Here is a 139,558-nt window from a genome sequence, read left to right as displayed (position 1 = left end):
CTTTCTTCTTGAACCAAGAAGCTGCACTGCCATTTGCAATATGTTTCTTTCTTTTTACAGAAAATCTTCAGACAGCTCTCGTGAATTCAATTCTAAACTAATTCTCCCCCAACCCACGAGTCTCTGGTCTCTGCTCAAGTCTTGTCAACTAAATGAGAGTCTACTCCGCTCTCAAACCCACTCTGCCCTCCATGTCAAGATCCTGGCCAGTCCTTGTCACACTCTCGCACCCTTTCAGGACACCCTCACCCATCTGTTCATCCAGCATATCTTTCACTGAGCACACACAATCAGTAAGGTTGGGAAAAGCAAAAATGAGGAACACAGCCCTGTCTTCGAGATACTTCTTTACAGTGAAAGAATGTAAGCAAATAAGTAAATTAGTATGTGTGCAGTATCGTGCATTCCATAGAAAATAATACCCCAGAATATCAGAGTTAATCAAAACCTCAGAGATCATCTAGCCTTTAAAACATCCAGTTCCTCACATACTGGCCTTACAAATCAGATAGCTGCATCATCTTTGCACTTAGCACTCAGAAGACCTATGTTCTGTGGTTATGAGAGAGAGATCAGAGACTCAACCGAATCATCTAGGAGAAATGCCTGCCCGCCTGGGGCTTCCGCGTCTCTCTATTCTGTTGGCCTTTCTAACCCAGAGCTTAATCTCTCTAAGCCCCAGTTCTTTCTTCTATTAAGTGAGAGGGTTGGGCCACCTGACTTCTGAGGCCCTTCCAGCTCTAACATTTTATGATCTATGATTAAGGCTGAGATGACATTGCTCTAAGCTGCTGTCCAGAGGGTGACCCGCCAACTTCCATAAAAATAATCATTATTAACCTATGATAATTGGTCAATAAAACCATCACAGTTTTATAGCATGAAACTTGGAACCTGCTGAGACCAACACTATTGATGAGTCAAGTGGAAGTTCAGTCTTAGAAACAAAAAGTGAATTGGTCACTGCTGGAGTCGTATTAGTCAAAGTGACATAGACTTGAACTTATCTTGGTTGAAATAAGAACAGTTAATAGAGAAACTGAGTGACATACAAAACAGTCTTGGGTTGGAAGAACCCGGCCAATCAGATCAGGAGAGGGGACTTTGGAGGGTACTGAATGGTGCCAGAGAAGGAGTCAGAGGACTTGCTTGACTAGGAAAGTGTGTCCCTTCTCCCTTCTCCTGGGTTCTTAAAAGACCACTGCCCTCCCTGTGGGGCCAGGCAGCCTGAGACCGGTGAGTGGGGGCTGGGCTTGCCCTCCGGCTCTGACTCTTCCTCAGGTGGCTAAATCTGTTCAGTATCTGCCTGACTTCTTATATTTGAAGACCATCTTATTCCTGAATGTGCACTTGTTCCTTGAACTTGACAAAATTCTGCTGATCTCTTAGGCTTACCCTCAAAATTTTCTTGTTATGTGCTACAACCTTTATAATAAAATGAGAATCATCAAGTGTTATCACCCACTATGTGCCAGATGACTTGTGTACTCAACTCACTAAACCCTTACTGCAACCATGTGTGATTGGGATTTTCCTCACCATTTATAGTTAAGGGAACTGAGGCCCAGAGGGTTGAAATAACTTGCCAAGTGATATATAACTTTGACTGGTGAAGCCAAGATTCGAACCCAGGTCTGCTTGCTTTCAAAGCTCTTTCTCCATCATCCAGACCTCCACCTCACTGAGCATCCTGGTCAGGTCTACACCAACTCTGCCTGCAAGAAAGAATGAGATACTTATGTTGTAAACCATCAAGGACTTCCCCTTGTCCAAGGGAAAAGATGAAATGTCGACAAGAGAAAGTGGAAGTTGAAAGCTATGAGATCGGCTTGAGTAGTGAGCCAAAGCGCGCAGGTAGAAAACACAGGGACACAGATGATGAGGTTGAAGGTCATGATGTAAGAAGCCAGGGCAGTGCGGGGAGAGGCAGCCCCACAAACCTGGGCAGGACATTGCAGCCTGTGTGAGAGGTGGCTTTTAGCACAAGGCGTCCCGCCAGGGAGGGGGAAGTTCATTGTGGATGCTGCACGGGGCTGGACAGGAGATCTTGAAGGTCAGCCCCCTAGCTTCAATCGTCCAGTGTCAACCCTCCCAAGAAACCGCCCAGCCTAGCACAGGGGCCAGTCAATCTACTTATATGTGATATCAGATGGACACCATATACAGTTGCTACCAAGTTGAGAAGAAAAAAGAAGTGGACACGAGTAGACCTACAATCTGTGCACTTGCCATCTTCTCACAGGAAGACAGGGAAAGGGTTGTTACAACGGTCAAAGTCAGCCCCCAGACATGACTCGATAAACCACTTGGGACATATTACAGGTAGGCTGGGCTTTAAGAAAACTTGTTAGACAAGTGTGTGGATGCATTAAATTTGGTTCTGGAAGATTCTTCGGGTTACTGTTTGAGTCACCCAACCTCCGTTTAGAGATGTGTTCCTAGAACGTGTCTGCCGTGCGGACACGCGGTGCCTGCGGGGCTGCCAACCAGCACGGCGTCGTAGGCAGTGGCCAGGACAGCCCGCCTACCTGCAGCAGGTATGCTTCTCGACTGAACAGAGCACTGCTCCTTCTTGCCAGTGTGGTGTCACTAACCAGTAGGATTCCAGAAACATATGCTTGATAATTAAACAAGGAGTGACTGGTTATTATGTACATATTTAATTAATGTTTGTATTAGTGTAAGGCAAATCATGGTGTTGTGTGTGTATTCTAGATGCTTCATTAGCAATACATAATATTGCTCATGTTTTAGTGAGCTGTAATACGATGGTCTTTGCCCAGCACTCACACTGAACAAAGTCCCTAATACACAAAAAAAACACCGACAGGGAGCACAGGCTTTCCAAGCAAGGACTGACAGCCAGGGGCGTTCTTCTGATTTGTCTGATTATGTTCAAACCACTTACTTCTCTAAGCCTCAACTTCCTCATTCGTAACTCTCCTCATTCGTAACTCTCCAATGGGCCACCCTGCTGAGCCTCGCCTGCCCCAAACTTAGCTCCTGCCTCACTCCAGCAGCTCTGACCTCTGGGAGCCCCATTCCCATCAGGCTCCCTCCACCACACAGACTCTGTGCCTGCAGCCCCTGCACCTGCAGCCCACCTGCCCCACTGGCTTCCTCTCAGCTCTCAACTCACGCGGCTCCTGCAATTCAGATCTCCAATGCAGCCCCATTTCCTCCAAGAAGGCTCGCTGCAGAGTCCTCCAGGTCAAACCCTTCCATTTAGAACTCATTTCACTGTGTCTGTCTCTGATGCAGACTGACGTGCATTTGTGTGGTTACGTGACTCGTGTTTCTCTCCTTCCCAGGCTACAAGCTACTCTTCACTGTAACCAGAGAGCTAGAGGAAGTGGGAGCTCAATTAATATGTGCAGGAATAAAATTAATTAATCACTTGATGTAAAATGGGTGATACCTCCTAATAATAATGTTAAGAGAACAGCCCACTTCCGCCACCTCTGAGCCCTCCCCCACCATGTGAACCTCACTCATCTCAAGTTAGAAATACCTGGCTGTACAGTCATTGCATTCCCTGCCCCAGCTGCCCCGCCCACCGCTGACCCATCCAGCCAGGGTGTCCTGTGTAGACAGCACCTCAGGGTCCCACTCCTACTCTTCTCCGCTGCTCCTTGGCTGAGGGTCATGCCGTCCTCTGCTCTCTGCCTCTCTCATTCAGGATCTAGTACCGAAGACCCTAAGCCATTTTGGTTTTTGAATCAGCTGTTGTTCGGTGTCTAAAGAAATCTGTATGCTTCCTCTTCCATCATCAACCCTCCCTCTTTCTCCCCCTTCTCCCTTAGTCATCTTGCTAGTGAGCCAAAAGTCACTTTAATTGTGACCAATAGACGCAAGGGGTCTGAGTCGGTGAGAAGGAGAGTGGGATTAGATGTCTTCAAGTCCTTGAACATCAGGGTCCCCGCAAAAGCCTACCATTTAGCTTCCCCCAGGCAATTCCATTTCTTTGAGAGGTCAGCTTTCAGAGTAAATGCAAACAGTCTATTCAGCTTTGAGATGGATTGGGTAATTAATTATGGACATAGCGCAATGTGATAGGAGGGCTCATTTCATTGTCAATGTGCAGGATCTTAGCTGCACTCTGCACGGTTGGTGTGGGAATTCTAAGGACTTATTACTTGTTTCTATGCAAAAGGTCCAGACTCTTGAGCTGCTTCGTAACTTGCATCCTTCTGAGAAGTTGGAAGCAAACTTGTAATCATGGAGATGATCTGTTGGAGGTAAGACCACCTTAATTTTAAAGAGTGCTGGTAATGTCAGGTTTTGTTCGGGGATCCACACCAAGCTCCCAAACACTTGGCCTGGAGTCAGCTCCCAGCAGCGCAGTCCTGGGGTCCGAGACAAATGCCGTTCAGGCAAACCTGCAGCAGCAGTGGCAACAATGACACTTCCCAGAACTGTCTCCAGCCCTTAAGGGTAGACCCTGTGCCTGGGTCCGCAGTGTGCCTGTCTTTCTCTAGAGCTGGCTTCCCCTCTCTCACCATTGCTCCTTATCACCCAGCCCTTAAGGACACCAACAGTCTTAGTCTCACAACCACCACAGCACCGTGACTTCTGCAATCACTGACAACTTCGAAAGCAGAAACGAGTGTCCCGCTTTATAGATGAGTAGACTCAAGTGTGTGGCAGAAGCTGGGCCGGGCAGCTGCATTATGGGTGTTGCCGACAGCCTTCTTCCTTCTGAGCCGCCGCACCTCCTGGCCCTCCAGGCCTGGGGGCTGACGTGCACACGTCTGGGCTCCTTGTCTGAGGGGCTTTACGGGGAGTCCAGAGTAGACCCCAAATGGTAAGGCTCACACACAGAGGGAACTCAAAGTGAGCCCCAGAGATAAACCACTGCAGGGCCAGTGGGAGGGGTGACAGGCTACAGCAGAGAGCAGAGTGATGGATCTGGAGCCAGAAGTCGGCAAAAGTAAGCGGCAAAGAGCAGGCACCTCCAGGTAAAAGAGTCAGGATGGGGGCTGAGAGGAAGGGTGGTACTCCGGCAGAGTGCAGTCGTCAGTCATGTCACAGATTTCTGATACCCGGGACACCAAGGGAGCCAGCCCTGCAGCCCCTGCTGGACCTGGTATGTGGCACATGGTGTGTGTGGGGGGGACGGTGTGTGGCACGCGTGTGTCGGGGGGTCTAACAAGTTGCAAAGTGATGGATGAGGAAGCTGCAGTACATACACACAGTGGAATAAGCTCAGCCATAAAAAAGAAGTTCTGTTATACATGGCAGCACAGGTAGAGCTTGAGGTGTTACACCAAGTGAGGCCGAGAAAGGCAAGTCCTGTCTGATCTCACCGATACGTGGCATCTTAGGGGAAAATGAGCTCATAGAGACAAAGAAGGGATTGGTGCTCGCCAGAGGCAGGGATGGGGGTGGTGGGTGAGGGAGGGCAAAATGGGTAAAAGAGGTGAAAAGGTACAAGCTCCCAGCTGTAAAATAATAGGTCATGGTAATATAATGTACGGCACGGGGATTATAGCTAATAATACTGCATTCGTAAGGGAGTAGATTTTAAAATTTGTCATCATAAGAAAACCACTTTTGTAAGTATGTATGGACAAATGTTAGCTAGACATTTTGTGATCATTTTGCAATATGCATATACAAATACCAAACCATTCTGTCGTACACCTGAAACTAATAGAACGTTGTAAGTAAATTATACCTTAAAAATAAATAAATGGTGGCTCTTCGATGTTACGTAAGAGGTGTAGCAGCATTTAAGACAACTCACTAGCCAGCCAGCACCCCACCCTGGACTCCAAACCTGTGCTGGCAGAGCGGGCCATCGGAAGTGGGACAGCGGGCTGACCCTGCTGCTATTTTATCAGCCCACCCTGGTTTCTGATGAGCAGCGAACCACTGATTATTGCCACTGATGGTTGCCGTGGCCTATTTGTAGTGGTCTCTGGGGAAGAAGATGCGCAACCTTCTTCACAAACTCATTTCAGCTCCTAAACTTCTTCCAGTCTGAGACTTCTCCTCTGCCCCCAATCCCACGCTCCCACTCAGGAGGGGGTCACCATCCCCTACAGTCCTTTTGTGGGCTGGCAGGCCATTTTAGTTTTTCACAGTCCTGCTTTTTTCTTTTTCCACAGGATGCCCAGATTCACCTTCTTTTCTCTGAAAGGTGGGAACCTCTGGCAAAAGAGCGAGGCATTGGAGCACAGTGACGGCCTGAGACAGACTCCCGGGTGCAGGACTCCATTCTGCCATTTGTGAGCTGGGCCAGTTTGGTCTTGTGGCTTGACTGCCCTGTGCCGCAGCTCCTGATCTCTGTAAGGTAGGTGGGAACAGTGCCCACCATGTATGGTTCTCAAGATTAAGGAAAACCCAGTGTCTTGGCCCTGGTACAAGGTGGCTGTGACTACTACTGCATCAGTCTTGTCTCCCTCCACACACCACAATGACGTCATCCCCATGGTTCACGGTTCGCAGCTGTGTGAGGACTTTCAGAGGCCTCTTCATGGGGACTTTGTTCAGCTCCCAGGTGTGCATGGTGCTTACATACGTGTGGTTGTGTGGAGGTCTTAGAATAACTGTGTTCGGTTGGTTATTACAGTCCTCTTTCTACCATTTTTGACCTCTTTATTTAAATGTTTGTTTTATAGCATGTTTGGAGATTTTATTTATTTATTTTTAGAGAGAGGGGAAGGGAGGGAGAAAGAGAGGGAGAGAAACATCAGTGTGTGGTTGCCTCTCACACACCCCCTACAGGGGACCTGGCCTGCCACTCAGGCATGTGCTTTGACTGGGAATCGAACTGGTGACCCTTTTGTTTGCAGGCCGGTGCTCAATCCACTGAGCAACACCAGCCAGGGCTTGTAACATGTTTTAAAGCAAATAAACTACAAATAGATTTAAATCTTGTTGACAAAGCTCCATTGTGTCCTACAACACTAAGCAAAGGATCTATTTGGGAAAAGAGATGGAGATGTAGACATGGGTCCTGTCCTTACAGGTGATTCGGCAGAGAGCACAGACACACACACACACACACACACACACACACACACACACACACACCCCTTCCATGCCCTGCAGCAGCCTGGCCAGGCCGGGCGTCCAGTGAGGTTCCTACCCTTGGACCCCTGAGGTCTCAGTGAGGTCTGGGGCTTTGCTGCCTGTAGGTTCACCTGGAAGTCAGACAGAGGTTTCTTAACCAGGAACAAGAAGTGGGAAGAGGAAGGGCCTGATGTCAACTGGGCACCTTCTCTGTCCCAGTTCCTGTGTGGTGCACGCATTCCAATCACACATTTTAATCACTTCATTTAGTCCCAGCACGACATTACAGAGCACCATGGTGGACACTGTCCTCGTCACCCAGTCCCCCGTACAGACTGCAGGGCTGTACAGACCTGATTCCCAGGTCTTGGACTTTCCCGGAGAGCCAACTTGCCTAAGGTCAAGCCCTGCATCCAACAAGTGGTCCATGCAGGGCTTTAAAGCCCTGGGCCCCTCCCCCCAGCTGGGGACAGCTCCAGAGCTCTGCATGCAATGCGGCCTGGCTCTGCCTCTCCCTCTGTCCAATCCTACTTTCTTTCCTTCCTCCACAGGTAGCGATCCCAGACACTCTCCACTGTACACTTCCCACATGCTAATCTTTGTATGAGACAATAGAGGTTCAGAGAGGTTACGTATCTTTCCCCAAATCACACAGCTTTTAAGTGACAGGGCTGGCTTCGAACCCACGCACAACATGAACCCCATCTCCCACTCCCCTCTGCCTTGCTGGTCCCCATCAGCCCTTGACTCTTTAATCTCCGTGAAGGAAGCAGGTCTACTTTAGGTTTTGGAAATCCAGTTGAAGGTAGGTCTTAAGTTGCAAAAGATTTTAACCCTTATTCCCTTCCCCCTTGAGAAGTTGTTCCTTCTGCCCAGGAAGTCTCATGCAACTGACCAGCGATGAGAACGGCTGGGTGGTGTCGGAGAAGGGCAAAGGCACACAGGTGCCACCCGGCCACTTACTATTTGTGTGACTTGGCTTTAGTTCTTCCATCTATAAAGTGGAAATAATAGCTCTACTCCAAAATTGTTTTTAGGATAAATGACATGATAAATATTTTTAAAACTATTTAAAAATGTACCAAGTGTTCCAGTTCCATAAGAATGCAGAGACTAGAAAAAGTGACGGTAAGAGGGTGTTTACCACAAAACCCAAGGCCAATTCCATCAGCTCTGCAGTTCGCCTGGCCGACCTTGAGGGTCCAGGGTTTCACAAGACACTGCTGCTGCTCCCAGGGAAACCTCAAACTAGTGTCCATGTCCATCCTAGAGCAGCAATGGGACACGGGGATGAGCACAGGACGAGGTGTAAGCAGACCTGGTTTTCTCAGGAGTGAGCTCTGTTCATGTCACAGGGCTCCTCCCTTCTCCCAGGCAGGTGTGCTCTTCCCTGAAGTAAGGACATTGGACCTCAGACACATGGGATTCTGTAACATCTGGTGCCTTCTTAGGAAAGTGTTCTTTCTCTTCCACCCCACCCCTCCTGCTCACCAACTTGGGCTTCCACCCAGCCTGAGGGGGTGATGTCCTTGCAGACAAGGTCGAAGACAGGGATGGCAGGAAGCAGCGGGAGAAGACTGTCACTCAGAGTTCCTGGAACCCATGGGCAGAAATGAGCCAATGCTGGTGGCTCCCACTGAGATGCCCAACCCTGGCCAGGTGGGTCTGAGTGGTCCCCCATGCAAGTGGCCCGTGTGCTGGCTGGTAGTTCCTTTACACCAAGCCTTACAACACACTCCTGTTTCATCCTGCAGTGCATCTCAGGAGCTGCACCCCGATAGTACAATAAGTCAACGCAAACCTAATTAGGAAAGAGAAAGTACTAGAAAAGGTTTGAGTGAGTGCATGCCAGAGCTACAGAAACACAGTTGTTCAGATAGTCAGTTTACAAAGTTAATGACCACGACGCTTGGCCCTCGGCTGGCCTGCATACCTCGGCACATGGAGTGCCTATGGCTCTCACCTCGCCGGGGGTTGGCAAACCCTGCCTGAAAAGCCCCACCTGAGAGAGACACGCTTCTGGGAAAGAGGGTGAGTGGCTCACCATGGAGGGATGGAAATGTTCCTGTGGGGAAACCTCATCGCCAGCGTGCCGCAGTCAATGGAGGGATGGCTGTTACTCGGCAAGGTTTATGAAGTGATGCTAAGGTTTCAGGAAGAAATACAGAGTGTTGGTGATGTTGAGAAAAATTGGTAGAGTTTTACTATCACTCATTATTCATTCATTCATTTACTAAAAAGTACTTGGTAAGTACCTGCTACATGCAATTTTCTTGGCTGTCAACCAAAAGTGTATGAATCCCCATGTAATTTTGAATTGCTCTTTTAGGAAATTAAGTAGAAAAGTGATCATGAGTAACTTTGTTAGTCAACTTCTAAAGAACCATTTGTGGATTTACTTTGGCACTGGTGTGACCATGGATAACACCTGATATTTTGGATTATCTATGTTGTTCCTGTCCTGTCCACCAGCAGAGATGATATTTATAGGTGATTCTGTTCAGATGCCAGAGGAAGCATATCCCATAGGTGAACCTGAAGTCATTTGCTAGTGTTCGGACTAACTGTCTCGTGCAGAGAGGGCCCAAGGTTCATTGAATGTCGGAACACCACCGATTAGGGCCGAGACATATTCTGGGGTCAGTGTGAATTACTGGGAAAGAGTGCCTTGGGATGCAGGGGGAGGGGTGTTTGGCATCCTGGCTGGTCCATCTTGAAGACTACATGCACCTGTTATCCTTCAGGGCTCCTAGTCATTACCTCCTGAGAAGGCACTCATGCTGAGGTCCAGGCTTCTTCCAGGGTGAAGATCTGAGCTGCAGAGATGAACCACACAGCCAGAGCCACGTACCCAGTCCCTGGAGCCAAACTGTGAGCTATGGCTTCTCACCCTGTCCGTGGAGTCAGCCAAGGGAGAGGCTCTGCCCTCCCAACAGAGAGCAGGGTCGGGCACGGAGCAGGCTGGATGAGCCCTGTGGGCCATTCCGCTGGGACTTGAGATCTGTCCCCTCATCTGGCCAGGAGCCAATTGCAGAAATGTAGCTCCTTATGACTTTGCTCCAAAGACAGCTGTGTGCCTCACCTCACGTCTGCACAATGACCCAGCAGTTGTTCCTGCTTCGTGGAACACAGGCCAGGCAACCCCTGCAAGGTCCCGTGGGGACGTTCCTGGTCTGGCTGGCAGACAGCTGGCGGGCAGGCAAAGCTTCCTCAGTGCTTGCCTGAAGGAACTGAGGACAATCCAATTTTTCTTCCCTGCTTCAAGTCATCCTTATCACCCCCGCTCTGTGCTCAGGGCCTTGCAGGACAACCACAGCCAGGCCTACTGGACACTGACCCTGCCATTCCCCGGAGGTGGACTGGCCCAGCCCTGATTCCCACTGTTGGACTGAATCCCTAAAACCACTAAATTCTGGTGTATGAACGCTGGACACAACCTTAAGTATCTTGAAGACAATCTTACCATCATGCAAAGGAGGAAACTCACTTTGAGTGTACCCAAGGACACGCAGCTGGCAGGGCAGGGCTGAGCTGACTCCCAGGGCTGGTCATGGCCAAACGCCACTCACGTGTGATCCTCCCTAATCCCTGCAAGACATTCAACCCACAGCAATCGGAGCCCCATGACCTTCTCAGGCCTCACTCCAGTATATTAACTCTCAATTTTGTGGTGTTAGCACCAGCCTCCCATTGAAGTTCCAGACCTATTTTTTCAGATATGTAAAGATTCCTCAGAGGCATCCTGGTGGAGCTCCATTGCCTCCCTCTCCCCTGACCCCAAACTGTCATCTGTGTTCCCACCTCTAGCCATCACCGTGTTCTTGCTGTAGATCCATACCACGGCCAAGCCAGGTAGCCACAGGGGAAGCTGCTCTGGGGCTGTACCTCAGACATAGATGTGCACGTGGTCGCTGGGGTGACTGGCTTCCCCTGGTCGACTCTCAGGGAATAGGCAGGAGGCTAGGACATCTGGCAAATCTGCCTCATTTGGTCTTAGCTCTTCATATCCGGGGACGGAAGACCCTTTCTCCTCAGTGGCTCAGTCTAAGAGAAGTGTAAGAACCCAGTTTTTCCCAAGTGTGAAGTGAAACCTGCTTCTCTGTAAAGCCCGTAGTACTAACCGACTTTGCTTAACAGCCTTGCCAGTGTCCACACTGGCCCCCAGGCCCCCGGGCCCCCAGACGGCACACCTTCTTTCTCTGGTTGAAAAATCTCCGGGGCCTGCCACTTGCAACGCCTGATCCTCAGACCACCCAGATACACGCCCTGGTGGTGCTCCCAGAGGTGGAACCCCACACTTGGAGCGGAGTGCAGGGGGGCCTGGATAGAGAACTGCCCGTCGTTCCTGTGTCCCGGCATGAGGTCGTGCCCACGTCTGGGCAGCCACGCCCCCAGGACCTCCTCCCAGTTCCTCCGTGAAGAGGGGCCCAGTTTCCACAGCAGCGTCTCCTCTCCACCCTGGGCCACAACACCTGCCTTGTCTCCTCCCTCTCTACAATTTTCTCAGAGTCCTTCTCAAACCCCTGCTCCTCCTCGGGGTCTGCTCTGCCTGCTCCTGGAAGGGGAGTTGCACGGACTGGGGCTGGGCAGAGGGGGGAGAGTCTGCTGCTCCTCAACATTATCTGCAAAGCGAGGAGCCTGAGCTGGGTGGGCTAGGGTCTCCCCTCCCTCACGTCATATCACGCAGTTGCCATCTGGGTTAACTTCATCTCAACTTCTGGTTTACCTTTCTCCTGGATGGTGAGATCCACTCCACTCAGGACTTGTTTAATAAATAAACACTTGGTCATTAGGTTGAATTGATGATGCACAGTGAGGACTGGAGTGGACCGGGGAAGGTAGGTGTGGATAGGAATGGGCAGTCCTATCCAAAACAGACGAGGGGGGCTTTCCTGGGAAGTGACTCATGTGGGTGCAGGGCCGGTGGGAGTGGGTGGGAAGGGAGAGACAGCACTCTGAGGGAAAGAGGCACTGAGGTTAATATGCTCCTACTTCCTACAGGGTCTAGGGTTTGGGCAGAGATCAAAAAGAAAAGGACTGGAGGACAGTGGGGTACAAGTGTTTGGCCGGGAGCTCAGGACCAGAGCTTGCGAGCTGCCCACATTCAAGCTCTGAGCTTCAGTTCTCTCATCTGCAAATGAGGGACCTGAAGCCTCAAAGTGTGGCTGAGCTTGTTAGGAATGCAGAGTCCCAGGCTCACCCTGGGGGCTGAGCCAGCCTTTCACCAGCTCCCCAGGTGATGCTGTGCATGCTGAAGAGTGACAAGCTCTTTGAGGTTCCAGAGCTGACGCCGTCACACCGGAGTGTCAAACTGGGCCGCATCTCACAACAGCAGAGGAGACTTTAAAACCTCCCGTTCACGGGTCTCTCTGGGATGACAGATTATGTTGTATCTCCACTGGGGCAGTCATTGTAGAGATGTATATATTTGTCAAAACTCATGAACTGTATGCTTTGCAAGGACGCATTTTAGTATATTTGTATTATTGCTCAATAAAGTTGATTTAAAAGAACACTATCCCTAACCCTGAATCATTTCCCTGGAGTAAAGCTGTAAAAGGAGGAACGTGTGCCCGAGGACGTCAACAATGTCTTACATCACGGTCCGTTCCTCCCCCGCAGAAGGGCTGCGCTCCTGCGTAAAGGAGGGTCCGCACGTGTTCTGAGTGTACGAACCAGTGTTTCCTCTCGGCCTGTCAGTATCCTCCCAGCTGTGTCTCTCTCTCACACACAGTCCCAATGCTACAGTCCATACCACTCGGGTCAAACCTTCCGGGTATTGTAAGCCTCTCCTGGTAATTCTAGTGCACGGCAGGGCTGAGGGCCCGCAGCAACCACTTCCTCGGGAGCCGTCAGGATCCCGAGTGCCCAGCCAAGTGCAGAGGGCAGAGGGCAGAGGGCAGAGGGCAGAGAAATAGTATGTGACACAGTATGTCCCTGAGTGACTTACGTTGTGGTTGGGAACACAAGGCAGGGGCTGGCATGACAGGAAGTTAAATTACAACTGAGGAAGGGCCACTCCCACAGCTAGAAGAGCCCTCATCACCCACAGAGTGGCCAGGGCTGCGCTGCCCACTAGGTCGCAGACACTCACCTCGCAGGTAACTTCTGAGAGCCCCCTCTGCATTCCCACCCACCCCTTCTGAAGCAGAGACTCAGAGAGGTTACCCAGCTTCCCCAGGTCACACAGCTAGGAAGGGAAGAGGGAGGCCCGGCTCCACAAACGGCCACATGCCTGTCATCAGATGGCAGGCTGGCCGCGCTCCAACCTTAATGATTTGCCAGAGCCAATTAATTGCTAACCTGTGAGGTGCTTCCACTGGGGTCAGGGGATCAGAACAATGACCTGGATAGTGGTGTGTACATCAGGGTGTCGCTGGGTCACATGCACCCTGCATTGAAATGGGGCCAACTGGAGGGTGCAGCAGTCTTGGTGCCTCCTCGGGAGGACCCACAATGGGTGCAGGGAATAATTCATCTTGGGGGTCAGGGCAGTCCCGCACCCCTCCTCCTTTGCCCGGGCAACGTAGGACGTCAGACAACACTGCGGAGGCCTCATTATTGGGCTGCACAACCATTGTCCTGGGGACAATGGTTTCCGGCCCTGGCTTTGTGTGGGGCTGCCAGCCAAAGTTATTAACCCCAGGAGTTGCCTTTGAAGGACATCCAAGGGAGGGGTGAAAGGTCACCAGGAGCAGTACAGGGAGCGGAAGTGGGAGGGAGAGACAGCACAAAAGAGAGGGATGAGCCCCAGTGCCCCTCCTCCTCCTCCCCTGGGGAACCCCAAACAGAGCTGGGCCCAGAGAGGGGGATGTCCAGAGGAAGTTCCCACTGCTACTGCAGAACAGAGAGGAGCGGGGCAAGGCTGACCATCCTGACGGGCCTCCGAGACGTGCGCACAGATGGGGACGTGGGCTGCCTATGGAGAGGGCTGACTGTCAGGGGAGAAGGTGTCGGGGCTGGGCCTGGAGCTCCTCTACTCAGTCCGCGAATTCCTCAAATAGGCATCTGCCATCCAGGACCCCGATATTCCTGCCACCTGCCTGTCGCCTGCCCCCCATGGAAGCAAGTGAGAGGGACCAGGACTTGCTGGCTGTGGTGGGGAAGGCTGCCCCTTCCTGGCACTGCCCAGGTTAACCTCCAGTCTCCTGGGTTTCCACGGGGATCCCAGCTTCCTGAATAATGCCAAAAAGGCATGGCCCCCTAAGATGCCAGGCCCCTGAAAAGGCAGCCTTATCCTGCCTCTGGAAGGAGAGGAAAGCAGTGTCATTTCTAGAGCAGCGACCACCTGTGCCAGGCTGGCTTCCTGCTCCGTCCACCCAGCAAAAGGACACCCGGACTGGAACTTGCACACAGAGCAGAACCAGAAGGTCCAGAGCTCTAGGTCACAAGGCCCAAGGAGGCCATGGTTCATCCAAGGTCAGAGCGCTGGTCTCCTTCTCAAGGCCTCTCTCTGGCCAGCATCCCTCCGTTCTCCCCGCTGCGTGTGCCCCACCACAGTGCCCTCCTGGTCCTGCCCCTGCCTGGTCAGCATCTCTCCGGACTTCCTCCTCCCCAGCTCCTGACTCCAGACTTCTGCACAGTGTCTTCCCCTCAGGCCACTGAGGCCAGGTAGCTTGATACCCAGTCCTGCCTCTATCCCCCCCGACCACCCCCCCAGCCCAAGGAAGCCCAGCACAACCACACCTGCTCTCCCCTTCCTTAACCCTCACTCACGGCCTTCTAGACACCCTCCTGAGCTCTGCTGATTTTTGTGCCATCCCTCCCTGCCCTGGTCTTGGGGCTCCTCCTGGCCAGGTGAAGGCTGCCTGGTGGCCTCAGTGGGATAAACAGCCAGGGGTAGGAAGGCCTTTGTCTTAAACTCATAGAGAATAGATCAAACGAAGGTAAAAGTGGAGTCTCCCCGCTCGTTCTCCCTCCCTCTCTCTCTATGAGCATATGGATCTCTTACATAGACAGATACTTTCACAGACACACACACACACACCCGCATCAAGACCCCACAAATGTTGCCCATTTCCCGCCGTCATTCTGGCCATCCCCCTTGTCTCTCCAAAGCCAAGGACACTAGTTCCCTGCCCTCTGCCTTCAATTTCCTGTCCCTAAAACCCCAAATACGGCAACTCTGACCTGAACCATGCAGCCTCTGCAAACTGCAGCAGAAGATAGAAGAGGCGTTTGTGCTCTGGTCAGCGTGCTCCAGCCGGTCAGCCAGCACCCTGACCCCTTGGGCACCAATATCAGGTGGTGAAGTGTCGTCCCCCCCCCCGCCCGGGGGGGCTCAGCGCCTGAGTCCAGGGCCTGTCCCAGGCCCGCTTTGGCCCTCTCTTCACTAATGCCCAAAGGCCAAACTTTTCAGAATTTGGCAACAGATTAAAAGCCAAGCCAATGACAACAGGAGGAGATGAGGGGAGAGGAAAGCAAATGAAATGTTAAAAAAAATTAAGCAATACTTGCATTCTCATTAGTAGGAACATGTGAGATGAAGCACGTTATGTTATTAGGCATTCTCGCGTTTCAGTAAACACAGCTGAATAAATTTATAAATATCAGCATTAAGCGAGATTTAACGTGAAGCTGTTTATCTTCTGGCTGTCAGGCAGGAGGGGATGCTCCCCCCCACGTGTCACCCGCCAGCAGTCTCCGGACCTGGCCCAGGTGAGCTCCCCCGGAGGGAGGGGCTGCTGAGCAGGCCTGGGCGGAGCGAGTCTCTGCCCCAGGTCCCCCTGCAGCAAGGTGAGGGTCTGGGTGACTCAAGGACACTATTTAACCTCTCCAGTGAAAACTTAACTGCAACTAAGAAGCCCTCGCCCCACTCAGAAGGCCGCACAGAGGATCTCAGGAGCCACTGCAACTGCCGGGCTCGGCTCGTAAGAGGCGCAGATCTGAACAGCTCCTGCTTCCTCATCTCCAGAGCCGGGCACTGCAGCCGTGATGGAAAGAAGATGGGTTGCAAGCAAAGGGAGTGATGACAAGGCAGCCACGGGGGCACCTGGACACGGGGAGCCTGGCGTGCTCCCTGCTGTGCTGTGAACGCGGACAGGTGGAACTATGTTTCCGTGAGCCCCTCGTGCCAAACCTCAGTCTCCCCCATTTTGTCCTTATGGCCCTCTGACTCCGGAGCCTATGTGACAGTGCCCAGTGAGGCTACATGCAGTGAGTGAGGACCAAGTGTCAAAGAACAAGGACTCTGGGGCCAAAGACTTCATTTACAGGGGAGGCCTGAACACTGGGGCGATGGGACCCTTTGCGATGCCTGCTGCCGCCTCTCACTTGCCCGGGCCCCACCGCGGCCTGGACCTCTGTTCCAAAGGCTCTCACTCGCGGGCCACGTGGCATCTCCTGCAGCCGGCAGGTCCCTGTGCCTGGACCTCGGCCAGCACTGGGCACCCATCTCACACACACACACACATGAATAAAATAGATTAAATTAAATATAAGGCAAAATAAAACCTGTGATCCTGGTCTGTATAAACTGTTGTCTAGACAAGGCATCATACAGGCCCCAGTAAAAGGTCACATCGATACCAGGGTGGGCAAAAGGAGGAGTAGAGTTGTGACTTTGCGAAACACAGAGTTTATTCTTGTGTTGCTATTCATTAATTACTGTATTGTTTAGTTGTACTACCACTGTAAACCCATTTTCCCACCCCTGTATGAGACTGACGCCGGTTTTCCGCCCAACACGGCTCCCTTTGCTGAAAGAGGCCGTTAGGTCCCAACAGAGCCCCTGCGGACCGAGCACCCTCGGCCGCCCTGACTCTCCTCGGCCGCCCTGACTCTCCTCGTCTCCCCCTCCCTTTGCAGAGCCCTCCAGATGCCAAGGACCCACCCAGGACAATATCCCTGAAGGTTTCCCAAGGTGCTTTGGCCCCAGGCAGCATTTCCACGGCACTGTGGGTGGATGTCACAGGATGAAATGTGCAACAGGCCTGCCCCCCACACACACACACTGTGGGCTGGTGAGCTCACGGAGGTCCCCTCTGCCTGTCCCAGGAACTGCCATGGAGCCTCATGCTGCCCTTTCTAAGAAAAAGTGAATAAAGGAGGATGGCATGTGGGGGACCACGCAGGAAAGGCCTGGGGACGTCTCCCAAGGTCTCAGAATGGCTGCCTCCTTGTCGATGAAATGAAGGGTGGAAGCAGGGCATCTCTGCGGTCCACTCCAGCCTGAATCTTAAACATTGCCGTTATTATGCTCTCTGGCTGTGCAGGGAATGGGGTTCTGGGAGCTGAGCTGCAGAGAAGCGGCGTCAACTGCTTATTTACAGATCCTTGAGTGCAAGTGTATTGGGTTTTATGGCTGAGATAAGCACCCCGGCAAATTCCATCATACCGCCACTTTCCTGGGAAGCCAGCTATGTGCGAGGCACTCTACCAGGGGCTCTGAAAGGAGTGCAGAAGTAAAGCGGAAATCTTATGTCCACGCCGAGTGCCATGTGAGACAGGAATGCTGGGCCACATTGGGTCTGACACTAAGCTGTCTGCTACTTACGCCTTTGCTGTTGCTGCCTTGAGGGTCTCAGCCAGCAGAGGCAGGAGTGGCCCAGACTCCCCCTGGCCGCCGCAGCCTGTGCCTGAAGATGAGGCCATGGCAATAGCAACAAGGCCCATGTCACTGGGTTCCACCTGCTCTAGTGGGTGCCTGTCCAGTTTCAAAGTGCCACAGTATTTTTGGACATCTGGGTGTGTGTGTGTGTGTGCGTGCTACAATTCTGGTATGTTATCTTCGAGGCTCCTGTGGTTTCCAAGTGGCAATGCTCGCCTTGAGCTTGGGAGACAGGCAAGTGGGAAAGAGATATTTGTTATGTACTCAGACGACAGCACTGAAGTGTGGAGGTTGGGAGTTGGCCAGAGGAGAGGCTGTTGGAAGCAAAGAATATGAGCAAGTCCCCAGGATTCAGACACACCTTAGACTGGAGATGGGGGGAGAAGGAAAAGTCGGAGCAGAAGGCACACCTGGAACAATCTGGGAGCTGGAAGAACAGCAGGTGTACACAACGACCTGGATGTCGGGTTAGCCAAGGGAAGGAAGGAAAAGGTGACCATAGCAAACACTGCAGGGCAGACACAAGGATAGAGACTGAGAAAAGCCACTGAATTTGGCAGCAAGCTGTGGGCAGAAACCTGGCTACAAGAAGCCAGGGAGTGAACTGGCGGTAAGAACATTAACACAGCGCTGTGGGCTGAATTGTGTCCCCAAAAATGCATGTTGAAGTCCTAATCCCTGCTACCCCTGGGCGTGACCTTAATAGGAAATGGAGTATTTACAGATGTAATCAGTTAGGTGCAGTCACTAGGATGGGCCTTTGATGCAATCATTTCAGAGCTGGATACTGGAAGTCACTTTCTTGAGCCTTTCACTGTAAAGGTGAGGCAACAAAGGCCTGCAGAGGAATTAGGGATGAGCAACAAATTTACAACACTGGTTAGTGGAGGGGTCCTTTTTCAGGAGCTAGTATTTTGTGATTTGTGTGTGTGAGTTTAGGAACAGTGTAAGCATGAGGGCAAAACCTTACCTTTGTTACCCATATCCTTGGGAAATCACCTGAGTGCAAGGTGAACACTTCTCCCCCTGGTGGCACCTATCTGAATTACAGGCAGAGTCCTGCCATGGAAAGAACCCAGGAGACCCTGGGGAGCCAAGAACAAGTGCCCACACCTCCTTCATGGCCCGGACCAGCTATTCAGCGACTGGTTTTTTCTTTGTCTTAGTCCCCAGGGACTTGGGATGTTAGTTGCCCGTTCCCCTCCCTATTTCCCACTCTGTGCTCCCCCGCTCCCCTAGCTCACTTTCCTGTGACAAATATAGTAACTAGGAAAAAAGTTACAAGCAAAACTTGTGAAACTTGACCAGTACTGGTTCTGGCCTCTACTTCTTTGAAGACTGTGAGTGGAAGGACCGGCCCACAGACATGAAACGCAGGACCAACTTTTTCTTTGACTTGGAGAGGTGGGTCTCATCAGCCTCACCTGCTGCTCGTCCCCCCCCCCCCCGCCATTCTTCCTGGCTCTTCTTTCCCTGTGACTTCTTCCCCAGGGTGACCCCTTGTCTCAGCCAGAATGTCAGCCAAGGCAGAATAAAGCACCAACTGGACTCCGAGGGACGTCCTGCTGTCCCCAGGCCAGCTGCCGGGAGGATCCCCTCCGGGGATTGATGAAGGTCACGCCTACAATGCCAAGAATGAATTGATGTGCACTCACCAAGCCTCAGTGTCAGTGTTAGAGGCAGGTTTAAAGCCTGAAGCAGTCAGTTTAGGACAAAAAAGACAGAAGAAGAAATTTTACTCTCTGCTCCGGTGAAGAAAACATTTTTCAAGCAGTCTGCTGACAAAACACTCTTATGGCCAAGATCAGAACTTCTCCGGGCCGACAGGAGACTGGGTCTAATACCAGTTACCAATTGCCATGGGACAAATTACCACAAACTCAGCACTGAGAACAACAGACATGTGATATCTGGCACAGTTGCCGAAGATCAGGAATCCAGGAGCTCCATCGCTGGTGGTTCTGGCTCAGGGGTTCTCACGAGGTTACAGGCAGCTGTCAGCCAGGCCTGTGGTCATCTGAAGGCTTGACTGCGCTGGACAATCCACATCTGAAATGTCTCCCTCGTACATTTGTTGAATAGAAGCCTCTCAGATCTTTGTAACATGGGCTTCTCCATGGGGATGACTGAGCGTCCTCATGACATGGCAGCTGGCTTCCTCTAGGACAAGTAACCCAAGAGGCAGCAGGACAGAAGGCTTGTCTTATAACCTCGCCTTGAAAGTGACATGTCACTTCCGCCGTACTCCAGTGGTCACATAGACCAACCCCAATGTAATGCGGGAGGCGAGTACACAAGGGCACGAATATGAGGAGGCAGGGGTTATTTGGTCACCAACTTCGAGGCTGACTACATTTGAGGCGGTGAACTGAATGGAACTTGTCACTCCAGTGTATGGACTAGAACTAAAACTAGAATTACCAATGAATACTGTTGATCAGTGGTTCATCAAAGTCCTTCTCTAAGTAAGGCACAACAACTCTGCAGTTTTTAAAGCAAATGCTTTTTCTGGGAAGAGTACGATGACATCAACCCAAAGGCCCAGCACCAACAGCAAACACCGGGCAATCTCCAGGAGAGCAAAGCCTGGAGGTGCAGGGGTCTTGCCCAGGCTTCACTTGCCTTTCGGATGGTCTTCCCCCACCCCGCTAGTCTCTGGAATCGGAGGGTCTGGGTTTCAATCCTGGGTTCCAATCCTGACCCCAACACGCAGTAGTTCAGTGACCTCAGGTACTTAGCCCATCAGAGCCTCACTTTGCTCTGATGAAACAGATCAGCCCTAACCTTATTAATTGCTCATGAGGATGATAGAGATAATGCTATTGAGAAGCGTTCTGCGGGTGCTAGTTACTGCTACTGTCCATGGCTGTCTCCCGACCTCCCTCCATCCTGCAGAGCACCCATGGCAAAGGAGATGGAGAAGGGAGGGCTCACTCCATTCTGGGGTTTGTGGCTGAGCAAATGCTAATGAAAGGCTTCCATCCTCCATTTGGCAGGAAAGGGAATGAGCTACTAAAAACACTTCTCTCCCTGGCTGGTGTGGCTCAGTGGATTGAGTGCTGGCCTGTAGAACCGAGGGCTTATTGATTTGATTCCATTCAGGGCACATGCCTGGGCTGCAGGCCAGGTCCCCAGTTGGGGTCCTGAGAGAGGCAGCCGACTGGTGTTTCTCTTGCACATTGATGTTTCTCTCCCTCTCTTTCTCCCTCCTTTTTTTTCTCTCTAAAAAGAAATAAATAAAATCTTTTTTAAAAAACCCACACATCTCAACACAAGTCCTGAGCTTACTTATCTTCTCCTGGGCCTACAGTAGTGTTAACTGAATGTCTGGACCCTGAGGGGTCCTAATTCCAGAGGTTTCACATAATCAACTGCGAGGGCGTGTTGCTGGCTTTCCCCTATAGTTCTGCAGGAGGGGCTGACACCACACAACCCTGGTGCTGACACTTGGGAAGAATACAGGACACGGCAGTGGATAAGGGGCCTGAACCCCTTCCATATTGGGTCTATATCTCTTTCCTCCTCTGTCTTAACATGGATGGCTGAGTCTAGTTCTGAGCCCATTCATATATTCATCATCCACTTGTTCATTCTTTATTGGTTGTCCACTCTGCACCAGACACTGCATGGATGAAATCACAGTAACCCTAGTATCCCACCCCATGGAGCCCATCTCCCAGTGTAAGGATATGAAAAGGAGTTTAGAGAAAGGAAGAGTTAAACTAGTTCATAGAGATCTGGAGGTGGGCCTTGGGAATTAACCTGGGAAAAGGGACAACAACATAAGCAGAGATAAAACTCTCTCTGCACCTCCTCTTCCTCACCTGTAAGAACTAGGCTGTTGGTTTTGTTCTAGTCTCCTTGGCCTTGAGACACCGGGGCAGCTGGCGGGGTGGGTATTGGCCTGGCGATGGGTGGGTGGGGCACTGAGCAGGCTGTGGGAGGTCCTGGAGAAAACTCCAGGTCTGCTGAGGAGGCTGGACCCAGGAGATCGAGGTGACTGTGGGATCAGAAGCCAAGGTCCTGCTCTAGAGTCTCCCGGTCTGTCTCATCTTCTAGCTAGATCATGAGCACCTGGAAGGGAAAGAGTCTGGTCTCGCCAAGGTGCACCCTTCCTCTCCTTCTGAGCAAGACTGGGTGGGCCCCAGAGACCAGTTGGCCTGTGTTTAGAACATCCTTACGACCTTTGTGAATCTGCCCCATTTTTCCAGCAACAGAATCTTCTTTTTAACACTAACAAGGGTCTGGTATGATTGGCAGTTTGCATCCTGCCTTCCTGTGAACCCCTTCAGGTGCATTCTTACTGACGTCACGGTTCTTTGTGTACTCGCCAACATGCAACACCGTTTCTCCGGTCAGGCCTTAGTTCTTCCCAGGCAGGACTCGTGACTCGTTCTGAGATACCACAGGAACTCAGTCCAGTGTACAGCAAACAAAGGTCATTGGAAAACACCCGCCATCCTCATGGATTCAGATGCTTGCAGAGGACTGGCTTTGCAGGACCAATGGCGATGTGTCTGTAACATGCTTCCTAAAGGGGGTCTGGGGACTCAAGGAGGGTCAAGGAGGTGGGGCAAAGAGGCTCAAGACCCAGCAGCTTGACCACAGCTCAGGGATGGAGTGGTAGGGGTGGAGGGGAGAGGAAACTGGGATGCATGGGGATGAGGCGCTCCAGGACCTCAGCACGGGCTCTGCGCGGCTATCCTGGGATGCTGCACGACCACGCTCAGTGAACCACCTGGTTCGTTCTGAAATGAGGCTGTCTAAAGAAAAGAATCCCATGCAAATGAAGACTAAATGCTTTTAATTAAAGGAAGGAGCCTGGAGACCAGCTGGTGCGAGGAGGGAACTGGAGCAGGTCGAGCTGTGCTGCCAGGAGGGATAAGCCGCTGGACCAAAGGGCTCACCCTTTCCTCCTGGCCCTAATGAGACACCAGTCCTCCTGCCCACCCGCCATCATGCTGGGGGTGAAGCCTAGTGCAGGGAGAAAGGAAGGCCCTTCTGTGCTTTGGAATAGCTCTGACATGGCAGATTGGCCCAGCAATCTGCGGACCCAACTCCCAAGGTAACAGCCAGGGGAAGCTTTTAGAACCCAAATTATTTTATCTTATCATCGGAGCCTGTAACCAGCCCTGTGCCCCGAGCTTTAATTATCTTATCTCATTTAATCCTCATGCAGCCCCGGAAATTATCTCCCTCTCCCAGGTGAGGCTCCAAGGCTAAGTCTAATGGCACAGCAGAGCCTCCAAGACCATCCAGCTCCGCAGCTCAAGGTCTCAGGCCTTTTGTTCAGAGATATGGGTACCAGGATGGCGCCTGGTGGGAATGGCGTGCATGCAGCCCTGGGACAGCGCCTGTGACTGGTGCTCAATACTCGTCAAGGCCCTCCCTGGCCCAGACTTCCCTTCACTTGGCGGTAGTGGAGGTTGGTTCCCCTGGAGGACAACTCTGGGAAGACAAAACTTGGGGCACAGAAATCCCCTGTCGGGCCCCAAAGGCCAGGCTAACAGGCATGAGCACTGGGTGTCGGGGTCCTGGCTTCCTGACCAGCTTTTCTGCAGCAGGCGAGGTGGAGAACGTGAGTGCTGTTTACCGTCTCCCTCACTCTTGATGGAAAGGTGGAGTGAGGATGCTGGCAAAGCAGAGGCAGACCTCTGAACCCGTAACAAGTCCCCTGGGCCCAGGTGGTCTGCTTTACCTCGAAGCACCACGTCACCTTGAGGTCCGTGATTCAGATGCTCCTCCTCTTTGGGTCTACCGCACACCAGGCACTCGAGACCTTGCAGTGCACCCAGCAAAGAAATGCTCCTTACCCACCTGCCCATTGAAACCAGGATGGCTGTGGCCAGCAGGCTGAATGCCACCTCACTGTGTCATCTCCATTAGAGTCACCGGTCATGACCACGAAAGCAACCCAAGCAGAGCACTCCCTTACAGTCACCGAATGGCCTGTGGAGTGAAACCCACCAGTGAGCTTTGCCTGGGGGTCTTCCATGTGCAAAGCCCCTTGTGACTCTTCACTCCTGAAAAGACAGTGAGAGAAGCACTCATGTTGTGCGGGACGCTGTTTCGTGTGTGATCATCCACCCTCCGGTATGACAGACATCTTCATCCTTGTTTCATAGATGAGGACATAAGGCTCAGAGAGGTCAGGTGGCCCGGGGCCACTCGGTTTCAGGTGAGAAGGCTGGGACAGTCTCCCTGACACCTTAATCCGACCTCTGCCCCTGTCCCGTGCCCTCTGAGACTGGAAGGGCCACCCGAAGTTCAGTGGCCACATCCTCGCCTCACGGCCTGTGGAGGACCGGTCCCGTGAAAGAAGATCCCCCTCCCGGAGTGGACTCAGTGAATTCCTGGACCTGGCCGTGACAGGAGGAGAGCCTTGGATTGTAAAAGCATCAGAGTCAACGATCCACAGCCTTCACCGCCTGAAGCAGATTTGGAGGACAGTGCCTGACGTCCCAGTGTCACCAACAGTCGAGCAGCAGTGCTCTTCTCAGGGTCTGCCTCTTCGTGGGCCTGATGCCGAGGTGGGCTCACGGCCTCTCCTTCTCCCACCTACTTGTCCCTGGGTCTCAGAGCAGGCCCCTCTTCCCCAGGGCCACTGGACAGCACCCTCCCTGGTGTGGGGCCCCAGCGAGTCAGGGTTCCGACAAGGTCTGGCAGTGATGGAGTGGGCGTGGCTTGGCAAGGGAACCTGTGTGTTGAGCACAATGACCTGATTGTGCGGCTTGTCCAACTCAGCAGTGCTCAGGTGGTCACATGGCCCCCGGCAGCAGGCGCTGTGACCTTTGCCCAGAGTTCTGGGACCTTCGGTGGCAGGACTGAGTGCCAAAGAGGAGAGGGGAGGTCTGGCTGTCTCATGCTGCCCTGGGACCCGGGCAGCCACTCCCTCTGTACCTCTTCCCGACCCTGGTCAGGATCTGAGCCCGCCTCCTCCCCAGATGCTATCAGAGGCTCCTCGGCTGCCCAGAACAAAGAAGAGGCATGCAGACACCATCCCCAGGTAAATGCAAAGGCTACTGAGTTTCTGCTTCAACCACCAGCTACCAGAAACCAATGAGGAGTATGCACAGCTGAGACTTTGGCCCAGTGTGTGCCCAGTGCCGGGATGCATGCTGTCACAGCGAGGTCATCGAGTTGTCCCTGCCACTCACATTCCTTCCAACAGACATCAGTCGGGCCCTGCAAGAGTTTCCTGAGCACTTCCGGTGTGCCAGGCACAGCGCTAGGCATAGAGGACACAGCAGGGACCCCTTTACTTGCATTCGGGGAGACAGGTGGTAAACAAGTAAGTGACTTGTATGACATGTCAGAAGGTGGAGAGAAATAAGCCGAGTACAGGGGACAGGGCTGCAGCAGTGGGGCTGGAGGTTCTCTGAGAAGGTGAGTTGAGCCAACACTTGGAGGTGAAGGGCGAGCACCAAGCTAATGGGGAAGGAGCAGCAGCATAAAGGCCCAGAGCAGAAACAAGCCTGGTGCACCTGAGGACAGCAGAGGCCAGTGTGGCTGGGGCAGAACAAAGAGGGAAGAGGAAGGAGAGGGGAAGGGCAAGGGAAGTGAGCGGTGTGGGCGAGGGAGCAGGACTCGGGAGGCAATGGGAGAAATCCCCGTGCTCCGGCGTGCTCTAGGCAGCCTGAGAGTGAACTGGACTATCTCCGAGTTTCGCACCTGCTCTAACACATAGAACAATGCATTGCATTACACATACTATTCTGCATTATTATATAGAAGACATAATAACAATGTGTGGGAATACACACACACACTGACAAATGCATGAAATGGGATAATGGACACAACAGCATTTATTCACCGTGAAGAGGTATATCAGTCTACAGCACCGTTTCAGCCTACAGGGTTTCAAAGAGCTTTCACACCCAGGAGTGCACAGGAGCCAACCCATGGGGATTAAGAAGGAAGCTGTCCTTCAGCACTTTGTGTGGAAAATGAGAAAACACGGTGTGGAGATGGTCTTTGCTGCGCTGTGACCGGAAGGCCAGGGTGCTGTCCACCTTCTGCATCCCACCTGGACAGAGGCAGGAACTCCAGGGCCCAGGTGTGGTGCGTGACCTCCTCACGGTCCTGAGCCTGGGGCCCCACCCTGCTGACTCTCAGCCAAGACTTTTCCACTGCCCTCTATGGAGGCAGGTATGTCTTGGGTGACTTTCTGCCCCTTCTTCCTCCTGGTCAGCCTTTCTCTGCTGCTCAGCCTCAGGGCTGCTATCCGTGTTTAGACTGGGGTGGGACTTGAAATCTAAACCGTGGGCAAGTTTAGGCCCCGCCTCCTCCCCACCCTGTCAGCCCAGCTGTGCAGTCTGGGTCCTGGACCGGCACCTCCCTCCCATTGTCTGGTCTGACACAATCAGACGGGAACTTCTCCTGGGCTGCTGGGAGGAGAGCCAGACCTGCCTGCAGTGGCTGCCACTTTGGGGGGCCCAAGCTCTGAGCCCTCCAGAGGGCAGAGCAGGGCCAGCGCTTAAACTGGATCTGGTTCACACAGCACTGCATCCTTTCAATACCAGACTGATGACGATGCTGGCAGTCCATGGCTGGCTCTGACCACCTTCCCACCACCCCATGGCCACCATTGCTTCTCCTACCCCCAGCCCTCCCATCAGCCCTCAGGGAATTATGGGAACACAGCCTGCCCAGCTGCAACCCATTCTCCACACTGTAGCCAAGAAAACTTTCTAAAGCATGAGTCTGGTCATTCCTTTCCCCTGATAAAATCCTTTTACACACTCCCCTTTGCTTTTTAGGGTAAAGTCCAGAGTCCTCAACGTGCCTACAAGAACACTGGAATCTAACCCTGCACGCTCTCCCAGCCCCAACTCTCCGCCCCCCACCATACCTGCGCACACGCACATGTGCGTGCATGGACACACACACACATACCCTGTAACTGCCCTGCCGTGAACTCAGTTCCCTAAATGTGCTTGGTGCTCCCTGGCCACTGGACCTTCACGTGCGGTCTTTCCCCCAGACCAGAGTGTTCTGTATTCACCTCCTCCCAGCCCTCTGTCCACCCGGCTAGTTCCGCCTCTTCCTTCTGGCCTCTGCTTTGAGGTCCCATCTCAACAGCCAAGACTGTGAGGTGCCCAGCTCTGTGAGGTCAGGGACACACCTCCCGCTGGCCACAGCAGCCCCAACACACACCCCTGTGAGGGCTTGTCTGTTTCAGGATGACATGACTGTTTTGGTCACCACTGTGTCCCCAGGTCCTGGCAGAGTGCCCAGCGCTTAGTAGATGCTCAGCAAATGTTTGTACAGTGACACACACAGAACGGAAGGGAGGGAAGGCGGGAGTGAGGGGAAGGGGGAGGAGAGAAGGACTGTCCCAGTGAGGAGGCCCTGGCACATGGCACAGTCGTAATTGTCCAAAGTCATCGTCCCTCATGTTCCTCCGTTTCCTAACAGTTTACAAATCCCTTCCATACCACCCTGCTGATAGGTGTGAATAACATATGACTTTTTTAAAACGGAAGAACCTGAGGATCAGAGTGGGTGAGTGGCTTTCCGGAGGTCACACAGCTCAGAGCCAGGTCTCTCTGACTTTGAGCTCACAGCTTCTCAGGTTCTGGAACCGAGACTGAGTTCCAAGCGTGGGGGTCCGGCTCTCTCTTGCACCCCGAAGGAGATATTATAATGCTGGACTTGGTCACCCGATTTGACCTGTGAAGGTGGTCTTGGGCGATCAGGGCTGAGGTCACACTGTCTTTGCTCCTTGGTTAGCTCTGGCCAGTCAAGGATGGTCTCAGGGCGAAGGGCACTCCCCCACCGAGATGGCTGCCCAAACTTCTGTGCACCAACGTCACGGCCTGCAGGACTGGGGAACCTCGCCAGCTCCCGCTTCTTACCTGCTCACCTTCCATCTGCAAAGGCGTATTGGAGAGCAATGAAAAGAGAAGGCAGACTAGGCTTGAGGGAGTCTGTTTCTGCTATTTAAAGGCACCCGCCCCGTGCTCCCACCATTCTGTTTCTCACTTCCGACTTCCCCAGGAAAGCACTCACACATGTGCACAACTTCACTGCAGAACAACTTTTATAAGAAAGGGCCGGGAGGGACATGTGCATGGGAAGGGCGGAGCCTCGGGAACGTCCTGCCCCCCCCCCCACGTGTGGGGCACTGACGTGGAAGCTGGAAGAGCAGGTGGACACGTGTCCTGACACGGAAGACACTCAGGGCGTCGCTAAGGGAGTGAGCCCCCCTCGCAGCAGAGCAGGCCTGGCGTGCCGCTGCTCCCGTGGGCGCCACACGCACGCCCCAAAACAGGGGCCCCGTTCCCACGGAACGGACAGGAGACGGGGCGGGAAAGGTCTGTGAGGGCGAATGCCGCATAATAACAGGGTTGCCTCAGGCTAGGGCTGAAGAAGGAAGACGTTTATCGCCACTGTGTGAATTACTTATGATATATTACGTGTATAAGCTAAAAAGAAATAAATGAAAACAGAAAGAAAAGTGGGAAGACTGTGGCTCCTCAAGGAATCGGAAAGTGGCAGTTAGTTAGGTCCAATGTCGCCCTCCGGGCCACTGAGACCACCCGCCCTCCCAGGAAGGATGTCATATTGTGACCCTACTCTCTGGAGCCCTGGGGACACTCTGGGAGGAGAGAGGTCCAGGCAGAAATCAGGTGCGGGCCCACACGCGCAGTCCGGGGCGCTCTGAGGAGGCCGGGTGAGCGCGCAGCCTGAGCAGGGAGCGGCTCTGTGCTCTGGTCGTCCATGGAACCCACAGGTTCCGTTCTCTCCCTCTCCGGTGGCTTTCCTGGGGCTACTACTACGTCTGGGCCCTGGAAACACCCTCTGGGTGCAGAGAGAATGCTGGCTCGAGGTCCACATGAGACCGGGTTGCACCCCAACTCTGCTGGCACCAGACTGGCCCAGAGCAACCTCTGTGCGCTGCTTGCCTCAAATTCAGCCTCACTGGGTGTCGTGAGAAATAAACGGGGCTCTACTTGAGGCACTGGACAGTACCCGGTGTTTAATAATAGTAAATAACAGTGGAGGTGGCTGCTGTTATTAGAAGGAAGTGAGTGCAGCGCGCAGCTTTCCCTCAAGACAAAGGTGTGTCTGTCCCCAGATGTGGGCCCTGTGGCCCCGAGGGTGGCCCTATGGCTGGGTATGGGGCCCAGAGACAAAACACGGGCGCGAGGCCCTGAATCCTCAGGGCTGCTCCTGCAGGTGCAGGGGGTGGGACTGTTTGTCTGCAGCAGAAGGCAAGACGTCTGACTGGGAGGCAGCCTAGGCCCAGGATGCAGTGCTCAGATGTGAAGCCTTCCTTCAGGACCGGCAGCCAGTCCCACTTCCCAGCCGCCAGGGTCCCGGTCCCTTCCTCAGGCCCCTGCGCACTGCCCAGGGTCAGGGAAGGGCAGGCTCCATTCTGGGGTTTGTGCCAAGAGCAGGGACCTCTGGCATTCCAAAGCCACGGAGAACAAAGCTGGCCCTGAGTCTGGCGAAGAGCCCTATGCCTGGGTTTTTCCTTGGCGCCTCCCCAAGAACAGCTGTCGGGAAGGCAGCCCACTCAGGTGGCCGGAGTTGGCTGGGAGGGTCCCTGAGCCCTGCCCCTGGGGGCTGGAGGCAGGGCTGGGCTGCAGGGATGCGTTCCTGCAGAGTGAGCTGTTCCACTCTCCTGGTGCAGGGCAGTGCTCTAGCCAGCAGGGTCTGACCTCACCCTGGCCACTCCCTGGGTTCCAGAACCTTCTTCCTGCAGGGAGGGGCAGAGGCACTGGGAAGGGGGGGGGCGGATTAGGCTGGGAGAGCAGAATGCCCAACACTTAAGGCCTGGGTCACCAGTGCTCATTAGGACTTTGAGGCGACCACCCACCAGCAAAGAACCTTGGACACGGTCCTTATTTTCCTGGGGCTCTGTTTTCCCATCTGCAAAACAGGTTGAAAAAGGACCTAGCTCATTATCTGTAACTCAAAAAAAAAAGAAACTATTGTTGGCCTGCGTTATCCCCTCTCTACCTGACCCCTTTCCTCTCCCGTCACCTTCCTCCCTGCTCCCCAGTGAGGCTCTTCCCGGCACTGCACTAGCCTGGGAGCAGCGGTCTCCACCCTGCAGCCCAGGTGGCAGCCACCAAGGCACTGAAGGTGCGCAAGGAGCTCAAGACAGACGGGCCCAGGACAGCTCTCCAGCCCAACACCAACTGGACAAATGCCACCAGCGGCTTTTTCCAAAGTGCTTCCCACAACCATTGGCCCTTTCCTTTCACCTGCCAGGACCTGAATTTCTATTTCTGGGTTTTGAAAGCCTGAGGGGAGGAGGGGAGGAGAGGAGGATCATTAATGATTGATTCTCTGGCACCACCAGCAGGAGGCCTGGGGGCAGGCTGTGGACGTTTCCTGAGCTGTGGGGACCTGGTGGGAATCTCGTGTGGCTGTGGCACACCCGAGCAGGTCAGGGGCGAGAGCCTGCCCTGGGCCCTTCTGCCCTGGCAAACCCCTGCCGCCTGAAGGCTCTGCCCTTGTGGGGCCCCTTCTGCCTTCAGCTGTGCTCCCTCTTTCTGGGTCCCCTCACAGACACCCCTGCCCCCATGCGGCCCCCCCACCCACCCTGCACCTACTCCCACTCACTGGCCCTTTCCTGCCAACAGGAAATCACCTGTCCATCACCTAGGGTTCAGTCGGCTCTTTGAAAAACTCACAGAGCTCTGGGGAAAGGATTAAAGGAACCGACTTCTACTGCAAAATTTGAGAGCAGTTTTAACTCTGCCCTTTTGGAAGTGCTGCCCTGCCTTTGTTGTCTCATAATAATTAACTTTGTGCAGAGCCGCAGCTTTCAAACGGCTTTTGCATCCATAATTCCTTTCACCTCACAGCAAAGCTAGGACAGGCCTGCCCTCGCCACTCCTACCTGCACCCACATCCTAAAGAAGAGGGAATGGGGGCTCCGAGGAAGGCAAGAGCCCATCCCAGGGAGCCGGGGCCCAGCCACTCACCTCCCAACTCAAAGCAGGAGTGGCCGTCTCCTGCCCAGAGAGCGCACCGGAGTCCCAGGAGGCGCTCACCACGTGGTGCAGGGCGGGCAGGTAACCCAGAAGGGTTCTTGGGGCCAGAAACCTTCCCCCAAGGCTGGCCTCCCCCGGGGCACCTGGGCCAAGGGGAAGAGGCCCATGGTCCATGCTGGAGTTCAGGGGCCAGGCAGCCGGAGCCAGGAGGCAAGATTCCAGCTGCACAGCTGAACGCCGCCCATGGTCAGTGTAAACTCCAAGCTGCTTGAAAAAGACCCCCCACCACCTGCTTCCCAGCTCCATCAGCTAGATGACCGGCTCATCCTGCTCTGCCTGGGACAGTCTGTGTTGGCACCCAACTCCCACATCCAGGGAACGATCGCCCTCCGCCTCGCCCCTGACCACCCCTCCCACCAGCTCAGTGGATTTCAGCTGAGCCTTGGAAAAAAGACCATCTTTAGAAGGCTCAGCAGATCAGCCTGAACTTAGAAAACCACAGACTACTCACTGGGCTTAGGCCGTTCATTGCCTGGGATGGATATTAAACTCTTTGAATGTTAAGCTGGAAAGAATATTCATTTCCACACAGAAACACTCAGATCTGTGGCCAGATCTGTAAAAATTTTAAGGGCAAGCCAGAGTTACTTTCTCTTCTCTATTTTCATATTGAGAACTAAATCAATTTTCTGGGAAAAACACTGGGTTAAAAAATTGTAACTCAGCTTTAACCTCAGGTTACTGGTCGACAGTCTCGGCAGGAGAGGCTCACAGACATCAAGTCTGCGAAGGGCCCAGGAAGGCGTTGATCCTAAGAAGCGTGTTCTGACTTTCCCATTGAACTGAGAGCCTCCTACTTGTGATGCGAAATTTACCTCAAAATTTTAAGTAACGTCAAAGGAAGGCTTGAGATTTTCATTCTTAACTAAGAATCATGGTTCTTTTTTAAGTTTGAGGGGGGAAAACATGATAAAAGGGATACACACACACCCTTTATATATATATATAAAATCTCAACCTCGTCATTTTGCAGACAAGGAGGCTGGCCCCAACAGGTGGGGTGCTGTTAATAACCATTTTCTTGGCCTTCCTTGAAGAGAACGAGGACGCAGAAAAGCCCCCAGGCCTGTTCCCCGCTGAGCCCAGGGAGCAGGGCCCGAGCAGGGCAGGGGCTCCCTGAGTCCCTCCTGCCTGTGGTGCCAGAAGGACTTCTCCGCTCAGCTGCCTCCTGTCACCTGCAGTCTGGGGAAGGGCTGCTCTCAAGTTGTGTGCAGGTAGCTTTTGTACACTGTTTTCATATTAAAGTGACTTTTTAAAGATGAGCTTACAAATGGGATGGGAACAGAACGTTTTGATGACTTGCTGGGGTTTTTTTTGTCCTTTGAGAACTTTTGCCAAAAATGGGGGGTGGGGCGGAGAAGGAGGAGGCTTGTTTTGTTCAGGGGAGAAGAGCATGAGCAAGAAGGAGGCCTGAGTTCCAGCACAGCTGGTACCTCTCAGCCCCTCAGTGGGAGGCCTCTCTGAGGTTTGCAGAACTCTTGGGCCAGGGGCTGGTCAGGACAATCCACGCTCCACGCTGCCCTACAGAAGCAGGTGGTGGGACCGATGCCGTGCAGGGCCTGCTTCCGTCTCAGCGTCCTTCGAGCTGCTCCCTGTGGTCCAACCAGAGAGGGGGCTCTGCACATCTGCAAACACAGAGCGACAGCAAATGACAACGTCAGAGAGACTTTTAAAACAATGAAGCACCTACTGTTTTGTTCAGAGACCTGCACAGATGTGGAGGATATGTTTAGGGTCATCCGTATTCTTTTTCTTTTCACAAAATGATTAATTTCTGCTAAATCGAGAAATGAGAAAGTCTGAGTGGGAGGAGCAAGTGGATTAGTCTGAAAGATAGAAAGTTTTTTTAATTAAGAAAAAATTGTGTGACTTCACACACACACACACACACACACAGAGCCCCAACGAGCTGTCTCTGAGGCCCCTTCACTGCCCCAGAGCAGCCTCTCCAGGCAGCACAGCCCCTCCGGGCCAGGGAGCACCGCTGTCCTCTCAGCTGTGACCCTGAGTCCAGGAGCCTGGCCTGAGATCGAGGGGGCATCCAGCCTCGCCCCCCTCTACAGCGTTGCCTGTGCCCCACTTCTCTCCTTGAGAGATGGCCACCACGAAGCGATCCTCAGCCCCCATGAGAGACCCTTCTTACCCACACCCAGGCCCTCACCTCCCCAAGGCTGCTGGCTCCTGCAGTCAAGGCCGGAGGTCGGCCGGTCCTGTCCCTTTCTAGCAGCCTTCCACGCTGAGGTGGGATCTAGGCCCTCACTGCCTGCCAGTCCTCCGAACTCTTCTTCCAAGTTCAAAATCCTGGAGGAGCAAGAAAGAGGGCTGAGAGGCCTGGTGCTCTATGTGTTGGCAGAGGGGTCCCTGTGAGATGGCTGTGACCATTGTGGTTAGCCTAGCAGTGCGGGTGTGTGGGCCCTGCCTGGTGGTAAGGAGGGACCCGGCTCAGGGCTCCGCAGGGTTCCGCCCTGGAAGAAGTCCACACCAGTGGTGCGCAGGTGAGCAGCTTCTGCCTTAGGGAGCAGGCTAGAAACAAAAGTTCCCTCCTGTGAGAGAACAGGCCCCTGGCCTGTGCGGACAAGAGGACGGGGTGTTGTAAAGCAGCTGCGCCTTTCCCGTCTGCCGGTCAGCGGCGGGGAGGGCACCGAGACCCTCGGGCCGGGCCCTGAGGTCTCCGTCTCCCAAACCTGAACACTCCCAGGCCTGCTGAGTTGGGACTCGGCTGCCTCCCTCTCCTCTCCGCTGGAAACAGAAGCTCCAGAGAATGTTTCTAACTCCTGAGTCCACTCAGCCATGTCCCCCCTTGCAAAATCCTCCCCTTCCCGCACCCCCCTGCACCCAGCCAGCCAATCGGCGGGCTGCGAGCCTCTCCAGGCCCTTGTCTCAGGGCCCTGGCGGGATAAAACCGGTGGCGATGCCTGGCGGATGGGAACAAACTTGGGACCGAGGAGAAACGCGGGCCCAGGGCACCCTCGCGACGGGCCCAGGGCACCCTCGCGACGGACCCAGGCACTGAGGGCCTGCGGCTGCCGGCCAGGTATGCTGCGGAGGCTGGCTGAAAGCTGACCAGGGGAGAGGGCTGGTTCGAGAAAGAAAGGGTCCCAAGAAGCCTTTTCTCCCAAGTTAACCTGGGTGAGGCTGGGGTGGCAGAGGAAGAGGGCACCCGGGCTGGAGTCGGGACTTTGGTGGCAGACCCCCAAGTGTGTGCTAGGCCAGGCTGAGGTTGCCCACACTTCTCCTAAACCCTTCGACTCTAGCCACGCCAGGAAGGCCAGGGGGACAGGGCCCGGGCGGAGGTCTAAGGCAGCAGACTTGCTCTCACGCCCTTTTCCCTGGGTCTGCAGGGCAGCGGTGCGGCGGATGCGTCAGGGACCTGCGTGAGGACTCCCTGAGCCGCCGCGGGCCGCGAGCGATCCTCCGCGATGCCTCACAACTCCATCAGATCCGGTAAGGACGCGCGTGGCCGGACCCGGAGCCCCGCGTCGCTGTGCGTCTGTGCGTGCGCTCGGGTCCGCAGGGCTGGGGGCGTGCGCGCCGGGCTCGCGGGTCCCTCCTGCGCGGGGACGCAGCTGGGGCGCCTCGGGCCTGTCTCCCAGCTGCGACCGCTGCGACCGCTGCGCGGCTTTCCGCCCTGAGCTTCCCTGGGTCCGGCGGAGCTGCCCCCGCAGGCCTTGGTTTCTGCGGACCACACGGAGCGGCGAGGAGCTCTTCGTGGGGTCAGAGAGTTGTCCCTCGCGCCCACCCCTGGCTGGCACGGCCCGTGAGTGTGGGCCGGGACCTGCTGGACTTGCAGTTCCCTTGCCTCGACCACTAAGCCCTTGTCCGGATGCGCGCAGCTCTCCTAGATCCCCTGGCCGGACTGTGGGCCCCGCGCACCTCTAAACCCAACGGGAAAGTAGCCGGTGGTTGGGTCTGAGAGCCATGACTGAGCTGGGGGTTCGGACTCCTCCTGGTCGAGCGCGGGCCAGGCGGGGAGCCGCGCGGGGATCTCGGCCTGCAAGGACTGAGCTGCCCGCGGTGTCGAACCCCTTCCTCACCGGCGCCTGGGCCCAGGGCTTTCAACGGCGCTCGGAGCCCCTGACCGAGGCACCTGCCCTCTCCTTCTCCTGGCCCAGCCGGGGCGGGGTGCGAGGCGCGGGTCTTCGTCCGGAAGGAGCTCTAGCATCGGGGTAATGGACGCGCTGGGCACGGCCACTCGGCGCGCATCAAGTGCGGACAGCGGGCAGAGGCGCGGCCCGGCCGCGGTGATGAATGGAGTCGGGTCGGCCGTGGGGAAAGCGATTTATGGGGCCAGGGCGCAGCGCTATCGATTTGGGCCAGAGAAGTGAGAGGAAATCAATATTTCAGATGAATTCTTGGCGAATATGAAGTCCGCTCGGCAAACGGGACATTTGTTATAATAAGGAGGGTCGGATCCGCGCCGCGCGCGGCTGAGATCTCTATTTAGCCAGAGCGCGGCGGCCCGGCTTCGCGCGCAGCCTCGGATCTCCGGGCCCAGGCTCCGCGGTGTGGGGCGCGGGGAGCCCCGGGGCGCCGGACTGTTCCTCGTTCGGGTTTATTGCGTGGCGGACGCCGGGTCCGCAGTAACCCCTCCCCGCCGTCCCTCCGGGGGCGCGGGTCGGAGACCTCGCGGCCCTTCCCGGAGCTCGGGGGCCGAGCGGGGCTGCCCCGGCACCCCTTGCTCAGCCGAGCCCGGGCGCCACGCGCGCTCGTGGACCACTTTCTGGGGCCAGAACCGTGCTTTCGCCCCTTAGTCTTTAGCCAAATCGGGTACAATACGGGGCGTCGCCCCGCCTCGGGAGCGGGACGGTCTTGGAGGCCGAGCGCTCTCCGGGTGCGGGACCCCACGCCAGGCTGGTCCAGCGCTTCCAGCCCGTCGCCCCGACTGTCCCCTGACCTTTCTGGAGGTGTTAGTAGCGAGTGCTCTCGGACCCCGAATTTACCGCGCTGGACCAGATCCTTTGAGACATAAGAGGAAGTCTCAGTTCCTTGGGCTGGCTTGATTTTGGTTTTGCTACTTATTTTCATTCTAGAAGCAGTCATTAGAACAAATGGGAAGAAAAGATAAAAAGAAAAAGGACACACTTTATTTTTATTTTAAATTAGCAACAGGCTCAGGTGTTGCGAGGATTTCGAGAGCTCCGAAGCAAACGGCCCTTGGTTTGGGGACGGAGCGGCGCAGCGGCGGCCGGGGGGCCTTCTTCTGTCCAGGGGAGTCAGGGGTCTCCCCGCCTCCGAACAAAGAAATAAAGCTGAGCGGGAGGGAGGAGGAGACTCTCTCCTGTAGTTTAATGCAACGCTAATGAAATAAAAGGGAGTTGCCTAAAACGAGGCCCAAAGGGTGGAGGCCGCCCCTGCTCGTTTTCTGGGCCCCGGGCGGGCTAACCCGGCCGAGGACCCCGTCTTTCCGGTCCGTTTACTTGACGCCGCTGCCCCGTGTGTAGAGCTCAGTTCACAAACCCGCTCCTCCTGGTTTTGTAGGCGCTTTTCTCGCTCAGGTGCCAGCTGCTTCTTCCCCCCCAGCACTCCCACTTCTCAAGGCCTTCACCTGGAGACTCCCATCCGCGTCCCCCTGGGGCGGGACCAGGCGAAGGCTGCGGGGCCGCTCCCCGGAGCAGGGCGGGCGCGCCGTTTCCGAAGCCCAGAGCCGCTCTTCCCCGCGAGTCCCGAGCGCCCGGGGCTCCGACCGCCAGCGCGTCCTGGGCCCCTGTCGGCTGACCTTGCCTCGTGTGTGTGTTTTCGGCAGCTCTATTCCGAAGGGATGTGGAGAGTGAATAGCGAGTTCTTCTGGTGCGCGCTGGTTAGCAATGGGCTGAGCATTTCGTAAAACCACTGGGAATTTTGTAGCATCGGGGACCAAAGATCCTCTAAAGTAAAAGCATTGTTTAAATATTCAAAGAGGTGTGGAAAGTGATAAACATCACACAAAGGTCAACGTAAACAATAGTGCGTCACTGGGGAAGAGAGTTTAATAAAGCAAGCGGGTTGTCGTTAGAAGTTATGTGGAACACCTTGCCTCCGCCCTGTCGCCAGCTCCTGAAAATCGGTTGTGCAAATGCAAAAACGAGACCGCGGACCGCGCAGGGGCCTGCCTCGCGCTGCCCAGGCCCGAGACGCGGAGCCCCGCGCGCTCCTCCGGGTTCGGAAAGGCGGAAAGGGGCCGAAGGCGTTTGCGGAGCGCCTGTTTTCTTCGCAGGTTTTTCGCTGGGGTTGAAAATAAGGTCTTCCCGGGATGGACACGGTCCGAAAGGGCATGAAGGGGCACCGGGGCTCCTCGATTCATCTTTGTTTCCAGATGCTCCTTCCTCCCACCCGCCTCAGTGCAAGTTAATTAGGAGATAATTTAGCTACCTCGTGAATTAGTTTTCAGATGAGTATCTTTTCAAGCTTTGTCACTTTAATTGCCCCGCTGATTGATAAGAAGTAATTATTTCTAATGGACACTTTTTGATGTCGATTGGAAGCATTTATTTGGGACTTTTTTTGGAGTGGAAGGAAAGTTAATTAATTTTATCAATCTATACCCAAAAGGACTCTTCTAATTCGGCTGAAGGAGACAAAGGAAGTGAGGGAACACAGCACACAAGTCAATCTTATAGAATTATAATTATTAATAGATTTTTGTTCAAAGGAGAGTGTCTACTATTAAAATAGTATGTGAAAACTTTGCATTTAGGGCCTCAAATCTCCAATTCTAATGGGAACATTTTTTATGGGTTTATGTTTCCCATGGACGCGTAGCATTCACAATCCCTTTATATGCTGACTTTACTTTGGAGGTTAGTCGGCTTTGTAATGAATTTTTGTGTCAAGTAAAATCAATAGAACTCAATATACTTAGAATAAATGGCATTATTTTTGTAAGAGCTAATTGTAAGAAAGATTTACTAATAGTCATCCTTGTTCTGTAATTATTGATAGAGTTGAGTATAAAGGTGAAGCTTTACTTACAGTGACATGTCTTTTCATACCTAAACCTCGGAGTAAACAGTTTAATCATTCACATCCTCCAGAATTTCTTTCTGTGGAAGAGAAAGAAGGGAAAGAACAGAAAGAAAGAATTAACAGAAAGAAAGACAGACAGACAGACAGACAAAAAAGCTGAAAGTAGGCAGTGTGGGGGCAGGGGAAAAGGTGGCTGGAGAATAAAAATGAGCAAACTTATTTCAGAAACGAAGGTGGCCAGGTGCATGGAACCTCGGTCATTCAGTATAAGAAAGTTGAAGTTCTACTTCAGAACACATCCTTTTGAACATGATTCCCACCAGCTCCCCTAAGCAACCCCTAACCTCCACTGGAACCCCTCACTTTTCTAGGAATAAAGGAAGGCACGACCTTTGGGAGCCAGTTGGTCTGGATCTGTGATGACTAGTAAGTCAAAGTCCTGATTTGTGTCGATGAAAAGGGAGTTGGAGCTGTGCATTGCGCTCTCGGGACTTAGAGAGAGATTGTGTGTTTGTTATTAAAGCCCCTGTGGGCTTCATTCCTAGCTGTGCGCCCACAATCTTTTCACAGACAGACTTGTGACTCGCTGACATAGAAGATATTGCCACACTAGCCCAGAGTGGAGACACCCTCGTGCTCACGCGCACAGCTGAACCGAGAGCAGCCCCGTCAGACAAGGTGCCCCCCTGTCGGGTTAATTCAGCCAGTGCCCTTTTCAATCCTTTATGTGTAAAATCTTGTCTGCTTTTAATGACGTTTCTACCAGACTACGTGGAGCTGCAAGAATGAGGAAACATTTTAGATGAAAAAGAAATTTAAGACTCACAAAGAGCAGATAATATCACATACCAACCTCATTATTAGTGAAACTGAAAAATATATAAATAATGCAAAAAAAATCAGCAAGGGAGAGTTTAGTAATGGAAAATTCCCCTGCAATTAAATGAAACAGTAATTCAGTGGAGATATGCCTGAATGAATTAGCATTTGTTAATTGGCTCTCATAAAAACAATGTATGTGTGTGTGGTTGAAGGTGTGTTCAAAGTATCTATTTTTCATAGGAAAACTTCCTCAAATATGCATATCAAATTATGTAGTGATCCCTTTCTATTTTGCAAAACGTCCCAGTTGTCTCGCTGGTGAATTTCACCCACACGCAAAGTGTGGGGGTAGGGAGAGGAGCCCCCATTGGAGGAGAAGAATAAAGCTGCTCCTCTTACCTTGGGACATTTCCAGTGACATGTTGGCAGAGCTTAGAGACATCCACGCCAGGTCCTGAGTGGACTCTGAGGTGGCTCATCTGCTCTGGGGCACAGCTACCTGGGGCAGAGGGGCTGCTCCGGGGCTGTGCCCCGCCCCCGCCTCGCCCAGCCTGCACCAGTCGCCCCCCAGCTCAGGCAGCAACCGCAGTCCTAGTCTCAGGAGGAGCCTGCTCTGCGCCACTGTGCGGGATGTGTCTGCGCTCTCGCCACAGTTGGTCTGACTTCTGAGCTAAGCGTTTTAAAGCTGCCGTATTTACCAGTCCAAGAGGTGCCGAGCTTCCAGTTGCACAGAGAGAGCTTTGAGCTCTGTGCTTCTGAGAACACAAGGAGTCAAAGGGTAAAAGAACTTTGTTTAGGAAGAAGATGATTATTTTAAAAGAAGGGGGCAGGGGAATGCACCCCATTCAAGACTGCACTTTGCTTTTGTTCTAGTTGAGACTTGGGGAAAGGCTGAGTCTCTCAGCCCCCACTCCTTTCAGAGATAGGACTTGAGGATGTGAAACACCCTCTGAAGAGAGAAGAATGAGCCCCACACTCAGCACTCTTGGGGAGGTGACTCTTTCTGGGTCCACTGTGAGCCAGGTCCTCTGCCTGGGGATGTGCAGGGACCATGTCCAGTAGAGGGGCTGGGTTTCTCTTTGGGGGAGAGGTTCAGAGAGGCCTGGTCCAAGGTCTCCATTGCCGACCACTCTCCCAGGCCGATCCCAGCTTCCCCAGCCCATGGTCAGAGACCCTGGATGGAGGCTCTGGGTCAGGGTTGGCCAGAGGCACCCACCCTTCCCTGTGTGTCTGTGGCCACATACTTTTAAGTAGGACTATGAGAATTCATAACCATTTTCTCGAGTCCTGAGTTGGGGCCGACAAGCCGGTTTGGGTTCCTGAAAGCCCCTCCAGACCCCTCCCCCGGCCATGTGGGGACATGATGAGCAGACGTCTCTTATGTGGGACACGACAGAGCAGCTTCGAGGGACAGTTTCTGTTTCCCATGCGAGGCTCACATCACCGAGTCCGGGCTCCGCAGTGACTGCTGGACCCTGCCTAGGAGTCTCCTTCCTGAGAGACTTTTGGGTTCGGTTTCTGTGCTGGTTCCTGTGCATCCTTCCTTCATCACGAATGCTGCGTAAGAGGCCAAGTGTGGCGAGGGCTCAGCACAGCCAGCCCCCAGCTGCTCCAGCTCTGCTGAAGCCACTTTCACATCCAAAGGAAGAGCTGAGTGCACCCTGGACCCAGGGAGACCTCAACAAATGGAAGTCTCCTTGTTACCTTTGAGGCCGGCGTAGGCATGGGATTCAGGACTCTCCCGGGCTCCTGACACTTCTGCAGAAGAGAAGGGAACTGCTGCTCAGATGTGACTCCAAGTCCCCTTCCCATTGCTCCTGTCCCAGAGCCCAGCTCATCACAGTGCCCTGTGGCACCAGACGATCTGCACCTGCAACTCCACTGGGAACTCGGGCCAGAACCCTGGGAGAGAGGGCACAGGGGCCTGCGTGGCGGCCGTGGCAGCAGGCAGGCCTTTAGTCCCTCGGCGGGCATTCCTCCTCAGTGTCCCCAGCTCTCCAGCTCAGTTAGAACAGCCCCCTTTCCAGTGCAGTTCTCAGTCTTCCTATCTGCGAAGTGGGAGAGGTGGTTTCCACCTGGACGGCACTCCTGGAGGTGCCTGTGAGGAGGGAGATGATTGACCAACAGGGAAGGCAGAGAGAGGGGGCTTTCTTTGGGTACATACCCCCCAGGGCTGTTATATCATCCCCACCAAAAAAGCAGCTGTCCACAGGCACCTTAATAAATCACAGGCCAAAACATAAACTTACTCCAGGGCACCTCCAATCCACACTTGGCCTCCCTGTTGGGTCCATGTCACAAACCAACGGTCAGTGGGTGAGATGGAATCAGCCTCCCAGTTACTGGGAAGACCAGTCCCTGAAGTCGGTGTGGTCACCGTGCCCCGTCCCCGGACAGCGAGTGGTGGGCACGCGGGGTGCTGGATCCCTGTTCTCCAAGTTTAGACTCAGTCCCTCTGCCGCTTCTCAGGGTCCCTTCACTTGGGTTCAAACCCAGTCGTGTGTTCCTAGTGTAACGTTGGCAGGGAAGAGATTTAATTTTAATATTTCACTTCTTTGCTTGTGCAGATTGGGCTGGTGGCATTTCTCTGATGAAAACCCTTCAAGCAGACAACTTGAGGGAAAAACTGTTTTACTCTCTTCTCTTAACTCCTTTCTCTCCCATCTTCAGCCACACAGCTCATCAGCTTTGTCTTCTGCACTGTCCTCCTAAGTGGCCTTGGAGTGACCTGAGTACTTAGTGCCGATGAGTCCCCTGGGACATATTGCCGTTGTCAGACCAGCACAGCGGACAGGTCAGGGAGCTGCCTGGGCGACACGTCTGAGAGAGAAACAGCTCGATCTGCTGTCCCCGCGGGAGCTGTGCATTTGCACAGACCCGGCGCCCTCCGGGTGTTTTAATTCCTCAGCTGCTCCAGGAGGTCAGCAGAACCAGTTATTCCAGGGTAAACTCTGGGTGTGAGGCCTCGAGAGGGGGACTTCTGAAGTCACTGTGAAACAAGCCCAGTGGGCAGCCTCCCCATCTCTGCAGGAGCAAGAAGGGGCTGACCTGGGAAGCCTTGACCTTGACCTGACCTTGCTGCTTTCTCCCCATGTGACCTGAGACAAGCCAGCTGTCTCTCTGGCCTTGAATTTCCTCATCTCTATCAGGGTTTCTAGGAAGTACTGAAAGTTAGACCAGGATCCTCACCCGGCGCAGAGCAGCTACTGAAGACATTCACCCTCTCCATTCAGTGGTCACCGGGGAGGACGGCCTCCAAAAGTCCTCCAGAGCAGATAGATGCCCAGACCTCACATTTTTGTAGTATTTTCTTTGAAGCTTTCCACTAATAACTCAGAACCCTGGCCAAAACTTTGTTTCAATTAGATTTCAGCACAGGCCCTTGGATGCCCCACATGGATACAAGTGAAAGGCTGCGCCTGCATCGGTTGGTCCGAAAGAAAGGGCGCAGCGGAAGTGCGGTTCAGAACCCGCGCCCCGCCAGCAGCTGCCCGCCGTCTGGACAAGTGCTCCCAGCTTCCCTTCACCACAACGCCCGGTGGAAGGGGAAGCACCAGGCTGGTGGTAGAACGGTGCTTGTGGACATCCTGCTGGAATCCGGAACATGCTAGGGTTTCAGTGGAGCTGGTCTCAGAGGAAAGTCGAGCTGGAGGGGGGGTGTGGGCTCTGTGTGCGGCTCAGGCAAGACCAGAGGAAGACTTGCTCCTAAATGACCTAGAGCCATACAATAACCTTTAATGAACATTCACTAACCTTCTGCCTTCTCTCCCCTCCCCACCCACCGTCTTACATTTTCCTGTTTTGTGTAACGATAGCCCGGCTTTGGCACAACAGCAAACCCTGGCTGACCTTTAAAAGTCTGTGACTAGCTGAGCCCCAGGTCCCTGGGCCCTGCTCTGTTTTGCTCTTCAGCACTGAGGGGTCTCAGCATCCTCAAAAAAGGAGGTGGCAGGAATGGGGTGACCCCCTGACTTGCACTTGGTGTCTGGCTGTGCCTTCAAGGTGGGAACCAGGAGTAGGAACGAGGCCATGGGGGGAGTGCGGGCGCAGGAGAGGTACCAGACCCACGCTCGGAGCCGGCTGGAATCTGAGGCCTGAGGTTTAATTCAGTTTAGCAGTCTGCCCGATGTGGGCAGGTGCCACGCCAGCAAATGCTGCCAGGGAGTCAAGGTAGATGACAGGTGAGAGGCCCTCAGGGCCAGGAGCTGGAGTCCTGTGATTCCCTCTCAAGTGGACAGAATACCAGCAAGAGAGGAAAGAATCAGACCGAACAAGTCAGTGGGAGGCCAAGACTGGAAACTAACACCCTGGGTGGTGGACACACCAAAGCCATTTCTCTGAATAGTCACCCAGTCCAACCACACCACCGCCAATACCAGATAAACCTCATCCGGCCTGAGCCCCTGGATGTTCTGGAAAGGCGGCAGGAGCCTGTAGGGTCAGCCGGCTCCACATGGTCTCCACTGGCTCTAGGTCCAGGGTGGCCGGCGAGCTCCTGGCAAAACACTGCAGAGCTGTAGGCGCAAATGCCATGGAGGCCGGCCCACTTCTGCCAAATCGAACGCTTGCTGAACACGCCCGTGCTTAACCTCGGTGCCTTCAGAGGTTTGCACTCTGCAGGACCCCCTCAGGGCGTCCCATCTCTTTGGCAGTGTGACAAGGCCTGGGCCCTTCCAGCCCTTAAATTCTGTGGTGCTATGATAGTGTCCATACCAGGAAGATTCCATGTCCCCCGCTCCTGTTGGCCACAGAATTGTGGGGACAGGTGCCCCTAACTGGGCCTTGGGCACACTCTTTTGCAGGTGGGGCCGGCTCTCAGGAGACCCGCCGACAACGACTCATTTGCTGTCTTCAGGGCCTGGCTGGTCCTGTTGGCCGGAAGGTGTCCATCTTTCTGAGAGATCTGAGGCCAGGAGCACATCATGCCTCTGCCCACACTGCTCTCTGTCCACTTCCTGGAAGTCACTGTCTGTACTGCCGTGTACACGCAGTTGTATGCAGCCTCCTATCGTTTGTGCATGTTCTCCATTTCTCCACGTCCATGGCACCGGCCTTCAGGCCAGGTAGCCTACCTGCCCTCTTGTTGGCTGAGCCCTCAGAGCAGGACACACTTGGTTTTGCATCCCCTTCAAACACTTAAGCCTGTGTGACCTCACTCTACAAGTAGAGTGGACTTGTAGCTTTGGCCTCTGTGGGCTGCTGAGGACTAACTGACCTCATATTTGTGAAACACTGAGTCACGGGCTCCCCACATCCTGGCATCCTCAAAGCTAAGGCCTCCTGCAACTTATTTCATCCTCCCCACTCCCCAAGACCCCAGCACTTAATTTTTATGGCCTGTTTATCATCTACTTGGTATAGGAACATTTATCTCTGCAGCTTTCACTGTGTACACTTGAGCTACTTTAGTGCCCGGGGGGATGTGCCTCACACGTTGCAGGAGCTTCATGGATTCTTGTTACACCCACAGTTCTGGACCCAGAGTTGGTCCAGGCTAAAAGGGTTCCCAGACCAGGAAACGAAGACCCAGAGAAATGTGCCTTGCCCAGACCCCACAGGTTTCAGGCACAGCAGGGGCTCCATGTGACAGACGGGGCTTCTCAGCCTGACCGGTAATGTCTTTCAGAGCAGGCACAGGGTGGAGTGAGGGCTGGCTGAGCTGAGGGAGTGCTGATTGCAGCCTCTTCTGAGTGTGCACTGGACTGGTGAAACTTGTACACACACAGATGCACAGGCACACACATGCATACACATGCATACACACATACAACACACAGACACATGCCCACAAGAGAGACACAGCCATACACACATGCACACACAGACACAACACGTTCTCATACACAGATTGTACAGAGACACACATATACACTTATGCATAAGCCAAGACTGGGACTCGAGTAGGCACAAAGGAACCCAGGCTGCAAAGTTTAAAAGGCTCTCGCCTGCGAGCTCACGCAAGGACAGGGCAGGCCCGAGAGTGAGGGCCTCCTTACATTGTGCACCCTGGGTGCCTGTGGGGTTGGCAGTTTGAGCCCTGTTTTATATGACAATTTGAAGGTCAAATGGCCAGTTAGGAGCAGACCTGGGGCTGTGTCTACATCTGCATCTGCATCTGCATCTGATCCACTCCTGCAAATCTTTGGGAAGCAGGGTGCCCTGCAGGGAGAAGGTTTTTCTCCCTGGTGGGCCGGCATGAGAACTCCACACAGGAAAGGTCTCTGGCTGGGCCTCGGGTGTCTGACTTAGGCCTGTGCTTCTCAGATGCTGGACCTACAGCAGAATTGCCAGGAGCTTGTGAAGATGCTGATTGCAGGCCCTTGGTTTGCTAACAGAGCCCTAGGAAGTTCTGATGCTGCCCTAGAGACCACACTAGAAACACCCGTACATATACCTATGCAGCACCTACCACATACCTACTCTGTGCCAGATCTTGTTTGGGGAGTTTTACTCCCAACCAGCTGGTCCTCACAGATGCTCTAAATCCGACCAACCATCCTGTCAAACTGATACCCAGTGTCCTGCAGAAAGGTCCCATGTTGGGTCAAATTTGCCCAGGCCTGCCAATGTTCGCCACTTCAGTGGGTACCGCTGCCCAGCCTCACCACCCTGCACCTGAGCCCAGGCCAGCAAGACACCCATCCCCAGGACCAGGGAGGCGTCCCTCTGGGACAGCTCAGGCCTCTAAGGCAGCAGCAAATTCCCTCGAAGGAAACTTTCTTTCCTCAGTCCCAAGGTGGCCACTTATAAAGAAAATAGAAAACTAATCACAGCTCTATCACGTGAAAGGATCAGTGTGCTTCGTGTTAGGAAAACTTCAAAACTTGAATGCACAAGTTAGGCGAACTGGCAAAACAATAACGCCTGTTATTGTAGAATTATGTGAACAGCACCACCACAGACACTTGTGAAGCCTTCACTGGATTTCGGATTTGTGTGAAGTGCTGGGGAGAGAGCGAGAACCACTGTTCCCCCTCTGAGGTGAGACTTCAGTGTGAGAAGTTAAGCCCCACTGGTAACTGGACCTGAGTGCCCAGTAGGGAGCAGGCGCAGTGAGAGGGTGGTCAGACGGGACGGCCCCTACAGGTGAGGGTATCCGTGAGTGTTGTGGTTAAGGAGGAGGTCCTTGCCCGAGCTTTGTCAGGGGGTGGGAGTGGGGAGGGTGTCCCAGGCACTGTCGTTGAATGGGCGAAGGCTGGAGATGGGGATGTACATGGTGTGTCTGGAAGCAAAGACTGGTTGGCTGGGACGTGAGTTTGCATACAGAAGTAGTGCGAAATAGGGTCTGGAAGTGAGAAAGGAATCTTCTCGGATTATACACCAGTGGTTTGCCGGCAAATGCCAGTTAATGATTGGATTGAAAGGAAGTACAGTCAGGACTCAGTGAGTATTTTGGAAAATCACCAGGGTGAGATTATCCGGAACAGGGCTGGAAATGGAGAGAAGAAAGAACATTTGATAATGCAAACTCTCCAGCTCCCACAGATCATTACCACAGCTGTCCACTTGATAAAGAGGCCACGAACCCCAGGGCAGAGGAGTTAGGTGCCTGGCTCTGAAGGGGCAGGGACATTGACGACCCAGGTAGGTTGGAAGTTCGTGCCTGGAATGTGCAGGACTCAGGCTTCCTGATGGCAGGTTAGATGAACGCCTGCCCTCTCTTCTGTCCAAGCCCATGGTCTGTAAGAACCCCACTGCTGTCCCCTGCTCCAAGCTGACTCTGGTCCCTGGAGCAGCACACTCTCTCAGGACCCCGCATTCTGCTCCTGCTGGTCACTCCTGGGACAGCTGGCAGAGTTCTGCCTCTGACTCAGAGACACTACCCCCCCCACCACTGCACCCCATACAGCTCAGAGCTCCGCCCTCTCCCGCTCACTCAGCATGTCACATCCATCTGCGCTGAAGCCTTTCCTCTCCTCCAGAACGTCAGTGAAAGCAGAGCCGTGGTCTTTGGACTTCTGTAACCCAAAGCCTAACTCCATGCCTGCTGTTCTGAAGGACTGGGTATATATTTACACACTGTACTAAATTCTAGTGTAACGATGCCCTTTGAAGTGTTTTGGAGCTAGAACTCCAGGCCTGTGTGGCCAGGGTGCATGGCTGGCTGAGAGCGTGTTGTAGGGACGGGGTGACTGAGAGTTGGCGCCAGTGCCTCCAGCCATGGCACCCATTTGGGGCGTTGCAGGCAAGTGCTGGGACCAGAGGCGGGGCCTGAGGGACGTCAGGCACTTAGGGAGCTGCTGTGAAACCGTGAAACTGGCCGTGATCCAGGCGTGGGGTCCACAATGAGCACCCACCCACTCAGGGAGAATTAGGCCAGGAGGAGAGCAGGCAGCAGTGTCTCTGGGTAGTGGACCAAGAAGGAAAAAATAAATCATGATTTCTGTGGGTGGTGTCACGTGCTGAATGTTTGTGTGCCCCCCAAACTCCCATGTTGAAGCCCTTAACCCCCAACAGGACAGTGTTTGGAGGCAGGGCCTTTGGGAAGTAACGGGTTGGATGAGGTCACGGGGTGGGGTCCTGTGAGGGAAAAGCGCGCACTGAGGGAAGACCCTGTGAGCACACAGCCGGGGGAGGTCCTGACCACACTGGCACCCTGCTCTCGGGGTGCCAGCCTCCAGAACTGTGAGAAATAAATGTCTGTGGTGGTTTGTAGTGACATGCCGAGCTAAGATAGGTGGTTGGAAAGGGGGCTTCGGGGTGACGGGGTCTTCAGAGGAAATCTTGAGCAGAGGTGTCATGGCTCCAGGTTTGGACCAGGGAAGCAGAAAGTGAGAGGAGCGACTGCTTGAGGTGGGATGGGCGGGGACGCGGGAGCACAGGAGGCCCGGGCCCAGCAGCCCACCTCTCCTGCGTGTGTCCTTGCAACACCACAAAGCCGTTGGGCTCCTTACGGGGCCGACACACGTGCGGCGTACCATGCATGTCTTTCTTGGATGATGCAGCGTGAACGCCCCCGACAGAAGCGCTCGGGCTGCTCTGACACAGGCGTGTGGGTCCCAGCACTTCACAGAGCTGGGCGCTGCGGCCACGCCGTGGACATCAGGCCGCGCCGGGCTCACCCAGCACCAGCTGCCGGACACTGTCAGGAGACGGGCCGCTGGAAGGCGCTGCACGGTGCTGTGCAAAGAGCCCCTCGGAAGGGCAGCCGGACGTGGCGGGAACCGCAGCGTGCTGCTCACTCGGGTCTGAGGTCCTAAGGAATGTATGGGTGCTGGCCACTAGATAAACAGAACTACACCTTTAAAAAAATGTCCCCCCCCCGAGGATACACTGATGGATTTTAGGAAGAGAGAAACATCCAGGAGAGAGAAACATTGATCAGTTGCCCCCCACTCCCATGGCCCCATATGTGCCCTGACCGGGAACTGAACCCACAGCATTTTTGGTGTATGGGATGACGTTTCAACCAACTGATCCAACTGGCCAGGGCACAAAATTACACCTTTATCTTCAAAGTTTCTCAACCCACAAACATACCTTTTCCTGCCACTATCGTTCAGTTTTGTTACATCAACAAGTGTCTCTGCCCACTCTGCAGAAACACTGGTAGTCACTACCTTATGCGATTGACATAAATACTTGTTGATCAAATGTACAAAACATTTGTGATGACACCATGTAGTTTGTAATAATCAGCCTGTTGTGCTGCTGCAACTAGCGTGGCACATGAGCCCCCGAGACAGGTTCACACTTACGTGTCCGGCGGGACTTCGTGAACAGAGGTGGCTCACTCGGGGCCCAGGGAGCTCCCGGGAATCCTGGGTGAAGCGGGATGTTACAGAGCGCCCTCTTATGGTCGGAGTGGGGGAGCCGGCAGTGGCAGCCCCCAGAACGCCTTCGACACTGGTATTTTAGGGGGACAAGAGGCCAGATTCTAGGATAGACAAGTCCTGCTGCTGCCTGCCCACCTGATGACTCTGTCCCCACTTGGGAAGAGCCACCATGAGCCCCTGAGACCGAGCATTGCTAGCAGACCTGACACTGGCCAGACGAGTGACCTGCGAAGATGACTGACTGTCCCTGGGCCTCATCTGAAAACAAGGTCTCTGTAGGGGCCCCAGGACCACCCATGTCCTGTGAGTTAAGTGGGAGGCCAGGGCAGGGGGAGGGTGGGGAGGTGTGGTGGCACGTCAGGGTCCCTGTGCTCAGGCTTCCAACCAGAGGTTGCACATAACGGGAGGCCACAGGTCAGAGACCTCATGCCTGAACGGACCAGAGCTGACCACAGCACAGAGCAGATGCTCCGACATCTCGGACCCCGCCTTCCCTATGGTGCCCCTTGTGGGAGCCTTCCCAGCAGCTGTGGACTCGACCCAGCCTCATCAATTGCTCCTGCAATTTCATGGCCTTATCTTTTGGGGTCTCCGTGAGTGGGGGCGTCTCTGGCTTTTATCACCAACAGAGCTAAAACAGTGTTCTGCACACACATACTTTGTGAAGGCTTCTTCATGGTGTGTTCCTGTGTGAGGGCTGAGTATTACATGTGTGTGTGTGTGAACACATGTCTCTGTGTGTGTTGGTGTGTGTGTCCCACACAGGGGACGAGGGGGAAAGCCAAGGCCCAGTTCACATGTGTTGAACTGAATTAAATTTAAGAATCACTTACCTGACAGCACTTTGAAAGGGCTCTGCAAATATTAGGTGAGTTTATCAGCAGCTTTAGGCCGGGTCTCTAAACACTCCCTGACGGGAGGAGGAGCCTGGAAGTCCCGCGGCCTTGGGGAGCCCAGCCTGGAGGGAGTCTTCGCCCTGCTGCCATGCGCATGCTCTTGTGTCAAAGAATAATCTGCACACGATGGAGGGGGGGTCAGGAATGGACACCAGGTAGCTCTGTGGGTAGGTAGTGGTGTCAGAGAAGCAGGCAAACTTGCGTTAGAAAGCATCTGCTCTCGGCCTGGCTGCCTGAGCCTACCTTACACTGAAAAGTCACTGGAGGGGCAGCCAGACACCCCGAGAGAGGAGCCCAGGGGCTCCCCAAACCTGCTGTGTCCAATTCAGAGGTAGAACCCTATTTATCTGCACAACAGTTTCCCAGGGCTGCCACGACAAAATACCACAAACTGAGGGTTTGAACACCAGAAATGTGTTATCTCATGGTTCTGAAGGCTGGAAGTCTGATATCGGTTGTTCCACCTGAGGCTGCGAGGGCGAATCTGTTCCATGCTGTCTCCTGTAGCTTCTGGTGGTTTGCTGATGTCTTGATCCTAGTCTGTGACAGTAAACTCCAATCTTCACCTGGCACTCTCTCTCTCTGTCTCTCCGAATTTACCTTTTCATAAGGACACAGTCACATGGATTAATGGGATTAGAGCCCATCCTAATAACCTCATATCAATTTGATCGTCTGCAAGGACCCTATTTCCAAACAAGGTCACGTTCTGATGTATTGTGGGCTAGGATTTCAACATATGAGATCTGGGGACACAGTTCAACCTACAGAAGTCTGAGTGCTGCACGTTCTTGGTTTAGCTGAACTCACCACCCAGCCCTGACCAAGACTCTCAGTGGGTTTGGGTCCAAGGGATACTAGCTATAGAAGCCCCAGGTTGGAACTTACAGAGAAAGGAAGAGATGTGTGTCAAGAGAAAGGAGGAGAAGCTGACACATGGTCTCCAGAGCCTTCCTTGTTGCACCTGCCCCAGTGCTCCCACGGTGGAGGAGACCTGCTTCCCAAACCCCAGACCCAGCAAAAGAGAGCCTGGTGCCTGGGTTTACCACCTAAGATACTAAAAACGACAAGCAAACGAGCTGATGAGAGGGCGAAAAACTCAGGGCATGCCACGGTCTAGAAGCCATTCTGCCCACTCCCCACTGCCTTCTTCCTTCACTGCTGCCAAGTTGGCTCCAGCCAAGATGATCGCAAAGGGCCTCCTGGGATGAGGAGTGGACAGGGACTTAGGTCAGAAAGTACGAGTGCCGTCCTGGCTCTGCCAGGGGGTGATTCTGTGACGGTAGATGGGCCGTCTCTCTTCCTGGCCAGGGATGCTCTCAGGTGTGCCCCAGAACTCCGGTGCATGTCCACCTCAACACTGTGCTGGCCAGAGCATCGCACAGGTTGTGTGGCTGCCCATGGGCTCACGTGAGTGAGCTCGAGCCACTCCTGGCAGTTGTCTGTGCAGAGAAATTGCCCAAGGTCCCCCAACAGAGCTCTGTGCACTCCCTTCTCTTCCTGGCCTGAGGGCTGCCCTGCCTTTACTGTCCTCCAGTCCTGCAGATGTTAGGACTGGGGGACAGCAAAGGCCATCTGCTCCCCTTCAGCCAGATTCGGGAACCAAAGCGCAGACAGGCAAGGTCAGCATGGGTGGAAGCGCCACCACCCAGCTCTCAGCAGCCCGGTTTCCTCCCCTGAAACCACAGCCTGCAGACTGTTCCCCTAAGTTCCCTCTAGTGTCCTTAGGCAGTGGCGAGTGGCTTGGGGAGTATCGTCCACTTTGCTGCGGTTCTGGGAGTCTGCCATCGACAGCTGTAGAAACCGTGGATGCGCAGTTCGCCCCAGATTTTGCCCAGCGTGTCAACTTGGAACAGCAGTTCATTTGTTCCTGGCGGCTTCGCCCTCAGGACGGCCAGCCCCCAGCTGGCTCTGAGGGCTCCGCACCTCACACACACACGTGGAGGTGCGCACGCGCGTGCGCGCACACGCACCACAGGTGTTCCTCAGGGTCGTAGACAGAACTGCAGGATGTGGCGCATGTGAGTGGATTTAGAAACTCAGGCTCTACAACACGTCGGGGGTTATTAACATGCACGTTTCTCAAGGGCCAGGACCATGTCTTCTAACAGAAGCTGCCTCCCCACCCCCACAGCCTGGAATACTATTAGACACAGAGTGGGTGCTCATTGAATTGAAATTTAATGAACTGAAAATTGCTTTAACAAAGACCCCCCTTTTTTTTTTTTTTAGAAAACAGCATTAATATCCACAGGCTCCTGACCCCAGAGGGTGTGAACTTACAGACTCCTGGCGCCCCGGGGCTGGCACACCTGCCCACTCCCCTCCAGCGCTCCCACGCACAGCACCCTGACCCTCTCACTGAGGTCCCAGCTATGTGGGGCCCGGAGTCGGGCGGGGGGCATCTAGGAGGTCGGTGAGGAGGAGCGAAGGCGAATGAGCTCTAGCAGACCTCCAGTGAGCACTGGACGTTCGTGTTTACTCAGTTAATTGGTGCTTTCGGTATATTGACCATCTACTGAGTGACTGTAAACTCAGCAATCACCAGAGTAACTTTTAAAAAATACATATTCAGGGATGCCACGTGTAGAGATTCTGGGTGATCTGACCAGAGGTGGAAAGTGGCTGGAATGCCCTGGGTGGTTTTGGTGGCGGCTGGGTTAGAACAGGGCTGGCCCCCCTCCCTGCGAGGCAAGTGTGTGCAGCCAGACAGGACGCTGCCCCTGCCCTCAGGGAGCCAGGCGTCTAGAGACAGGCAGAGCGCTGGCCCTGACTCCGAGACTCAGACCTTGGGCTGGACAGGGCCGTCCTCGGAGAGACGGTGGAAATGGTGGAGGTCCCTGAGAGCTGGCCCCAAAGGTGTCTGCTCTGGGGAACACGCAGACAAGAGTGCAGGGTGAGGAGCAGCCAGCCCTGCAAACACAGCCACCTCTTCGGCATGGGGAGGGCTGTCTCCAGTGTGGGAAATGGGGATAGAGGAGAGACGGTGTCTATTTTAGTCGTAGGGAGTAAGCGGCCATCTCTAATTTATAGAACCTGGAAAAGCTTGCCAGGCCCTCCGGAAATCTTTGAGACAGCCCCAAATGGGAACCTAGTGAAGGACCTCTCGGCCCTGGTGACCCTTCAGGGTCAGGGCAGCCGCGTGCGCCCCACTCGCCCCGAGCTCTCCCCGCCGTGTCCCTGAGGCATCCGCACACGGCAGGGCCTCTCTCCCTAAGCAGGTTATTCTTAGGGAGCCCACAGGCCTACTGACACGGGCAGCAGCCCCGTCCTCAGCAATCCACCGGGCATGGGACGTCCTGAGAGGGAGGGGACAGGGTTAATCTAAGGGCTGGGGGAGGCAGGGAAAGGCCTTGAAACCAAGCAGTGAAGCCAACCAGATTAATAGAGGAAGAGAGGGGGGTAGACCATTAGGAAGACAAAGAGAAAATCATGCTGGAGCAATAGAAAGGGAAATCTAATATCAACTAGGGAAAAATAAATGGAGATTAGGGCAAACAAATTAGCTTTAATGGGTTCAATGCTAATACAAGAATAACAGCGAGCTGTGAATGCCTTTGAGGGGAAGATGGGATGAGGAACCTGAGCAGTCATGCAGGCAGTAAAGGCAGTGCAGGGAGGGGACGGGCCAAGGAGCCCTGGCGGAGAGAACGGGGCTCTGAAGGTGAGTGGGTGGGAGGCATGGTGGGAGGGGCTGGACGTTCGGCCAGAGGCAGGGACTGGGGCAGGGAAGGGGCCTGGAGGAGATGAGCAGTGGGAGTAGGGCCATCAGCAGGGATGGAGATAAAAGCAAGGCACCTGGAAGAGACTGAGGACCGAAGAATAAAACCCAGAGCCAAGGCTAGTGGGGAGGGGGAGAATAAGAGTGGAGGGGCATAAACTGACCTGGGAGGGGGGAAAATGGAAAGGAATTAGGTTTGTTCTCTGACTAAAGAAAATCATAAAGTCCTAAAATCAGGCCCCAACGAAATGAAGGCCTGGTGAGAATTTTGAAGCGGGTTTTGGAGAGTGCCCACGCGTGGTGGTAACGTGCAGTCGCACCCACACGCAGAGAAGGGCTGACTGTCCCGGCTCAGTCAGGCTGCCCGGGCGGGGCTGTGGAAGGGCTCGGCCCAGCCTCAGCTGCAGTCTCCACCTGCCCCTTGGTGACAGCCTCCTCCTCTCATCTCCCCTCTGCAAGGTGGGGATGATGCGCTACCCCCTTAATGCCTATTTGGAGAATTCAAGGAAAAGATACATTTGTCCTGCTCACCTGGCTCCAGAGTAAGCACCGCCTACCACCTGGCTACAGGTGTTATTCCTAAGCATGACTCATGGAGGAAGGGGTTGAATAATGAGAATAGCCTTGTTCCCCTCCTCCCTCCCCTCTTTCCTCTTCTTTTAAGTCCAGAACTTAAGAACCAGCCAAGCTGGGTCCTTCCCCCACCAGGGGCTAATCCAGAGGAGGCCTCTTTGTCCACCGTTGTCTGCCCGCCTCTACCCCCCACTGGCTCGCTCTCCCCATTGGGGAAGGAAGCACAGTACTGACCTCTACCCTCTGGGCGGATCTAAGGAAGAGCATCCAAGGAACTAGACTCCTTGCCCTCTTGTCCCCAGGGCTTCAGGGGGCCCTCTGACTGGCCAGGACTTCAGAGTGTGGGTGGCTGGGAGCTGAGCTGGTCCTCATGGCCACACCACCTGGGGCCTTTGGGCTACAGCGAGGGGTCCAGCCTGAGGAGCCCATAAGGCTCCCCCCACGGCCGGGGCCCGACACATTTAAAGTGGATGTCGAAGGCGTGGTGGAAGGGCCAAGAGGGAGGCCTCTGCAGCCATCCCCTTGGCTCCTGCAGGGGAGCAGACGTCTCTGTTCCTGGCGGTGATATCTGCAGCCCCCTCTTCAAACAGCTCATGTCTAAGAGTGTGAGGCTTTGGGAGACAGAGTTCTGCTCAGGACAAATAACGCGCAGGCCCCACTGAGGTTGCTTGGGACCTGCTTTCCTCCCTGTTCTTCCCTCCCTCCTTCCTTCACTCCAGTGATTAACTCATTCAGCACTTACTGGGTACCCACTGTGCATTATACTAGACATTAGGGCTTCACAGATAAAGCAGCCACTTCCCCCATGAAGAGGCACACAGCGGATGCAGCGGGACACAGCCAGCATAAGTAGTACACCCTACTCTGCTGGCATGTTTAAAAGAAAGGGCCAGAGACAAAAAGCGAGGCAGGAGGAGGCCTTTCCCGTAGCTTCCTGCACTAATTCAGGTACAGGTATGAATCGATCAGGAAAAGGTAAGGAAAGGGCACTCCAGCACAGAGCGCAGCATGAACAAGGACACGGGAGGACTCAGTGCTGCAGAGGGGGCACGGCAGTCCTGTATGGCTGGGGCACCAGATTCCAGCCTCACATGAGGGCACCTTCCTCCAGATGTAGCGACTTAGACTTCACATGCAGGTGATGGGGACGGCCTGGTTTTCTTAAACATGGGAGTGACATCGTCAGGCTCGGGTTTTAAAAGTACCTCTCCCAGCTGAGGGTCACACGCACAAGGCTGGGCACAGAGACCAGTGAGCCCAGGGGACCAGTTAACCCCTACTCACCTTTGTCCCAAAGTACATGTCACTTAGGTTTTCTTTGGCCACCCGGAAAGAACTCCGTCTCACCCTCCCCACGTTGTTCTTCAGTGCTGTGCCCTGCAGTGTCCTCCTAAGCACCCATCCGGGCAACAGTCGTGCACTTACTTGTGCATTTCACTCTTCCTACATGGAAGCTTCGTGAGTCCCATCGCATCAGTTCTAGCAAAATGCCTGGCAGCTGAGAGACAGAGGCTCAGTAACCATGTGTCAAGTGGATAAACGAACCCATGGATGTGCTTGTGCTGGGGATGCCTGGACAGGACTGGTTAAGTAAGTATTTAGGAGGGAAAAACATCACGATTTGATGAGCACCCCATGCGTGGGGGGAATGGAGGCTAAAGGCGGTTCGTCAGTTCACGTGGCACATAGTTACGGAACACCTGCTGTTAGTGACGAACCACACAGACAGGGTCCTGCCCTCACGGAGCTATTGGTGGTGGTGGAGGACAGTTACTACTCATACCTAGAATCATGCAAATAAATGTAAAATTAAAATGTGAGTGATGAAGCCAGTCAAGAAGGGTAAGTGGTGTTATGAGAACATCGAAGCAGAAGCCTTAACCAGCCCTGGGGGGTGAAGCAGAGGCCCCTGGAGGGAGAGACTCTGTGCTGAACTGTTCAGGGTGGGTAGGAGCTGACTGGATACGAGGGATGAGAAGACTTCCAGGTGGAGGGAACACACAAAGCAGCTCCAAAGGAGATTTCCGGCAGGAAGTTGGATGTAAGGTGGGGGAGAAGTCCGGGCTGGAGGTACCAGGGAGCCCACCGTGCGTCGGAATGTGGGTAGCAGGTCAAACTAGGAGATGCGGTGGGGTCCCTGCGAGGGACTGCACCGAGTGAATGTAGCACCGGGGTTTGAGAGAAACCTGGGGAAAAAAAGATACAATGGGGCAGACGAGGACAGAGAACCTCATTAAAAAGAAACCACAAGTGTGTCTGAAGGTGTAAAGAACCAGGCGGCGGCCCTGCTGAGGGGACCTCCTCCAGAGGAGAACAGCGCCCCCACGTCCACGCCACACCGTGGGGCGTGCCGGGCCGCCTCAGCCGAGGGGCCGCTGCGCAGCAGGGAGCGAACGAGGGAAGTGGGAACAGCAAGCGTGAGGACTTCTTGAGAAATCTGGTTGAAGATGACAGGAAGCAAACATTTTATAGTCAGGGAAGGGTCTTCTTTTTGTGTGTTTGTATGTTGTGCCCGGAGCTGGGGAGGTAGCATATGGATGGATTCGACTGTGTTTGTAAGTCCAGGGGAAGACCCCAGTGGAAAGGGAGGAGTAAATGGTATAAAAGGAAGGGAGGGGAGGTTATGGAGTCTGGACCCAGAAGAGGCAGAGGGCAAGGGACCAGTAAGAAATAGCTGTGTCTCTACCCAGTTCCCTTCAGAGCCGGAGGACAAGCACAGAGACAAGGCCACGGCCACACGGCCGGATGGGGGTGCAGCCAGAGGCAGGTTCTGCCTGCAGTGTTCCAGCCCCTTCGTCCTCACGGGAGGGCCTGTGTGCCACCACCTTGTGGGTGTGGGAGTGGCCCCCAGTGTGGACGCAGGGTGGAAGGCCGGAACACTGGGCTAATTCCAGAAAGGCACCAGGCCGGGGGAGACAGCTGGCAGGCCACAGTGGAGGTCACAGCCTGCAAGTGAGCCTGCCGGAGAGGCAGCCCCACCGGGTTGAGAGACCGGGCCGGGCTAGCATGGGCACCGTGGAGGAGTATGTGCACAGCATGATTTAACAAACACGCCCTCCCACCATAGTCTTGCCAAGGCTCGAACCCCCACCGCATGCTCTTTGGGGCTAAAGTAAAAACCCTAAGGTAGTTCAGTGAACATGCTCACAGAACAAGACATTGCACCACTGCCGCCTTAAGACAGGGAAGGGGTGTGAGAAACCAGACAGAAGGTACCAGAGGAAAGGAACTGAGTTCGGGGCTCAGAGGCCCAGGCGGGGAATGCATCCCACACCCCGCCCCTCATATCTGTGAAGCATTTGCCTATCACGTGTGTTTTACCGAAGTGTTCATCAGGCTTCTGTGACAAATGCTGGTGTGCAAGTGCAGGGCACCTGAAGCCATGTAAGCAGGTCCGGCCACTGTAGTGCAGCCAGGGCTGTGGAAACCACCCGCGTGTTTAGGGCTTGCTGTCGGCGGCTGCGACAAGAATTTCTGGCAATGAGCCTCTTTTCCTTCTACCATCCCTACTCTTCAGCGCCTGGATGGGGTGAAGAAATTACTAAAGAAAGTCCTAATTTGTACTTCTTCATCTTCAGACTGGTAATTACAGAATAGTCACGGGGTTGTAAACTACAGCGCAGGGAACGTGGCCAGTGGTATTGTGATGACCATGTACGGGGCTGAGTGAGTGCTTGGATATCAGGGGCCACTCTGTAAAGCAGGTGACTGTGTAACCACTGTGCTGTGCACCTGAAACTAAGACAGAGTAATACTGAACATTGTAAACTGTAACTGAAATTTAAAAAAAAAGAAAAGAAAGTCCTGAGACTTCCCCAAATGGTCACTTTTCCAAAGAATACCTGTTTGGACAGCAGGCTTCCCCCAGCGCTGTGAGACCTCCAGACCGCCTCATGACGGATGAACTCTCTCCGGCCCCGGAAAGTTAGCATTCCCTTGTCTGAGGGCCTTCACGCCCAGAGCCTGCTGCGTCCGGCCAGGCGCCTTGTCTTCCTCCTCCACGCTCGCCATTCCGCGCCCACGACCCTCCAGACCATGCAAAGGGCCTTTGTTTAGGAAGCTGCAAGCCTCTTCTTCCTGGTCCACAGCTTCCTCCGGGCCCAACCAGGGACTCCCACTCATTTTTAGCTTCCAAAGTCCACCTGCCCACAGCCACACAAAAAGGTGGTCAGCACAGTGGGTGTCCCAGCCCTTCAGTGCAGGAAGGCTGCACCCACCTCTGGGCATTTGGTGTGACTCACCCAAAGGAGTCCACTCCCCCACACCGGACACAGGAAGGACAAACAACCTTCCATTACAGGGACTCTGCTCCAAACCTCACACCGGAGGGGCCGTTTCCGTCTGCAGCCAGGGCCCCGTCCAGGTGCCCCTTCCGGCCCGTCCCCCAGCTGAGGGAGTCTCTCCTGTCTCAAGAGCACTAAGACCCTGTGCGTGGACTTTTGTCCTGTGGAAACTTCTTCACCTGGCTACCTCCTGGCCATCCCTCCCGACAACTTCCTTCCAGCCACCCGTGGGCCCTGTAGCACCTGGACTTACCTCTCTCAAAACACGTCTTCCTTAGACTGCATCGTTCCTCGACAGCCTGGTTTCTCCTCTTGTCCAAGGTGGTACCCGATTCATGGTGGGCACTGGGCACATAGGTGTTGAGAAAAAAGAAATGGAAACTAATATAAAAACAATGGGAATTATTGTTCTAGAAGAAGGTGGGGCTGGGGTCAGAGGTGTACAAGTAGTTCGTTATTCTCTTAAATTTTCTTTACCAGCTATTGCCCAGTTCACAACACACAGCTCCAGGCCAGCAGCACAACCCCACCCGAAGCGTTTTAGAAACACAGGTTCTGGGTTCCATCTCAGACCTGCTGATTCAGGAACTCGAGGCAGAGGGCTCCACATTCCGTGTTCTGCCAAGCCCCCTAACTGATTCTGACCCACGTTCAAGTTTGAGCACCACTGGCCCCGTCTTAGGGCTGAGCTTGGGCCATAACCTGCAACCATATCGACATTAAACATTAGAAAACCTTGACACTTACATCAAGATTTTCAGCTAAACACACACCTCTCCATTCTCACCCCATCCCCATCTTTTTACAACTACTGTTATGGGTTAGCAGCAGACGCAGTAACCGGTTCTATTTAGCTCCATTCAATGGATGAAAACACTGAGGTTGAAACAAAACCCAACTTTCTCAAATGATAAAATAAAAACAGGCAAAGTCAGTGCAGGAATCAGCCCACATCTCTGAACAGTAACCCAGAGTCACTCAGAAACCAGTAAAATAAACTAAAGCACCAGAATTTGGAGGCATGAGCTTCTCTTTCCCTTCACGCAGGCTGACCCAGTAAGTAACCTTTCAGGAGGGGTGCTGGGGGCCTTGGGCTTTTAAGGATTCTGGCCAGCCCTTCAAGGAGATCAAGGAGAATAACCCGCACAGCTTCAGTGGAGAAATGGGGTACATTTTTAAAGTCAAAATACCCAATTCATGCCATTTCAAAGTGGTGTTTGGCTTTTTTAAACCTGTTGGCTATTTAGGGATGAGGAACCCCACTTGTATATGAAGCCCTAGCACAAACACCTAAGCCTGGGTAGGTGGCCCAAGAGCCATGTTCTGGGAAATGGGGACAGAGCTGGACGCTCAAAGGCTTGTCTAGGTTTGAGTGGCCATCTGGCGCCCCCTTGTGTTCAGTGTCTGCAACCCGAAGAACCGAAGGCAACAGAGAGGGAACGTGGGTCAGGCTGTGGCCAGTGAAGAGCCAGTGGGACGGGCTCAGGAGTGGGCCCAGGCCACTCCTCCGCCTTCTGGGAGCCCTGATACCCTCCGGATTTCTTTCAGCCCTAGTAGAAAAACATCTGAGGGTCACATTGCCTGGAATGGTAAGGTTGGAAGTGTACCCAGGCTCACCAGGAAGATGGGTCATTGTGTCCCTTCTGCCGGGGGTTTGGCCAGTGGGCTTTTCCTCCTGACTTAGTGCTCAGGAAAGAAGCTTTTGGCCTTTTTTTTTTTTTTTTAACATCGACTGTTGTGCCAAAGACAGCTTGGGCCCCTGAGGAGACATTGCACAGCAGTTCCGAATGTGCTAAGTCAGTGGGCGGGATGGGCACGATGTGTCCAGCAGAGGCACTGCCTACCTTGCCCGTAAACAGTCCTTAACGGGCTTGCCCAGCAGGCCTGGCTCTGCCCTCCTCACCTGCCTGCTCCCCTGACAGCCGCCCGCAGGGCTCCACCCTCACGCTGATCACGGCATCCTGCCCTGGAGGGAGAAGACTCCGTACCCAGGCTGCGGCCCCCTTGGCACAGGGCTGCAGGGCCAGTGCCCAGCTTCTAGGGTCGGTCCAGGCCGTGGGGCCCGCACCAGGAAGCATGGTGGGAACCTTAGCCTTTGGCTGTATCTTCGCTCCTCTTTATACAAGCTGAGTCACTTAGGTCATGTGAATCAAGCCACAGAAACTCTCCAAGCCCAAAGTCCTCACCAGAGTCCAGGAGCCCGCAGCCCTGACGTTAGCCGGGCTCGCTCTAGGGAGCTGATCAGTCTAACAGAAGACCTCCTCTTCACTTCTCCATCTTCGCCTGGGGTTCCACCACCTTGACTGGGTTCCTCCTTTCTCCCTTCACGCAACTAACACTCTTACCTGCAGTCTCAGCTTAGACCTCTCCAGGAGCCCTTTCTGTGGTCCCCTGAGCCTGAGGTTGGCCCCCTCCCGTGGTTCCATGCCCCCAGCAGTGGTCATGCGGTGTGTTAACGGGCTGTTGGCAGTCTAGGCCCCACTCTCATAAACCTGGCGAGGCAAGAACAGAGGTCACATCTGCCGTATTCACTTGGGCATCCTTGGGGCCTGGTACAGCGCCTGCCTCCTAAGAGGCACACGATACGTGTGTGCTTGAATTGGCGGGCGCACCCAGAGTGAGCCCTGACAACTGTGCTGGGACTATTGTCTTCTCAGGCCACGGAGGGCTGAACCAGCTGGGAGGGGCCTTCGTGAACGGCAGGCCCCTGCCGGAAGTGGTGCGGCAGCGCATCGTGGACCTGGCCCACCAGGGCGTGCGGCCCTGCGACATCTCCCGCCAGCTCCGCGTCAGCCATGGCTGTGTCAGCAAGATCCTTGGCAGGTAAGCACGAAATTCACCGCACGCCGCCTTCCTGAAGGGCGGGTCTCCGCACCTCCCAGCTTCGCAGCCACCCTCCCTCCCAGGGACCCGGGTCCCAGGACCCGGACAGGGAGTGGCAGTGCCTCTGGGCCCCCAGAGGATGCTCTTCTGCCGTGCTCCTGCCCTTCCTTTCTCCCTTCTTTAGTTAGTTTTTCTTCTTTCCTTTGTTCCTCCCTCCTGCTTCTCTCCTCACCTCACGTCTCACTTTCTAAGGGCTTCTCCACCCTGCGGCAGGAGGCGCTTCCCCAAAGGTCCTGCCCTGCTGAGACCGAGGGAGGCGGAGCCATGGGGAGGGGACGCGCTATCAGACGCCTCCCACGGCGGAAGCCCTGCGCGAGGGGCATCTGGGTTTGTGCTTCTCCAACTGTAACTCCCCGAGCACCTGCGCCAGAGGTGCAGGGCTGCTTGAAGAAATGCAGGTCCCTAGGCCTCTGCCCTCTCTAGCAGCCTGGATGCTCTGAGCTCCATGTGGTGACCAGGTGACCGTGCGTGTTAGAGTCACCCGGAAACTTCAATTTAAAAAAATCGAGGCCTAGGCCCCAGCCCATGGCCGTTAAAGCTGAACTTTAGGGGAAATTCTACCAGGAACGATAGCCGGTTTGGAATTATTCAGGGCCCTCAAATGATTCTCATGTTCAAAAACCAGAGCCGAGAACTGCAGAGCTAAGGTTCAGGAGAAACCAGGAGCAGCAAAGCCCTGCATCCAGGCCGATGTAGCCGCATAACCTGGTCTGGAAAATCACTCTTATCAGAAATGTCCCCAAGGCACACGGTTGGCAGCTTCAAGTCAGCTCAGGGTACCTGCCTCCCTTCCCTAGTAAATGTGTGTTTGAAGAGGCAGGTGGGCAGATTCAGAAGGAGCTCCAGTTTTCAGAGGCAAAGGGCCTATCGCTAAAACATGGGAACCTCTGGGTCCCTGACGAAAGTTGTCAACGGAAGAGTGTGGCCGCTTCGAGGGTCAGGAGAGGGGTCCCCAAGATGGGCTCAGTGGACCAGAGAGAAGGTGGTCCCTAGGTAGTGGCAACAGACAGAATTTAAAGAGTGGATGCCATTTCATGGCAGAGGAGACCGGAGAGTTTCCAGAACAAGGAGCCAGCTGGGGATGAAGGGAGGGGAGGCAAGAGACCCAGGGAGCAAAGTCTCAGCTTAAGGAACTGGATGAGGCCGGAGATACGGACAGGGCAGGGATTCCAGACTTTGTGAGGAGTGGCTTCCACTTGAACCAGGTAACCTGGTAGAAAACCAGTGCCAGTTGAGGGAGGGAGTGAGAGAATGGGGAGCAAAGGTGAACCAGCAGACAGGGCAGAGGGCCCAGTGACCCCAGCTGGTCCCCTGGGGAGGGGTAAAAAAACCCAGGGTGGCCAAGGAGAAGAGTGAGTCATATTGTAGCCAAGAGAAGCCGGACAGAAGAAACCGCCACTGTGAACCCATGATTCACAGGGCACCGGCATGAACATTCTCTTTCTTAGAGGGGAATCTTTTATGGCCCCTAAAGTGGGCCCTGTAAGTGCTCATACTAGCCAGAGAGAGAGGAAAGGGAGAAGCCAGGGGCCCAGGGGCGAGGGCTTCAGCAGAGGGTCTGGCCAGGCAGCAGCGCAAACCTGCCTATGCGGGGGAAAAAGCACCAGAAGGTCCAGTATTCAAGGCCAACCCAGGGGGGTGGGGGGCGGCGCATTCTACCCTGCGGTCCTCTCCAGAAGCCTCAGAGGGGATTAGGGTCTGTCTATGAGGGATGACCCCCAAAACACCATAATTAAATGTTCTAGGAACCCATCTGTATCAGTGTACCAGCTGGCGCTGCTGTGAGAGGCTGCATTTGGCTTCAGTGAATTGTTTTGAAAACTCTTTTAATGCGTTTGCTCATTTTACGATGGGTGATTGACAAGCGCACCTGCCCACACGGGCTGAGTGTTCGGTAGTTTTTGAACAAAAACCACGACCCCCTCCCTCTTCACCTGATCTTACCCCAAGCGACTGCTTTTTGTGTCCTGGATGAAAAAAGTCCTCAGGGGAAACGTTTTGCCCATGAGGTGGAAGAGGTAAAACAAAAACCCGCAGAAGCACTAAAAGGCGTCAAAATTGACAAGCTCAAAAACTGTTTTTAGCAGTGGAAGAAAGTCTTGATAGGTGTGATGTATCAAATGGAGAGTGCTTTGAAGGTAACTGAAGTTTGAACATGTAAGAATAAGTACACGACTTTTAATAAACAAATTCTGGTTTTGGGGGGGATTCCCCCTTGTCCATGCCCAGAGACCCACCTGCCTACAGGGTAATCTATGGGTTATCTATTGGAGTAGGTACTACGAGACTGGCAGCATCCGGCCTGGGGTGATAGGCGGCTCCAAGCCCAAGGTGGCCACCCCCAAGGTGGTGGAGAAGATCGGGGACTACAAGCGACAGAACCCCACCATGTTTGCTTGGGAGATCAGAGACCGGCTCCTGGCTGAGGGCGTCTGTGACAATGACACTGTGCCTAGTGTCAGCTCCATCAACAGGTGAGAGACAGACAGCAGCCAGGGGCCTTGGGGCTTATGAGAGAGACCTGAGGAAGGTTCTGGCTTGTGGAGCAGGGCTGGGAAGGCCCCCCCCCCCCAGAGTCAGGCAGGAAGCCTGCCGGCACAGGGCAGGTCTCTCACCCCGGGCCGCCTCAGGGCCGCAGGCGGCCCGTGGCCTACCTGGCTGCACTTTCTGCAGTTTCCTTCTTTCCACACCACATTTTTCATTCAGTAAGAGAATCTTTTCCTTGAATTAATCCTTTCTTTAGCCACAAAACCCCTCATTCAGATATTCACTCAGTTGTCTAGCCATTCAGTTATTCACTTACTACTTTAATCAGTCATTTGCTTACTCGCTTATTCATTTATAAACACACAATTCATTGTTATGTGCCAGGCCCTGGAGACAAAATCTTTGCCCTGGCAGAGCTTACTCGTACACTTAGTGGGAAGATACCTGCTACACAAGTACCCACACAAATAGTTGTAAAAATGCAACTCTAGCCCTGCTAAGGAGAGGAACATGAGGGTGTGTGAGCGCGCATGGAGTGACCTGGTTTATGAAAGGTCTGAAAACATGTCCTTGAGTAAGAAGTAATGAGTAAGAGCTCACTACGGGAAAAGGAGAGTGAGCTCTGAGACAGCCCATGCAAAGGCCCTGGGGCCAACAGGATCTTCTACAAGAAGCTGAAAGAAAGCCAGTAGATAAAGAGGAGGAGGACAGGAGTCAGGCTGCGGTGGCACCATCAGCCAAGGCTGCCCTTTCGGGGGTAGAGGCCAGGCCGGAGTCCCTGCCTCTGCCCTTGAGCAACAAGAAGCCCTTGGCAGTATTAAGCATAGGCTGACTTACATTTCAGAAAGTCCAGGCTGCCTGCAAAAGGGAGAAGAGACTAGAAGGTCAGCTGTGGGTGGGGTGGCCAGCGAACAACCTGGGGGGAGAGGGTGGGTGGCGGTGCACACTGAGGCACCACAGTGACAGGCAGAGAGGGGCCCAGGCTGGGAGGCTCCCGGTCAGAGCACAGCACCTGAGGGCAGTTTGAGAGCAGAGCTGGGGGCAGGTAGGGTTGAGCCCCACCTGTACTTACTCCCTGAGTGACTGGTGGTACCACCCATGAAATGGGAACACTGGCAGGACCAGGTGTGAGAGTAAGGTCACGGGTGTGAAGTGGACAGGTTGAGTGAGAGGTGCTTTTACGACCCGCAAGTGGGATTTCAAAAAAGCACCTGGGTCTGGGGCAGCCTCGGGTCCCGTTGCCCCCTCTGCTCTCTACTGGCCTCCCTTCCTTCCTTCAGAATCATCCGGACCAAAGTGCAGCAGCCATTCAATCTCCCCATGGACAACTGCGTGGCCACCAAGTCCCTGAGCCCAGGACACACCCTGAGTAAGTGTCGAGGGCCTGCAGGCACACTCCCCTGCCCACACACGCCCATCTGTGCACACGTGGGGCCACCCACACGCCCTCAGAGCCCACTCGAGGTGTGGGCCAAGCTCTTCCGTGGGGACAAGGCCCTGCCACACTCCAGGGACCAGTCACTGAGACCTTTAGGAGACACACCCCTCCCACTGGTACCCTGACTCCTCCATGCTGGTGGCGCCAGGCATGGCCCTCCCACAACCTTACCCTGTCCCTTTCATGCCCTGCAGTCCCCAGCTCGGCTGTGACACCGCCGGAGTCACCCCAGTCCGACTCTCTGGGCTCCACATATTCCATTAATGGGCTGCTGGGGATCGCCCAGCCCAGCAGCGACAGCAAGAGGAAGATGGACGACAGTGAGTGTGGGGCGCATGGAGGGCAGGGTGGGGTGCAGGAGGGCAGTTTGCTCAGGCTCCGATAGGGCAGAAACCCCCCCATTTGGCCCCGGACTTTGTAGTCTTGGCAACTCCTGGCCTGCAGCACGTGGCCTTTCTCTGAGGCGGCCACAGCCTTGAGGCTCCGAGGCCTGGGACATGGGTCCTTTCCCTCCCTCTGCAGTTCAGTCTGCCTCTCCACACTGGCCTGGGGATGGGTAAATGGGTCTCCTGAATGCCTTCTCCCTGCGTGGGGGTGCCAGGTGACCAGGACAGCTGCCGGCTGAGCATCGACTCCCAGAGCAGCAGCAGCGGGCCCCGCAAGCACCTCCGCACGGACGCCTTCAGCCAGCACCATCTGGAGCCCCTCGAGTGCCCCTTTGAGCGGCAGCATTACTCCGAGGCCTACGCCTCCCCCAGCCACACCAAAGGCGAGCAGGTGAGAAGCGGGGTGTGGGGGTGGGCTGTGGCGGGCCGGGGTTGAGCAAGGCATGGTCTCTGAAGACCCCTGAATTGCCTGCAGTCCTGCCACCAAGGCAGCCGGAAGTTGCTTTGGTGGCTGGGGGTACCAGCTTCAAGCAGCTCCAAGCCAAAACATCTGCTGTTGTACCAGACACTGGTGCCTCTTCCTTCTCCCCCAGCCCTCTTGCCTTCCCTCACCCATAATGAGCTCAGCACTTTCACTGGGAGCCCACTGTGAGAGTCATGCCAGGTCCTGCCGTCCCCCTGCCCCCAGCGCCTCCCAGACCACAGGGGCAGGTCCCACAGCTTTAAGCTGCAGCCTAAAGCCTCTGCACCGAGGCCTCAAGCGGGGCTCACGGTCCCACCTCCGGCCACTCACACCTGCACAGCCCAGGACCCTGCGTTACTCTCGTCCCGAGCATGCACTCTCGTTCACACCGCCTGCCCTGGCACACCGTGTGCCTCCGTGCAGCATGCCTGGAAAAGTACCACCCAGTCATTATGACTCAGCTCAAGCATCCCTTTGCCCGTGAGTCCTCCCCACCCCCCCCACCCCGAGGTGTGTGGCCCCCCTCCCTCATCGCTTCTGCATGCCGGCCTGCCACTCCTTGCCACTTCTCATGCTGGATCGCAGCTGTCCAGTGGACACGGGTGTAGCCACACAGTGGGCAGCATCTTGGAGCACCTTTTAAAATCTCTACCATCCAGTGCCCTCTTATAATAGACACTCAGTGCAAGTGGGCTGAGTGAACCAGTTGGGAAATCCAGGCAATAGATTGCGAACTCCCAGGGCATTCTCATTTCCGGGGCTCAAGACAGGTGACAGTGTGTATTGGACCAGTTCCTAGGAAGGTGGCAGAGACAGCAGACACCTCCCCCGGGCCCAGTGGGTGCTGCCTCTCCGACAGAACTTCCAGGAGGCTGCCTCTGGTCAACACTATCTGTCAGCAGCCACATGTCCTCCGCACGCCCCCCTCCCCCTCCCCAGCCAGTCGGCCAGCTGAGGAGTCTCAGGGCCATGTCTGCTTCCCCTCTTTGCTCACACTGTCATTGTCCAGGAGTGAGACAAACACTTGTACCTTTAAGAACTGAGTAGGATGATGGCGATGAGGCTACCAATCAGCTGAACCACTGCCAGCGGCCATCTGGGCAGCTGGGCTCGTGCCAGTGCCTGCAGCTGGGCAGGCGATCTGCGTCAGCGATTTTATCAGCCTGGGCGGTGGCAGCCACAAGGGGTGCAGAGAAAGCTGTCTGTCAGCAGACCTGGGGACAGGGCTGGGTGCTCATCCAGAGTCAGCACATGGCTCTGGAGGGAGTGGGGTGCAGCCGTGGGAGCCCACCCTATTCAAGGAGCTTGTGCAACCCAGCATGCAAGCACCGGCCGTCCTGGGGGAGTGGAAGAGCCCTGCCGCTGAGGCCCTGGGCGCCTGCTGGGCTGCAGAGCCATCCCCTGGCTCCATTCCTGAGCCCCTTGAGGGACCCTGCTCGATCTTGAAACTGAGACTCTGTGCCACACGGGCACACCTGCGTAGGGAATTGTGGAGTGAGGGAGTCAGAACTAGAGGGACCTTGGGACCACAAAGCCCAGGGTCTTCATTTGTGTGGAGATGAGCCAGGGCCAGAGAGGGCAGGGAGGGTCCGAGCAAGCCGTGGTGGGACTCAGGCCTGAGGCGCCAGCATCACTGAGACTGGCTGACCCTACCTGGTGGGTTCTTCCCTGAAGACTGGAAAAGAGAGTTTGAAGGCATGGAACTGCCCCACCCCCTCATCCTCCAGGCAAGGACACTAGGCCCAGCATGTCCCTCCGTGACGCCTCACTCCCCCAGTGAGTCGCCTGCCGGTCATCATTCACCGGACTTCTGGAGGGGCAGGGAAAACCCAGCGCAGTGTGGTGACTTTCCCACCCTTGCTGACCTACAGTGCTGCCAAAGGAACACCCATGTCCTCTCACCTGGCACGGCAAGACCCTCTGGTCTGGGCAGCCGAGAGAAGCACAGGTCCTCACACCTGACCTCACTTGGGGCAAAGACACACTATCTGTTCTGTAAAATCAAAAAGAGGGAGAGGGTGCGACAGAAGCGTCACGTGGCCTCGGCTCTCTGTCCCTGTTTCACTACCAGACTTGGGAGTCTCTGCAGCTCCTGGTCCTGTTTTTCAAGTGCACTGACAGGCAGGTCAGCAGGAGTGAACGGAGTGACAGAGACCGAGAACTTGGCAGCTCCTGGCTCTTCTGATCACCGAAACAGCAATGCCTGCGGTAACTATAGAGCACATGCTGTTCCGGGTGCTCTGTGCTGGCTGCTCCGTACGCGTGTGCAACTTCCAGCAGCCTCTTGAAGCAGATCCCATTGCCCCTGTTACACAGGTTAGGAAATGAGGCTCCGAGAGGTCAGAACACAACAGCTTCTTGGCTGGCAGTGCAGGGCCAGAGCTCACCCTGGTTCTGATGCATCGTGCCACCCTGCACCCCAATTCAAGTCCAGTTCCCAGGAGAAATCCAGTCACTACTGAGATGTGCAAGCCACTCTGTGCAGTGTCACCAAATATCTGGCTGTACAGGTTTGGGTTTTTTTCCACAGAATTTCCTGGATTTCGGAGCAGCTGTAGGATTTCAATAGGTATTTTGGTGTGGAAACCACACATTCACAAGGCATTTTAAACTTGCCTTACCCTTTAGAAATTAGGTATTTTGCCCAATTTCTAAGTCGTGCTGTGAGCTTCTCTGCCCTGCCTCCAAGCCGCCCCTTGCAGGCGTGGAACCGTGGCGCCACCGAGTCGGAAATCGCTCTGCAGGATAACGGCACTCTGGTGGCCCCCAGGATTGACTGAGGTGCCAGAAGTGCCAGACTCTGAACCGGAAAGGGCTGCATCTCCTTAGAGAGCCAGCTCAATGGAAGTCGCTGGAAGCAACCGTGTCCAGGAAGCATTCTTTGAGTTCAGTGTTGCACAGTTTCACAGAATGAGTTTGTGATGTGCGTGGCCCTCACGTGGGGGACGGTGTGCACTGTGTGCTGCCTCATCCTCTGGTGGGAGGGTCACAGGGGGGAGTGACGTGTGCCCCTTGGAACTGAACAACTCCTTTCTGGAGGGAGCACCTTCGGAGGCGGCCCCCTTGTGCAGTGGAGGCCCGGGGAGCCTAATATGAGGTCTTAATAAAGAAAACCCCAGATACTTGATAAAAAAAATTTTCAGACAAAACCCAAATACCATCTTCAAGCTGAACCTGAACGTTTCTGTTTGCTTGGATATGGAGAGAGAGAGAGAGGAAATCCGCCTGTTCTGGCGGAGAACCGAGTCTGCGGGGCTACTGAAGAGAGAAGGCCTGACTGTAGCCCCTGCTTCACAAAGGCCTCGGGCTTTGGGTCTCTGTAGAGACAACGGACAACAGCGCCTGCCCACATCACAGGGCTGCCAGGGGGCAGGTCAGGGCAATGAAGGCAGAGCTCTCTGCAGGTGCACATGCGGGTGATGTTAGCCAGTTTAGGGCAGCAGCTGGGAGCCTGGCCCGGGAGCCAGGCACCCGGTGTTTAATCCTGGCTCTGCCCCATATGAGAGTAACACATTTCTTGACCTTTCTGTACCCACATTTCCTATTTGGAGGAAAATACATGACTGAGTGAAACGCAGTACACAGTCCTTTGGGCCAAAGGCCTGATCTCGTATCTTGTCCTTGGTGGGTTCACGCTGTGAGAGCAGGCAGGAGGGGGACCTGCAGTCCAGCTGGGGTGAGGTGCTCCGAGGGAGATGCCCCATCTTGTGTCTTTTCAACGGGTCCCCAGCCAACTGCAGAGAGGGAACTTTCAGTCTGGATTAAGAGAAGCACAGTGGGGCTGTGAGTCAGAGAATAAGAATAAATTAAACACACTGAAGAGGGTCAAGAATGGGCAGAAGAAGGGGACAATGTGGGAGTGTTTTCTGATGTTAGCTGCAGGTAAGGCTTGCTCCAGGGGCCTCTATGTTGACTTCTCTTTTTTCCTCAGGGCCTTTACCCACTGCCTCTGCTCAACAGTGCCCTGGATGATGGAAAGGCCACCCTGACCACTTCCAACACACCCTTGGGGCGCAACCTCTCAACTCACCAGACTTACCCCGTGGTGACAGGTAGGATGCCCAGAATCTCCTGGGCCATGTGGCCCGGGCTGCCAAGATGAGCTAAAAAGCAGGTGAAGGCAGGGCATGGCTGGTGTGAGGAGGAAGATATTAGGGCCCTGGACCTGGAGAGAAGAGAGGGCTGTGCTGGCTGGGCCTCCTGGTGGGTCACGAGGGTCTGGCCCTCTCAGTTTGGCCCCTCCTCTGCCTGTGACCCCACTGCCAGAGAGGCGGGCGCAGCAGTGCTCTGTATACACTGGCAGAGGCACAGCAGAGGTAGAGCTGCTTCCCACCTTGGCTGGCATGAGGAGCACCCAGCCCAGCCCAGCCCCCCTCAGACAGGTGCCCCGCTGCCCTGAGCCCCGCCACCCCCCCATTTCATGGCTTGGTTGTGCATGCTCCCACCATCATCTCATCCTCTCTCCTTGTCTCCCTCCCCGGCAGATCCTCACTCACCCTTCGCCATAAAGCAGGAAAGCCCTGAGGTGTCCAGTTCTAGCTCCACCCCTTCCTCTTTATCTAGCTCCGCCTTTTTGGACCTGCAGCAAGTCGGCTCTGGGGTCCCAGCGGGAGCCTCGGTCCCGCCCTTCAATGCCTTTCCCCACGCTGCCTCCGTGTATGGGCAGCTCGCGGGCCAGGCCCTCCTCTCAGGTACGGCAGGGAGGTCTGGGCCTGCAGCCTACGTGGGGGTGGGAGGGTCATCAGGGCCAATTCCCTGGTTCCAAGGGGTCCAGTCCCCTCTCTGGCCCTCAATTCTGTTCATCATCAGCGTCTTCCCTAATTCCTCTGGCAACTGTTAGAGGTGCCAGAATATGGCCCGAGCAGCAAAATCAAGCCATGGGGGGCAGACATTCTGGGGGTGCCTGAACTGGGTGCTCGGTAGATTTCCAGAACCTCACCCTGAGGCCCCATGGAAGAGCAGGGACCTGAGGCCAGGAGCCAGGTGCTGTGAAGTGGTGAACACTTGGTCTGCGTAAAAACATTTAAAAAGAAGGAAAAATTTGACAAAACTGTGGAGTAAAATGGGCATTGCATTTTGGAGGCAATTTCTAGATCAAATTCCTGGAGAAGACGGCGGGGCAGTCACAGCTGGGTCTCTGCGGTGTAACTCCCACTGTGCATGCTTCACAGCCTTGCCCTTGAGGGACACTCAGCAGAGCAACTCGCTCACCTGAGGGTCTCGGCTCCTCAAAGCATTCAGGCTGGAAGCACCTTAGGGGAGTCTAGAGCAAAGCCCTTGTTCTGAGGGGAGGCAGGCTCAGGGACTAGGGGCCAGCTGGGGCCTGAGTGGGAAAGGGTGAGGACGGGTGAGGGCTCGGCCCAGTGTGCCCCATGCGTCTGACCCTGGCAAGGGTGGGTCTCCCTGGCAGAAGGCCATCGGCCGTCCAGCCAGGGCCTGAGCAGCGGCTGAGAGAGTGGGGTATATGCTTGGGCAGAGAAGGCTTGCAGGGGAGTAAAGGTACAGGGCAGAGGCCCACAACGGTCCTCAGATATTGGAGGGACCCCCACAACAATGGGCTGTTTTGGGAGTGCACCTGGGCATTGAACCAGGAGCTATGGGAGAGGCAGATGGGAGATAGCCCTTCTTTTTTTTAAAAAAATCTTTTTTTATAGATTTTATTTATTTAGAGAGAGGGAAGAAGAGAGGGAGAGAAACATCCATGTATGATCACTTCTTGCCTGCTCCCCACGGGGACCTGGCCTGCAACCCAGGCATGTGATCCTCCTGGGAATCGAACCTGCAACCCTTTGGTTCACAGGCCGGCACTCAATCCACTGAGCACACCAGCCAGTGTGGGGGACAGCCCTTCTGACCAGTGGTTTTCAAACGTGCTGGGGACCTCGCAGCTCTCTCCTGAAATGAATGCTTTTATGGAAGTCAGGTCCCAAGCCAAACAAATGACCACTGGCTCTGCCCCCTGAGAGTCCTGGAATTTGAAAACCACTGCCTCAGAAGAGCAAGACCCCCACCTGCCTGAGGGACCAGGGGTCATCGGACCTAAGTTCATCCACCCTCTGTTAAATGACTCTATACCTGGAAGTTCCCCTCTGTGCACCCCCACATCCAATGTGGAAGGTCATCTTAGAAGAGGAGGGCACAGAGGTGAAGGGTTAATAAAGGAAGCCCAGTGTGCAGGCAGCAAGAAAGAAAATGTTGACTCAGAGTTCAGAATTTCAAAAGAGGGTGAAGTCAGCAGAGATGGGTCATTTGTTTTGACCAAAGTGATGAAAGGAGAAAAATCTGTGAGCTGGGTGGAGTGATGTCAGCCAGAGAAAATGGGACGGGGCAGGGAGGAGACAGGGGAGCAGAAGAGGCCCTGTCCCCTGTGGGTGGACTGGCCACCACCGGACGGGCTGCCTGCCACTTGCGAATGGCAGGACAGGTAAAGGATAAGGGTGCGGACGAGGCATGTGGGTGTGGGGACCAGGACCATCCAAGTGAGGGGAAAGGACAGGTGTCTCAGAGCGCAGCCTGGGGTATTGGTACGAAGTGTAGCTGGAATGGCCTGGGGCAAACTCGGTGCCCTGCAGCCCCACCCCTTCCCCCCACCCTGCCATCCTGTCGAGGCTTCGCACACTCCCAGCAGCATGCAGTCAAATCAGGGGACGATTCCAACCTCTGTCAGCTCTTAGTTTAGCAACATGCCCTGTCTCCAGACCAGCTGCGGGACAGGCACTGTGGGGCAGAGCGGCTAGTGGCAGGCGCCCGGGAGTCATCCAGGCAGCAAATGCACAGCTTGGGTGTGTCCTTGAGGCTGGTCGTCTGACTCAGGCCCAGGTGATGACAGGCACAGGGTGTGTGTGACCCCTGGGAAGGCTGATGGCCAGCCAAGGGCCCAACCGGCACGGAGTCAGGGTCTCCAAGGAGAGCGAGCAGTGCCCAGGCTCAGGGACTGGGTCCAGGCGGGTTGCCAAGAGTGGGAAGCAAGTCAGGGCTGCAGTTACAAAACTGGGCCAGCCCTGTGGGGGTTGAACCCAGGGCACTGGCCTGGAGCTCCTTAAAGAATGTCCACATGCGGCCCTGGTCAAGACCGGACCTAAACACCGACCATGTGGCTGAAATATGGTGAGCGGACTGGGAGGCCACACAGCGAGAAGGCAGGGTAGGAGGTTAGCAGGAGAAGGATCTCAAGGATAGAGGGACTAACAACCTATTTGATGGAGGAAGAGGTGACTTTAAAAGAAAGGAAAGGAGGCCAGGACCCAGGGGAGAGGAGGGCGGTGGTGAGTGTGCATCCCATGACCAGCTCAGCCCCCACCTCCACGGACCCTCCTCCTCTGAGGCTTCCTGAGGGCCCTGCTGCTGCCTCCTGCAACCCCCTCCTGCTTCACAGTCTCCCCGGGTCATTCCCTTTCCAACCCAGAGGCTCTGGCTGTCCTTCTGACTCTCAGCTTCTCCCTAAACCAGCCAAGAGTGAAGCAGCATCAGGCTTTGGGGAACGCAGGGTTGCCAGCCATTCCTCCCAGTTCCCTTCAGGTGTCCAGTCTGAGGTCCCAACACACTTGCCAGGGACGGTCTGGAGGCGCCTGGTCCTGGCTGCTCCAGGGCTCACTCCAGCTCAGCTGGTCAGAGCCTCTGAGTTCGGTTTTATCATCAAAGAGTCTATTACCCGCCTCCATCCTTTTGTGCAAAATTATATTTAGTCCTGCCAGAGGGATTTCTGGATTGCCATAAATTCTCCTTGCTATCAGAACAAGATAAGGAATTGAAAAGGGTCATGTAGAGGGCGGACATCAAAGGGGGCAAATAAAGTTGTCTGAAACCACCTCTGCCCCCTGAATTCCTCCACACGGCAGTTCTGACCCTCCTCTTTACCAATACTGCACTACTACCGATACATCCAGGTGCCGTGTTTTCTTATAGAGCCCCCTTCATGACAACTCAGTGTGGATCTGTGTCTATGCCAGCTCTTATAAGACCATGCTGGAAGTATGTTTGAGTGCAGAGGAGATAGAGCTACAAGCCAAAGATAAATTTATGGTGAAGAGCCTTAAAATAAGTAAGTGGATAAAAGGGTATGGTTAGCCCATGATAGAGGGCCTCTGCCTCACGGCTTCCATGGTTTCATTTCCAAGAAGGTTGAAAGGTTCTTGCCTTTTGGGGAAGAAACCATGTATTTAAGGAATTGAAGCAAAGAGTTTTGTGGGACTGAAAGGAACGTTTATGGAACTACAGTCGGGGACAGGGCTGACCTGAAGGGAGTCACATCGGCCTGTCCAGGAGGCCAAGGTCACGGGAGGAGGTCAGCAGGGTCTTCTCCGGCACTTGGTTCAGAAACCTCAGCTCTGCTGGGAGGAAATCAGGTGACCAAGGGGAGACGAGGATCAGAGTCTCAGAATGCAGGGGAATGAGACTGATGAATTCAATTTCCGGGAGCAATTTGGAGGCTAATTCTCACGGGATGGGACCCAGGGGGCAACTGTGACTGAAGTAAATTGTGGCTTACAGGGAGTATGTGCCCTGGAGCACCGCCCTCTGGGCTGCTCAAGCAGCAGCAGGGTCAGGAGACAGAAGGGACAGGACAAGGGCGGGAGGAAGGGCAGTCCTGGACAGTCCCTGGGCCAGTCCCGCAAAGAGGCCACCTGAGCACCGAGACCAGCCTCCTCACCCCCAGCCCTCTAGCGGTAGACACGGACACAGCCTCAGAACCCTCCATTCGGGCCGCCCGGAGGCCCCCAGCAATGGATCAAGAAGCAAGGCGAATCCACTTCACCATGTCTCATCCAACCTAGCTTCTCATGAGACAGATGATGCGGTTTAGAGAAATGAAGTAATGCGTTCCTCAGCCGGGCCTGGACCTAGGTCCCACCCTCCCACCTCGAGAGGAGAGTGCAGGGAGAGAGGAAGAGAGGAGTCAGCAGGTCTCAATCCAACACCGCCTCCCCCATCACTCTCCTGCTCGGGCCGCCGGCCCACCTTCTGCGCTCCCCCTGCCCTTATAGCCACCATGTTACTCACTCCTTGTTTGTTGTGGGCTCCTGGCCAGGCGCTTGGTCTAAGGGCTGAGGGCCAAGTCTGAGGACTGACCGCACTGCAGTCATCCTTGAAGAAAGATAAGATTGTACCCCAGTATACCTTCTGCACCCTTTTCCTGCTACTTCTAAACACACTCAAATTCCTTTTTCTTCACCAACATTTCCAGCCCCTTGCTTGCTTGGACCCTGTGTCGGTACAGTACGCCCACCTGCAGAGTCCCAAAGGGTGCCATTCCGCTTGGTCCAGCACCATTCCTAGCTAGCTAGACATCACACTGAAGGTGAAACAAATTAGGGTGGTGTTTATTTGTATCAACACATTCCTGCAGTTTCACTGAAAACTCACTTATGATATGATTTATTTAAAAAGGCTCCTCTGGCACGTAACAATTCATAGAACACATTCATTGTGCTGATGGATGTTCACTTGTTGCACAAAACCCGGGCTCTGGATTGCGCTGATAACATCACAGCAATAGTGAGGAGATAGTAATAGTGATACTGTGGATAAGCTTCCCTTCTTTATTCTCCCACTTTGCATGTGAAGGAACTGAGGCTTGGGGCAAGTAGGCAGCTGGTCTAAAGGCACCAGGGATGGGAGCTGGGTAGGAACCGAGGTCCTCGGATTCCCAGGTGCTTCCCTCCAAAGGAAGGGCACTAGTCCAGTGGGCCTGGTGCCGTCTGTTGATCCCCTAGGCTCGGCTCCCAGTGCCCATCTTAGTCTACGCCCCATCTTGACCTAGCGCCTTCCTTCCTGCTGTGTCCACAAGTGGCCAGAAGTGTGCCTAGTGTATAGTACTCATTTATAAGTATCTGTTGAATGAAGAACTTGCCTTCAGGGACTCCCCTGAAAGAGAGGTAAAGAGGAGTTAGTCACTGTGGTTTAGACAGTTTATGGCTTTCCACAGACATGCCTTCTCTTCTGTTACTACCAGGCACCCCCTGAAAGGCTGGGGTATGAAGGACCTGCAGGGACCGATGGGAGGGACGTGGACAGGCAGTGCTGTAGAGGGAATGGGCTTGGTAAGCTGGCTGACAGGGGCTCGGAGGTGCCCATATGAGCCCTAGGAGAAATAGCAGCCCCCAGTGTGGAAGAGGCGGAAGGTCTTAGGTGAAGGGATCACAATGTAACACAGTGGTTCTCGACCAGGGACAATTTTGTAACCAGGAGACACATGGCAATATTTGGAGACATCTGGTTGTCACACTGGGTGGGAACTGCTACTGGCCTCCAGTGGGCAGAGGCCAGGGGTGGTCCTGAATACCCTGCAATGCAGAGGACGGCCCCACACAGAGGCTGATCCAACCCCGTTATTTCAGTAGTGCCAAGTCGGAGAAACCCAGAAGGGCATTATTAATCAATACGCTGGGACAGTGGTCACAACCTGGGCAGGCCACCGTGTGTCGTCACCTTGCTAAGAACCCTTGACGAGGGAGCCTGCTCTGGGCCTGCAGGTTTTAAGAAGGGGCAGTGGGTGGAGGGTCATGTGGCTGTTGGCACAGGGCGAGGGTGGGCAGAAACTCACCAGCTCCTGGGGGGTCTCCTGAATGGGAAGGCTTGACTTCCTGATACGGAGGACAGGTGGAAGCAGGGGCATGGGGACCTCACAGAGCTGTCTCAGTGTCACTGGGGCAAGAACGTCACCCACAAATGTAGATTAACAGAGAGATGGACGTCTTGTTTGCTGAAAATGTTTTTTTCAGGAATGGAATGGACAGATGTGGGGGTTGCGGGCACATGTAAACATGCGTGTTGGCCCTTTCCAGGTCAGGACAGCTGGTCGGCCCCTCATAATTCGGATGGCTGGTATCCACCCGTCAGGCTGGGAGGAACGCCCCTGGCTCAGTGGGAAAAAAAGCACAGTGATTGATTAGCAATGTCTGCCATGGGTCCAAAACGGGACAGCAACGGGCTAGCAGGCCACACCTACGCCACCCCAAGTAGGGCCTGGTTCTTGGTCCTGCTCAGAGCCTGGGCTGGAAGGGTGTGAGCTGAGTCCAGTGACCTGTAATGCACCCGTTTAGGCCAGCTGTGCCCACTGCTGTGCTTGACGCTGTGTGGGGGTAATGAGGACCCAGAAGACATAGTCCCAACCTCCCCCCATACCATGACATTTTATGGATGAATAAGATTCACGTGAAAAAATAAATCACCGGAGAGCAGGGAACAATGCGTGACTACGACAGCTGCGCCCCCTCGTGGTGGAGCTGGTGTGCTGCACAGCAGGGAGAGGGGCGGTGAAGTAGGCTTGGACCGTGGAGTGTCGCAGGAGGGAGGCCCGCTCACCCTCCAGGAAGAAAGACAGTAAATCCAGGGCTTCCTCTGGCCCCACTGGTGACGCCTTGCTGTGTTTTTCTAGGGCGAGAGATGGTGGGGCCCACACTGCCCGGATACCCACCCCACATCCCCACCAGCGGACAGGGCAGCTATGCCTCTTCCGCCATCGCAGGCATGGTGGCAGGTAAGGGGACGGGCTGCGCAGGCCTTGGGGGGAGCATTGGGAAGAGGCGGTGTTGGCCAGAGGTGGAGCAGGAGGAAGGGTGTGTCCCACGCATGACTTCCAGAAGGGCACTGAAGGGTGTATCTCTCCTTTTTGTCAGTATTTTATTTATTTATTTTTAGAGAGAGTGGGAGGGAGGGAGAGAGGGGGAGAGAAACATTGATGTGAGAGAGAAGCATCACTTGGTTGCCCTGACTGGGGACTGAACCTGCAACCCAGGCATGTTCCCTGACCAGGAATTGAACTGGTGACCTTTTGCTTTGAGGGACGACACCCAACCAGTTGAGCCGCACTGGTCAGGGCGAGTGCATCTCTTTGTAAAGGTCTGGGGACAGGCTCCAGTGCGGTCCTGGCTCCCAAATCTCCCCAGCTTGGCTTCCTTCTTCCCAGATACTCCCCCATCACCCGCAGTGATGAAAAGGGCGCGGCCGGCCGAGGCAGACTGGCGCCCCGATCGGAGCCCGGCTGCTTCCATCCTTTCAGGGGTCCCTGAGGGAGGGTTATTGGGGCTGAAAACACTGGCAGGTAAACAAGCCTAGCCTTCAGGTAACCCACGGCCTCCCAGTTATTTAACTGGTGAACCTCAGTTTACCTTTCTGTGACACTTAAATACGAATGCTGTAGGTGATGATGATGATGGTGGTGGTGGTAGATATACAGGCCCCTTCACACCCCACATTCACTCGGCCCTGCGTGGGAGGGACCTGCGCTCTAGATACTCCAGAGTACTGCAGAGTGTGAGCAGAGCTGGGGATTTTTCTCCACTGCCACTGGGCTGTCCTAGAGTCCTGCCTGCCAGTCCTTTAGGCTTCTTTGTCCACCGGCGTGGTCACCACCCAACAGTGACCCAGGGTGTCAAGGTCTGGACATGTGGGGAGAACAAGGAGAGTCTCTCTGGACAAGTGTCTCTCTCAGGAACCATATAGGAAGGAAGGATGGGAGGATAAGATCGAACCATTTCCACTGCCCAGGGGCCTGAGGACCTGGAGCTTTTGGAAGGGGCTGAATCAGGGCCCCTGTGACCCCCATGCCAGCCCTGGGCCGGGTGCCCTGGCCTGACACCTGGGGGAAGCTCCTTCACACAGGACTACCTCCCTGTCCCCTGGTAGGGGTTGCCTTTGCCAGCCACCCACTCTGGTGCCCTGTGTGAGGCAGGGGACCAGGCTCTCCTGGGCAGAGGGAAGGGAGAGAGAATGAGGGAGGAAAGGAGGCTCCATGCTCCCTGGGAACCTGCTGAGCTGGCACTTGTTGCTGCCTGGTTACCGTGGCGATGTGCTTAATGCAGCGTTGAAAATACAGAATACTGACTCCTCTCTCCCTCCTGGCCCCGGACTCCCTCCCTCCCTTCCTTCCTCTTCTGGAGCGTGAAATGAGATTGGTCAAGATAAAAAAGGAAAAGATTCGGTTATTTTTTTAAGAGTGTGGATAATGGGGCCTCTCAATCAAAATCCCAGGCTCCAGTCAGCTCCCCCATCCCCCTTCCAACCTCTCCACCCTCCCCTGCCGCCTGCTTGGAGGGGAGGAGGAAACATAAAGCCCAAGGCTTTTCTCTTAATTATGAATCATCCCCAGGGGCAGGCCCAGGGCAGAGGGTTCCTGGGGCCCAGAGTCTGACCTGTGAGGTAGCTGCAAGGCTTGGGCCTCTCATCAAAGGCCTCCAGGTTGTTTCCAGAAAAACCTCAATCTGCGTGGGTGTTGTGGACAAAAAAAGAGCACGACCACAGCATCCACTGCAAGTGAATTGCAAAAGGGAGGGGCCTCGCCTGGTGTGGTGGATCAGCTCCCGAGAAGTTACAGGATAATCTGGTTTTCAGAAAATGTGCTACTTCATTGTTTCACCTGGTTCCTAGGAACTTCATGATGCAAATAAGTTTGTAAGGAATTTTTTGTAGAAAAATTATTTGTCCATCTTCTACCAGTGGCCATCATCTCCCAATGACTGTGAGGATCCCTTCCATTAAAATCGATAAACCTTCATTAAGCACCTACTATGTGCTATGTACATAGCAAATGCTGCAAGCAAGGCATGTTAATGACAGTCTTCAGTCAGTCGTGGAAGGAAGGAAGAGAGCTCCTATTCCGCACTTCTGTGTGCCTGGCCATGCATAGATATCACTATTTCCCATTGATCCTTACTGTAAGCCTGGGAAGCTGGCATTAGCCTGGGTTTATAAGGATAAGGAAACAAGCTTAGAAAAGCAAAGTGGTGTGGTCAGGGTGATAGCCATACTGAGTGACTGAGTTGTTCAAAAGCAGGAATTTTAACACTGCCTCCCACCACGCCAGATATAAGGACACATCAGCTGTACGGCAGCGACTCAGGAACAGGACAGGACACAGATTTGTCTTGTTGTGCCTTCTAATTGTTGTTGTCCCTGACCCATTAACACAGTTCATGATGCTCACACCAGTTCTGGAGCTGAACCCACAGCTTCAGAGATGGTTTGATCCATCCATCTGCCCATCTATCCATCTTTTCTTCCATGCATGTTTACATACATTTTTTCACATGTACAGGCATTTTCTCATTCATTCTTTCATCCTTCTATCCAGCCCTCCATCCATCCATTGTTCCATCTATTCATCCATCTCTGTATCCTTTCATCCATCCATCCTCTCATCCATCCATCCATCAGTTGTTTCATTCTTTTGTCCATTCTTCTACCCATCCAGCCATCATTTCATTTACCCATTCATTCTTGGATACATCCCTCCTTTCATATCTACCCATTTTTTATTATCTATCCCTTCATCATCCACTTTTTCAACCATCCAGCCATCCACTGCTTTTTCACTTAACTAATACCAGGTGAGGATCTGCCGCATAGGATGTTGGGGAAATAGCAATGAACAAGACAAGCCTCTCCATTTACGGAGCTTACAGCCTAGTCCTGGAGAAAAAAGCACAGCAAACAAGTCGATGAATGAATAGGCAAGATAATTTTAGATAGCAGCAAATGCTGTACAGAGAACAAAAGACGATGATGTGATACAAAGCCACAGGGAGAGGATGTACTACTTTAGACTGGCGACCCAGGAGGCCTCTCTGAGGTGTTCAGAGTGGTCAGCCAAGGGACCAGCTGGGGCGGACCATCCCCCGCTGGAGGACAAGGGCCACGGCCCCAAGGCAGGAACTAGTTAGTGCGGTTGCACACAGACAGAGGGTGGGAGTACACAGGGACAGGACTATGACGAGAGGCTGGCCGTGCTGGGTCAAACTGAAGAGCGCTCAGGCTCCTTTGATAGCACAGGGACCAGTGACGGGAGGGGCAGCTGCGGATGTTCCTGCGGTGGCCTTGGGTGAGAGGCCGCAGTGCAGGAGGAGAACAGAAACGAGGAGGACAAATGCTGGTGGTAGAGCCAACAATACCTGCTGGTGAATGGGTTGTACGGGTTCAAACACTGAGGAAACAAAGATGACCCCTAGGTGTTGAGCTTGGGAAACTGCATGGAGGGTGGTGGCAAGTACCCCGGGGGCAGACCAGCGAGGGAGAGAGTGTGCGGCGGATGGAAATCTAGAGTTCTGTTGGGCTGGATTAGGATTGAGACACCTCCTGGGCACACAGTTTAGTGAATCAGTAGGCACGACATGTGTCTGAAGTCAGCAAACCATCCCGATGAGGGCCTGCCTTTCCGCCATTGTTCAGAGCTGTTGTTTAATGCCAAAGATTTGACAGGATCATGGGAAAGAGAATGTGGGTGGAAATTCACAGAGTGCTCACACATTAAGGCCTGGGGCTCTTCAATGTTCAGAGTTCTTGCAGAGAAGGAAATGAGAGAGTAAGGTGGAAAGGCCAGTGGGTCAGGACGCACGCCTCGAGAGAGGGATGGGTGGGTGAGTCACAGTCGGCTGAGAGTTTAAGGGGTGGTGGACACGGAGTGACCACTGGAATGGCCGGGTAGAGGCTGGGGGAGATGAGGGGCCGGCCTGACTGGAGGGGACTGAAGAGGTGAAGGCAGGGACAGTGGAGCAGGGAGAAGGGCTGGGACCCGAGGAGGGATGTGGGATAGGAAGAGCATTTTTGAAAGAGATGGTAACAAAGCATGTTTGCTGGCTAAAGGAAGTGATGGATGAGAAAGGGAGAACCAATGAGTCAGAAGGGAGAAGGCTGCCATTGTAGTGGCCACGGCCTTCCCACGGTGGGTGGGGCGAGAAGCAGAGCAAAGAGGATACCTGGCCTTCTGTGGGCGCGGGGACGTGGACAGGTCTGATGGTGGGAGGACGCCGCGTCGCCTCCCTAGTCCCGTTCCTACTGCAGCTTCCTTGTAACTGAACCAGACAGAGGCTAGCAGACGTGAGGTCAGTAGGTGACTGACTATGTGTGTGAGCGAATGACTGCATGAGTAAGTGACAAAAGGAGAGGGCAGACACATTGCGTTCCCACCTCTCTTCCTGTCCCGTAGAGCCAGCAGTGTCGGCACTGGGTGGGGGGCGTGGAGGCACGGGGCCCCTGTGCAGCCAGTGCTGACGTGGCTTCCTCCCTGGGTGCAGTGACACCAGAGGGGTCTGCCCACACCAGCAGTAAACGGGGCAGCTTGTTGCACGGTGTGGTGCGGAAAAGAGCTGGAGTAGGAGCCGGGGCCGGGCCTAGTGCAAGCTCCCACTGCACAGGTGGCACGAGCTACGTAGAGTCTCTCCCTCTCTGGGTAGCAGTTTCTTCATGTGGGGAATGAATGGTCGGAGTAGATTATTTTTTAGTTTCTTCCTTTCTCTTTTACTTTGCTTTTTTCCTGCTTCCCTACTTCCTCCCTCCCTCCCTCTCTCTCCCCCTTTGCATGTATTTTTTGAGCCCGATTTGAGTTGGACCCAGTCTCCCCACTAAGTAACTTGCCCTGTTACTGCCCAAGGCCAGTCCGCCAGCCGACTCCCTCTGCTTCCCCCTCCTGCCCCTCCTCACTTCCGTCCCCCCGGCACTAGTGCCTCCCCCTTCTCTGGCAGGGCAGCAGCCAGGCCAGACCCCAACCAGGGCTTTGGAGCTTTATTTTAGCATGTGCTTAATTAATGGGGAGAGAATAAAAGCTAGCACTCCTTGAGTGTTCCTTACACACCGGACATGGTACTAAGCATTTCATATAGTGCATTATCTAACTCAATCCTCACGACAACCCCAGGAGATAAGGACCACAACATGCCATTTTACAGATGGGGAAAGCAAGGCTCATAGAAGTCATGTCACTTGCCCAAAGTGACACAGCCAGGAAGTGGCTGAGGCGGGGGGCACGGATTTGCCCTGAGGCTCAGGAGTTTCAAGCCCCCCTTTTGGAGTCTGGGAAGGATAGCGGGAGCCACAGAGGCACTCAGCTCCCAACAGCAATGAGTTTCAGAAAGACAGTGTGGACGCTGACGGGGTCTCCGGGTTGGCAGGAACCCGGCTTTGTCGTGGGAATTCTAACTGCAGGAAGGGATTGCCTGAAGTGTGGAGTGCAGAGCCCCGAGGTCCACCTCTGCTCTGCCCCTCACCGAGGTGTGATCTCCCTCCTCCTGTGAGCGGGCAGCGTGATGAGTGCTAGGGCGTCAGGGGCGTGCGTGTGTGGAAGTACCAGCGGGTGTGTCGGCTTGACTTCGTGGTTATTCCAGGGCATTCTTAAGTAATTTCTTGGGTAAATAATCCTTTTGTGAAGCCAAGAATGCACTCACAGAAAGAAGTGATCTGATTACTTTGTGTAAATCCATGCACCAAGTTTGCTTAAAGTGGCAGCGTTGGGATGGGATGAGAAGACCCTCAGAGCAGCTCCCAGGACAGATTTTGCCAGAGGCCGGTGCCGCCAGGGCCTCTCCTGCCTCTGTTCCCTAATTTCCAACCTCACGCCCCAACACACACACACAGACACCCGTCCCTGACGAACGTGCCCGGGGAGGGGGGGTGAGCCGTTTTCTGCACACCGACTGACTTGTCAGTGGAACCCCCTTGGCCCCCTGACCCCTTCTGCGTGGAAGGTCTTGGCAGCAGTGGAAGTGGTTCGAACCTGGACCCTGGAGTCACAGCTCCCAAACTCCACCAAACCCTCCTGCTCTGTGAGCACATGCCAATCCCTAGGCCTTACTTCTTCACCTGGAAAATGGGCATAGTAAGAACATCTGCCTCCTGAGGTTCTTGCCAGGGACAAGCTTGTTAGGGCAGGGGGCCGGTATCTGGTGTAAAGGAACCTGCTCAAAACAATGCTGGCTGAGGCCCCCTCAGGGAAGGGCCTTCTGAGCTCCCGCGGTCCCGCCCCGGCTCCACCTGCCCCCAGGGCTCGCCCAGTGCCAGCCTGCACACTCCTCTCCTCCCCGGCCACCCCCCCCCCTGTGCCCCCAACCTGCGCTCCTCCTCATGTCTCACCGCTGTGCCTCCAACAGGAAGCGAGTACTCCGGCAATGCCTACGGCCACACCCCCTACTCCTCCTACAGCGAGGCCTGGCGCTTCCCGAACTCCGGCTTGCTGAGTAAGTCCCTCCGGGCCTCAGACCCTCTGCGGTGCAGGGCTGGTGGGGTGCAAACCTGGGCCGGGGTCGTCTCAGATCCGGGAGGCCCAGGTTAGACCAGGGCCTGGGGAGACAGGTGTTACTCATAATTCCCGCAGGAAGGCAGCGTGCCAGGTTGTGGCCGGGTGGTTTGGGGCAGCAGGCGGGCAGAAGGAAGGCTTCCCCGCACCGTTCTCTCTCCTGGTGCCCAAGGCCCTGTCTGTGAGATCCTTCTTCGGAGTAGAATCCAGGGCTTAGGAAGGACCAGGGTGGATGAAGGAGTCTCAGAGTAGATGCCCCACCTCCAGGGGCGCCCAGTCCGGCCAGAGCAGACACTGGCCGGTGCCGTGCGGAGGGCCTGCTGCCCCCTGGGAGCCTGTGGATGGTGCCGAGGGCTGTCCTGCTGCCCACGTCACCCATCTGACTCACAGGTGCTCGTGTGGCAGCAGCACAGCCCTGCCCAGAAGTCCTCTGTCCCACCACACTCCTGAAAGTTGGCTCGAGATGTGGACGGCCTTCAGAACCCGGGCCCAGAGAGTCACCCGCGGCCTGCTCTGGCCCCCTCTTGCCTTGGGGCCGGGGCTGCGGAGAGAAGCTTTTCAGAAAACCAAGCCCCATAAATGGAAAACTTAAGGAATCCCACTCAGTCTCCCTGAGTGACGAGTTTGAACCATATGGGCCAGAGAGAGGCAGTGGCACATGTATGGCCGGCCCGGTGGCATCATGGAAAGCCTGGCAGGACCGTCTGTTCTTCAAGACACCCCTCTGCTGGCATTCCAGAAATGGCCGGGAGGGTGGCCGACGGGGCTTTCTCTGTTCACCGGGTGACTTCGCCTCCGGCCACCTTCTGTTCCGTTTAGCCAGAAAGACTAAAGACACTGAGATGTGTGCAGGGGTGGGAAGGTGTCGCTCACCTCCCTGCAGAGCGTCCCGCAAGGAAGCTGTCAATGCACGGCCCCCCACTGACCAGTCAGAATTCAAATCCCTCTGGTTTGGAGGAGGAAGTTTCTGTGACCTCGCAGTTTGGGCAAAGCCCAGGAAACCCCTGTGGTCTCCCCGAGTGCATGTTCTCAGGCTCCCACGTGGGCCTGCTCTCTGTTGCCCTCTCTCTGAAACAAGGGCGTTGAAGGTCACGGGAATCAGAGGGGGAGGGACAAGAAGCCACCTCCTGATTCTGGCCAGAAACTCCAAGCTGAGGTCAGAGAAGGAGGAAACCGGCTGAGAGGAGTTAATCTTTGATGATCAGATAGGCTGGGGGATCAATGATTAACCTGTGCTGTCTTAAAGGTTAGCAGGTGCCGAGGAGGCTGCGGTACAATTTCCCCTCCTGACCAGCGGTGTTTTTGTTATTTTTTTGGCACGCCCAGGCTCCCCGTATTATTACAGTTCCACATCAAGGCCAAGCGCACCGCCCACCACCGCCACGGCCTTTGACCACCTGTAGTCGCCAGGGGGACAGCGGGAGCGACGGAGCAGCAGGAGGACCAGGTCTGGGACAGGACCCAGAGCGTCACAGAAAGGAATCTTTATTTATTACGTGAAAATAACCACAAGTCCAGCCTCAGGGGTCACACTCCCTGTGTGGTTGACTTAATGAACCATGAAAGACAGGACGACTTTGGAGAATACCAGACTGTCCTCCAAGATTCCTCAGCGAGTGCAGGAGTCCCAGGGAGAGACCTCTTGTCCTGAAAGACACAGAACTGGAGAAATGTGGGAAGGAAGAGGAGGGGCACCCAAGAGGGAGGGCGGACAGGGCCACAGTGGGCTCGGCGGCCCAGGGCACCTCTGTGGCTCTGCCATCAACACACTCTAGTGTTCCTGGGTTGTTAGCACTTCTGTCCAGCCCACAAGTCACAGCTGGTGCAAAGGCTGTCCCCACAGTCACCCTCAGGGTCACTCCCTGTGAGCCACCTCAGAGCTGAGGCTCCTGCAGCCCACCCCCCAACCCAGCCTGCTCTGCTCCTCCTGCGACTCCCTCTCGGCCACGGGCTGAGGGCTGGGTCCAGTCACCCAGAAGCTCCACCTGGAGGCCCAGGGGGCCTTCCCTCTGCCCACTGCTGCGATACACCAGCGCACCCGACTTCTCCTCCTGCAGCTCATCCCAGAGAGCAGCCTCTTATAGCTGGACACAGACTTTCCGAAGGGCCCCGCCCCACTGGAGGAGGCCTGCTGCCTCCCAAGCCGGCGATGCAGGTTCCCTCTGCACCCGCAGCTCCTGCCCCAAGGCCTGACTGTAAATACTATAAATGCAGCTCTGTGTGGTCCAGCTTCCTTATGTCCACCCAGACTGTGGCCTTTCAGTGAATTGTCTCCCTGCCATGTTGGGCTTCTCTCCCTAATGCTTCTTTCTTTTTTAACAACCACCACCGTTGCCACTCGACTCAATAAAGCATTACTCTGCTTCAGGCTCCAGGGTTGACTGGGGAGGAGGCAGCGGGACTAGGCTCCATCCAGAGAACCTCAGGCCCAGTGAACAGTGAGCACACTTTGGGGCTGGGGGCGCAAAGGGCCGTCTAACGCCCAGGAGCCTGACTTAGCAGTCTTCCTCCGCCTTAACGTGTTTACGGGCACACCCTCTACCCCACGCTTTGACTTCTCCAGCTCTGGGTAGAGGAGGGAGTAAAGGAAGCACACGGCACAGTCCTGGGCCGGTCACAGACGCCTCATATGTGGTTGCTGTTGTTCATAGTAACCAGACAGCCGGTGGGGAGGCTGGTGACCACGCCGAGAGTGGCTGTTCACAGAAGCAGCTCTGTGGCCCCATGGTGTGAATGAAGGAGGGAAGTGGGAAGACATTTACTGGGCCACTGTGCCAGGCACAGGGTGGAGGCCTCGAATCAGGGAAGGTGGGATCAGCCCCGTGTTACATGTGGAAAAGCTGACGCTCAGAAAAAAATCCAAGGGAAGAGGCCATAGGTTCAGGCCTATATGGCTGCCAGAGGGCCCTAGATGCAGGGGGGCCATGGAGAGGCGTGGGGTGGCAATGCCAAGAAGCAGGGAGGGAGCCTGCAGGGACACCTCCTTTCTAAGAAATGTTGGAGAACACGGGGGCACATACCGTGGTGGCTACAGCAGTCTCGCCACCAACATGGAGCTTGGCCCCGGGGGCTCCCTGCTGCCCACATGGACCCTGTCCGTGGGCAACTCTGGGACAAACCAGGCGCATTCGATGTCTGGGTACCAGCCACTGCGGTTGTGTCCTATGGAAGAGGACCCCTCACCCCCAACAGCCAGTATCCTGAACTCCGCGTTCCTGAGCTCCCAAGACAGCCCCCAGCTGGTTCTGGGCCCCCGTCCAAAATCACTTGGAGACGCACGGCCCCCAGGGAGCCTGCCGAGTGTCGGCACACTGGGTGCGCCTGACCGGACCTATCCCACCCTTGGGTGACAAAGGGACTTGGGTCTGCTTGTGCTGCGGGTGACTGTTTCCCTGAGGTGGCCCATGCACCCAGACACTGCTCAGACAGTGCTGGTGAGTGTGGTGGGGCCGAGCGCAGTGTCCACAGTCAAACTGTGGGTCCCTTTCAGGACTCAGGAAAAGCCATCCTCTGTGTGTTGGGGGAGAAAGATGATTCGAGGTGCTGATGGGACAAGCTGAGGTGGCCCATGTGGGCACAGCAGAGAAGGGTGTGAGGAGAAGCCGGGGAGACAGAGGAGGCTGCAGAGCCTCAGCTGGAAGCCACTTTTTCGGGGCCGTGTGGAAGGGTGGGAAGCCTCAAGGCAGTTTTGTGGAAAGGGGGCCGGTTGCCCTGGAGGTCGGGCAGAGACGTCATCTGGGCCAGGCAACGGCCCACCAGGGGGAGACAGAGCAGCTCAAACCCTGCCTGGGCCCACCAGGTGGGGCAGAGCCCATCTTTCTAAGGTGGCCTGGAGCTGCCGAGACCCTCTGTGCTGCAGGTGGGGACACGGCCGCTGGGAGCCCTGCCTCCAAGGCCGGCCAGCCCCTGGGCTGAGTCCAGCCCTCCCTTAGCTTCTCCAATATTCCTGCTGTATGTCGTTACTAAAGAACATGAATGTCCTGCCCCCTCCTGCTAGGGACACCCTCAGTGGCTACATAACCTCAGGCAGGGGCGATAGTTCAGCAGCCCACAGGCGGGGAGGGGCGCCTGCAGAGGGCTCCCCTCTCCTACTTCTCCCTCTCACACGTGCCTTTCACACGCATCCACCCGAGTCTTCCCTACACTGACCTGGTGTCCTTGCCCTGCAGTGGGTGCAGGAGGAGGGGGCTGACCCCCAGTGGTTGGGGGCTCCCTCCTAGCCCTCTTTCACTGCCCCCTCCCACTTAACTGCTCTCGTTCTGTCTTCCCTCACCCTCCGAAGTGATGACAACCCTTAGTGTATTTCAGCTTGTAAAACTTGTCCACATCCATTCATTTTCCTCTCTGATTCAGGACACTAGCCCCATTGTGTACTTGGGGAAACTGAGAACAAGAGATGGCCTTTTCAAGGCCATTGGGAGGAGTTGGGACCATAGCTGAGTCTGCACCGTCATGTAAGGCCTCTAAGGCCACGTCTGGGTAGGGCCTGGCTTCTGCAAAGGCCTCAGCCCTTTTGCTTTGGGGAGCAGGGCTGGGGTGGGGGGCTGGGCAGAGTTGCTGGCTCCTAGCAGGCAGAGCAGTCCTGGGTGGAAGGCCCAGAGACCAGGCTTCGGGTGGAGGAGGAGAGCCAGGCTGACCCCATTCCCCTCCATCCCTGGCCCTAAGCCTCTGCTCTCAGCCCTCAGCACTGCAAGGCACGTCCTTCACCCTAAGGAGCTCCTGACATGCCTGTGTCCCAGGCTGTCACCTTCCAAAGGAGTGACCAGCTAAGCTGGTCATAGCTGTCATTCTGGTGAAAGCAAAGGTCTCCCATCCCACAAAGGTGACTGACTGCCCCTCCCTCGTCTCCTTCTCTTTCCTTTTTCCTCTTATAGCTTCCCATTCCGGCCCCTCTTCTGCCATGCCCAAAGCAATCATTTCTTTCCCGCCACCGTTTAAGAGACCTTTGCATCTCCAGGGTGTGGGCAGGGCTCAGAGGCCCCACACAGGATCAGGAGATGCCCTCTCCATCCCCTTCTCCCTGGCCTTTCGTTCTTCTCATTGCCTTCTCTTCCTCTGGGTCCTTGGGGGGCTGGCTACACTGCACTGGGGACCATGACCTCCTGATGGCGGAGACCCGCCCCCTCCTCTTCCCTCACACATGCGCATACTGCCATCAGGTCCCTCCAGGCTCTGAGCCCCTCGGACAGAACTGGTGCCCTGCTCCTTGGAAGAAGAAGCTGGAAAAGGCAGGCAAGGCCAGTGTCTCTGGTCAGCATCCTCTGCCCACAGCAGCCTTTCTCCTCCCCTTTACTGGCCGCAGAGGCCAGGTCCCGGCTGAGGAGAGGCTTCCTGGAGATTTGGGGTAGGGGCTCAGGTCTCCTGGGGGTGGGAAGTGGGGAGCTGGGTCAGGGAGGGAGGTGGCCCAGCTCCTCCATCTGTGCCCATGGCAGCCGGCCAGGCTGGGGAGTGAGGCGCTGCCTGCGGCTCTCCCAGGGAAATGTGATTTCCCGTGAGTGAAGCGGACTGTGCAGCGTGGAAATTGGCTCTTTTCTGAGTGAGCAGCGGCTGCTGTGGAGTCTGTGGGCTGGGCCGCGGGAAGCCGCGCTGGCCCCTGGAGTGCGCTGGGAGCAGCCATGTGCTGAGAACTCATTAGGGATAAATCAAACCGGCAGCAGCATGGAGCCAACACCATGCCCCCTCCATGCCCAAGACCCCCACTGCCCCCAGTTCCTCCCCGGCCAAGCTACTTCCCGAGTCAGAGAGCCCAGGCCCACACACCAGTCAGACACAAGCCACCCTTAACCCAGGAGCCAGCTTGGAGGGGAGATGTGTGTATTTGCAAATAAATGTTTGTTTGCTTTTTGGGGGTGGTGCCATAGGTAGCAAGCTCAACTGACAACAAAGAACTTGCTGGGAGCCTGGACTGGGAACTCACCTTCCCACCGCCACGTCTTTCCACCACCCTCCAGCTGCCTTTTCACACCTGCCCCTGCCTCCTGGGCACCAGGGGGAGGCCTAGCTGTGGCCCACACGGATCGCCCCACAACTACGTGCTGGAGAGATGAGAGGCCCCACCTCCCCACCTGGTCCTCCCCACCCCCCCCGAGGAACCTCACCGCAGCAGAACAGAAAGTGTCTGCAAGGGAGGAGCTCAGTCTGAATGGAAACTCAGCTCCCACCAAAGGGAAAGAGACCCGGGTAGAAAGAAGGGGCAACTCCTGGCCGAACGGGTGGGGGAGGGGTTGCTCCACCAGCCATTTCAGGGACCGAGCGGTGGGGGTCCTCGGAGCCTGTTAGTTACAATCATTGTACCCAGCCCCTGTCTAAGGTCCTCACCTTCGTTCCCCATCCCCCTGCTAAAGAGCCTGGGCCCGGACCTGGCACCTTCCCCACGGGAGCCTCCTGGGGCCCTGAGTCTCCTCAGCTGTGAAAGGCGAGGCTCTGGCCAGGATGACGTGCAGCCCAGCCCTGCGCGCCTCCAGTCACCTGGGTCAGTGCGAGGCAGTGCAGCCTCGTCCGACTGGTTCTGGTATGAGGCCCTCCTTCCCCCAAATTCCCCAGGTAATTTTCCGCTAAACCATAGGCAAAACCCATGTTCTCACACTTGGAATCCTGTCTCTGTTTAGGGCGGGGGTGAGGGCCCTGGGGTGCTGCTTCAGCTGGCTGACTTAGACGGGCATCGAAAGCCTTTCCACCTGGGGCACACCACAGAGCCCGCTGGCCAGTTACTATACGCCGGGCTCTAAAAGTCACACTCATTCATTTGAAAGTCTCTAATAAGCCACCTACTATGTGCCAGATCCTGTGGTAGGCAGCCAGAAGAAAGCAAGATGAATCCAGTTGGTTTAGTATATCCCCTACAAAAACGGTAAACTAAAGACAAAACAAAAAACCCTTGGAACTTAGAAAAGGGACTTTCGTGAAAGTTACTTACAGAGCAAGGTGGGACAGTGATGACAGGCATGAGAGGCGTGACAGGAAGTGCTGTCGGGAGTCAGGTGGTATTTGCAAGGCCCCTCCGGCCCGGGCCTTCCTCTGCCATTCTCCGCTTCTCCAAGGAGCAGCCACCAGGAACCAACTACAGACTCTAAACCTTTGGCCTAAAGTCTTCCCGGGAAAGGGCCTCCCCCTGTGTTTCGGTGTCTCGGGAAGGGCGGTGGGCAAGAAGTACATGTCCTTTCCACAATACCCACTGTCCCCACTGCGGCCACCGGCTCAGCCTGGCCCCAGCCTGGGCACCCAGATGGGGGCTGCACTGGAGGGCTCGGGCCTTTCTCAGACGGAGCGCAGGGAAAGTGGGGAGCTTCCCAGGGCCTTAGAACCAGGCATAAGCTGCCCCTCCCTACATGATCTGGTCCCCTTCTTCTCACCACAATACCCTCCTCGTGAGGCTGGGACCAGCTCAGCCATGTGACCACAGGTCCAAGATACTAAAGGGAAGAGGACAAGGGTCCTGGGTAGACGGTGGGAAAGAGGCACAGGAGGGAGACCAGTGCATGGAGGTGGAAACTCAACTGGCTGTGCGTTCTAGGTCTTGGCTCTTCCACCTCATAAGCTCCGGCTCAGGGGTGGTGACAGTGGTACAGGCCTAAGGGACAGGCCTCACCTCCTTGGTCCCTTCCTCCATCTGCAGCATTTCCTCCAACTCTACTTGGAGTCTGGAGGGAGGGCCTGGGGGCTGCGATACCGTGGGGGCAGCGTGTGGCCCTCCTGCGGCAACCAGCCCAGGGTGGGAGCTGGGGGTGGCCAGGACCGGGCTGAGGCTCAGGACCCATCTGGGCATGTTTCCCGCTAAGGAGGGGCTGAGGTGGGGGAGGGGAGGGTGGGGAGGTGAATAAATAATAGGAAATAAAACTTCATGAAGCAGAAAATAAAAGGCAGATTATACAGATGTGGCAATTTGAAGGATCATTGCCTCTGTCCTCTTTTTAACTGCTGCATCTGGAGTTTTGAAGCTGCTTATCCTCGCCCTCCCTCTGCCAGGTCCCCGCCTGGCTGGAGGCCCCCACAGGGCCAAGGCACACTTGGGGACTGCACCTCCAGTGGCTCAGCTGCTGGCATCTCCTAGTACCACGAGAGAGCGCCAGGCCCTGGATGCGCCTGTTGGGCCAGGCAGCGGAGGAGGGTGGGTGGGGTGAAGCCCTGAGAGAGGGTGGCTGTGGATGTGGCTGCATCTGAGTGAGGAAGGGGAGCATCTCTGAGAGCAGGGTGTGGGCGAGGATGAGGGTGGTTATGGGGGCTGTGGACAGGGCGGGGTGGCAGAAAGAAGCCCGGTGATCAGGAACAGGGTGAGGATTTGGGTTGGCAGGACCAAGGGTCCCCCTTGCTAAGGGGGTTTGAAGGAGGCTTAGCTGGGCAGAGATGTCTAGACCCGTGTGTCTTGGTGCAGGCAGCTTCTTTCTCATCTTCATCAAAATTCATTTGTTAAGCCCCAGTTTGACACTGTGCCAGGTGCTATATAAACAGACATGGTCCTTGCCCTTAAGGAATTTCCAGCCTAAGACGCACACACACTGACGTTTTGTTTATCTTATTTTAAATATTAATGTATTCTCCACTTGCTCCAGAGAGGGCCTGAGACAGCTCACAGGAAGTGCATGCAGGAAACCAGCAGAATACTACTGAGAAACGAAGCACCAGGACCACAGGACACACGCAGGGAGGGGTCTGGTGGGCCTGAGTGGCCTCGGGGGTGCTGTACCCGGGCCGGAGACTCTCTGTGGCCAGGTCGAAGGGCTGCTTGGTCACTTACCTGATTCGTTTGCTGGACAAAGGAGTTATTGCTTCTTTGTGCATGTTCCTTCCAACCCCGTCCCTGTCACACCAGATAGTGACAAAGCAATCGGGGAACAGAAGCTGCTACCCGACACCAGAGGTGAGGTGGAGGCCTCTCTGGCTGCAGCCTCCTACCATCCTGGAGGCCCGTCCTTCAAAGCAGTGGGCAAACGGTGGTCACAGAACCATGACTACAAACAGGGAATCGGGAGGAGATGACACTTAGTTCAGACTCAGGTATAATAAGTAACTTCTGTGCAGAAACTGACCACTTCCACATCCTGCAGGCAGTCAGAATTGCAGGTCTGAAGTTCAGAGCAGAGATGGGGCAGAAGGCTTAGACAAGGACAGTCCCCAGAAGTTCCCTGGGGCCCTAAGGACAGCAGCCCCTGTGGAAAGGCTGAGTTCAGGAGGAGTGAGGAAGAACATGCGAGGACAATAGAAGAGCCAGGAGCAGGCAAAGGGCTAAGGCCAGGGAGGATGGAGCCTGAGGCCCAGGGTGGAGCCCAGGGTCTTCCACCCGAGGTGGCACGCCCTTGAGGGGAGGGCTTGGGGGATGCAGCAGATGCCAGACTGCTGAGTTCCCAACCTCAAGAAGCTGTGTTCTCCTGGGAGCAGAGAGGGGAAAGGTTGGGAGGGGCAGGGAGGCAGGTAGAGAGCCGCAGACTTGGTGTGATGGAGAATGGCTGGGGAGGAGGGCTGGAGCAAGGCTCCTGCAGGAGCTGGCATCGGGATGTCAGTGGGCTTCTCCTCTTCCCGCTCCTGGGAGGACCTGGAGTTTCTCTACAGCAAGTCCTAGCCCCTATCTTTTGGGGGGTTTGCCTCCATCCCACCCCACTCCCATCTCAGAAAATGGGTTCTGGTTATCTGAAGTTCCTTAGCCTAGTGATTGGCTCAGAAATGGGCCATGGCCCAGGATAGGCTGTTCGAAGAAACTCTACTCCCGGACTTGACTTTACAGGTATTCCTCCAAAGAGCAGATATCCTCTGTGGGCTGGACTTGCACCCAGAAGAGGGGTTTCTGGGTCTGGGCCATCTCAGTACCACCAGGGGACCATTCCTGCCTCCTAAGCCTGGGAGATGGAGCCCAAGGAGCCCTGGAGTAGGCCTCACCTGGCCTGGACACAGACCGTCTAATTATTGGAGCCAACCACTGTCCTCTCCTGCTGGAGCCCAACCGAGTTTTGTGACTTGCAGCACCCGGGCAGGCAGAGTCGTGTGAGAGGCCTAGCCTCCATCAGGACTCACAGGTGCGAGAGCACAGCCTGAGCCCAAGCCCAGAGGTGAGGTGAGGCCTACAAGGCTGTGAACTAATGGCTAACCCTCCTGTCCAGGCATTGCTCTCAGGTGTTTGTTGCATAACTTCATTTAATACTCCAAGGGCTGTGTGAGGTAAGCAGTGTTATTATCTCCTTTTATAGGGAAGTAAATGGGAGCAGAGGCGGCTAAGGCACTGGACCCTGGGCTGACACGAGGGACAGCTGGACTTGCTCCCGGGCAGTTGACTCCAGGGTCTCTAGGTCAGACAGGCCACGTGGCCGACAGGCCAAAGGTCGCCGAGAGGGGAGGAGGATGAATGTTGAGGAGACACTGGATTTAACGATGGAGGGTCATCAGCTGGCCCCTCTTGGCCACCAGAGAGGTGGCATTTTAGGGAGGGGTGGCATGGAAGCCAATTTGCAAGGTGTGAATGGGAGCCAGGAGCCAGATGAGGGAGAGAAACAGCTAGAAAGACCATCTTTTTCTTCATGATGGTGATACTTAAGGTGTTTGCAAGGCAAGGTAATGAAGGGGTAAAGATTAGGCCCGAGGACCTAGCCAGGACCCCCCGAGGGAGACAGGCTCAGGGTGGGCAGAGAAGTGGGTGGGCGCTGCGAGGAGGGCTGAGGGCAGGGGTCAGTCCGAGGGGTCGGAGAGCACTCCTGCCTCCAGAGAGGGGAAGAGGAAGGGACAGTAAAGGTGTGAGCCACGGTGAATGGTGAGGGACACCGGCACCCGGACCTGGAGGCAGAGCTGTTGGCAGAGGCGCGGCGGGGAGAGCAGGGCCTTCAGGAAGCCTGGAAGTACGTGGGAGCACACAGGGTTGGGGAGGAGGGGCAGGCGTGGGCCGGCGTGTTGTCGCAAGGCTCCAGGCTGCCGTTTTCCTCTCCCCCTTTTCTCTCTGACTTTGGACTTTCGGAAGAGTTGCACTGATAGCACAGGGGATCTCCAGCCGTTTTCGGACTCTGCCAGCCGGCCTGACGCACTCAGGTCATCTTGCCTTCTCAAAGCAAGGCTCCTCCCAGCGCTGAGCGCGCCCTCTACCGGCGGAGAGCTGCACTCCCGGGATTCAGGTGAGGGCCCTTAGGATCTGGCCTCAGGCCCCTTACCCCGCACGTCCCTCAACCTGCCTCCGCAGGCCCCCAGCCCAGCTCCTTCCAACTCAACACACCCCCTTGTCTCCATCCGAGTCTGGGCCCCCAGAGAAAGGACCCAGGCTGAGGCCTTAGTGACATTTTGTTCTTCCCTGGTGCCCGGCAAACAGCAGACTAAGGAGATCATCAACAGGAAGCCGGATAGAGCAGAGATGCAGAGAGGGAAGAGTTTATGTCAGGGTTCCCACCCAGGTCACGGCAGCTCAGGGATCTGGAGCCTGCGCTCCCCCGGGTGGGAAGGAGGAACTGAAGACCCTGCCACCAGGCTACGGAGGCCGAACTCCCCTCTAAGAAACTGTCCCCCCCCCCCCCCCGTCCTGCAGAGATGGACCAACCCGCAGCCGTGGGAGAGTGGGGAGGCAAGGTCAGACATAGGCCTGTGGGCCTGATCTGCCCCACACCCAGGACTGACGTTGTTTCCACTTCTGTAGGTCACCTGGGACAGTTCTGTGGGGCGCTCTAGGCTGTCCCCCTAACGCCCCAGAGGTTTTTCCCCTCTCATCTGCAGGATGATGTTGAAGTCCTTGCCCTTTGCAGCGCAGAGGTGTCTTCGGGATGCGGGAGGCCTGGCCTGGGCCACTCCTTGTTCTGGCTATGGCAAGACAGACTGACTTCCTGCTGTCTGTCAGTGAGCCAGGTGCCGCAGCAGACACTTGGGCCCAAGAGCCAGGAAGATGCAAGCCTGCCTCCCAGTGGCCACCTGCTCTAACTGCAGCCCAACACCCCAGTCTCCACTCTGCTGGCAGCACTGGCCCAGGGCCTGGGCACCATCCGCTGGCTCTGCAGGCCTCACGTGCCCAGGTAAAAGGAAAGTGACAGTTCTGTATGAGCAAAGAAGCATGAAGTTACACACGTGCACACATGCAGACGAACCTCTGCCTTTTATGCTGGTTTTAGAAATAAGGATACATGCTCGGTGAGGTCAGATAACTCATCCGAGGCCATCTAGCTTAAGTGTCAGTCCTGGCTCAAGTCATGTCCACCGGACACCCAGCCTCTGCCTCAGTAACAGGAAACAATTGAGCTCTGCTGTGCAGTTACCTGCCCCGCACATCAGAGTGACCCAGGGGCCGTGGGAGTGCACGTCCACACCTCGGAACGAACCTTACTGAACCAGAACCCAGAGCACAGGCAGGAAGGTGTCTGCAGCTCACTGTCACAGTAAGATGATTGCTTCTGTGCCACCAGCTGGGAACCAGAGGGCAGAACTGTGGCTTCCGGGGAAGTCGGGGACAGGTTCAGTCATTTTTGAGTTCCTTAGCACTGGCCCCTGGATTGGTCAGTATTACTTGGGAAAGGAGTGAACAAGTGAGCAGGTGAGGTCCCCTCCAGTGTGACAGCAGATGTGCGACTGCTGCACACAAACACACACGCTCTGTGCACAGGCACAGGCAGGCATGTGCGCACACACATACACACTCGCTGACATTCACGTGTCCGCAGGGTAGAGGGGGTCCTGCCTGGCAAACTCCAGGTGGCCCCAGATGCCCAGCCCTCCTGCCCTCACACACTTGTGCACAACTTTCTTCACTGACCTGTATTTATTGCACACCCATTGGGTGTATGGCTCAGCCCCAGGCCCTGGTCAGACGCCTCTGACCCCCAAGGGCCAGCCCCACTTGGGGGAGTTGCAGGCCCCAGGGCTGGTCACAAGCATGGACATGGAGGGGAGGAGGAGGCCCAGCAGGGAGGCTGGAGAGGCAGCGCGCCAGCCAGCGGGCGGCAGGCAGGCATCAGGGAGGCCGCTCTTGGCGGCAGCCTGCGGGCACACTTGGCTGAACAGAGACAATGGTGGCTGTTCCTCCAGCCCAGCCTCCTTCCCACAGGCACGGCCTCAGGTCCCTGAGTGTCCGGAACCCCCACCTGTCCCCTGCCCCTGAGAACAGGCTCAGCTGGGAGCAGCCAGAGGGCAGCTCGAGGGGACTTCTCAGGGAGGGCAGGGGTGCGGGGGGGGGCCTGGCGGCCCTGGGGAAAGAAGCTTTAAGGGATGAGGTGTGTGGGAGGGGGTCTGGTCCTCACACTCTCCTCAGCTGCATCTCCTTCCAAGACAGCCCCCGGGGGTGGGTCACCACCTCTTATGCTCAGCCTCCCCAGGGAGCTGAACCTCTTTCCTGGCCTTGGGGACACAATGGCCCCTCGTCCAGGATTCCCCTAGAGCCCCCACCACTTTTGGGCCATCGGCCCAGTTCTGTGACTGGCAATTGGACATGGGAGGTGGGACGCTCTCAGTTGCTCTGGTGCGGGGCCCACTGTAGGGAATGGGAGACAAAGGCACAGCCCCAGGGTCAGTCAGCCACCTTGGGCCCTGAGGCCTGCCTGCCTGCTTAAACGCTGTCCCCTCCCAGGGCAGGGCCGGAGTGACCCTGCTGCCTCAGGGCCCAAGGAGACTGGCTGGGGTCTTCCAGGGCCTCTTTCAGTAGGTCACCTGATTCCCAGAGCAAGACCACCCCCAGGACATAACTGCCCAGAGGCCTCCGCTGCCCTGGACTTTCTAGGAAGCTCAGGGCCCATCATTCTCTGCTTCTCAAACAAGTGCTGAGATGCTCCCAGGCTCAGGAAACAGCCACTCCGGATTTTGGAGGAGTGGAGAGTGATGTGGGACAAACTCTAAGGGTGGAGCCAAATCTTTGGCTTCCCTCCTCCTTCAGGAGGGCCAGAGACTGGGACAGCTCCACAGTGGGGCAGGTGGAGCAGTCCTGGCAAAGCTCAGAGAGGCAGATGGGCTGCCCTCCAGCAGGGAAGGAGGGGCCTCACCCTGGCCATGGGGCCACTGACAGGGGCTCCCCAGAGGGTTCCACCCCAGGTCCACCTCAGAGCAGGGGCCAAAGTCTGCGAGGTGACGCTGCTTCACAGCTGATGGCGGTTCCGCTTGGGGATAATCTTCCGGTAGGTTCTTCGCTCTGAGATGTTGCGCTTCACCTTGGCCGTGGTGGGGGCCTCATCCTGGTGCAGAGAGGGGCTTGAGTGGGACTTCTTCAGGCTGGGCTTGGGCTCCTGGGCATCTCCAGCCTCTTTCCCCAACTGCTCCTCCCACAGGTCCAGGTCATCTGAGGGGCAGTGCAGACGGGTCACCAGCAGCTGCATGTACATCTCATAGCGGGTTTTCTGCAACACACAGGTACCCCCACCTTAGCACCACCTGGCTCCAGGTGGGTCAGAGGCTGGAGCCATGAGGGGCAGACAGTTCACATGTGTATAATGCTATGGTAACACAAACTTCTGCAGAAAGAGGACTGGATTGACAGCTAGCATCTGCGTTGTACCTGCAACCAGTGTTATCTGCATAGTATTATAGTAACACCGATGAGCCAAGCCTTTACTAACAGCCAATACCGTGTGGTGCTGTAACTGACATCTCCCAGACGCTGAAAGATCTGTGACCCACCAGGCAGGCCTGAGATCTGCACAGCACTGCACGTGAACAGCCCACATCTGCACTGAACCCTTGTTGAGTCTGAACAGCATTTTAACATTGGCATTTGTAGAGCGTGATGCCAATGGCTCTCATCTGCTCAAGTCTCCTAAGGCCTCTGTAACTGGAACCTCCAGATATGGCTCCCAGTTTGCTCAGTGCTCTCCCACCCTCCATTCCATGAGGTCATCATCCCAGCCTGGGAGGTTGGGTGGGGCACACACCATGGACCCTGCTTATAAAGAAGAAAAGGAGGCCTTGGCTGCTAAAGGTCCTGCTGGTCAGTGGTGAGGAGGGGCTGGAATTCTGCAGGCAGACCTAGGTCCTGTCAGAGAACTACCCCTGGGGGCTCTGGGAGGTGATGTGCTCACAGCCATGGATGCAACAAGCCAGAGGGATGGCCAGGCTGGGAGAAGGCAGCAGAGGGGCCCGGTGGTACAGCCAGCAGGAGACACTGATGCTAGCTTCTCTGGATTCTGCCTTTGGATCACCTCTGACCCCTCCGTTGTCACAGGGCCCCTTGCCTGTCCTTGCTTCTGAGGTCCGAGAATGTGCACCGACGTCAGGCCAAAGCAGAAATTGGGTAGGAGGTTGGGGGCTAAAACATTTAGAATTGGTCATAGAACTAATAAGGGTCATTCCTTAGTCAATACCATAAATGACTAGAGTTGCATATAAATTTACTGGGTTTTGACAGGGTATTTGATCTTTCCATGCCTCAGTTCCGGCAACTATAAAATGAGGACCACAGTCCCTATGGCAGACTTTTTAGTAATTTAAGAAGATAATCTATGCAAGTAATGCAAGCTCCACAAATACAGCCTACAATCAGGTAGCTATTAAGAGAAATAATTAATCCAATGCACATTTTTCCTTCAACTTAGGAAAGGTCAAATACACTCTTAGGAGAAAAAGTTATACAAATAATGTTCCCTAACAGTGTTTCAGACAAGCGGCTGGTTTGTGGTCCCAGAACACGAGGACACACACCCCCTTCAAGCACCTATAGGCAGACATTGCCCAGCAGCACTTCGCGGGCCCTGAGAGACAGGGGAGCGGAGGCTGCAGTTCCGGATGCGACCACGAGGGGGAGGGCGTGAGCCGAAGTCTCACCTCGTGCTCCAGGTACTCCTTCCGCAGGCGGTATTCCTCCAGCTCCCGGCTGCGACCCCGCCGCTCAGGTAATTTCCTTTGCAAATCTAGCAGATCGTCCGAGGCGGCGTCCAGGCAGTTCTCGTGGGATCGATGCTGCTCCTCCTTGTAGTAGGAGCCAGCGGGGGAAGCAATCCTGAATTCCCCCCTTCTTCCTGGTGCACAGCTCACCCCGCCCATTCCGTTCCCAGAACTAGACCTGCAGCTTCATCCCCTCCCTGGCTCCAGGTGTTCAGCAGCCCCTCCCACTTCCCAGGACTAGTGCGTAGCCCCGCACCCCCATCATCTCTGATCTAGTCCTCCTGTCCCTATACCCCCTTCCCTCACTGTCCTAATCCCTCTTGTGGACGTACCAGGGAGCTCTGGGCCGGAGCCACGGGCAGAATGGGCCTCACAAACCGGCGCTGGGAGCCCACGGCTGCGGGGAAGGGCGGTGCAGAGTGCACCGCAGCGGCCAGGTTAATGCGCGCGATCCAGGAGCTCATCTCCTTGGCGGTGCTGAGGACAGAAAGGCCAAGCATGGGTCCTGCGGCCTGTCATCCTCTCACCTCCCGTCATCCTCTCACCTCCCGTGTGATCACAGCAGTCGTGCAGCGCAGGCAGGACTCAGAGCCTCACAAAGCCAGAAGCCCTGCAGCTAGCAGAACGGTTGACCTCTTGCCGCGGTTTCTCATTCATCAAAGAGGAAAATCCAGGAAGGCAATAGATTTTACATCAAATGCCAAAAATACCATGTTAGTGACTTCCTGAAATCCTCTGTTCAGAACCAGGAGGTGGCTCTGGACTTACAATGAACACATGCACAAGTACATTGGCAATGTGGGCCATGGGCACAGGGCAGGGAAGCAGGAGCCCTAGACCCCTTCCAACTGTGCTAAGGTTGGCTGATCAAGGTGGCAGCTCCCACCAGGGCTGGGCCAGCAGGCACCAGAGTGGGCCAGGCTCAGGGGACAGGGACCTGGGGCGCTGCTGCTCATCATCCACCCCAGACTCACGGTGCCTGGAAGAGGTAGAGGCGCCAGTCAGCAGTCCGCAGCTGGAAGACGTATGGCTTCTTGGTGTAGTGGGTGGCCGGCGTGGCCAGCGAGTGGTGCACCCCCACAGGCTCGTCTACCATCTGCCCCATCAAATTCTCCCCCTCGAGGCCACGGTCCTCTTCCTGCCACAGGGCACAGAGACTCAGAAAAGAGGGCTTCATAAGCTGCCCACCATTGCAATCATTCTGGGCCCTTCCAACCCTGTCTGCCCATCAGAGTGTGGAAACCCTTCCTACCTTCAGGAAGTAGAGGACCATCCCTCGAAGCAAAGTGTGGAACATCTTCCAGCCGCGCTTGCCCCATGGTGCTGTTCCGGGAGCAGAACACACAGGTGGGTGGGGGCACGGCGCCCAGACACACCCAGGCCCCCTCTCCTCACCCCTCACACCAGCTCCAGTCCCTCCCCCAACCGCAGGTGCATACACACACAAACCACACAGTCACAAACAGGCACATACCCATGTCACACACAGGCAGTCATACATAGAAACCAAAACAGATCAAACCATTGACAAACAACAAATTTGACATTCGGACAGAACATCACCTCTCCTGACACACCCACCCACAAGCACAGCCTTAACCCAGACATCTTTCTGGTCCCTGCAAGGTGATCTTGACTTCAGGAACCCTTCCAGACAGGCACAGGGTTCAAGCCCTTGGGCAGGAGGGGGCCTGCTCCCCTGCAGTCCCCCGGCCTTGCACAGGGCGTGTGGAGTGCTAGTTCCCTGGCTGGTGCCCATCTGACCTGAGGTTCCCGCTCTGGTTACGTTGCTGCCCCGCTCAAAAGCTCCAACCACCTGCAAAACTGCCCAGGTGCAGAACCGGACAATTTTGCCCAAATGTATCTCCCACCAGTCTCTTCCACACACCCCATGTTTGGAACAAACTATGCCAGCTTCTTTCTCGGGGGAAGGGCACTGTCTGCCCAACTTCAAATACCCAGACCCTCCAGGGTTCAGCTCGGACGTTATCATTTTCTAGGAGCCGTACCCCTGCTGCCTCCCACACCCCACCCACAAAACAAAACTCCAGACCTCGCTCTCCGCCACACCCCGTACTGCATCCAGCCCTCCCTGCACCTCTCCGACACCGACAGGCCTGTCTGATGTCTGCCTTAGCACAGGGGCTCTGGGGCAGGAGTGTTCGGTCCCTTCTGTGTCTTACACAGCACCTGCACCAGTCACTGTCCAGAAAGGAACGTGGACTGCCTGTCCTCAACCTGTGCACACGTCGGCACGTGTCCCCGAGCAGAGCTGCTCGGCACCCCCACACAGACAGGCCCGCACAGCAGTGGCAGACACCCACTCTTCTTGCCGTCCACATCGTGATGCATCTTTCGAGCCAGGATGCCCTGCTTGTAGGTGGGCACCGTGGGGTCCTGGAGCAGCTGGAGGAAGGGGTTGTTCATCTTGCCAACTGTGGGCGACGGCCGGGCCTTGTCAGGTCTGGCTGTGTCTTCCTCATCCCTGAACAGAGAGAATCAAGCGGAGGTGCTCTCTGGGCAGAGGCCACCAGGAAGCACCCAGTGCCTCAGCACCCCTACCCTTTCTCTCTCATGGGGGCTCCACACCTCAGGATACCCCAAAGGAAATCCTTCGAGGCCAACCCACTAGTTCCTGTCATCCTCAAGTCCCCTGCCTCTGGCTCCTCCAAGTATTATCTGGGTGCGTCCACCATCTCAGGCTGGCCCTGGGCTCTGAACTTGTCCCTCTTTCAGGTGGGCCAGGGGTGGAGAAAGGACAGGCCCAGAGGTAAGGCAGGGGTGCGGGGAGGGGAAGGCGCTTTCACTTACAGGGCCCACTCAAGCTTCTCACTTCGGATAGACCAGTACAGGGCCTGAAACAGAGGCACACAGGTGGCAGGGTAGCCTCGGGCTGCAAGGCTCAAACCCCACCTGGCGGAGGTCAGGTGGGGGCATTCCTTGAATGGGAAGGAGCTCATCCACGCTTCTAGCACGCACACACATGCAACCACCAGAAACTGAGTCAAGGTGACCACAGCTGTCCCAGTCCCTGCCTGAGCTCACTGAGGCCCAAACTTGTTCTCTCCGTGGGAAATGAATCATCCACATACCGTCCTGCCCAGAGGGAGCTGGCAGAGCAGGACTGGCTGACCGATGGGGCCAAGAACTGTGGTGAATGAGTAAGTGAGGTGCCGAACTTTGAAATGCCATGAAGAGCACTCATGCAGACACCGCCCATCAGCTTTGTGTAGCCCTGGGCACAGCTACAGGTGCCTGGCACATAGTAAGTGCTCAATGAAAGTTCACTGACTGGACAAAGGAACGAATGCTGTCGTTGCTGATGAAAAGTGCACTGTGTGCCCGGTGCTGCGCTGAGCACCTGACACCCTTCCTGTCATCATGATGACGACACTGTAAGTGGTTCTACCTTGGGGGGGGACCCGAGCTGGCTGGGGGTCAGGTTGTCCAAAACAAGAATTCAAAGCCCGGAGCACCACTCTCCTGGCTCTAGACTTTTTCTTCTTGATGTTTTGCCTTTGTTCACTTGCTGAACCAAAACCCAGTACTTCTCAGATTTCCCAGGCCTAGGAATCACCTGTAAGCTTGATGACCATTTTGGGGCCCCCAGCGGTTCGGGGGCCCCAGTGGTTCAGTAGGTCCGGGCTGGGGGCTGGGAATTTGCATAGGCTAACAAATCCCACGATGACCCTTCAGTCCCTTTCGGCCCTGTCCTCTGGAGGGTGTGTGGGCAGAGCCAGGCCCGAGGGAACCAGGAGCCAGGCCCAGGCCCCAAGCAGGGAACCGTCCTGAGCAGCCCCTTGTACCGCACCTTCAGCAGCTCCTTGGGGAAGTTTCCACCGTCTTGCAGGCCGTTCAGGTTGGTAATGAACTCCTGGCAGCTCATGCTCTTCCCAATGTTCTGTGGCCATGGAGAGAGGAGGGACACCTGGCATCTCCCCCGCAAAAGGAGAACGCCCAGCCAGCCACTCTGGACCCTTCTCCACTTGCTCAGGGCCTTTCCTGGCTGCGTCCCAGACCTCTGGTCCCAACTGCCCTCTTCTACACCCTGCCTTGCGTCCCACAGGTGCACTCCCCAGACGCTCACCTGTCCGTGCAGGTCCGTGTTCAGGAGCATGATAGCACAGGTCAAGGTGTGTATGGAATCTGCCTCAGAGAGGGGTGAGTGGAGAGAAAGCGCTAAAACTGAACTCTGCTTTTCCTCTGCCCACACTGGGCGGGTGACCCCCAAATGCTTGTTTCTCCACAGCTCCTCCCACTCCCCCCAGCTATCACCCAGGGAACTCCCAAGTGGGCCCGGGGACATGCCATAACACTCTCCCCCATACCCCAGAGACCCCTGCCCTCCTACCCACTGAGGAGAAGAGCCCAGGGTTGCACTGATGGAAGCGTCTGGAGAACTGGTAGAGGACTCGCTCCCGCTCCTGGGTCTCCCCGCTGAGCACCAGGGCCTGGAGGAAGCCCCTGGGAGGAGGGCCAGCGTCAGGACGGCGCCCAGGCAGGACGGCGCCCAGGCAGGGCGGCCCGCAGGCCCCAGGGCTCGGCCTGATCCCAGCCCCCGCCATCCCTCCTCCCCAGAATGAGCCCAAGGCATTACCGGAGGGCGCGGTCCAGGCTCTGGCCACCAAACTGGAAGAAGGACAGGTAGTCCTGAGCCACAGCCCTGCTGAAGTCGTCGCTGTGGAGGGAAGTGGAGATAAAGTCTGGGCTGGGGGTCTGGGCAGGGCCGTAGGCACAGAGGGAGCCCAGGGCCTGCACACATCCTGGGACCTGAGAAGCAGGGCTGGGGGTCCCAAGCAAGGCAGAGGCCCAGCCAGCTGAACCTGGGGTCCAGAGAGGGCAAGGGGCAGCCAGGGTCTGGTCTGTACCGGCACCTGACCTCAGGCTGGGTGGGAGGGACCGTGCAGTCAGGGCAGGGAGGCAAAGGGCCGGTCCAGTGGCTCTAAACTAGGTCAAAGGTGTGGAGAGGCAATGACACCAGTGTGACAAAGAGGCAGGTGTGGAGAGAGGATGGGGAGGGGTCACAATGGGGAACAATGGGGTCAGAGGTCAGCAGCAGGGTGCAGGGTCGCAGGGACCCTGGAGCCTCCTGGCTCAGAGCCCCTTACTTCTTCCGCAGGTGCACAGCCACTTCGGACTTCCGGAAGCCCTCCAGGCGGTACAGGCGGGAGGCCAGGTCCCAGGCCAGCTTCTCCGTCCTGACGCCATTAGCCAGCTTGTCTGCAGCCTGCGGCCCCTGGCCCTCCTCTGGGGACTTCTCCTGGGGCATGGGGTCCTCAGGAAGCCTAGAAAAGTCCATGTGCTCAGACTCCGGAGGGGCCCTCAGAGAGCCTGCTCCAGCTCCAGCTTCACAGCTAGATGCCCCAGAACCGAAAAAGGTGCGAGGATGAGTCAAGAATAGGCAGCTAGACTGACTTCAGGAATGGCGAAGGCCGGGGAGTCAGGTGGTTTTGTCCCTCCCTGGCACTGTGATAATGAGTGCTTTACTGTGGGAGGTGGACGGTGACCTGCTGTGAGTGAGTGCAGGCCAGCAGCCCCCACAGCCTCAGAGTGGCTCTCAGAACCACAGGAGTCACCACCTCCCACCTCTCCCCGGCTCTCCAGTCACAGCCTGGAGCAGGGAACCTTCCCTATGCGAATGCTGGTTATCCAGGTTCCCACAGTGAGGGACTGCGCAGGGCAGCGGCACTCCTCCTTCGGTGAAAATGTCCTGATAAACTACCCCCGCTGGCCTGACCGGGTCAGCATCTTCGCTGTTTGTTATCTTCTCATGGCGTCCGGAGGCTCACACGTGCCCCACAGGGCAGGTCGGACACAGTGGAAACCAACCAAAAAATGAAATTACAAATCTTCATTAAAGAAAACAACAGCCCTAGGATTTCATGAAGTCAGTGGCGGGAACCACAAGAAGAGGGGACGGGACAGTTGGGTCAGTGGGCAGCTGAGGAGCAGGAAAGGAAAAGGACACGCCCGTCCCATCTAAAGGGGACTGTTTGGAGAGTCAGCGGACGAAGCCCGAGAATTCTTTACAAGTGCCCTTGAGTAGGTGTCATTCCTAAAATGGTCCCTAGACAGAGGCACTTTCCAAATAGAAACGGTCATGGGACCGGATACTGTGAATGATCGAATTGTATCTTAGTAGAGCTGTTAATGCAATAAAAAAATAAATAAACCTCTCTGATCCCACTGTGAAAGTCAGGTGTGAATGAAAGACATCTATTGGGCCAGCAAGCTTGTGCCGGGAGAATTAAACCTCTTATATTGTATTAAATATAAGGTTATATATATAAACTTATTTATGGGATACTTATTATTGCTTGTCATGAAAAGCCCCAATGAAACCTTTCATCATTCACTATGAAAGTGTGGCTTCCATTTCAGTGAATCTCATTCTGGGCTGAGGTGACCTTAGATTCGGCACAGTGCCCTCTCCCTTAGCTGCTGAGAGGCCCCTCAGATCGCCCAGCCTCTGAGCACCTCCAGGGGCAGCAGAATCTTCCAGATGCATGAGGGGTTGGCTGTTTGACCCTGATACTGACTGATGGGCTCCGTAGCTGTCACCCGGGGACACAGATTTGGGAGTGGGGTTGACCCTGCTGTCAATACAACTTCAGGTCCATGATCTGCACCATCGCTGGTCTCATCAACAGGACCCCTCACTAGCTCTCTGGAGAACAGAGCCCTTTCCTGAGTGGAGACCCCAGGGGCTGATGTCTTCACGCACCAGCCAGAGGGGCAGAACTAGGCTGGCTTCCCGCCTGGCCTGTTCACACCTCTGGACATAGTTCTGGGGATGCTCCACCCTGCTCCAGGCCCAGACCATTCCCTCGGTCCCACTCGAACCTCGCCTGGCTGCTCTGGCTTTCCCTGAGAGCAGAACCAGCCTCCCGGGCCCAGCCTCTCAGACCAGTTTCTCCCAGACGCCTCCTCAAATTTGAAGCCTGTGAAAACCACATCACGTGCTCTGACCTCCCGCACCCCAAACCTACCTAGCACGACTCCCATCTCTCCGGGCACTTGACCCTGGTCAGGTTTCCTGGACACCACCCTGCCACTCCTGCTGTCTAGCTTTGAGCAGGTCTTCTGGGGCGCTGATCGACACACTGAAATCCTCCCCATGTGGGTGACTCTCTGCTCTTTGGTTTCCGGTGCATTCAAACCCTCCTCAAAGCCCCGCTGGTGCCTGGGCACATAGCCCTGGCTTAGCTGGCATTAGTGTGTTAAATCCCGGGATGCACTCCTCCCGCTCCCAGACCAGGGCCCTCTGGCCCGCCAGGCCCGCACTTACCCTCCTGAAGGCGTCAGGTGAACAGTGGGCTGGACAGCTCTGGCGTCTGTGGTGCCAGCAGGGCCCTCACTCTTCACTTCCTCCCCTGGGGCTGGGGCTTCTCTGGCCTCCTCTCTCTCCAAGGAACCAGGCTGTGCCCTGTCTGTCTCCAGGAGTGAAGGGCAGGAAGTCTCCAGGGTCCACGTGGGGAAGATGCTACTGGGGTGGCTGCTCTGGGGCTGAGGTCTGCCCTCCTGGGAGGACATAGGGCCAGGCCTGGAGCCGGGGTCTCTGTCCTCAGACTCAGGGCGGCTGGGCTCCGGTGCAGCGTCTGGGCCCCACCAGGGGCCAGAGGCTGGGGTGCAGGGAGCAGGCTCCTGGGAACACTCAGCATCTCTATCGTCTGAGAAAGAGCAGGAGTGAACTGGCAGGGGCGAGCAGAGCGGCAGACTGAGGGCCGGGGGGCCTGGCAGCGCCAGGACAGCTGCCGCCTCCTCCCCAGGCCCTCTCCCTACGGCTGTGCGGCACGTCCCATCCCTCCCGCGGGCAGTGACCTCCCACGTGCAGAGGCAGAGGGCATGGGGCTCCCACAAACCCAGCCCCAGGGCTCAGGAGGGATTAACCACTAAGATTCAGGCATCAAAAACGCTGCGTCTCTCGTGCATTTCGTCACGTATTCTATGAGATGAGTATTTGAAACCCACGGTCCTGACCATGTCACAGAGGCAGCGGCAGGATTTAGCCCCCAGTCTGTCTGGCTCCAACATGGTACAATAGGACCCTTCATGACAGCCATGGAGCCAAGAGTGACCTTTGTCCCACTCCGGATCCAAAGTCTCCCGCCACCCAATGTCCCAGACCCCACACTGGGTCTCACCTCTGTCCTGGGAGATAAGGGGCACCCAGGGCCAGGGAGGACCCTGTTCAGTCTGCCAGCCCTCAGGACCGGGCAGGGCCTGTTGAGAGGCACAGGGCAGTGGTGAGCCCTGGAGGTCCTGAGAGGTGGAGGGGGAGTCCCGGCAGGGAGCGAGGTCGGGGAGAATGACTGAGTTTCAGGGCCCACCCTCCCTGCTGCTTTCCCACCCAGCCTAGGCCCCGAATGCAGCGGAGGAACCCCGGATGGGAGAAGACCTGCATCCTAGGGGTGCTGGTACTGAGCCCTGAAACCACTGGGTTCACACTCCACCTTTGCAGATGGAGAAGGTGAGGCACAGAGAGGGGGAGTTACTTGCCGAAGGCTGCACAGGATGGGCAGCAGGGCCAGGGCCAGATCTGATATATCGTGTTTCCCAGGTCAGTGCTCTGTCCACACAGGATGCTGCAGGATGGAAACTGCCCGCCAGAGAAGTCTTAGAGGAGGAAAGGAGAGGAGAACGGTTTGACTCGGGAAACAGTTCCCGAGGCCTCCAGGCCCCAGGTCCTGGCCCCCGCCCCCCCCCCACCCCCACCGCCCAAGCACCAGCCCTGCAAGCTCTGAGGAGGATGAGGACAGGTCTCTCCATCTTTCCTCTGATGCCCCCAAGGCCCCACCAGAAGGCCGGCCCGCACTGGGACCCCAGCCTGTGGGGGAGGGGCAACACTCCGCAGCACCTCCGCTCTCCTGGTAACAGGTCCCCGCTCCCTGGGACCGGGAGGTCAGAGAGTCACAGCCCTGCTCTGCCACCTGGACTTTCCTTATCTCTTCAGCAGAGGCCTCCCCGGGAAAACTGTGCTCCCTGTGGTCCCACACACTTGTCCGCATGACTTGTCTTAGCTGCTCTCAAGGACCTCTGCCATTGTCACATGAGCTTGATCTACTGACACTGGGCAGGGAGGAGGACTGAAAGAGGGTGAGCTGAAAGTAACGAAATGCTGAAATCTCTGAGAAAAGAGAGGACAGGACTCTAACAGAACTCTCCTGCCAGGCGCAGAGGTCCCCTCGGCAGCTGACCCCTGAAGCTACAGTGAGCGATGTGCTGGAGGTGGGAGGGGCCGAGTCTGAGAAGGGCCCCCGCCTGGAGGAGCTGCCAGTGCCACCCTCAGAGCTGGGGGCTGGAGACACTGGAGGCGACGTCACCTGACACTGTGGCACCGGTAACGTTTCCTGTCATTCTGAAGGCCCCACTGACCCTGCCTTCCTGTTATGTCAGTTATGTTACCCCAGGTTCCGAAAGGACCTGGCATCTGAAGAGTGTTCTGGGCCCCGTGACGGCAGAGTAAGGCCTGTGCTCCTGTGTCCCCACGCACAGCTCTGGGTCGGTTCAGTTCCCGGGGCCCAGCTTACCTCACCCTCGCCCAGTCCAGGTGGAGCTGCCGGAGCCTGGTGGGTGGTGTCCAGTGCTGCCCGGAAGGAGGAGTGCGGTGTGTAGGTGGGCACGGGGAACGGAGGGGTGCTGTGCCCGCTGGAATTAGCCATGTGATCCCCTGAGTCTGGCTCATCTCCCAGTCCCCCTGGCTCGCTGCCTCCCAGCCGAGGAGGCTCCAGCGTCTGCGGGCTCTCAGGCTTCGCATCAGAGCAGGAGGCCGGGAACCGCCAGGGAAAGTGCTCTCTGGGAGCATCGGTGTCTGAGCAAGGGCTCCCCAGGAAGAGGGGGTTGTCACAGAAAGCGCTCTCCTCCTCAGCGCCCCACTCCGGGGAGGAGCCTGGAGTCTCCTCCCCGGGGCTTCCCAAGGCCAGGTCCGCTCCCTCAGCTCTGCTGCCGCATTCCCCAGAGGCCGCCTCCTTGGGTGGCCTGGGCTGGAGGCCTGAGTCCAGGGGGCTGGCCGGGTTGGAGGAGAAAGGGGGGCAGTCCACAGGGGCCCTGGGGATGCAGGACCTCAGCCCTGCCCTGAGCTCCTCAGTCTTCTCGAGCTCCTCCTCCAGGTCCAGGACACACATCTGGGCCTGCAGGATACCCGCCCAGAACACCACTTGGGTCGATGAACTCTGGCTCTGCCGTGGGCCCTCCTGGGGAGACTTGCTCCCCTGGCCCTCAGGCTCTGCGCTGCAGCCCCCGGGAGGAGCATCTTGCCTCGTGGAACCAGAAAGAGTTAGATGCTCTTTCTGACTGGATGCCCAGGTCTGTTCCGGGAAAGGGTTGGGCGGGTCCAGATGGCTGCGTGTTTCCCTCGGGTGCACTCCTTGGCGGGGCTGCAGATTGTCTCCCAAATAGACGTTGAGAACTTCCACAGGATTGGGGTGTTCACAGAGTCTTTCGTCACCCATCATCCACAGAGAGCAAGCGTGCAGGAGCCCCCAGAAGTGTCCACCTTCACCGTCTCATTTTGTGGATTGGGGGAGCACCGGCCACAGGGGCATCGGGAATCCACTCGGCCCTGGAAGTGCCCAAAGCAAATGCAGGTCAGCAAAGGGCTTCCAGCTCCTGTCCCGTGAGTCGGCAGTGTGGGAGTCCCTGGCACGTCCCTGGGCCCGGCTGAGGCACAGCGCCCTGCACAGCGTTGTGCTGCAGAAGTGCACCATGTACCCATGCCCCCCGGACCCTGCCGTCTCGGCCAGCCTGCTCAAAACACACCCATCTGTGGGCCGAAGTGGCTTCGCTGAAAAAAGACGGACTCACCAAACCAGACCCTCTCGGGGATCTAGACTGGAGAATGGACAGGGGGTTGGCAGCAGAAGGTGGAAATGCCTCAGAATAGTGTGAAATCAGGGGCAAGCCAAAAACAACATGTAAACCAAAGCAGGTGGCAGCCAGAGACATAGACTAGAGTCAAAAAGGATGAGACAGAATCTCTCATGGAAGAAGCAGGCACCTAAGAAGGTGCACCACAACCTGCCTTTTGCCCACTCCCCGAGGCTCATATCTTCAGGGACTGCATCCTTTGCAAGACAGGCCAGCTGGTCCGCACTTACAGCTGTGCAGCTCGGCCAGGTGGACGCAGGTCCAGGCACCCACTAAGCTCTAAGCTGGGCCTGGTCTCCTGCAGAGTGGATGCTTCCTGCAGAGGAGGGGAGGCTGGGGACACGTGGCCCAGGCTGCACCGCACCTGCTCAGCGCTGCCCTGTGCATCTGCCCCAGCAGCCGCACCAGCACTAGAGCTCGGGGCAGGGCCTTATCTTCTGCGGCCTATCTTGCAGGACGGTGCGGGGGAGGGCTGCTTCTTCAGAACAACTGATCAGTTTTGCTCTCCTGGCCACTGTGCAACTCGTAACTGGACTATCTCCGCCTTGTACCGGCTCTCAGGAACTGTGAGATTAAGCAGACAGGCCCGTAGGACATGCTGCTCCAGTCTGGAATGCACCCCTCGCCTCATCTCATCTTCTCTTATTTTCCCTTGGCCTCAAACCCCTAACTCATATATTTCTATCTTGAAGATTGTGTGTGCCAGTCATCTGTATGAAATATTTGGTAGAACAAGCGTATACATACACTCAGATACATGCTGACCACCTGCGACTGTGTGTGACTCACCCCCCCGATGTCCCACCTTACACACTCGGTAAATGGGAGCCCAGGAGCAGGAAACCAAGGCCAGACGAGCCCTGTTGCTGAAGGCCCCGGGCGGCCACAGCCTGGGCTGTGCCTCTTGCAAGAGGGGGCCTGCGGGAGATGAAACAGGACCACCAAGAACTGCAGCTTCTTATTCCTCTTGAAACTGTCCTCCCTCAAAACCCAACCACTATGCAAAACACAGTTCATTTCTGGGTTTCCACCTCTCCCTCAGACCCAACCCCGCACCCCTCACTTTTAGCAGGAATAGGTCATTGAGCCCCAGGAAAGGCCCTCACCCAGCCTTAAGGCCCATTTATTGCTGGGTTCTCAGTCAATCCCTGCCCCCAGCAAACTGTGACCCCCCATTTCTCATTCTCATTTGTGTATTTGATGCTCTGATTCAAACTCACTGAAACTGTTTTTGCCTTTCCCTTGTCTCCGGGGGGTCTCCCGATCTCTTCGCTCAGCCTTCAGTGGTCATTCCAGGCCTTTCTCCCTACCCCGCACCCCTCTCCCGAGCTACTGGCTGGGCAGTCCATGGGCTGCCCCCTAGCCCTGGCTCCCTGCTCCCCAAGTTGTGGTCTGTTTTCTGCTCTTAGTCCTCTCCCGCTGAGAGACCTGCCATGATCCCGTTTCCAAGGGGGTGGGAGGAGTGAGCCTCAGGACCCATGGTCTGTACTTGGGCAGCCCCTCTGGACTCCCTGCCCGGAACCACCTGGTGGGGAGTGACTAAGAGGGAGCAGGAGGTAGAACACCCTCACTGCAGCCTCCTGAGCACCGGAAACTCTAAGGAGACACATCTAAACTAGGGGAGGGGCGGGCAGAGGTGAAGGGAAGAGAGAAAAGCACCTGGTTTACAGGGACCTGAACATGGGCACTCCCAGCACCTTTCCCAGACCCCCGGGCCCTCCCTCCCTTTTGAGGCCTATTTGTGTGAGCTGCCCCCTCTGGGACCCTTCTCCAGCGTGTCCTTGTTCCTCCATCCCCCTCACCACCACCCCCCGAATGTGTGCCGCTTTAAGAGTTCCTGTGGACCCGGCCTGCTTCTGTGCCACCACACCCCTGCTGTTGCTAGTGAATTCGCCTGCAGGAAAAGTTCAAAAGCCAGTAACAGAACAGAGATGTGGGCAGGTTATCTAAAGGGTGTCCTGTGACTTTCTTATGTTCATCTTTGCGAACAGGTACTTATAAATAAATGTGTATATGACACAAAGCAGCCACACAGGTCAATGGTAATTCTACGCTGGACACTGGATTTGCAACCCCAGAAGAAACCAGATGTTCCTCACGGGATTCCAAGTGGAAAGGCCCCGAGAATAAAGAGAAGGGACAGTGCAGGGGCCCAAGAGGTCTGCAGGGCTTGGAAGAGGTGGGGGAGTCTGAGGAGGGGAGCCGGACGCCACGAGAGGACAAAGAGAGAAACAGACCGACAGACAGACTGACAGCAGTTGGCGGGGGCCCAGTACGCAGGTCGATGGGGTCATGACTCTGAACCAGTGAAATTCAGCCCACTGCACTGCACCCCTCACAGAGCACTCACCCGAGTCTCGTGTCCCCCTCTCCCAGAACACACGCGCCACAGAGGCAGGTTCTGCCTCGGGTGACCCATTAGAGACAGGCTGGGTGGCCGAATGACTTCAGCGATTGCTGATACTGTGCTCACTGCCACCTACACAGTTCGGGGTGGGGTATTTTGTTGTGCTTCCGTTCAGATTGGAAAAGTAATGTTGGGTGTCGACTAAGAAGTTCAGGACCACCTGTGAGACACAGGCTTACAGAGCTTGATGGTGGGGTCCTGGCTCCACGTGGGGGCCACAGCCATGTGGCTGGGCTGCCATGTTCTGTAAATAAATATACAGGATGCCCACCTCCCATTCCCAGTGCTGGGGACATACTTGTACTTAAAAGTTGTTCATTGTTTATGTGAAACACAAACACGAGTGGGCATCCTGCATCTCATGCGGCAGCCCTGCCCCACGGGCGTGGCCCAGGGCCGCATGGGGCCATGCACATGCCCACCACCGCCCGAGCTCCACCGCACACTCCCTCAGCCACTCCGCCGGCAGGACAAGCCGTACCATCTTCTCTTCCCACTAGTGGAGAAGCCGAGGCTCCAAGTTTGAGAAGCATGTGGGGAGCTCAGCAGGGACGTCGGGTGGGGCCTTCTTAATGTCACTGTCTTCCCACCACCAACCAAACCCCAGGGCATTCACAAATCCCTGCCAGCAGTCACTCAGTCATCTGTTCTCACTGTCCAGGGCAAGGCCCGCTGGACTCAGGCGGCACTCCAGAGGCGTTTGTGAGACCAAGGCTGAGGGACGGCAGGGTGGCCTCCAGGGACAGATTCTCAACAGACTCACTGGAGGCCTGGTGAGCAGGAGTTGGGAGAAGAGTTGGCATCATGTGACCTTATGACCTGAGGGCCAGGCTGCCCAGGAGCCAACACTATCCTCCCAGCCCAGCACCACGGGACCTGCCCCTGGGTGCTCCTGCTTGGCCAGCGGCCAACACGCTCGCGTGTGCTCCTGGCTCCCAGGAGCAGCAGGACAGAGAGGAGACTGAGAACCCACAGTGTCCTCGTTTGTGCCCTCGGGAGGGCCCCCTCCGGAGGGCACAAACGGGTGGTCCCTCATGGAAGGGACCCTGCAACTGGGGGTTTAAGAAATATCTATCATCTACCTATTACCTGTTATCTATCTATCTATCTATCTATCTATCTATCTATCTATCTATCTATCTATCTATCATCTCAGTTGTTATCTCTCTCCACCCCACCATCCTCTCCCTGCCTTGTCCTCTCCTTCTTACATTTGAAGATAAGTTCTGGGAGAAGTGGAATGGTTGTTTGGAATACAAGAAAATGCTTAAGTTCTGGAGACAGTGAGGGAAGGGCACAGAGGTGGAAAGTGGAGATGACTGTCTCCTGGGGCCATCGCTGTGGCCCCAGGCGCCCCCTCCCCCTCTGAGCACAGGCGGCTGAATTCATTTCATGGCCTCCCATCTGGAGGGGTCTCTTTAGGAGAACTCTGCAGGGGCTACACCGGTGCCCAGCTGATGGGGTAAAGGACACAGAAACTGAGCCGGGGGGCCAAGAGAACGCAATGCCCCCCACCCACTGCTGGCTCCACGCCACTCTGGGCTTCGAGGTGGTTTCATTTTGATGTTGGGACGGGAGGGAACCCAGTTGGCACTAGACCCTGGTTTGGGGGAGTGGGTTTGCTCTTCCCCTGCATGGTCACGCAGCCTGCGCTCTGCCTGCCGGAGGCTGGGCTCAGCCTGCCCCGAGGGGGAGGCGACAGCCTGGGCATTCTGCAGGCCTCACGCCCGAGGTCCACAGACTGCACTGAAATCCTGACTGCAGCTGATCAGCCATTGGCTTGGTCACAAACTCCACCTGGTTCCTCATCTGTCAAATACGGAAATAAGGTGCAGTAAGCTACCCCATTGGTCTGTTATAAAGTGGAAATGGGTCTGAGCGCCCTGCTGGGCCTGGGTCTTGGCTGACGCTCAGAAACACCATGCCCTGCCCATTTAACTCTGCTACTTTGAAAGTCCACTCAGAGAAGCAAAAACAAACAGCCTCCCCGAGAGCACAGGCAGCCCAGTGGGCTCACTCGCTCGGCTGCCCCTCCACCCCCCGCCCCACCGAGCCCGCACTGAGTCTCCTGCAGGACTGTGTGTGAATGTCTCTCCCTCCAAGCTTCCGCTCAGCACATGCTCCTTCCTTTTGCTCTGAAATTTTTCCCCTTCCTATGGAAAAAGTAAAGGCTCCTGGCCTGTCCAGGGATGGAGGAAGTGACCAGTGCCGTCCCTGCGCAGCCCCGGCAGGAGCGGCACAAAGTGCTGTCCCTCGGGAGCCAAGCGTGGAGTCCTCTGGGGCTGCAGGACTGAGGCCTGGCCTGAACCTGGAGACCGAGCACCGTGAGACCGTGCAGGGCCGCCCCACTTCCTGCCCACACAGGAGCAAGCATGCAAATGTGCGGGGGGAGGGGGGAGGCTCCAGGGGTGCCGAGGGCCCAGTGGTGGGAGGGCTAGGACTGCAGGAGGAAGAATGAAAAGGGCAGAGAGGATGAGGCAGAGCACGGACAGGTCTCAGAGCAGCTGCTGCCTGGGAGGGGCAGGGTGCACGGGGAGGGCTCAGACCTGGCTGTCTCCGCACCCCTTCTTGGACCCCCCCCCACTCCATAAACAGCTCAGCAGCCAGGCTCTGAGCCCTGAGCTGGTTCCTTATTTGTAGATGTCCCAAGAGGCTGGGAGACAGGTCCATTTGAGGCCTATCCTTCAACCCCCCCCACAAAGGCCCCCAGCCCCGAGGGGACTAATACTGGCTGATGACAGGTCGCCCGCCCAGCCTGTTGGCGGAGCAGCACCTGGAGTTCTGGAACCAGGGGCAGTGTGAGAGGTGGTCCTCCAGGAGGCCGGCTTCACCTCCAGGGCACGGATACAGCAGTAAGCCTCAGAGCGCCTCGCAGGGCCAGAGAGTGACACGGCTTCCGCTGCCATCAGGTCCACAGGGATAAAGAGAGCTAACCTGGCAAACTGGCAGGTCAGGCCCCTGCCTCTCACCGGCCTCTCTGGGAGCCCCCAAACAGCTGAGTCTGAGCGGAGTCTGACCACACCCAAAGGCTGCCCCCCCACCGCCCCCGCACCCCCCCACCCCAGCCGCTCTAAACCCAGTCTGTCTGGCCTCCTTCTCTTAAAGGTCGAGGGTCAAGGCTTACTTGAGCCCTAGTCCCTAAGGGCGCCCACTGACCACCCAGCCACAGCAATCGCCATGCACCCCAGAAACTTTCTGGGCCCCCCACGTTCACTACTGCAGACCCCAAGGGCTGCAGCAAAAAGCAGAGAAAGGGCCAGATGAGGTGGGAGGGGTGAGAGCAGAGGGGGAAGAAGAGAGGGAAGGGGGCAGGTTGGGTACAGCCCAGGCCAGGCTCACAGCAGGTGCACGGCAGGGCTCACAGTGGCTTCCTTTCTGCTCATCTGCTCAAGCCACTGCCCCAGGGCACACAGGACTCTCCCTGCCCTACTCTCTCAGCTCCGGCCCAGGCCCACACCAAGCAGGCCCACCTCACTCACCTTCAAAGACCCCAGGAAAGGACCAGTGAGCCTGGCCCCAGGGGGCAGTTCCTGCTGCACAGCCTGTCCGTCCTGTGAGTGGTGAATGTGGTGGCTGGCGCTTCCGACTTCCGTTCCCCGCACCCCCAGACACTCTCACCCCTCCCGCTCTGCTCCCCTGGCCTCCCCAGGGCTCCCCAGCTGCTGCGCACCTCACACTTCCTGCCCACAGGCCAGGAGCCTCCACTCCCAGGCCCAGTGCCTCACGGGCCCTTACCCGCACCACCCCCCACGCCTCAGCAATGGTCCAGAGAGAATCACGCCCTTCTTCCCCCAGGGCCTGGGGGAGAGAAAGGGGAAGGTGCAGGCCCCGGACTGCGAACAGGCCCCTCCCCTTCCTGCCTGTGGTTCTGTCACCAGGTTCTCATCTCTGCCCAGCTCGCAGTTCTCTGCTGGGCGCACGATGCGGCAGAGGAGACCCTATGGGCAACTGTAATTTTCTGTTTTTAATAATAGACATTTCGATCCCTGTAACCTTATACAACTGTCCAGTCATCACAGTGCTCCGCAGTAGTGCCTCAGCCACTCCTTGCATCTATTTAAGAAGCATCACTGTACCCATTACACGGGAGGCAGGTTCAGGGTGACAATGCCACTGCCCAGGGCTATGCAGTTGGGAAGTCACACAGCTGGGGTTGGAGCTCCGTCTCTAACCACAGGAGCCACGCACTGTCCATTTCCCACACTGAGTTCCAGATGTACTTCTGTGGAACACAGGCCATGGGTGTCCACAAGTGTGAGACGGGTAGGGCGTGTGTTTCTCTGCACAGCCTGCCTCTCCAGCTCCAACTACCACCAACTTGTCTGCTGAGGATCCTGAGATGCCTGCGCCACTCCAGCTCCAATCCTCGTAAATCTAACTGCTCAGGACACCCCTCCACTCATATCGCCTTCAGGCCTGGCTGCACAGCCCACCGTCCGGAGGGCAGGGCGGAGGCCGCAGCCCTCCCCGGCTGAGGCCCCCAGGGTGAGCGTCCATAGACACAGGCCCACCCGACCTTTCTCCACCACACTCCAGGCACCAGGAGCCTGGACCTTTGTCGCCCCCCAGACCCACATGGCCTCTTCCTGCCGCCGAGGCATTGCTTCGATGCTCCACGCAGCCCTGGCCCTGGGGTGGGGGCAGACAGGACCTGGACCTCTGGGCACGGAGGGGAACAGGAAGAAGAGCAGGCTGCGGCAGGGCCGAAGGCTGGGGGCTGGCTCTCTGGCGGGAGGCCGACGATCCTGATTCACGGTTAAGGTGGGAGGTGGGAGAACACTGCAAGTGACAGTTTGTCGGCTGTGGCTACGACCTGGACACAGGCCCCACGTCAGATGGGGCCTCCGCTGTTCTTTTTAGGATGGAAACTGTTAGGCGCACCTCAAACTCAGTGGAACAAACCTGGTTCTTTGCTGTCCCCATCCCCCAGCGGCTCCTCCTTCTGTATCTGGGCTTTGCCCGGTGTGCAAGCCAGACACCCAGTGACCTAAGCCAAAACACAAGCCCTCCTTCTGGACTGCAGCCTCACCGGGCCTCTAGAATATGGCCACCGGCTCAGCCTGCACCTCCTCCACACGGTCACCTATGTGAAACGCTGCTGAATTATCAGGAAAAAAATAAACCCCGCTCTCAGGGTGCTTCCAGTTCTGCGGCAGAGACAAAGTAAGCAAGCAGGTGACTAAATCAACGTCTGACTGTAAACTGCGGAATGCTGGGGAAAGGGGCAGGGAGAGACAGTGGGGGGGGGGGCGGCGTGGGGGTCAGAAACGCCTGGGGGCAGCCAGCTTGCAAAGAGCTCGGGCCCAGGGAACTGCCCTCCTGCTTCCTCACCTGGGGCCACCTAGGTCTCCCTGAGTTAAGAGAACAGAAGCAGGCCAGTTTGGTCAGAGCTCCCAGCCTGGGGGCCTGGGGGCCTGAGGGGGTGGGGGGGGGGAAGATGGACTAGAGTGGCAGGGCACAAAGTCAGCAGAGAAGTGACAGGGCAGAGAGTGATTCTGCTCTGTGGCTGCCATCTCCGGCGGCTGGATGGAGGAGACAGTCAGAGGCTCAGTGAGAGCAGGGGCACCGGGAGGGGGCTCCGAGGCTGGCCAGGGCAGTGGGACGGGAGATTTAAGGGCAAAGATATGGCAGAGGAGGGGACACAGAGGACTTGGGGTGTATATTGGATGACTGGTGGGATCTGCCACTTAAGCAGATGAGAGGCGGAGAGGACAGGGGAGTTGGGTGACTTCCGGCTGGAGCGACTCAAGGAGCAACCCAATGAGGTAATGGCACCTGCTGGAAGGAGACAGAACCGGGAGTTGAGGCTTAGGGGAGAAAATCAGTGACTTTTTAAGTGTTAGGTTTGTGATATCGGTGACATACTCAAGCAGACAACTGAAAACCACGCCTGGAGTGGACGGGAGGGGCTGGGCTGGAGAAAGTGGCGTGTGTGTGACCAGTAGAAAGGGGTCCATGCTGGAGCGGGTGGGGGGGCGGTGCACCCAGGAGAGGGCTTCACTGTCGAAGAGGCGAAAGAGACTCGCACAGGGTTGTCACAGAGGACAAGAGAGGAGATAACTTTAGAAAAGGAAGTGGTTGGCTCTAGCAGACGCTACTGCGAAGTTAGAGGCATACCCAGTAAAAGTGACCACGAAATGTGACCACAGGGAGATTACAGACAAGCAGGGCGAAGGGTAGGGAGCAGGGGGAGCAGGATCCAGGCAGCTATGAAGTGAGGGTGGGGTCAGCCTCCCCCCCCCTCTGCTCTAGCCTCTCCACTAGCCCAGTGGTCCACAGGTCCCTGCGGCTGCAAACCGGGGATCCACCTCCTTCCCTTTACTGAGAACACCTCAAAGGCCAGGCTGACTGGCCCACTGCACACGCCCAGGCTGAGTGGTGTCTGGCTCACAGCGCCCCACGAGCACATGGTGAGTGAGAACGCGCTCTCTTCATCGCCTTCTCCCTGACCACTTCCGGACGGGCCCCTGGGAAGGGGACCCTGCCTCTCCCTCTCCTCCAAGTGATGGGTCTGGGATGTGAGGGGGGGTGTTTGGGGCTTATGGGGCCTGGCTAGGGGGTGCATATAGCAAACTTTAAGATGAGATTCCCAGACTCCTGCAACCAGCAGCTCTGTTCCTCTTCCTAGAACTTTCATCTCCTCCCAAGTCTGCAAGGAGCAGAGCCCTGGCTGGGAGACCCCAGGGCGCCAGTGAGGACGGACGGTGAGGGCACAGAGGGGAAGCTGGCTCGTGCCCCAGAGCCCCTGCCAGCATCGACCGTTGATCCCCTGCATTCTCCCACGCATTCCTGGGGCTCCTTACCCGGCTGCCGTCCCCCTCCCCAGGGCCCAGGGGACACAAAGTCTCTGCACCTGACCATAGCTGTGGCCAGGCACCCCTGCCAGGCAGCCCTTCCTGCCTCCCCCAAGATGAGCGACTTCCTGTTTGCCCACAGAGGAAGCCGCCCAGCACAGGTGGGGAGGTGGTATCTCAGAACCAAAAGCACAGGAGAGTGGAGCCCACCCCCTACAAGAGGAGCTCTGGGGATTTCGGCACAAGGTCTGACTTCCAAGAGCCAGCAAAGGACGGGCACGTGGCTTACCACCGCCTTCACTGGGGCCCCCATGTGCTGACTGATGTGCCCCCCACGCCCTTTATAGGCAGCACCTCCACTCCCGTGAGTCTGGGTGGTGTGGGTGTCATTATCACCATTTACAGAATGGGCGACGAGACTGAGGGCCAGAGCAGTTACTGAGGCTGGACTTGAACCCAGCACCACCGAACCCCAGCAAGTACCCTCGTGTGTTCTGCTACAGCCATTGACTCTGCAGCCTACGGGGATGAAGAAGAAGGCCTTTCCGTGCTCGCTGCTGACAGTGCAGCCTGAACTCATCTCTCCCGACAAAGCTCAAAACGTCGGAGTGGACGGAGCTTACTATGGTCCTTCCCAGGGCACCAGCTCCTGGTCAGGAGCCCCTCAGTGGGCTTCCGTGTCCCTGAGTACACAGGAGACCGCGGAGCGGGGCAGCCCCATGCTGCTTCCTCCAGAAAAGGCCCCTCCCTTCCAGCTCCCCAGCCTCAGGGAGGTCAGATGGGAGGATACTTGCCTCCCAACATTCCTCTGCCAGGTCAGAGGCTGCGGTCCCACTGTCCAGCTTGACGGTGGACTCCCTGGGGATGGAGCAGAGCTGGAGGTAGAGCCACGTGAGGGTGTCCAGTGACTGAGCCATGGCCTTGGGTCAAAGGTGCCCCCAATGCCTATGGGTCAGGTCTTAGACTCTGAGGGGAACATGTCCCAGGGGCAGGGTAAGAAAGGGCACCAGCCCAGCGGAAATACTGTCACCAGCCTCCCAGGACACGGTCGGTGCCTATGTGGCCCTGGGTTTTCCAGAGCAGGTAGAAAGCGACTGTTTCTTGGGCCCAGTTGCCCAATCCCTGGTGGGCACAATAACCTTCCGAAGCTATCTATCCCTTCTCTGCTGCACAGACACTCGGGCCACAGGTCCCCGGCCCGGCCTCGCTCCCGGGCTCCCTCCTCAGGTCCCTCCCAACTCAGTGTGCCCACATCAGCACCTTGCCTGCAGCCCCTCGTCATGGGTCTGCCTTCATGCAGCAGTGATTAGGACTCCACAGTCGTTCCCCTCTGTCCCCAAGTTCCCCTGGCACCCAGAAGACACTTGCAAAACATCTGCTGAAACAGCTGTGCATGCAGCTACTGATACAGCGAGAACACTCACCTGTCACTATCACCATCAGGGACAGGATGAGCAGGCGGTAGGACCACATGGTGAATCTCGGCAGCCTGCGACTACCTCATTGCTGCAGAGTATTTGATGAAGTAGACAGATGCCCAGAGTACACCATTAAGTAAGAAAACGGTTGGTTAGAGCGTTATCCCACCACACCAAGGATGTACGTTCGACCCCCAGGCCATGACACGTGCAAGAAACCAACCAATGGGTGCGTGAGTAAGTGGGACAGCCAGCCAGTGCCTCTCTCTCTTCCTTCCTCTCTCCCTCGAAAATCAATTTAAAAAACTTAAAAACCTTATAAGTCTTGAGATTGTACTCAGTCTACTCTCAATTTTTTAAAATGCGTTTGTGTACTTAGACAATGGAACCCCGACCTGCAGGCCGACGGTGGCTGTCTGTGTGTGGCAGTGCCCACGGTGAAGTTCTTCATGCTCTTTGCTGTGCATGTAGCTTCTAAAAATGAGTATGTGTCATGTCAGTCATCCGCAAAAATAATGGAGGTATTAGAAAATGAAGTTTGTTGAACTAAATAATGAGTGAATGTTTCCATTCACTGTACAGGTGGAGGCTCTCTGCAGCCTCTGTCCCGGGCCTGGGTGGCAGGGCTCCCATGGGGTGACTGCTGCAAGCCCTCACCGTGACCACCTCTCAAGTGGCTGTCAGTGTGACCTCGTTCATGCTGGTGTGGGGACCCACTTGGAACTCCACAGTTGGTATGAAGATTATTTTAGGGTAAAGACACTTGAGATCTGACAGATGCAAAAAAATAACCTTCTCAGAGCTTCCCTTAGCGGATAAAAACAGTAACTTCTGGGAATCAGGCTGCCACGAACCCCTTCTTCAGGCAGCTCGGACCTGTGAACTCACCGAAGCCACTGAATCCCTTCTCTAGAGCAGTGACGGCCCCAAAGTCTGAACCACCACTTGGACCTGTGAACTCAAGCATTACTGCAGATTTCCTCATCTCCATTTGCTCTACAAAACCCAGTGCCCCACAAGAACCTGTTTGTCTTGCCATAGAAGCCTTGTCTCTCCTCTCCATTTGCCTACTAGGAATATGAGCCTTTAACTTTGACAGCATACCAAGCCAGCCACTTCTCTGATTGGTCCCACGTGCACGCCAGTAAAACCCTCTTCACCAATAAGCTGTCTCTTGTCAGGCCCCTGTCACTAAATCAAAGAGGGCAAAGGAAAAGACTTTTCCCTCCCGTGCATAGTAGAGATGACCTCCTCCACACCTCCATGAACCTAAGGCTGGGTTTGCCTACATGCGTGTGTGGGACACAGAATGAGAATTTTTACACAATCAAGGATTTATGTGCATTGCATGAAAAATAATTGATACAGCAAATGTATGACTTCATAGGTGCTACACTAGGACTATGCTAAAGTAATAATAACAACTATTTTATATTGTTTTTTAAAGTTATGTGTATTCAAGAGAAAATATGAAATAAAATAGTACAGGTGGAAAACTATGTCAAAAACTGTGACAAGCACTTGCTCCTTTGGAGGAAAAACTGAGTTTTCCTAATAGTAATGCTCCTTAGCTGTCATCTGTCACTAAGTGCCGAACAGGACGTCAGGCTCCCTCTTAGCAGGGAAGCAAGGCTGGTAAGGCAGAGAGCAGGTATGCTGGCTGACACGGTGACGCAGAGGAAGACAGAACTCAGAGCAGGGCATTTCCTGGGTCGCCAGAAGGGCTGCTATTCCCCTAGGGGGCGCCCACGCTTCCCCTGCCTGTAGCAGCAAAGTCCTGGGCCCAGTGCCCTCTGGTGCCACCAGGAGCCATCGGTACTCCATACCCTATAAACAGTCACCAGGAGTCACAGGGGTGGCGGGGAGCGGAGAGGCCTAGCACAGCGGCCTGGGAGCTCATCCTAAAAAAAGAAAGGCCCTCACGGCTGCCTGTGCTTCTGGAGCCCTTCCCCCTCCTGCCTGTCTCAGCACTGCTGTGCATCCTCCAAGGCCCCACTGAGAGACGGCAGGAAGGCAGGGACTCCTTCTTGGATGTTCTTGCTTATAACTGTCCCCCACCTCTGCCCAGGATGTTTTCCTGGCTGTCTGGCCAGGAAAGAACAGAGTTCGAAAGTGCACCCAGCCTGCCCGGCTGGTCGGGCCTGTCCATCTGCTTAACCCTGCCTACCTGCCCAGGGCTCTGTCCTGCAGAGCCCTTCCTGCCTTTCTACGCCCTCTCCCTGGGCAACCTCCTCCTCACTCACGCACCTTCACCTCCTACCTGCTCACAGAACTGTTTACCCCAGCCCAGAGGGCTCTAACTGCGACAGGGGCCTCACGGCCATCCTCCCGGCAGGGTGAGTGGGACTTCAGACTTGGCGACAGCATGGGCATGTGTCCGTGAGTGCACTCCCCATCCCCAGCCCAGCCTGCCCCTCCTGCCGGTCCTGTCTGTGGCACCACATCCGCCCAGTTTCCCAAGTCGGCAGCCCTGCCGCTAGCCTAGACCACTCGTGCCTCCTGCCCCTCACATCCCCATCCACAGTTCACTCCAGTTCTCCTCCCAGACATCACTTCTGCCCTTGTAAACCTTTACCAACTGACCCCCAGCCCCTGGCCCCACCCCGGTGCCTTAAGGGAAAGCCCAGTCCTGGCATCTGACCCCCAGCCTCTCCTGGAGCCACACCCTCCACCCTGCGTGGGACCCCAGCAGCCTAGGGGGCTCGCTTGAAAGTTCCCAGTACTGTCGCGTGTCAGCATGTCCTTATGCTGCCTCGTGCTCAGCTCTGTCCTCTTCCCCATCTTCCTTTTCATCTGTCAACTCCTCTTCATCCTCCGAGGCACACACCCAAAATGCCATTTCTCCAAACAACCTTCCAATCTTCCAAGACCAAGACAAAGAATCAACTGTCACGATGATAATGTAATAAATTCTAACCATGGAACACTATGCAGTGTTCACACAGCAGTCAGAGACATTTCTCAAAACAGTATCTGGTCTAGAAAGTAAAAAGATCGCCCCAGCTGGTATGGCTCAGTGGATTGAGCACCAGTCTATGAACCAAAGAAAGGGTCACTGGTTCAATTCCCAGTCAGGGCACTTGCCTGGGTTGCAGGCCAGGTCCCCAGTTGGGGGCACATGAGAGGCAACCATACTTTGATGTTTCTCTCCCTCTCTTCCCCTCTGTCTAAAACTAAATAAAATAAAATCTTTTTAAAAAAGTAAAAAGATCATGATTTGTGGCACAGTGCAATATACGTAGTTTAAAATACATGTATATATAAATCGACATTGTATATTTCTCTAAAATACACCCAGATCTGCAGATAAACGTATCATAAACATGTCACAGGGGCCGCTGCTCTTGAGTGTAGGAGAAGGTGGTGGGAGGCAGTCGGCGGGACTGGAGATGAGGGATGACTTTAATTCAATAACAAAAAATAAGGAACAATCCAACATAAACCATAGGCCAAGGGCATGAACAGTTCACGGAAAGAGAAAGGCAAACAGCTTAAAACATATGTGAGACTCAGAACAGAACTCACAAGAAACACCTATTAAACCACAACGTGGTGCCATTTTTTTCTGTCAAGTTGGCAAGAACAGGAAGTTGATAACACACCAGTTGTTGGAGCCGCAAGGAAACAGTCTCAGAACTGAATCTCACAAGCTGGCGGCATTGTCCGATACCTAAAATACACATGCTTTTTAAACCAGTGAGTCCGCGTGTTAGGAATTTCTTCTAAAACAGACGCAGAGGTGAGCAAATATGTAGGTACCCGCATGCTTCATGCATTCTTGTCTGTCACTGCAGACAGACAAACAGACTAGACAGACACAAAGAAAACAACCCAGAAAGCCAGAGAGAACCAGCGGGTAAATGTGAGACCGCCCACAGTTACCGGCTTACTCTGTGAGATATTGCACGTTCACTCAACAAGGATGGAAGCTGTCTGCATGTCCTGACTCAGAATGGGAAGTATATTCCTGTGTAAGTTTAAAAGTATAGACCTGAGCACTATTACAATTTGTGTAAAAAGAGAGAAAGGGGGAGAGAGAGAAAGGGGAGGCACACACAGACGTGCGCGTGATCACAAGAGTAGGATGGCCTCCTAGGCGCAGGCTAGGCGCAGCCTCAAGAGACTGAAGAGAACTGGGCATCGGAGGGCAGCAGAGAGAGGGCGCTGTTTCACTGAATCTCTGGGGGGCTGTTTGAATGAACATTTATAAAAATAAAGTTAAAGTATTAACTTTAAAAATATTTTTTGAGAAAATTTACCCATGCAAATATTACCTTACGAAGAACAGAAGCGGAGGGGGCTCACGGGCCCCACCGTCCCTCTCCAACCCCCCCGGCTGGGACCGCGGACACCTCCCCTGAGACAGCCACGGGGTCGGCCCAACCTCTCTCAAAGCACTCAGCTCTGAAACGGCATCACCCGATTGCAGCCCCAACCCGCACACTCGCCAGCTGGGTCAAGACGGGCAGTTGTTGTACTGCCTGGGCCTCAGTTTTCTCATCTGTGAAACGGGGCAGTGACAGGGCACCCTGTGCAGACTGGCTGTGAGGGCAATGTGTGTTTGCACACTCATTGCGTGCTCGATGTACGTCCATTACTTATACTCTCCCATTTTGCTTGTAAGCCAACTAATGAGATTGCCTAATCAGTGTAACAATAAAAGGTTATTGGAATTTTCCTAGAAGGCAGCAGTTCTTCCCTCCATTTGCAGCTTCCAGAGTCTACTGATTTGAAAAACCCAGTCCGCTCCCAGCGTAGCTCCCTCTGTGTGGACCATAACGTTTGGGTAAAAGCTGCATGTGGGAAAAGCAAGTGACTCGTCTCTTGCCCGGACACACACTCTCCCTCTCTGGTGATCTGCTGTCCCCTGCTTGGGTTAAACTACGGGGCCTGACCCCGAGTTTGCCTGGAAACAACATCTGCTTTCTGGGGTGCCTCTGGCCATCAGGCTGACCCCACCCCATGCCTTGCCTTCTAAGGAAAGGCTCTGAGAGGCCTCCTGGCCTCTGTCCAGTTCCTGCAGGACGGTCAGCATGCCCAGCAGGCTCATGACTCCTTCACACCTCAGGGTCCTCTGCATGCGCTAGTCCCTCTGCCTGGAATGTTCTTCCCCCAGAGAGTCACACGACTGTGCCTTGTGTACATTCCGGTCTCCATTCAAATTCCATCCCCTCCACACTGCCTGCCCTGACGTCTCTGCTAAACGCAGCAGCCCCCATCACCCTTAGGCTGCTCTACCTCTCTTCATAGCATTCATCTGACTTGACATTAAAATTGCTGTTCTTATTTGTCATTTCTCCCCAACCAGAAAATAAGCTCTGTGAAGGCAAGCACTGTCCAGCTCACTGCTGTATCCTTAACACCAGGAGTAGTGCCTGGAACATAGGGGCCTTCGGTAATGCCTGAACGATGAGCAAACAAGTGAGGAGACACAGAGCATGTTTTCTGGCATAGCTTGAACCTCTTCCTCAGATAAAGCTTCCCAACAGAAAATGAGCTCTCAGGACTCAGAGAGGGACAGCTCACCACTCATCCACCCTCCACTGCTCACTGGTCCTTCACAGCAGGGCTGTCCCAACTTTTGGCATCTCTGGGCCACACTGGAAGAAGAATTGTCTTGGGCTATGCATTAAATACATTGCAACACATAATCACAAAAAAAATCTCATAGAGTTTTAAGTAAATTGGCAGTTTTGTGTTGGGCTGCACTCATAGCCATCCTGGGGCGCATGCGGTCCATGGACGCAGGTTGGACACCACTGTTTTACAGGAAGCCCCGAAGTCCTGCCGACAGTAGTGTCCCACCCTGTGCCCAGAGCTTTGGGCCTGAAACAGCGCTGTGTTCCCCCACATTCAGCAGGTCTGCCAGCTGCCTTTTCCAGCTGAGGGCCAAGCTCCCACCTGCCCCACTGTTCTGCCCACCACCACCCCATTTTGTTTTGTTTTGACAGCATTTAGCACTCTGAAATAATGGGGCATCTGCATATTTGCAGTCGGTATTTGTTGGATGAACGAATGACTCTTCTCTGTACTCTGTTCCCAGAAGAAATGCCATGTCTGGAAGAATGCATCCACACTACTCACTATCTACACGTGATCTTGGCGTTTCTTTCGTAGACAGGCTAACAGACACCCAATTAGTTGCTAATTATATTCAATCAGCGCTGGGCCCAGAGAAGGGCCAGGCGAATGAGGTTCAAGGGCAGCTCAGGCCTTCACTTTGATGCTGGCCTCCCGACCTAGACGTGCAGGTCATAGGCACACGGGCCTAGGTGAGTTCACTGACCAGAGCAGCGAAATGCATCTTGCGGTTTGGAAAAACTGCAGGGAACTCAAATTGCTGCCCCATGATCCTCCTGAAAGGTCAAGCTAAACTCAGTTCTAGGAACAGAAAGGAGCCCTGAAGGGCACATGAGTTTGTCTGCTGAGCAGATACTGTTTACTTTCCCAGGAATCTCTCCAATGCCTCTGGCCAGACACATTGAGAAGGGTTAAGGAAAGCCAGGTTCTTCTCTGTCCAGGGCTTTCCTGAGGGGCTGGCTGCTTGTAGGGACAGGCCCCCACAAGGCAGGGGCTCTCAGAGGGAAGGGCTGCCTGGTCACAGCCCCCAGGGGCCACAGAGACACCAGACAGGACAAGGGAGGCAACAGGGGCAATGGGACCTGAAGCAAAGCCCTCAGGGTCACCCAGTTTTATCTAACTCTGGATCGCTGGGTGGCCTGACGCCTGCTCCTGCTCAGCCCAGCTCCACCGGCCCAGCTGGAGGAGCCAGTGGAGGCACCGCACCCAGGCCCCGCCGACTTTCCCAGCGGGGCACGGCAGAGTATCCCCTTGCTGTCCCCAACTGTGTCACCAGACCAGGTTAGATTTTGAAAGAACCCACCCGCTCTCGACACCGCTGCAGCCTCTTCCAACTGTTCCCGGCTCGGCCCCTACGCTCTCCCTCAGCGGCCCCGCCCTGCCCCGAGCAGATGCTCCACGATAGGCGTTCAGTGCAGCGCACACAGTCCCCGTCGGGGACGGACGGACCCCCAGCCTGGCCTCTCTGCGGCTCTTACCCATCTCCCGCCAGGTTCCTGCTCCGGCCTCCCGCCGGCCCGGGCGCCCCATGGCCAGGTGCCCGGGCGCCTAGGTGCCCAGGTGCCCAGGTATCGGGGCAGCGAGGGCTGCCAGCGGCAGCTGCGTGGGCTGGGCTGTCCAGGTCCGCAGTGCACTCACAGGAGGGACTGGTTCCCCGGCTCCACAGTGGGGGCGGTGAGGGCGGTGAGGGCGGTGAGGGAAAGGGAGGGGAGGGCAGGACGTGAGACGGGGCGGGGCGTTGGGCGGGGACGGCAGTCGGAGTCACAGCGGTAGGACTGGTTTGACGGCTGCGGTGTGGGCAGGACTAGTCCTGGCGGGCTCGGCCCTCGCTCTCGCCCCGCGCGCTCCCTTGCTCCCACCGGGTCCCTGGCGCCCCACCGCGCGCGCCCCCACCCGAGGCCGCGCAGTCGGACAAGCCGGACCCAGAGGCGGTGTTCGTTCACCACGAGGCACTGCTGCTTTGTGTTTGTTAGATGAGGCCCTGGTGCTAGGTCAGCACTCCTATTCATAATTCATCTGTTCACGCTACGAGCATTCGTTGTGCGCTTACTGTATGTGTGCCAGGCACTGACTGAGCACTGTGGGGTAGGATGAGCCAAATATTCCAAAAGATTGCATCCTGGCACGGAGGTGAGCAGTAGTTTGATGTAAAGTGGGGGAGTGGGCTCCCCAGGGAAAACCCTAGGGGGGAGGGAGCCACAACGGGAAGAGGCCCTCCCACACCGACCTCAGATCCTTGGCTACCGCCTGAGTGAACGCTCGTGGGGTGAGAATCCGAACAACCCAGGCGAACACAGTAGCTGAGCACACATTTGAGCAGTAAGTTGCCTTCTGCTAGGGAATTTGAAGTTCAAGTCCTGCCATTTTAGAGGGGCTTGGTAATCACTTTGTATTGTCCACGGAAACCCCAGAATTGCCACATTAAAAGAGTAAAGACTGCGTCCCAGGATTAAAAGATGTACCCTAGAGTTAGAGACAAAGCCAAAAAAAATCTATGCAAAATCTAAAACTTGGCTTCTACAAAGCCAAGGTGAGGTTCCAGTAATCTCACTTCCTGCTGGAACATATCTGACACTCTTCAGAGGAACACAACAGAACCCAGAGCATCTACAGTGTATCAGTCACTCCATCCACTCTACAACAAAAACCGACTAAATAAAGATGCGCCCATCACTCTATCACTCAGGAAATTACAAGTGTTTTTGTTTTTTAGGAGCTCTGTGTCAGGAACCAAAGCTATATTTCTTATAACGCAGTATCAGAACTGTAGACAAGATGTTGAAATCAGAGAATAAAGAATTAAAAATGGAAATTATGACACAGATGTTAAAGAACCTATAGCAAAAGATGAATATAATGGGCGAAGAGTTAGGAAATATCAGCCAAGATACTCTTACCATTATTTTACAATTAAACAGCCAAGTGAAGTATGGATAAATCTGCTCCAGGGAAGGAGGGAATGTCTGTCTTTATTACCCTGGCATGAAGACGCACCTCAACCTTTCCTGCCAGACAAGAGATGGATTAGTTTCTCAGCGTTCCTTATGCGAGACCAGGACCCTCCCAGTATTGGGGATTCTCTGCCATAACATGGCCTACTGCCCGTGCGGGCAACATCTGGCCCTGGTCATGTTACCCTGTGGGGCTGGAGTCAGAATCGATGCTAGGAGATGACTCTGCTATTACTGAGTCATCAACTGTCTCATCTTCTGCCAGTAACTATAAAAACCGTGGCATGCCAACTTGCTGGCTTGCTAGCGGAGAAAAACCAAATCTCAGGTTCTTTCACAGCTCCTGACTTCACACAGATAAAGAGAAAACGGGAGGAAATGCACACTGCACACAGGGACCCAGTGACAGGAATGATGGCTGACTTCTCGTCAGACACATTGGCCAGAAGACAATGGAACATTTAATTAAAGGGCCAAAAGAAAAAAAAGCTGCCAATTTATAGTTCTGTATCCAGTTATAAACATATTTTAAATAGAAAGCCAAATAAGGACGTTTTCAAATAAACAAAACCCCAACACACCCAGACTGTAGGAAAAGTGAAGAAATGCTTTGTGCTGAAGGGAATGAAACAAGATGAGAATTAGAATCTTCGGAAAGGAACAAAGAGGGCTGAAAATGATAAATACAGGAGTAAATATGAAAGACCATTTTCTTTCTTGTGTCGAATGACTTAAAAGTCAACTGACAATTAGAAAACAACAACATCTGGGGTCTGCACACACATGAAACCAGGTACACACGTGTGGGCAGGAGAGCACCAGGCACAGGAGGGAAAAACACAGGCAAGGACACTGTTGTGAGCTTCAGAGCAACGGACGGTCTGGGACATACAAGTAATTACTGGGAAAAAAGTTCAGAAGAGCAAGGGAAAATAAACAAAAATCAGAGAGGACATTTAAAACAAATAGCAAAATTGAAAAATTGTCAGTAATTATATTAAACATTCCAATTAAAAGACAGAGCTTATCAAAATTGTTAAGAAAAGAAGACCCAGCCATAGGTATTGAAGAGACACACTTTAAATATAAAAACACAGGTTGAAAAGGATGGGAAAATATTCTATGTAAAACACTAAGCCTGAGAAAGCTTGGTGTGGTTATATTAATTTTGAACAGAGTAGACTTCAATACAATGAATGGTCCCCAAAATAAAAAGCTTCATTTAAAAAACAATAAAAGGGCCGGTAATTCAGGAAGACTCAATAGTCCCAAATATGTATGAATTTTACAGCAGAACTTCCAAATACATCAAGCAGAAGTTGACAGAACCAAAGGGAGAAATGTAAAGTCCACAAGCTTAGCTGAATATTTTAACACCTCTCTCTCAGTAATTAATGACAAGCACACACAAAATGAGTAAGAATGGTGTAGGAGATTTAAACATTGTCATTCATCTTTACCAAAAATGACATTGTAAAACACCACATCACCAGTAGCAGACGACATATTCTTTTCAAGTGCACATGGAACACTGAGCAGGCCAGCTGTGCAGACTGACAGAAAAGGGGCTGTAAGTGTTATGGGTTGAAATCACACAGATCGTATCTTCTTGACACCGGGAAATCAAATTAGAGATCAACAAGAGTATTCTATCTAGAAACGCCCAAATATTTGGAAACTAAGCAATGCACCTTGAAAGAACCCACAAGTGAAAGAAAAAATCATGAGGACAATCAGGAAATACTTCAATCCGAAATGGCATAAATAGAGATAAACAGGTGGATGTAACGGAATTAGAGTCCAGTGCAGATCCACACATCTGCGGCCAACTGGCGTCTTCTGATGAAGGTGTCAAGGCAGTTCAATGGAGGAAAGAAAGCTTTTCCATGAGTGGGTCTGGAACACCTAGAAACTTGTGTGGTTAAAAAAAGAACCTGTGACTTATATCTAGATGTATAAAGAAATGTTACAGCTCAATCACAAAAAACAGATAACCCAACTGGAAAAAATGGGTAAAGGATCTGGATAGGTATTTATCCAAATGAGAGACACAGATAACTGATAAAGGCAGGAAAAGACGCTCACCATCGTCAGCCATCAGAGAAATGGCGTAGATGGGCCCTAATCAAAAAGATAACGGCAGGTGTTGGGGAGGGTGTAGAGAAATGGAAACCCTCACGCACTGTCGGTGGGGTTTTCTAGCAGCTTCGGAAAACAGTTTGGCAGTTTCTCAAAGGTAAACATGAAAGTGTCATATCACTGGTCAGTGTGGCTCAGTTAGAGCGTTGTCCCGTGGACAAAAAGGGTCTCAGGTTTGATGCCTGGTCAGGGCACATGCCCGGGTTGTGGGTTCGGTCCCAGTCAGAGCAAGAGGCAACTGATTCATGTTTCTCCCTCACATAGATGCTTCTCTCCCTCTCTTCCTCCCTTCCCCGCTCGCTAGAATCAATAACTATGTCTTCAGGTGGGGATAAAAAAAATATCATATGACCCAGCAGTTGCACTTTTTGGTATGTACCCAAGAGAAATGAAAATACATGTTTACATAAAAGATTTGTACATGAATTTTCATAGCAGCATTATTAATAATAGCCCCACATGGATACAACCCAAATGTTCATTAACTGATAAGTTGATAAACAGCATGTGGCACATCCATACAATGGAATGTTATTTTGGCCATACTGAGGTGCCACTACAATGTGGATTCTCTTCAAGAACATTATGCTAAGTGAGAGAACTCAGCCAAACAGAGAGAGAACGTCCTCTCACTCACAGGAGGAAGTTGTAAAGTGGGCACAGCCAAGCTCTGGGGGTAGAAGTGAGAGCGGTGGTTACTAACTTCTGGGGAGGAGTGGTTAGAAAAAGACAAACACTTTCAGGAGTTATGGAAACATTCTGCATGTTTGGAGAGGTAGCAGTTACAGAAATATATGCATTTGCCAAAGCTCACAGGCCAAATGTTTAAAAGTCATGAGGTATAATTTACAACAATATTATTTGTAAATTATACCTCAATGAAAAGTGCTAGCCAAATCTTTTCATCTTTTAGCTTAAAAATCCTTTAATAGCTTTTGATGGCTCAGAATCTAACTCCCTGCCATACTTAGAGGCCACGAGTGATTCACACTCTTATGTGGACTTGATGATGATAACTAAATGAATTTATATTAAAAGAAAGAAAAAAGAAGTGTTACCTGATGTCAACACCACAGGCTCTATCGGAAACCGGCCAGTGGGCAGGTCATAAACATAACCTGAGTCAGCTGGGGACAGAGGGGGGAGAGGGTGATGGGGGCGCAGCGGGGACCACAGCTGCCCTGCCTGTACCACTGGGGACTAACCCTGGTCTGGATCTCACTGTAAACTCGGTGTGGGGGGCTGGAGGGAAATTCAAAGCAGCAAGCAATATTGTCTTCAGAAAGATGAGCACGTGGGAGGCATTTGGGGTGAGTGGATCCTCTGTTCTGGCCACAGAATGGGGACATTTGACTATGCATTTGCAAAACAAAGCCATCATCTCCAAAGGGGGCTTTGGAGAGTCGTGGACGATGTGGACGGAGAGGATATGCAGTGAGGGGCCGAATCTGCACGAGCGGCCTCCTTGTGCTTCCTCTCCAGACTGGGGTTGGACGTCACTGTGCCAGTACAGGGTCTCTTCCCCTCTGGAATGTGTGTCATTGAAACCAATGATCCCAAGTTTTTCCCTGGGGCTGATGGCAGCACCGAGTGTTTTTTGGGGATTCAAGCGCCACCTGGTGGTGCAGAGCTGTCGAAATATTCTCTCCGTTTCTTGGAACCCACGTGGCCACCATGAGAACTGGAGGCTCTGGGATTATCTGGAGAGATCACCCTTGGTGCAGACAGGACCCAACACGGAGAGGAGGGAAGTGGGGAAGGTTTGGGGTGAAGGTTCTGACAGACACGAGGGAGGCCTCTCACCAGGCCTCTCCAGAAATACCAGGTCGGGTGGCGTCACGTCAGGACCAGGCCCTGGGTGCTGAGACCTGCTTCACTTGTGCAGGCTGTGCCTTCTGGAAACGGTAGGTTATAACATTATTAAAACGATTTTTATAGAGTGCTTCTGTACAGAGTACTTTCACATGTGAACTGTCAGATCAGTCCAGAAGTATTATGATCTCAGTTTCCTAAACGATCTTCAGGAAGCTTGGGCAGTCCCTTTAAAATTGTCCAGTTGTGAATGGTGGGGCTGGATCTATGCCTGGGCCTTCTGACTCCGGATCAGGGACTTCTTTTTTTATGCCATCCCCTCCACCTGAAAGTGGCCCATGGGGACACCAGCTGTCTCTGCTGCTGGCTCCCCTCACCCCTGCTGGGGTAGCACACATCTTCCGGCAGAGTGTCTCAGACGGGGTGAAAGTGTACCTCCACCAGGGTGCTCGCTCTGGCTTGCAAGCCACAGAAGTTCTCCCCGGGAATGCGATGTTAAAGACATCCGGGAACTTTAGAGCTCTGCCTTCCTGGAGCCTGCAGCCCCTTCGTCCTTTGGATGTGCAGAGGTGAGCCTGAACCTACCCAGGTGGAGAAAGTCGGAGGAGGGAGCTCCACGGGAGTCCCCCCCCCCCAGAAATGTGGGCTTCGGAGACTGGCAGCTGGAGACCGGCTGCAATAGTGGTCAGGAAAGCAGAACGAGGGGCCCAGAATGAGGCCCTGGGCCAGGCCCTGGGACCCTGGCCTGTGGGAGGCAAGGCCACCAATGTTGAGGGCAGTGGTGTCTGGTACTCAGTTCTGATTATGGCTCATGGTATTTTTGCTGCAACCCCCATTCACTATCCAACCTTTCCTTTCATATGTTCCTCCCAAGCCTCTCAACTGAGATTTTTGTGGCTTTCACGACAAGGACAGACAGACACCCAGTTAATGCCCCCCTCCCCGGTCCCTCATGTCCACCTCAGTAGAAGGAATCATTGGTTCCCCAATTCAACCCACAATGCACACAAAAAAAGACAAAACCAGAAACAAAAATTAACTGTGTGAAAACACTGCAAAGTATGCTGTGTATTTGAACCAGTTCCGCTCCTGGTTCAGCTGGGCGGGGCCCTCTGTGCACTGTCTCCACGCCTGGACCTGGCTCAGAGCAGGTGCTTGCTGAATTAGCAACGGGGCACTGATGCGGGGGCGTTCCTGCCCTGATGCAGTGGGCAAATAGATGTCAGTAGGCAAACAAGCAAATATGTAACAGATCAGAGGTAGCATCGCTAGGAAGAAAAATAAAGCAAGATAGAAAGACTGTAAAGGAGATACAGGTGGCTTCAGGGGTAGATGCTGTTAGATGGAGTGGCCAAAAAATACCTCTCTGCTGAGGGGCCATTTGTGCGGTGGACTCAGGGCAGAAGAGGAAACGAGTCCAGCGGGTCTCCTGAGATGGAGAATTCTAAGCAGAGGGAAGAGGATGGGTCATGTAAAGGAAGTTAACATACTTCAGAATGAGCATGAATCAGCTTCCAGTAAGCAGCCAGGTGCCCTCGAGGGCACCCGGCTTAGTCTATACCTTATAGACTATAAGGTATAGTGCAAAATGCAAAATGCTTAGTCTATACCTGAAGAGTCCCAACATGCTCCCCTAGAAAGGCCTCACCTGTATGAAGTGGATCAAGGTCTGGGCCACAGAACTGGTGGAGTTTTGAGACTAGGTTACTAATGGCTTACATAAGACGTTCTCAGTGTCTTCTGGGGAAAAGTTTCCCACAAGCCTGCGTTTGAAGGTTGGGCAGGAAAACTGTAGCCAGGGAGAGAGCATGCACTCCGCAGTGGGGAGGAGGTTTAGGCCCCAGGCTGTCCGAGGCCAGTCCATGCTTTATGTACAGGCTGTAACCTGGACCATCACCAGTCCTGCCCGGAGGGATTTACCCCTGCTGACTTCGCCCCTGTTCCTGTGCTCCATCCACAGGCCAGTGAGGAAAGGAAACTTTCTTGACTAACTGGAAATACTGCTGAGGAGAAAGAAGGTGCCACAGTGACCCCATTGTCACCCAGGGAAGGGCACCTTCACACTGGGCATGGACAGCCCAGTCTGCTGTCAGGGAGACTCTCAGAGGGGAGGTGAAGTCCCAAGGGCTGGCCTGTGAAGCCACTGCCACCCATGTCACCCTCTGCTCTGACTCCAGTCGTATTCTGATCATCTGACTCCATGGGAGAGGCGGGGCAGGGCTGTTCTCTCCATCCAGATCCAGTCCTCACTGCATGAGTGTCTCCGCCTTTGTTTTTGTTTTGTGAGCTCCATCCACCACCCATAACAGGACAAGTGCCTGTCTCCCCTGCAGGCATGGCCCCAGGCGCCTGTGCTGAGTTGGGGAAAGGTGCGGTGGGAGTGAGGGGGTAATTCCATGTCAACCACCCACAAAGAGGTCTCATGGAACCAAGAAAAGCCTGCATATGGATTGTCATCGGGAAAATGCTGACCTCTGGTGGACACTTTTTGAATTTTATTTTTCAATTGCAGTTTGCATTCAACACTTTTTCGTGTTAGTTTCAGGTGGTACCACACAGCAGATAGACGCTCATATATATCTGTTACAAAGTGTTACCTCAGACAATTCAGGTGCCCACCTGGCACCATGCACAGTTATTACAATGCTGTTAACTACATTCCCTGCACTTTATCTTACAATCCCATACCTATTTTGTAACTAGCAATTAGTACTTTTTAACCCCCTCACCTTTTTTATCCTGTTCCCCCAAATCCTTTCCTTCTGACATCTGTCAGTGTGTTCTCTGTATTTATAAGTCTGTTTCTATTTTGTTTGTTCATTAATTTTGTTCTTTAGATTCTACATACAAGTGAAATCATATTGTATTTATATTTCTCTGCCTGGCTTATTTCACTTAGCATAATACCCCAGAGGTCCATCCATGATGCTGCAAATCTTTTTTTTTTTTATGGCCAAGTAATGTTCCATTGTATATACATACCATAGCTTGTGTATGCACTCATCCATTGATAAACACGGGCCACTTCCATATCTTGGCTATTGTAAATACTGTTACAATGAATATGGGAGTGCGTCTACTTTCAAATTGGTTTTAGGTTTCTTCAGATATCCACCCAGAAGTGGGAATTTCTATGGTAGTTCTAGTTTTAATTTTTTTGAGGAACCTCCACACTGTATTCCATTCCACAGTGGCTGTACCAGTCCATAGTTCCACTGATAGTGCATAAGGGTTCTCTTTTCTCCACATTCTCACCAACATTTGTTGTTTGTTGATTTATTGATGATAGCTGTTCTGACAGGTGTTAGGTGCTATCTCATTGTTTTGATTTGTATTTCTCTGAAGATTATTGATGTTGAGCATCTTCTCATATGTCTGTTGGCCGTGTGTATGTCCTCTTTGAGGAAGTGTCTATTCAGGTCCTTTGCCCATTTTTTAATTGGGTTGTTTGTTTTTCTAGTGTTGAGTTGTTGGAGTTCTTTAATTTTGGAGATTAAACCCTTATTGGATGTAGCATCAGTGAATATACTCTCCCATTCAGTGGGCTGTCTTTTCATTTTATTGATGGTTTCCCCTCTTGTACAAAAACTTTTGTTAGATGTAGTCCATTTGTTTATTTTTCTTTTGTTCCCCTTGGCTGAGGAGATATGTAAAAAAATATTTCTATAAGAAATGTCTGAGATTTTACTGCCTATGTTTTCTTCTAGAAGTTTTGTAGTCTTGCATTGAAGTCTTTAATCCATTTTGAGTTTATTCTTGTGTATGGTGTAAGAAGATGTCTAGTTTCATTTTTTTTTTACTTGTATCTGTCCAATGTTCTCAACACCATTTACTGAAGAGACTATCTTCACCCCATTGTATATTCTTGCCTCCTTTGTCACAGATTAATTAACATATAGGTGTGGGTTTACTTTTGGGCTCTTTATTCTGTTCCATTGGTCTATGTGTTTGGTTTTATACCAGCAGCATTTTTTTTATTACTGTAGCCTTCTAGTGTAGTTTGTTATCATGTAGTGTGTCAACTATCACTTGGTTCTTCTTTTTAAAAATTGATGTTGCTATTTGTGGTCTTCTGTGTTTCCACACAAATTTTTGGACTATTCAAGTTCTGTGAAAAATGCCATTGGGCCCTGGCCAGTGTGGCTCAGTGGATTGGGTGCAGGCCTGTGAACCAGGAGGTCTCAGTTCGATTTCCAGTCAGGGCACATGCCTGGGCTGCAGGCCAGGTCCGCAGCGCGAGAGGCAATCATACATTGATGTTTCTCTCCCTCTCTCTCCTTCCCTTCCCCTGTCTCTGAAAATAAATAAACTCTTTTAAAAAATGCCATTGGTATTTTGCTAGGAATTGCATTGAATATACAGATTGTTTTGGGTAGTATGGACATTTTAATAATGGTAATTCTTCTTATCCATAAACATGGTATATGCTTACAATTATTTGCATCTTCTGCTACTTCTTTCTTCAATGTCTTACAATTTTTTGAGTATAGATTTTTTACACCCTTAGTTAAATTTATTCCTAGGTATTTTTAAGTGAAATTGTACATGGGATTGTTTTCTTAGTTTCTCTCTCTAATAATTCATTATCAGTGTCTAAAAATGCAACTGATTTTTGAATATTTATTTTGTATCCTGCTATACTTTACTAAATTCATTTAGCAGTTCTAGTAGGTTTTTTTGGTGGAATCTGTAGGGTTCTTTATATACAGTGTATGTAATCTGCAAATAATGACAGTTTTACCTTTTCCTTTACAATTTAGTAAAGGAAATTTCTTGTCTGACTGCTGTGGCTAGAACTTTGAATACTATGTTGAATAAGAGCAGTGAGTGTGGACTTCCCTGTCTTGTTCTTGATCTTACGGGAAATGCTTTTAACTTTTCCCTATTAAGTATGATGTTGGCTGTGGGTTTGTCATATATGGTCTTTATTATGTTAAGATACGTTTCCTCTATCCCCACTTTGCTGAGAGCTTTTAATCATAAATGGGTGCTGGATTTTGCCAACTTTTTAATGTATTGATATATGATTTTTGTCTTTCATTTTGTTTATCTGGTATATCACTTAATTGATTTGCAGATGTTGAACCCTCCTTTCATCTCAGGAATAAATCTTACTTGCACATGATGTATGGTATTGTTAATGTATTGCTGAATTTACTTTGCTAATATTTTGTTGAGTATTTTTGCATCTGTGTTCATCAGGGACATTAACCTATAATTTTTTTCTTTGTTGTGTCTTTGTCTGGTTTTGGAATCAAGGTAATGCTGGCCTCCTAAAATGAACTTGGGAGTCTTCCTTACTCTTGTATTTTTTGGAATAGTTTGAAAATGATGGGTGTTAGTTCTTCTTTGAAAGTTTGGTAAAATTCACCTGTGAGGTAATCCTGTCTAGGACTTTTGTTTGTTAGGAGTTTTTATTATTATTATTTCTATTATTACTATATTATTATTATTGCTTCAATTTCATTAGTTGTAATTGATTTGTTCAGATTTTCTGTTTCCTCTTGATTCAAATTTGGGAACTTGTAGTTTCTAGGTAATTATCGTTTTCTTCCAGGTTGCCCAATTTGTTGGCATATAATCATTCATAGTATTTTCTTATAATGCTTTGTATTTCTGTGATATCAGTTGTTACTTCTCTTTCATTTCTGATTTTACTTACTTGAGTACTCTTCCTCTTTTTCTTGATTAGTCTGGTTACAGGTTTATTGATCATTTTTTAAATCTTTTCAAAGAACCAGCTCTTAGTTTCATTGAACTTTTTGTATTTTTTTAGACTACATTTTATTTGTTTCTGTTCTGATCTTATTTCCTCCCTTCTATTCACTTTGGGCTTTGTTTGTTTTTCTTTTTCTAGTTTTTTTAAGTGTAAAGTTAGATTTTTAATGTAACATTTTTTCATTTTCTTGAGGTAGGCCTGTATTGCTGTGAATCTCCCTCTTAGGTCTGCTTTCGCCATGTCCCAAGTGTTTGGAGTTGTTGTGTGTTTATTTTCATTTGTCTGAAGGTGTGTTTTGATTTCTTCTTTGATCTTATTGTTAATCCCTTCATTGTTTAGTAATATGTTATTTAGCTTGCATGTGTTTGTGTGTTTTTAAAGGGGTTTTGTGTAATTGATTTATAGTTTCATACCATTGTGGTTGGAGAAGATGCATGAAATGATTTAAATTTTCTTTAATTTATTAATGCTCGTTTCATGGCCTAACATGCAATCTATCCTGGAGAATGTTCCATGTATACTTAAAAAATGTATTTTCTACAATCTTGGGGGTCAGTGCTTTGAAAATGTAGTTAAATCCATCTGGTCTAGTATGTCATTTATGCCCCCTGTTTCCTTGTTGATTTTTTTTTTTTTTGTCTGGAAGATCTATCCATTGATGCCAATGAGTGTTGAGTCCCTTACTGTGACTGTATTACTGTCTGTCTCCCTTCATGTACATCAATATTTGCTTTATATACAATATTTAGGTGTCCTATATTGGGTACATAGATTTTTAGCAGAGTGATATCCTCTTGCTGTACTGATCCCTGTATCATTATATAATGACCTTTTTTGTCTCTTGTTATAGCCTTTTTTAATAG

General features: G+C 54.6%; 2 protein-coding genes and 4 long non-coding RNA genes across 10 annotated transcripts; 3 read left to right on the top strand and 3 right to left on the bottom strand.

Annotated features, from left to right (window-relative positions):
- Positions 1-1,516: 1,516 nt before the first annotated feature.
- On the bottom strand, positions 1,517-15,228 carry LOC119065971 (uncharacterized). The gene is made up of 5 exons (XR_005085680.2): positions 15,148-15,228; positions 10,903-11,061; positions 10,505-10,605; positions 9,062-9,160; positions 1,517-1,715 (listed from the first exon to the last, which is right to left on the bottom strand). It is a non-coding gene; the product is annotated as an uncharacterized LOC119065971 (long non-coding RNA).
- A 9,514-nt stretch (positions 15,229-24,742) lies between these two features.
- On the top strand, positions 24,743-26,413 carry LOC128627310 (uncharacterized). Its single transcript, XR_008391476.1, has 3 exons — positions 24,743-24,857; positions 25,451-25,717; positions 26,329-26,413. It is a non-coding gene; the product is annotated as an uncharacterized LOC128627310 (long non-coding RNA).
- Positions 26,414-31,521: 5,108 nt separating this feature from the next.
- On the bottom strand, positions 31,522-33,342 carry LOC128627328 (uncharacterized). Its single transcript, XR_008391494.1, has 3 exons — positions 33,264-33,342; positions 32,741-32,880; positions 31,522-32,204 (listed from the first exon to the last, which is right to left on the bottom strand). It is a non-coding gene; the product is annotated as an uncharacterized LOC128627328 (long non-coding RNA).
- A 180-nt stretch (positions 33,343-33,522) lies between these two features.
- On the top strand, positions 33,523-85,620 carry PAX8 (paired box 8). Of its 5 annotated transcripts, none has more exons than XM_053664665.1 (12): positions 33,523-33,613; positions 33,921-34,023; positions 60,250-60,415; positions 62,752-62,949; positions 64,243-64,331; positions 64,595-64,720; positions 65,002-65,177; positions 69,181-69,301; positions 69,734-69,940; positions 76,627-76,728; positions 83,108-83,194; positions 84,580-85,620. In XM_053664665.1, the coding sequence occupies exons 2-12, from the start codon at positions 33,999-34,001 to the stop codon at positions 84,654-84,656; spliced, it is 1,374 nt and encodes a 457-aa protein (XP_053520640.1). In that variant the 5' UTR covers positions 33,523-33,613; positions 33,921-33,998; the 3' UTR covers positions 84,657-85,620. The 5 variants fall into 5 exon arrangements, with proteins under 5 accessions (XP_053520640.1, XP_053520642.1, XP_053520641.1 ...); XM_053664667.1 differs by having other exon boundaries at positions 69,813-69,940; positions 84,580-84,670; XM_053664666.1 differs by having other exon boundaries at positions 62,749-62,949; positions 69,813-69,940; positions 84,580-84,670.
- Positions 85,621-93,296: 7,676 nt separating this feature from the next.
- On the top strand, positions 93,297-95,806 carry LOC119052762 (uncharacterized). The gene is made up of 3 exons (XR_005083189.2): positions 93,297-93,402; positions 94,193-94,343; positions 94,933-95,806. It is a non-coding gene; the product is annotated as an uncharacterized LOC119052762 (long non-coding RNA).
- A 122-nt stretch (positions 95,807-95,928) lies between these two features.
- Positions 95,929-116,086, bottom strand: PSD4 (pleckstrin and Sec7 domain containing 4). Its single transcript, XM_053664626.1, has 17 exons — positions 115,762-116,086; positions 108,540-109,570; positions 107,509-107,625; positions 107,154-107,232; positions 106,298-106,679; positions 104,118-104,294; positions 103,607-103,687; positions 103,361-103,473; positions 103,097-103,155; positions 102,821-102,910; positions 101,821-101,864; positions 101,334-101,494; positions 100,262-100,332; positions 99,984-100,147; positions 99,342-99,486; positions 98,950-99,093; positions 95,929-97,529 (listed from the first exon to the last, which is right to left on the bottom strand). The coding sequence occupies exons 2-17, from the start codon at positions 109,461-109,463 to the stop codon at positions 97,272-97,274; spliced, it is 3,009 nt and encodes a 1,002-aa protein (XP_053520601.1). The 5' UTR covers positions 109,464-109,570; positions 115,762-116,086; the 3' UTR covers positions 95,929-97,271.
- Positions 116,087-139,558: the final 23,472 nt, after the last annotated feature.

This window comes from Artibeus jamaicensis, unplaced genomic scaffold, assembly GCF_021234435.1.
Source record: "Artibeus jamaicensis isolate MK-2021 breed Jamaican fruit bat unplaced genomic scaffold, CSHL_Jam_final contig_384, whole genome shotgun sequence".
NCBI classification, from domain to species: Eukaryota; Metazoa; Chordata; class Mammalia; order Chiroptera; family Phyllostomidae; genus Artibeus; species Artibeus jamaicensis.
Note: the sequence above shows the minus strand (reverse complement) of the source record. Positions and strands in the feature narration are given on the sequence as shown.

Coding starts and splice junctions, on each gene's coding strand:
- PSD4 (XM_053664626.1), bottom strand. CDS start 109,463: ATGATGGGTGACGAAAGACTCTGTGAACACCCCAATCCTGTGGAAGTT. Junction 103,156..103,360: donor TGGGCTCTTCTCCTCAGTGG/GTAGGAGGGCAG, acceptor TCTCTGAGGCAG/ATTCCATACACACCTTGACC. Junction 101,495..101,820: donor GAGAAGCTTGAGTGGGCCCT/GTAAGTGAAAGC, acceptor CTCTCTGTTCAG/GGATGAGGAAGACACAGCCA.
- PAX8 (XM_053664665.1), top strand. CDS start 33,999: ATGCCTCACAACTCCATCAGATCCG. Junction 64,332..64,594: donor GAGCCCAGGACACACCCTGA/GTAAGTGTCGAG, acceptor CATGCCCTGCAG/TCCCCAGCTCGGCTGTGACA. Junction 83,195..84,579: donor CCCGAACTCCGGCTTGCTGA/GTAAGTCCCTCC, acceptor TGGCACGCCCAG/GCTCCCCGTATTATTACAGT.